This window comes from Somniosus microcephalus, chromosome 9 (genome assembly GCF_052327205.1).
Source record: "Somniosus microcephalus isolate GS21.2 chromosome 9, FLI_Smic_1.0, whole genome shotgun sequence".
NCBI lineage: Eukaryota > Metazoa > Chordata > Chondrichthyes > Squaliformes > Somniosidae > Somniosus > Somniosus microcephalus.
In genome coordinates, this window is record NC_140995.1 from 189,693,445 (window position 1) to 189,837,623 (window position 144,179).

Consider the following 144,179-nt stretch of genomic DNA (forward strand, 5'->3'; position numbering starts at 1 on the left):
TCCAAATCCTTTTATCATTTTAAACGCCTCAATTAGATCACCCCTCAAGCTCATAAGCACAAGGGAATATAAGCCACGTTTATGCAACCTGTCCTCGTAATTTAACACTCTAAGTCCTGGTATCATTCCGGTGAATCTGCGCTGCACCCCCCACCACCACACAAGCCAATATACCCTCCCTGAGGTGTGGTGCCTAAAACTGATCGCAGAGCTCCAGATGCAGTCAGCAAGGTGGCTTGGAGGATGAACCGGTTGGAGTTGGATATCTGAGCCCAAACTGCTGTGTTTCAAGGGGATGAAATTGGGGATGACTTTTGCTGGGAGGCTGTAATTTGGACTAAAGTCAGCTCCCCACTTTCTGCCCCATTGATACAAACTGATGAATTGCATTCTGTGGGGGCAGGTGCTTTTTCTGCCCACCTCCGTTATGTTGCTCTGGACATTTTGGAGTAAGCTGGAGGTGTTGCTGGGCTGAATCATACCTGATGAGCCCAGTGGGACCTATTGCTGATGAGAGCAGACCCATGGTGACCCATAAGAAGGTCCCATCAAAGGAAAATCCAATTGCCCCTTATGGGAATCCCATCGTTAATGTGTCTATAGACATCTTCCATTGTAAATGTTGGCATAAAAAGCAGTACAGGAAGTAAAGTTTTGTAGATCGGAAGTGTGCCTATATACAAGATTTTTAATAATATACAGATAGATAGGTATACATAAGCGTATGGGGCACCATTAGGCTTCATAAAAAATAAATTTAATATAGCAGATATACTACACATATAGCAGATATATTACACATATTTTCTAAAACTCTGTGCCACCGATGGGGCTTTTCACAAAGCAAGAACAGATTGGAAAATTATGGCCGTGCTGCTCCCCATTTTGCAGGCATTCATTTCAATGGACAGAAAATCGGGGCCAATCACTCACAACATTCCAATCAATGCTGGCTGCATGTGAAGCCCTGTCAGTGGTGCAAGGTATCAGAAATTCTCTCCCTCTGTATTGATGGGAAGTGATTTTGGCTTTGCATCAATACAAACCGCACCGTGACTTGCGTATGAACTCACCAAACCTAACAAGCCTGGGGACAAGTTCAACTTCGTTTTTCACCTTGTCAATGTCAACAAAAAGAGGTCACTATGCAGCCAGCTCTTCAGTAACATTAAGAGCTTAACTGGCATTCGCAGCCCCACTTTCCTTGACTAGACAACAATGCGGAGCCAGCTGTATAACTTGGATCTGCCAACTGCGAAGAGCGGTGAGCAGATATTGGTCTCAAAAGGATACCTTAGGTACCCTAAGCCAACAAATTCCATTGAACATGGAGAAGAATACCAACAGTTGCATATGTGTGCTGTAATGTAACTATTTATTATTGAAGTGTAACACTGTGTCATCAACAAAAACAACAACTTCCATTTATATAATGCCTTTAACATACAAAATGTCCCAAGACACATTACAGAATAATACTGAGAGAAATGGAATGCTGAGTCAGGAGTAAGAGTTTTAGACAGGTGGCTGAATGCTTAGACAAAAAGACGGATTTTGAGAAGGTTTTTAAAGGAGGAGAGAGCAACTGAGAGGCAGAGTGGTTTAGGGAAGCAATTCCAGATAGCGGGAGTCTGGGCAGCTGAAGGCCTTGTCACCAAAAGGAAAAAGGGGTGCATAGGAAGCCAGAGTCAAAAGATCAAAGAGTGTAGGAGGGAAAGTATTTCTGTAATTCATAGAGATAATGTGGAATGAAACCATCAAAGAGATTTGAAGATGAGGACAAGAATTGGGAATTTAATGCATTGGGATATAGTGAGCCAGCGTAGGTCCATGAGATCAGGGATGGGGAGGACAGTTTATGGGCAGCGGCATTTTAGAAAAATTGAAGATAATGGACGGATGAAGGCTAGTGAGGACTGCATTGGAATAATTGAGTCTGGAGGTGCCAATAGTATGGATTAAAATTTAAGCAGATGGAAATAAGCAGTCTTGGTGAAGGAGAAGATGTGGTGTTTGAAGGTTAGCTCAGGGTTGAACAGGAAACCAAGATTCTGCACAGTCTGAGTGGTCAGAGAAGGGACAGGGTCAGTGGCAAAAGAACAGAGTTTGTGGCGCTCACTGAGAATTATGGTTTTGATCTTCCCAATGGTCAGCTGCAGGAAGATGACACATCTATAAGTTGGGACACCGCCGAGGTAGTGATGGGGTCAAGAGAGGTGTTGAAGAGGTAGGATAGGTGACATCAACATATATATAGAATTGGCTCTGTGCCTGCAGATGATGTCAACAAGCGGCAACATATGGATGACCAGAAGGAGCGGACCTGAGCGGGAGCGGATCGATAGCTGAGCGGGGATAAAGAGCACAGCGACAGCAGGCCCGAGACCAGAAGGAGCGGACCTGAGCAGGAGCGGATCGAGAGTTGAGCGGGGATAAAGAGCACAGCGACAGCAGGCCCGAGACCAGAAGGAGCGGACCTGAGCGGGAGCGGATCGAGAGCTGAGCGGGGATAAAGAGCACAGCAACAGCAGGCCCGAGACCAGAAGGAGCGGACCTGAGCGGGAGCGGATCGAGAGCTGTGCGGGGATAAAGAGCACAGCGACAGCAGGCCCGAGACCAGAAGGAGCGGACCTGAGTGGGAGCGGATCGAGAGCTGAGCGGGGATAAAGAGCACAGCGACAGCAGGCCCGAGACCAGAAGGAGCGGACCTGAGCAGGAGCGGATCGAGAGCTGAGCGGGGATAAAGAGCACAGCAACAGCAGGCCCGAGACCAGAAGGAGCGGACCTGAGCGGGAGCGGATCGAGAGCTGAGCGGGGATAAAGAGCACAGTGACAGCAGGCCCGAGACCAGAAGGAGCGGACCTGAGCAGGAGCGGATCGAGAGTTGAGCGGGGATAAAGATCACAGCGACAGCAGGCCCGAGACCAGAAGGAGCGGACCTGAGCGGGAGCGGATCGAGAGCTGAGCGGGGATAAAGATCACAGCGACAGCAGGCCCGAGACCAGAAGGAGCGGACCTGAGCGGGAGCGGATCGATAGCTGAGCGGGGATAAAGAGCACAGCGACAGCAGGCCCGAGACCAGAAGGAGCGGACCTGAGCGGGAGCGGATCGAGAGCTGAGCGGGGATAAAGATCACAGCGACAGCAGGCCCAAGACCAGAAGGAGCAGACCTGAGCGGGAGCGGATCGAGAGCTGAGCGGGGATAAAGATCACAGCGACAGCAGGCCCGAGACCAGAAGGAGCGGACCTGAGCGGGAGCGGATCGAGAGCTGAGCGGGGATAAAGATCACAGCGACAGCAGGCCCGAGACCAGAAGGAGCAGACCTGAGCGGGAGCGGATCGAGAGCTGAGCGGGGATAAAGATCACAGCGACAGCAGGCCCGAGACCAGAAGGAGCGGACCTGAGCGGGAGCGGATCGAGAGCTGAGCGGGGATAAAGATCACAGCGACAGCAGGCCCGAGACCAGAAGGAGCGGACCTGAGCGGGAGCGGATCGAGAGCTGAGCGGGGATAAAGATCACAGCGACAGCAGGCCCGAGAACAAAAGGAGCAGACCTGAGCGGGAGCGGATCGAGAGTTGAGCGGGGATAAAGAGCGCGGCTGGAGCGGAGCAACTCAACACAGGCAGTATTTGAAAGTGTGACATCAGAGTAAAAAACCTAAAGTGACATTAGCACAAGGAAAGGAGCTGATTGGTGAGTAGCTGGTGAGGTTTTTTTTTAAGTTTTAAGTTTATTTCTGCTAAGTTCTGCTAAAGAGCACGGTTGGAGAGGGATTCTTCAAGTTGGGGGCTGGGGTTAAATAGTTGGTTAGGGATAAAGCAGGAGCTTGGAGATTAGTAACTGTTAATACTATGTTAAATTAGTAACTGTTAATAATATATTATATTAAAAACTTGAATTATGTACATCTTAGTCTTAAGTTTCTGTAAAGTTAGTTAACAGTCGAATAAATAAAATCATGGCAGAGCTGCTCAGTCCCGCGGAATGCGCATCCTGTGCCATGTGGAAAATCCAGGACGCTTCCCATGTCCTGGAGAACCACGCATGCAGGAAGTGTCATCAGCTCGGAGCTTGAGCTGCAGCTGGCGTCACTGCGGTGCATCTGCAAGGCTAAGTGCTACGTGGATAGCTCGTTTCAGGAGGTGGACACCCCGCAGCTAAGGAGTGTGCAGGCAGAGAGGGAATAGGTGACCGCCAGACAGAAGAGGAGGACCAGGCAGGTAGTGCAAGAGTCCCCTGAGTGCATCTCGCTCTCCAACCAGTATTCTGTTTTAAGTACTGGTGAGGGTGATGGTTCCTTTGGGGAGTACAGCCAGAGCCAAGTCCATGTACAGCAGGGGAGGAGGAAGATAGGGAAAGCAATAGTGGTAGGGGATTTAATAGTTAGGGGAGCAGACAGGTGTTTCTGCGGCCACAGCCATGACTCCAGGGTGGTATGCTGCCTCCCTGCTGCCAGGACTAAGGATGTCACCAAGCGGCTGCAGAACATTCTGAGGGAGGAGAGTGAACAGCCAGAGGTTGTGGTCCATATCGGTACCAACAACATAGGTAGAAAGAGGGATGAGGTGGCAGAGTAGGTTGAGAAAGCAGTTAAAAAAGCTTTTGGGATCCTGGGCTTCATAAATAGAGGGATAGGGCAGGATTTTCATTCAGGAGTTGGGTTGGAGGCAGGCCTACAACTTTCGGGGTTGTAGTCCCACCTCCATCGAGATGCGGCCAATCCACGCGATTTTAACTTGATTGACCTTGTTGAGCCTGCCCAGCGGGCTCAGCAGGCCAATTAAGGGCCACCCGGCAACAAGTGATGTCACAGATTGAAATTTCATCTGTCAAGAGGTTTGGACAGATGAAATATCAGTGTTTGAAAGCTGTTTGAAGCTGTCAAACACTGACAGTCTTACTTCTAACCTGAGTCCTTCTCCACAGACTCAGTTAGAAATCTCTCCTGCACAGAAAGCGGAAGGCTGTCACTTTTGGCAGTTCGCAGCCATCCTGCTTTCTGTGCCGGTGAGATGAGGGACTCCCGAGACCTAAAGGAAGGAAGGCTGAAAAGGTAAGAAAAGGTCATTTAAACTTCTTTAATCACTTTAGACACACCAAACACACTTACCTTTGCACTCATGCACACATCACTCACCTGAACACTGACATCTCGACCCCTCCAAGTCCTTCAACCCGGCAGTCCGCCTCCTCTAACTTGGCGTGGTTTGGAGCTGTCGGGAATCCCACATTTCAACCTTAAAAATAGGGATTATGCTAAAAACTGCCTGTTAACTACCTGTTAACAGGCAGTTAATTGGCACTAATCCCTTCCCGCCTCAGGTAGGCGGGTCCCAGTGCGGGGCGGGTACCCGCCTCCTTTGAAACTGGCATGGAGGCAGGTTTGGGTGCAGGATGGGGTCGGGACCCCTGATTTCAGGATTTTAACTCCCCACACACCTCCAATCCCGACTCCACGGCCCAATGAAAATCCTGCCCATAGAGTACAAAAGCGTGGCAATTATGATGAACCTTTATAACACACTGCTTCAGCCTCAACTGGGGTATTATGTTAAATTCTGGGCACCGCACTTTAGGAAGGATGTGAAGGCCTTAGAGAGGGTGCAGAAAAGATTTACGAGAATGATTCCAGGGATGAAGGACTTCAGTTATGTGGATGGGCTGGAGAAGCTGGGGTTGTTCTCCTCAGAGCAGAGAAGATTGAGAGGAGATTTGATAGAGGTGCTCAAAATCATGAGGGATCTGGACAGAGTAGATAGAGAGAAACTGTTTCCATTGACAGAAGGGTCGAGAACCAGAGGACACAGATTTAAGGTGATCGGCAAAAAAAACAAAGGCGACGTAAGAAAAAAAAAATTTACGCAGCGAGTGGTTAGGATCTGGAATGTGCCGCCTGAAAGGGTGGTGGAGGCAGATTCATTTGTGGCTTTCAAAAGGGAATTGGATAAGTATCTGAAGGAAAAAATTTGCAGGGCTACGGGGAAAGGACGGGGGAGTGGGACTAGCTGAAGTGCTCTTGCAGAGAGCCGGCACGGGCTCGATGGGCCGAATGACATTCTTCTGTGCTGTAACCATTCTATGATTCTATGAAAAGAAGGAGGCCAAAGATAGATTCGTAGGGGACTTTAGAGGTTACAGTGAAAAGAAAAGAAAAAAATAAAGACTTGCAGTTATATAGCGCATTCCACGACCTCAGGATGTCCCAAAGCGCTTTACAACTAATGAAGTACTTTTGAAGTGGAGTCACTGTTGTGATGTAGGAAATGCGGCAACCAATTTGCGCACAGCAAGCTCCCACAAACAGCAATGTGATGATGACCAGATAATCTGTTTTGTGTTATGTTGATTGAGGGATAAATATTAGCCAAGACACCGGGGATAACCCCCCTGCTCTTCTTCGAAATAGTGCCATGGGATCTTTTATGTCCACCTGAGATGGCAGACGGGGCCTCGGTTTAATGTCTCATCTGAAAGAGGGCACTTCCGACAGTGCAGCACTCCCTCAGTACTGCAATGGAGTGTCAGCCCAGATTTTTGTGCTCAAGTCTCTGGAGTGGGACTTGAACCCACAACCTTCTGACTCAGGGACGAGAGTGCTACCCACTGAGAGACGTGTAGGAAAAGGAAGATAAGCCAATGGTAGAGAACCATGCAACAGCACTCCCACACAACTGAACTGGGGCGATCAGCCCTGTTAAACACTGCGGAAAGATCAAAAGGGGATAATGCACCACCGTCACCGAGAATGTCTGTCATGAATTTGGCCAAGGCTGTTTCAATGCTGTGACATGGAATAAGTAAAAATACAAAAGAGGCATCACTATTATCTCATTAACTTGATGATCGTTTTAGGAGCTAACGTTCATAACTAATGCATTAGATTTACGTTCATTATACATACTGTCATTTTTTAGATATTATTTTTAGACTTTTTATCCTGTGAACAACATCCCTTTGTAATCCAGGGGTCACTCACTGGGCCAGAGTAGTTTGTACTGCAATTAGAGACAGCAAGCAGTCTCTCGTTTTGGGCTGCCTGGCGGTACACTTGTTAATTTATTAGTTCAAAGCATTGATTAACTAGCTAATCCAATCACACGGCTCTTATTGATCCTTTATTGAGCACTCCGACAATGAGCACTTTCTGCAGAGGCCTAGTCAATAGCAACCACCAAATAGGCTCTCTCACACCTAATTGGCTTACGAAATAAGCCAAACATTTTGCTTAGTGCTGAATACTAGGATCAATGCAAAGCTCCAGGCTGAATTCAGATTACTCTCCTGTCAAGTTTGTTTTTCACTTTGCTCAGGTTCAGGTTAGGAATGGGTGGGGAATGGAGGAAGACTTCTTACACATCTGAAAAGCAGCTGCCAGGTCTGAGATGCCAGAGCAGCTGTAAAGAATAAATCATTAGGCGAGGAATTCTGGACCTGCAAGTTGGCATATGGCCTGTCATCCATGAAATGAAGACATAAAAAATTGTAAGCTCCGAGGCATCTGAGGTCTATAGCAGCAAATGTCAGAATACCAGTAAATTGAATGAGTGGCGAACTTGGATGTGCTGAGCCGTATGGTCTTAGGTGCCACAGTCTTTGGTGACAACATTCCACTTTCCTGAGTTTAATATTTCTTGCAAGAAACTTTAAACTCTTGTACTTGTTGGCGATGTCAGTTCCCTCTCCCCTCCAAAAAGCAAACACAACCACATTCAGACACAGACACACACACACACACACACACACACACATATTAACTACCATCATCTGCCTGGGGCTGTCCAGCTATGTGAAATGAATCCTGATCTTGACATGTAGCCTTTACTGATGAAAAGAGTAGCCTGGTTATTTGGGATGAAGCATTATTTTTGTTACGCGTATCAGCGCCAAGTATTCATTCATCAATCTATCAGGACACTGACTGCTGGCCCCTAATTGTCATACATGATAATCTGTGCCTTTCAAAGATGGTTACTTGGCACGGAAAATAATACTTACAGTTGTGAAGTATTTCTTTCGTGGCTTTTACAAGGGTATAGAACTGATTTATAACACTGTACATAGCATAGATTTATAACACTTGTGCGGTCCTAGACTGAATGACATTTATGTATTTATAAAGTCACAAAGAGGCAGTGATATCACCACTCCTTATTTCCCAGCCGAAGCCTTAATAAAGTTTTATCAGTTTAAAAAAAAAATTACATGCACAATACAAGTTAACAGAGCACTTGGTGGAGGTCTGCGCCATTCTAATTTCCTTTATGCTTGCTGGCTTCAGCTCACTCACTACTTTGCTTTTTGCTACAGTCGCCTCACTGTGCAAATAAAGCCCTCCTGCACAGATCTCCATTAAGTACTCTGTACATTTGCTAAGAGCAAGATTTCTTGCACAGCGCCAAAGTGGATTGTGATTAAATCAAGTGTGTACGAAGTATCTGAGGTCGCTGCTCGTACAATCGCTGTGCAATATCATATTTATTCAGGCCTGGAGTTTCCGCTCGGTTGCGCTGGTTTTCTCGGTGTAATTCGCCTGAAATTGGCCAAACCACTGCAAGAGATCGCGGAATTTTAAGTGCAAGTTACATCCAGTGCAAATCGAGTTTCCACGATCTTTTGCGCTGGTTTAATAAACATTGTGCTAGAAGCCGGCCCCACCCACAAAACTGACTACGCCTCAGATCAAATAAATCAGCACAGTGGGTTTCCGCTATTTGCACTTGTTTGCAGGCCTTCGGGGAGGCTCTAAAGGTTAAGCTGATTCTTTTGGGTGCAAGGTCACTAATAGGAACGTTTTTAAAGCTTTTGATTTCTTTTTAATTTACTCAGAAACTGATTACTGTAAGCCAATATAACTAGCAAATGGTTCTGTGTCATTTTTAAAAAATTCATTTTCAGTCATTTAAAATCGGGTTTCTCACAAGTGGTGGAGTGACACTGTGACTAAAAATGCCTATTTTTTGTGATTAACCCATTTTCAGCAGTATTTGTTAAACTGCACCAAGTTACCACTCTTAACTAGATCAAGGAATATATTTTAAAGCAAAATTTTTTTTTTTAATTACATTTGCGCTGCTTCATGGCAGATTTTGCATTCGTGAGATGCAAATGAGTTTGAGTGGAAATTCGAGAAAAACAAACGCTTTTCAAAACGGGCGCAATTTGCTCCCGGATCGTTGATTGCGCCCAAAGCAGAAACTCTACCCCTAAATGTATAATATTCCAGAGAAAAATTGAGGTTATTACTTGTGGTTCTTATTTCATGAGTAACAACTTTTCAGGAAAAAAATTGTTAAGTCTTGCACACAGCAAATTTCTGCAAATATTGTTATGTAGGAAATAGAAAAGCCATTTTGTGCTGGTAACATCCCACAAATAGTAATGAGATGAATGATGCACTCAACAAGGCCATAATTGCACAGCAGTTCCACTGGACCCCAGCTATAACTGCTGCCGAATAGCCGCAAACTCTGCTGAGACGCGGATGTATCAGTCCTGGTCTTGGACAGCAGTTCCTGTGGGGTCAACCCGGTCAGCCACTTACATCACACTTTGTGGTATCTTCAGCTTGCGGGCCCATCCCCAGGCACCAAAGACCCGCTTTTCATGGTCCCGTTCTTTGACATTTAGCAGTGGCCACAAGAGGGCACATCCCAGCACTCGCGCAGTGGTGCAATTGCTCCTCCACTGACATCTCTCTCCTCCACAGGGAACTCGCCCCGCCACAGGCAAGTGGCTTCACATTGATGTAGTGCAACAACACTACAGCTCGAGTCACGTGACGCATGTTGGGGGCTTATGATCTGCCACTGTCTGCCATGACTTCTGTAGCTGGCCATAGGATAGCCTGTCAAAAAGATTTAAAACTGAGCTGCCTCCTAGACGCCACCCTAATTATAAAGTATATAAGGCAACACAGGCTGGACTGTGTTTCACAAACATATGGCATCTTGGAGTTTGAATAATGTTGATAAACTACCCAAACTTTGTCGATAAGACCAGTGATGCTATCTAAATTTTTCAACGTATTATTGCCTTGTAACTAGATCCAGTCTATATGCATAAATTATATGTGACCCATAATTCCTGATAATCAGCTGCAAATTCTTTCTCAATAATCGTGCTGTAATGATGTCACAATAATGAATCCTTCTGTTTGCACATCGTTCATGCGTAAACGGCATAGAATGCGCCAAGTGTTGGGATCTATACTAAGAGACACAGTCAGTCAAAGGTACACTCAAAATTAAATAAAATGGACAGTTAAGTAATAGGTACGTGAATGTGATTCAAGGCTGTAATCTTAGCTTGGAGTTCAGATGTTAGTTATAAACTGATGACCTTTCACTCGTGATTTATTGCATCCTTTGAATCCCTGAATCAAATTACTGAGTGTCAGCTTAGCTCAGTGATCACACTCTTGCTTCTGAGTCAGAAGGATGTGGGTTTGTAGCTCTACTGCAGGACTTGAACATGTCGTCCAGGGCTGGCAATTCAATGCAGTATTGTTGGAAATACTGGCCTAGAAATTGGTTTGCACCGGCAGGTCGAACAATCCCTGCGTTGCCGGCAGCGAGCAGGAGGGGGTCGTCAACAGTCTTCGGCAGTGCAGTGGATCCGGGAGGAGCACTACTGCACCTCCCAGCAGGCTGTATTCAGGGCAACCCAATTTTGCGCAGGGGGCCTCAAACAGGTATTAGGCCCACTATTTGTATATGCAAAGGGCCTAGAGCCTGTTTCGGGCGTGGGCACTGGACACCTCTTTTTCTACCTTTACCAATATGATGGTTGGTGTATTTCTGCCATGAAATGAGCACGCCCCACCTGTCTACCATATCATATGCTTAGGTGTCATTTTCATAGAATCATAGAATGATACAGCACCAAAGGTGGCCATTCAGCCCATGGTGCCTGTGCCAGCTCTTTGGTAGATCCCTCCAATTAGTCCCACTCCCCCGTGTGGGAACGCCTAATAAAATGGGGGAGTTGCCATCAAATTTCTAACTCACTGTCTTTCAGATGAGACATTAAACTGAGGCCCAAACTGCCTGTTCAGGTGGATGCAAAAGATAACACTATTTAAGGCAGTTTAGCAAGCTGGCCAATATTCATCCCTCAACCAAAAGATAGATTAAGTGACCATTTGCTGTTTACGAGACCTTGCTGTGTGTAAGTTGGCTGAGGCACCTATCTACACAACAACAGCAAAAGTACGTCAAAATGTAATTCATGCTTTTTGGAATGTCCAGAGGAAGCAAGAAATTAATCACTCCCAGCTATCGGTTTTCTTTCTCTTTCTAGTTTCACGAGACTGAAGAAGGTCAAGGTGCTTCAGGATCTAAAGCAACAGAGTGCCTGTGCCCTGACCAGAGGTTTGTGAGGTCAAGTCTCCCTTAGTACAGTTGGGTGAATTGTTGCTGGCTCTCAGTGAAACAGCAAGGGTGAGTAACATGCTGGTGCAAGGTGCTTGTCTTAGAGAGGAAACATTGGCATCAAGGGGTTTATTCCCCTTGAATTGGGCCTCTTGCTGGCCAGTCACAGAGCAGATTTGATGATGGAGATAGGTCCACTGCCTGCAACAGCTGCTGGAGGATGTACAGTGGCAAGGGGCAAATAAAAGGGGTGACGAATCTAAGAATTTTTTTGTTTAAGGAAGGCACACCCCTTTAATGTGCACAAAATAAGAAAGACTTGCATTTATATAGCACCTTTCACAACCACCAGACATCCCAAAGCACTTTACAGAGGTACTTTTTGAAGTGTAGTCATTGTTGTAATGTAGGAAACATGGCAGCCAATGTGTGCACAGCAAGCTCCCATAAACAGCAATGTGATAATGACCAGATAATCTGTTTTTCAGTGATGTTGATTGAGGGATAAATATTGGCCAGGACACTGGGGAAACTCCCCTGCTCTTCTTAGAAATACTGCCATGGGATCTTTTACATCCACCTGAGAGAGCAGACGTGGCCTCGGTTTATCGTCACATCCAAAAGACGGCACCTCTGGCAGTAAAGCTCTCGCTCAGCACTGCACTGGAGTGTCAGCCTAGAATTTTTGTGCTCAAGTCTCTGGAGTGGGAATATGAACCCATGGCCTTCTGACTCAGGGGCGAGGGTGCTACTAACTGAGCCACAGCTGACAATATAACTTCTAAGTAATTGGTATGTTAGAAAAGATTCTTGTTGATCTCTTACAAGGACAGTACACTGGTTGTTTTGTGATTTATCAAACAATTAATTAATGCTGAAATGCAGCAACTGTTCTTTGGCAAATGTGTGGAAAAAAATTCCAAGCTAATTGTTTAATTTAAAAGGATCAACAACAAAGGCTGGAAATCTGGAATAAAAGCAGAGGGGGTGAACTTGCTTTATTCACGTTTTTCGAGCCTGAAATGGGCACCGTGCGGGGGAGCATGCGCCTGAACCAGAAGGTTGGCCTCCAACTGGGCCTCGGGCCTTCTGGGTGTCTCCACAGTCAGCTCGCCCATTTTAAAGAGATAAATTTTGGGAAACTTGCCTCGCCGTCAGTGTCCTAAAGCTGAGTCCTGGGGTGGCAGCAGGAATAGCTCGGCAAATGGGGAGGGGGTGATCGGGATACTGTGGAGTCAGAGGAGCACTCCTGTCCCTCCTGTCTCCAGAAGAATGTTCTATTTCATTTTTTTTTTAAACTGACCTTTTAGTGGCAGCTACTGCTTAGGCCACAGTGTCCGCTGAAAAATGCTCCTCTCCACGCTGCCCAATTCGGCAGAGGGGTCCTAAAGTAGGCATTAGTTCTTTAATTCAGGGCACCGCACTTTAGAAAGGATATATTGACCTTGGAAGGAGTGCAGTGCAGATTCTCCAGATCATTACCAGGGTTCCAAGGGTTAGATCATGAAGAGAGATTGCATAAACTAGGCTTGTATTCCCTGGACTATAGAAGGTTAAGGGGTGATTTGATTGAGGTTTTTAGTGTTTTGAAAGGAATTGATAGGGTAGATAGAGAAACTTTTACTGCTGGTGGGGGAGTCTAGGACAAAGGGACATAACCTCAAAATCAGAGCCTGGGCATTCAGGAGAGAAGTTAGGAAACACTTCTTCATGCAAAGGGTGGTAGAAGTGTGGAACTCTCCCACTAAAAGCAGTAGATGGTAGCCCAATTCATAATTTTAAATCTGAGATCAATAGATTTTTGCTAGTCGACGGTATTAAGGGATATGGAGCCAAGGCAGGTAAATGGTTTTAGGGTACAGATCAGCCATGATCTCACTGAATGGTGGAACACTGTTCCTATGAGATCCTCATTTATACTTGTAAGGGGGCTAATGGCTGTTTTAGACAGCTGTTAGGGGATACCTGAAAAATCGTTTGACCCAATTTTGTGTCAACTGTCTTTCAGACATCCTTGGGGCACAGGACATTGGGGTGCACGCTTTACGCCTACAAACGGTTAACATTGGCCTTGAAATTTTGCTGTGTGATTGTTAGCACGTCCACATTTAACACATTTGTTTGCAGTTCTTTTGTGTCCTATTGCATTGGAGGCACTAACACATTAATTTTAAATAGGTTAATGTCCTTGGTTAAAACAGCAGACTAAGGGAAGACAATTGATTGCATTAATCATTTGCACACTATACTCATGAAGTGTAATTTGAAGGTGTCGGATCTTCACTTATAGCAATATCAGGAGACTTGATTATTTGACATGTGATAGAGCTTTGATGAATATCAAACATTACTTTATTTAAGATTCGTGGATGTGAAATAGTTATAAAATATTAGTAGAATTGAGGCAAACCAACATGTGGTAAATTATGAAACTACTACAAAGTATGAGTTGCATTATTATTGATAAACCTTTCACTATTTCCAAACATATATTTTACAAAACCCAGCGGACAGTGACATCTGCACAGGAACATCTAGAGGTTTAAATTGGGCACCACTAAAAGCCCTTAAAGAGGCAGTCATGGTATTTATGGTGCCTCCCATGTGGAGTTCCTCTTTATTTGGTTGGTGAGGGTTAAAATGTGCAAGAGATGTAAAAGACGGAATACCTAATGGTTCAGCTGCATAACTTACACGTGCTGATCGTGTCTGCGGCCTGTGTGGCACGCTTTATCTCTCACACCAAAACCTAATCCTTTTGTGCTGAATCTCCCAATTTCACACACCAGTAGCTGGCTGAACACGAGCGATTGTTTTCAACATCCCAAATCAATCGGGAACTAGGGTTTTATTGAGAGAGAGAGAGAAACCTGCTAAAAAATAAAGAAGCACCTCGCTGTGCCGGGTTGAAGACACCAAGTGCGCACTGGGATTGATTGGCTGAGTAAACACTGCAGACAATGAACTTCATCTCACTAAACACCTGATGACACTTTAAAGCAGCCCTTCTCATCCCCTCTCTGACAGATTGGTCACAATTAGACCTCATTAGCACTATTAACAGTCATCAATTTTCCCACCACCCAAGCTCATTCTTTGCAGATCTCAATTGCCTTTTGTGTGCGAGCCTGTGAGGTTGTCCATATTGCGCATTGTGCCCCTTCCTTCGGCGGGTTTTTTTCTCTCTCTCTCTCCATGTGGCGACAAGCTCTAGACTGCAGTTAAAGAGATCTGTAGATGAGCTTCGGCGGTTTCAATGAACGCCTGATCGCACAACCAATTAGGCTCATTTGATGTCACAGAATCGCCTTCTTTGGTGTTAAAACCCCATGTCAAACACGGTGCCTAAGCTCATTTGTGGTGTAAAATGAGATTAACAGAACAGCTGCAGCAGGGTGCATGCCTGCTGGACAACTTAATTGTGAAGTTTGAAGGGCCATCATGAACGAGAGCATGGAGATCTTATCGGGCCTGCTGAATTACAAGTGCTATTTATTAAAAGTAATCCCTAATCAATGACAACGAACTCCTGTGCCAGTGTAAAATTCAAGCACCGAACAGGCCTTGGAGTTGGGTTGGAGAGTGGGCGGAAATCAGTCAAAACCCTACCGGGCAGGAACAAGGAAAGGGATCAGATAACTGAGCCATCATGACATACTTTTACTCTGCTTAATTCAAAGAGGCTCGTTCCTGTTGTTTGGGGTGGGGGTTTGAAAGGAGATACGAGGCCCTTGATTTTATCATGAATTGAATAATGAAAATTAAAATATTGCTGTTAATTCTGCTGGTGATGCCGATGGCCTATGCTGGGCATGTTAGGGCCACGCGACAGCAATTATGAGGACTTTGGGCTGTCTGCCAAAGTCAGTAGCAGCATTATGCCCTGTGTTTATATGATTGAGCTGCTTACAGTGAAACTTATATTTTGGGGTGGATTTGGCAGCAGCAGGGTATTGTGCATTCATACAATCCGCATATTCACAGTAACAGACATGACTAATGCTGCTGTGAATATATAATTAGTGCAAAGTCACACTCGAGATTGTGCGGTGGAGCTTCCCCAGCAATGCATTGTCGTCCTGTATGGACAGGCTGGCAGCTCCGAGTGTCTCACTAGCCAGTCCCGCAGAAAACCTTACTTTTCTGGAATGATGCTCCTGTTAATATTTGCCACCACAGCCACTTTTGGTTGGTGATCGCAAGTAGAAAACCCTGTTCCAGGATAGCTTCTCGGTCTTACATAGAATTCTATAGCACAGGAACAGGCCATTCGGCCCAACTGGTCAATGTCGGCGTTTACGCTCCACACGAGCCTCCTCCCACCCCAATTCATCTCACTCTCTCAGCATATCTGTCCCTGAAAGAATCATAGAAATTTACAGCACAGAAGGAGGCCATTCCGCCCATCTTGTCCGTGCAGGCCGACAAAGAGCTATCCAGCCTAATCACACTTTCCAGCACTTGGTCCGCAGCCTTGTAGGTTACAGCACTTCAAGTGCATATCCAAGTACTTTTTAAATGTGATGAGGGTTTCTGCCTCTACCACCCTTTCAGGCAGTGAGTTCCAGACCCCCACCACCCTCTGGGTGAAAAAATTTCTCCTCAAATCCCCTCTAAACTTCCGACCAATTACTTTAAATCTATGCCCCCTGGTTATTGACCCCTCTGCTAAGGGAAATAGGTCCTTCCTATCCACTCTATCTAGGCCCCTCATAATTTTATATACCTCAATTAGATCTCCCCTCAGCCTTCTCTGTTCCAAAGAAAACAGTCTATCCAGCCTATCCAATCTTTCGTCATAGCTAAAATTCTCCAGCCCAGGCAACATCCTCATAAATCTCCTCTGTACCCTCTCTAGGGCAATCACATCCTTCCTGTAATGTGGTGACCAGAACTGCACGCAGTATTCCAGCTGCAGTCTAACTAGTGTTTTATACAGTTCAAGCATAACCTCCCTGCTCTTGTATTCTGTGCCCCGGCTAATAAAGGCAAGTATCCCGTATGCCTTCTTAACCGTCTTAACTACCTGTACTGCTACCTTCAGGGATCTGTGAATATGCACTCCAAGGTCCCTCTGATCCTCTGCACTCCTCAGTGTCCTTCCCTTTATAGTATATTCCCTTGCCTTGTTAGCCCTCCCCAAATGCATTACCTCACACTTCTCCAGATTGAATTCCATTTGCCACTGTTCTGCCCACCTGACCAGTCTATTGATATCTTCCTGCAGTCTGCAGCTTTCTTCTTCATTATCAACCACGGGCCAATTTTTGTATCATCTGCAAACTTCTTAATCATACTTCCTACATTCAAGTCCAAATCATTGATATACACCACAAAAAGCAAAGGACCTGGTACTGAGCCCTGCAGAACCCCACTGGAAACAGCCTTCCAGTCACAAAAGCACCCTTTGACCATTACCATTGTTGAAAGAGTTTCTGATTGTGTATTCCTTTCCCTGGAGCGGGGGAGGGGTACCGTGATGGCAGAATGTATGGCACCATTTTCATCAATGTACAGCGCCAGGATGCCCATTTTTGGAGTTCTAATAAAGGGTTGTAAGACCTGAAACATATATCTACTTTCAACTTTCCAAAGGTGCTGCCTGACCTGCTAAGTGTTTCTAAAATTTCCTGTCTTTATTTTATTTTTTTTAACCGGTCTACCTCAGTTACAGTGGCAGGTCAGAGTATTAATCGGCGTGAGGGTTATTTTAGTGTCACTCTCCCAGAATCCAATATCAAAGGTCAAAATTGCCTAAACGTCTTTAACCCACAATTATCAGGGAGCGAAGGGCACACACACATTCTGTATCTCCCTCATCATAGTGAGCACCATCACACCACGAATGGGGTCGTGCAAATTTCGGATGCGTGAGTTCCGAATCAAACGTAACATCGCGTGAACGAGGAGAAATATACATTGCCACCAAATGAACTCGCCGTTCACTCCTCTTTCTCCGTACAAATGAGGTAAATCGCTGCGCTGATCGGGTTGTCAGTGTCTCAGGCACTTCAGCTTATTCAGCTGCCGCTCCCCTCACTCAGCAGCACCGTTTTGTCAGCAACCGCTGCTTAATTCAGTCAACGGGAGGCCTGAGCAGGCACGTGTCAAAATAATGACAGCAGCATTTTCTCAAGATGTTTTCTGCACTCGGCGAAAGGCCATTGGGTCACCTGTTGTTTGTTCTGGAGGGGGAGGGGGGAAAGTTAGTTGCAAAATTCATTTTTGGCGCGCAGATGTTGTGTGTCATACATGGCGCCTCACTCCCATGCTGCACTAAATATTGCCTCTGCTGCTGGGAGTGGAGGATATTAAAGCAGCGCTTGGTCTGAGGTGTCCTCACCCATCTGGGGTTTAATGGGCCACACGTACCGTGGGGCAACATACTCTTAAGTGACGCACACTGGTAACATTTTTGAAGCCGTGCAGTTGACAATCTGGAGTGGTACCACCCATTCTCACTGCTCTCTAATCAGCCAAAGCAGCGCACCATGTACGAGTGCTTCATGGAATAGACAGAGCTCTCCTCACTGGCCTCCGACTGCTGTTGAAATCTTTAAAAGAGCTGACCATCCTATCCACCATTTTCTATCATTCAAAGCTCAGTTTATCTGCGGGTTCATGATAATGAAATTTTGGATGTGGCTAAATTAATGGGGGAAAACCACAACCAATAGCAGACTTTTCTTCTGTTCCAAGCTCTAGTTTCTACTTTCGCAGCCTGAACAATGTCTAAGGAAGGTAGCGAAAAAAATGCTTCTTCTGGGCTTGTTAATCGCCGTGGAGGCTCATTTGAAGGCCTATGCAGTTTTATTGCAGGAGGTAGTAGAAACAGAAGGTGCATCCTAAACTCTTGTTCAGAATAGGGGTTAGTCATATGAAAGAAAGACAAGATCAACACAGCTGGGGATTATTATTAAAATAGAGTAATTAGCAGATTTATGACTGATGCAGGGGATGCACCCTGCCTTCCCTTTAAGAACTCAACTCTTCATTCCACCCCATTATATTTTCATGTAAGGCTTCCTAACACCTGGGATACTCCAGTACACCTGTGAGTTTCTGAAAACTTTGGGACAGATTTTTGTCTTCACTCACTTCACTGCCTGAATGGCAGTCTGGCAGAACAGATCAGCCGCCCTTTATAGAACCCACCTGATCTCCATTCCATTGATCGCAATCAGGTGGGTTCTATAAAGGGCCTGTAACTCACCCTACCCAGGCGGTGAAGACAAGAATCTACCCATCAGCTCATTATCAGCCAGTTTGAAATAAGAACATTGCACTAGTTTGTAAATCACTGGTCTATGTATACAGGACATAGAACATGCATAACAGTGTGACTGGATTTTATGGCAATTCATATTTAAGAAGAATTACAATCAGAAATACAAGTCTGCTCAAAAGATGAAGAAAGCACAAACACACAGAAATGCTGACAACCACGTCTATTTCAGTAACATTTACTATTAAGGGAAACTGCTAAGATTTGAAACAGGCAGTAGGAGAGAGAGTACCCACAGATACAGGCCTCATAATTAATGTGTTTGCTCTTTCCTTGGATTGGAATGCACTGGACCAGATTGGGCTGACAATAGTCTGATTTGCTTCATAAGAAAAACAGAGGCCTAGAAATTGGATTGCATCCGAATCGGGCCGACATTCTGGTGAACACATGCTGCACGCGCCTAATAAGGTCGGCAGCACAACCGCTGGCCTCATTTAGATAGTACCGGAGGGCTGCGGGCGCCATTCACGGCCTCAGAGGTAGCTTGCTTGTCATGGGGCCTCATGATGACTCAAACGCTGACAAAAGTCCTCAGAAATGTCCATAGGGTGGGGTGGGGGTGGGGTGGGGTGATGTGCCTCAATAAATCCGAGACTCGATGTTAGCGAAACAAAACAAGGCTTTTATTGACTTAGAAGGTAACACACAGAGGAGAATGTATCTTCCATCCAGAGGTCTGCCGTACTGGATGTGCTGCAGGCTGGGCCAGCTTACATAGGAGCCAGGTATGGGCGGAGCCCTACACACAGTACAATACAATGGAAATGAAACTGAAACCAACCACAGTCACAGGCAGAGGAATACTGATGAGTGATGAATGAACTATTTCATCACAGGGCGATTTGGTTCACCATTTCTGATATGCGGGGTAGCGGGTAGGCGTCTAGTTGGGTGTACCTGTTGATCGTTTGGCTATAGTCGATCACCATCCGTTTGTTCTCGCTACCCCTTACCACCACCACTTGGGCACGCCACGGGCTATTGCTGCGTTCAATAATGCGCTCTTTCAGGAGCCTGTCTACCTCGGTCGCGATAAACCGCCTGTCCTCCCAGCTGTACCTCCTGCTTTTGGTCGCTATTGGCCGGCAGTTAGGGGTAAGGTTCGCGAATAGCGAAGGCGGCTTTACCTTCAGGGTAGCCAGACCGCACACTGTGAGGGGCGGCTGGGACCCACCGTAATTGAGCGTGATGCTTTGGTGGTAGCACTGGAAATCCAGGCCCAAGATCACGCTCGCACATAGATTCTTCATGATTAATACTTTAAAATTATCGTATACAGTTCCGTTAACAGACAATTGCACCATGCAGTAACCCATAATGGTCGATGTCTGGGTTTTATCAGCCATAGAGATGGTACCCCGAGTAGGGACCACCTTTAGGGAGAGTTGTTGTACCAGTTCAGGGTGGATAAAACTCTCCGTGCTTCCACTGTCAATTAAACATTTAACCCTGCACCCGTTTACCTCGATGTCCACCATTGATTTGGATAGCGGGTGCGGCCTGGTCTGGTCCACTGTGACCGATGCCACTGTAGGGCCCTGATCAAGACAAGATGGCGTCCACGCTGTCTGCTCACAAGATGGCGGACCCCACAAGGTCGGGCAAGATGGCGTCCAAGATGGCCGCTCCCACGGCGCACACGCGGCGGTGGCGGGTTTTCCGGCGGGGTTCCCTCTGCACACCTTCCCGAAGTGCCCCTTCTTACTGCACTTAAAGCAAGTGGTGCCTTTCGTCGGGCACAGGTTTCTGGTGTGCTTCGGCTGCCCGCAGAAGTAGCAGTTGGGTCCCCGACGCGTCGCGGCTGTCGTAGGGCTTCTGGGGGGAGAGCGGGGCCCCGACGGTGTCGGGCTGCCGGGCGGGGAAGATGCCTTCCAAGATGGCGGCGCCCTTGGTGCACACGTGGTGGCGTGGACGGCGCGGGCTGAAGAGTAGGCGTCCGAGTTTCTCTGGGCCACATCCAGGGATCGTGCTGTGTCCACAGCCTGTTTCAGGTCCAATCCCGTTTTTTCCAGCAGTCTCTGCCGGATGTAAGTGGAGCTGAGGCCTGTGATAAAGGCATCGCGAACAAGCTCGTCAGTGTACACTGCGGCTTTTACATCTTGGCACTTGCAGTCTTTGCCAAGCATTTTCAGGGTGCCTAGGAACTCCTCCACCGATTCCCCAGGTCGCTGTGCGCGAGTAGCGAGCAGATGCCTAGCATACACCTCATTCGTAGGCTGCTGGTAATGCGCCTTTAAGATGTCGCAGGCGGCCGGGTACGTGTCGGCGTCTTGGATGAGGGGGTAAACCCGGTGGCTTACCCAATTCCGCAGACTTCCGAGTTTCATACTCACAGCGTCCGTAGCGTCTTTGATGGCTGCGGAATTGTCCAGGAAGAATTCCATACACATAAACCAGTGTCCGAAGCGTGCCGATGCATCCGACGCATGCTGGTCCAAATCCAAACGTTCGGGTTTCAAGAGTTGATCCATTGTGTTGAAAATTAAGTCAATAAAATTGATGTGCCTCAATAAATCCGAGACTCGATGTTAGCAAAACAAAACAAGGCTTTTATTGACTTAGAAGGTAACACACAGAGGAGAATGTATCTTCCATCCAGAGGTCTGCCGTACTGGATGTGCTGCAGGCTGGGCCAGCTTACATAGGAGCCAGGTATGGGCGGAGCCCTACACACAGTACAATACACTGGAAATGAAACTGAAACCAACCACAGTCACAGGCAGAGGAATACTGATGAGTGATGAATGGAATATTTCATCACATGGGGGACTTAATTGGGAGGGAGATGAGCAGGGGCCCGTGGATTTTATGTGGAGTCAGGAGACTCCAGCCCACTGATAGGGTGAGGGTGCAGAGATGTGCTCTGCATGGTGAGGAGGGGCAGCCCAATAGTATACTGAGGGTAAAGTAGTCATATCCTAGAACGCAAAACAAGCTCACATGACGCTGAAGAATTATTCACAAGCAATGTTCCCCTTAATTTCTTTTGGGTGCACGGTCCCTTTAATGGACTGCGTGGCCCATTCAAAATTTTGCGCATGCACGAAATGTCCCAGTGAAAAGCCGGTGATCAGCCTGCATGGGACCTCCAGACATGCTGGGCAGCTTGATGGGAACATTGTTCACAAGGTGTGTGAAATCAATGGAATGAAGATCAGGTAAATTCTACAATGGGCAAGCGATCCGTTCTGTTAGTTTACCAGTGAAGACAAAAATGATCCCATTGCCTCAGGCAGTGAATGTTCCTCCAATGGCCTCCTCTACTGCTGCTCTTTCTCCAACATATCCAGCAAAATGAGGCTAGTGTCAGCTGTGGCTCAGTGGGTAGCACATTTGCCTCTGAGTTAGAAGGTTGTGGATTCAAGTCCCACTCCAGGGACTTGCACACATAAAGCTAGGCTGACACTCCAGCGCAGTGCAGAGCTGAGGGAGTGCTGCACTGTTGGAGGTGCCATCTTTCAGATGAGACGTTAAACCGAGGCCCCATCTGCTTTCTCAGGTGGACGTAAAAGATCCCATGGCACTATTTCGAAGAAGAGCAGGGGAGTTATCCCCGGTGTTCCGGCCAATATTTATCCCTCAACCAACATAACAAAAACAGATTATCTGGTCATTATCACATTGCTGTTTGTGGGACCTTGCTGTGCACAAAGTGGCTGCCGCATTTCCCACATTACAACAGTGACTACACTTCAAAAGTGGCTGTAAAGTGCTTTGAGACGTCCGATGGTGGTGAAAGGCGCTATATAAATGCAAGTCTTTATTTTTATGAACCCACGTTGCTGCGTGGACTGAAACACTGTAGGAGTAATTTCCATCTTCACTGTGAGAGCAGTGATCTGGCGAAGCGGATTGTCCATCTGTCGTAGAAACTGCCCGACTTTCAACCTATTGATTTCAAGTTTCAGCTGCTGGAAGGCTCCTTCATGATTTCACACTAGCTTCAAGATAAAAGGGCACTGAATGAAAATGTTGGACAATATTTTACTGAATGAAACTGATTTTCCAGATGAATACATTGAGAGGCCTTGTACAGCAGATCAGGACAGTGCACCTGCCAGACAAGTACCTTAGAGTGAATGAATCTGTTACTCATCGGGATCTCCACACAGTCATAACAGAGCCCAATGGACATAATCAGGAGGTGCCAATATATCCAACTGCAGATCCTGATGTTGCGTTTGCAAAGATAATCCAGAGGCCGTAAGCAGAGCTCAGTTCATGTTGCTTTTAATGGCTGATCCAAACACACTCTACAGGCAAAAGCAATCGAATACCTATATCCAATGTCAGACACAATACAACGATAACAGCACTATCAAACTCCATGTGCTCAGGCCAAGGCAATCGAGTACCTATCACCAATGTCAGACATAACATTTCCTCCCCCTTCACAGAATTTCAAACATGAAATGTAGTGACAAAGTCCTGTAGGTGGCCAGGGCGAGAACGTGTACGAATAGGCTGAGGTGCGGACTGGTGAAGAGCAGGCCGAAGTGGGGACTGGTGAGAAGCAGGCTGAGGCACAATATCTGCTTGAGGGTTGGCTGGCCGAGCCACATGTGCATCCCGCCACTCTGGGGGTAAGGCTTGGGGATTAGGTCAGTATAATCCCGCATCAGGGGGTGCTGGCACCTTCCGAAGGCGGTTGGCATGCCACCGAGAGCCGTCAGTGAGGCAGAAAGTGGCTGGTCCAAGTTGGCGGCTGATTTGGAGAGGGGAGGACCAGAATGAGGCCATCTTATTGTTGCGGTGAGGCCTGCGGACTCTGACCCAATCGGAGACTGAGATGTTGGGCGCCTTGGCCCTCTTCGACTGGTCGAAGCGGAGTTTCATCTTCTCCTGCTGTCTAGCGACTGTGGCTTGAGCCCGTGGAGCAGGGCTCTGAGCTAGCGAGGGGTGGAGCCTGCCAAGGGGCAGCATGAGCTCACGGCCTAGCATGAGGGATGCGGGTGAGACCCCTGTAGTGGAATGCTGGGAGGCTCTGTAGTGCAGCAGTGTGTGGAGGAGGGCCTTGTCAAACGCACACCCCTGGGATAGGTGTGCTCTGAGGCCATTTTTCAGTGTCTGGTTAAAATGCTCTACCACCCCCCCCCCCATTTGACTCGGGGTGTGTGACGGATGCCCTTGCTCTCAAGGTAAGAGGAGAGTTCCGAAGAGACCATTTGGGGGCCATTGTCTGTGGTGATGGCCTTTGGATACCCCCAGTGGGAGAAGAGGGACTCAAGGATATCGATGATGACCCGAGAGGTGACGAAGCCCACGGCAGTGACCTCTGGCCATTTTGAGTGCAGGTCATAGGTCACCACTAGGAACCGTTGATGGTGGGGGACACCATGGATCTCCCCGCAGACGTCCAGCTGCAGGTGCTCCCAGGGCTGAGAGGGCCAGGCAAGGGGTTGCAGGGGTGGAGGAGCTTGGTGGCCAGTCTTGCCACTTACAAGGCAAGCTGCACAGTCCTTGACCAGGGCCTCGATTTCCCTGTTGATACCCGGCCACCACACTAGGTCTCGGCATCGTTGTTTGAGCTTCACTATGCCCAAGTGGCCCTCATGCGCCATGGATAAAACACGCGCACGAAGGGCACTTGGGACCACAGTGCAGAGCCCACGTGCAACACAGGAGTCATTCCAACAGGAGAGCTCCTCTTTAACTCTGGAGTAGGCAGACAGTTCCTCAGGCACCTTGCGAGGCCAGCCATCTCTGATGAAGGTGCACAGCTGGGAGAGGGCCGGATCCTGTTCAGAGGCCTCTTTGAGCTCCTGGAGAGAGACTGTGGTTTGGAGAGGCGTGTGCAGCATCTGGACGATATCCTGTTCCACATGTTCAGACCCGACGAGTGGGGCTGGGGTAGAGACAGTGTGGGAGAGCAGATCTGCAACAACATTGTCATGTCCTGGTGTGAACTAGAGACTGAAATTGTATTGGCGGAGGCGGTCAGATCAGCGGTGTAGACGCAGTGGTCTGTGGCCCGTGCCGGATGTCGACAGCAGGGCAGTGAGAGCCTGGTGATCGGTTCGCAGGGTGAAGGCACGGCCATACGTGTACAGGTGCCACCGCTCACATGGCCAGATGCACGCCAGCGCCTCACGCTCGCCTACTGAGTACTTCTGTTCAGTGGGGCTAAGGGCTCGGGAGGCAAAGGCGATTGGTTTCTCCACTCCATTCTGTATCTGCGATAACACCGCCCCCACAGCTGCAGCGGGCGTGTCGCAGGTGACGAGGGTAGGGCTGGTGACGTCAAAGTGAGCCAACACTGGAGGCGACGTGAGCTGCAATTTGAGGAGGCGAACAGCTTCCGTACAGGCTTGTGACCACACCCAGGGCTCACCCTTTCGCAGGAGCTGGCACAGTGGGGCTGTGGTGGCTGAGTACTGGGGCAAAAACTTCAGGTAGTACCCAGTCATGCCAAGGAAGGAGGCAACCTGTGCTGCAGAGCTGGGTTCTGGGATGCTGTGAATGGCATCCATGTTTGACTGGAGTGGGGATATACCATCAGCCGACAACCGAAACCCCACAAATTCAATCTCTGAAACAGCAAAGACACACTTTTCGCCATCCAGTGTGAGCTTGTGTTTTGCTAGAGCCGTGAAAACTCTGTGAAGGCGTTCGTCGTGAGTGGAGGTCGAGGGCCCATGCACGACGATGTCATTCAGGTAGATGGCCACCCCAGGAATGCCCACGAGCACAGAGGATATCACCTTTTGGAAGCAGCTGGGTGCAGAGCTAAGTCCAAATGGCATCCTGGTGTACCGAAAGACGCCAGCATGTGTCACAAAAGCAGTGAGGTCCCTGCTGCTGGGGTGGAGGGGAACCTGTAGATAGCCCTGTCGAAGGTCCAGTTTCGAGAACAGGATGGAACCATAGAACTGCGCTGTGAGTTCCTCTGACGTGGGCAGTGGATATTTGTCAGGGATTACGGCCTTATTCACTGCTCGAAGATCGACACAGACACGTAGACCACCTGACTTTTTTGTTGCGACCACCAGGTTGGAGACCCATGGGGAGGCATCAACTGGTTCGATGATGCCAGCTTCCAGTAGCTGCTTTAGTTCAGCTGTGACCCCGTCACGGAGAGCAAGCGGGATGCGGCGCAGTGGCTGAATGACAGGGGTAACGGTGGAGTCAACCATGGGCTGGTGGGTGAAGGCAGTCAGGCAGCCCAGACCCTCGAAGAGTGCTGGCCATGTTTGGCGCCATGGTGAGGCGACGTGCAGAATCGCAGACCCACCGGTGTCCAAGAGAGAAAAACCCAGGTCAGTGAAAAGATCCAGTCCCATCAGGTTAGCTCCTTGGCATGCCACATGAAAACAAAAATCTGGCAAAACTTTTGTTCCATAGCGTACAGTGAGGTTGACTGAGCCCACTAGTCCAATTTTCGAATTACCATACCCGCAAAGGGCAGTGGAGAGCGCAGAGAGTGGCAGGGAGCTGAAAAAGCGTTTGAATGTGTCCACATTCAGCAGTGAGACGCTGGCACCGGTATCCAACAACAGCGGGATGCACACATCATTCAGGTTAATTGTGCATGACTTGAAAGCCACTACTGACCCAGAGCTCACGTTGTGAATTATAGTGCTTGAGGACTGAGTGTGTTCATTTGTAGCAACCAGGGCAGAGCGGCAGACATTGGCAAAGTGATTTTGTTTTCCACAATTGCGACAGGCTTGGCCGCGCGCGGGGCAATTCCTCACTCTGGTAGCATGTGAACGAGATCCGCAGTTTCCACACTGTTGCCGCGGTAGCGCGCGTTGCTGCCGTCGCGCGAGCATTACCGTGTCAGAGCTGTCGGGGCCGAGGGTGCTGTCACTGGGTGTGTGTGCTAGTTTCACTGCACATTCGGCTGCAAACTCCACTTGAAAGGCAATGTTGACTGCCCGTGACAACAACAGATCGTCGGACTCAAGTAACAGTCTTTCACGCACTCTCACGTTGTTGGTGTGCTCTATTAGTTGATCACGCACCATCTCATCTTGTAGTGCACCGAACTTGCACGAGCTAGCTAACCCCCTCAAATTAGCCACGTATTGATGCACCGACTCGCGGGGGAGTTGGTGACGCTGTCTAAAAATGAATCGCCGCAGGAGGGCACTTTGTGGGGCAGAGAAGTGTGTGCTTAACAGAGCCACAGCCTCATCATATGTTTGAATTGAGTCTACTGTGCATAATGTCCCAAGAACACGCTGGCCCTCCGCTCCCAAGCAATGGAATAACAGTGCCTTTTTCCGTGATGTACTCACATTTTCTAGTCCAAGAGCAATGAGGTAGGTTTCAAAGGACTGTAACCAGCGAACCCATGGGATCGGCGGCTCACCGGGTAGTGCAAGGGAGGGAGGAGGTGGTGGAAGAGAGATTTCAGCCATCCTCGTCGCCAAATGTTGCGTTTGCAAAGATAATCCAGAGGCCGTAAGCAGAGCTCAGTTCATATTGCTTTTAATGGCTGATCCAAATACACTCTACAGGCAAAAGCAATCGAATACCTATATCCAATGTCAGACACAATACAACGATAATAGCACTATCAAACTCCATGCGCTCAGGCCAAGGCAATCGAGTACCTATCACCAATGTCAGACATAACACCTGACAGGTCAGTTTGACCAGCGTAAAGAATGAGGTCTGCAGCTGCTGTTCTGACGAAAGGTCATCGACCTGAAACGTTAACTCTGTTGCTCTCTCTACAGATGCTGCCTGACCTGCTGAGTTTCTCCAGCATTTTCTGTTGTTATTTCTGTAGCTGCTAATGCTATACCAAAACTATTTAAAATTTACTTTTGCTCCATGTTAATAACCAGTAAGGATAATGTGTTTTTGCAAGTTATTTTTAATAGTTTTGTTGTGTAAATCTTGATACATTTCCGCCATTCTTTTTGAAATTACTTTTGCATTATTCTTGCTCTCTGAAGAATAACAGCATGTTTGAGAATATTCTGTGATTGTAACAATTGGTTCATTTTTCTAAAGTTTCATGTACTAGTCATTTAGGACAGTGTCTGTTTGTTGACAAAATGCAATTTAAAACTCTGTATTTAAAAAAATGAAGTAACAAAACAGATATATTTTTTTAAATAAAGGTGCCTAACAACCTTAAGCTTCTCATCTCTTCATAATAACGAATATCTACAATCCACTCTTAGACAACTGTAATATCTTCATAAGGCCGTTTGTGAATTTACAACTTCTGAAATGTTTCTTACCATTAACATATCCACTTTATTTCGAAGATTTATAAAGACAAGTTGAAAGGATATCAATTTTTCCCCCTCAAAGATCAATTTTCTTGTTAACTGCTCAAAGTTATAATAAAATAAGATCCCTATATCCTTCGAATTGTAATTTGGGTTAAGTTTCATTCATATTTGATGCTGATTGATACGTGCCAGGCAAAGAGTGAATTCAAATAACGGGCTTCCCTGGAAAGATGGAAGTCCAAGTGATGAGTTTTTAAATCTCATCAGCAGCAACAGACAATCAGATTGCAGCAATCGTTCACATGAGTGTGCCTCCTGTAATGATAAGAGCTCATTTTCCCCACAGCTGACATAACATAAGGAGTTAGCTTATCTAAAGAGATATATATTTGGTCTGTTAGATCTCACTTCAGTGTCTGCGACTCCTTTAACACTAAGTATTTCATTGATCAGTAGGCCAATTTGATTGCTGCAACTTTTATCGAATCGACTTCCCGAGTAGTTTTCTGGAAAAGGTACAAAAGGCGCTACGGTCCGAGTCATTGTTCTGCTACAATGACATTACCCACAAGCAAATTGCTGAGATTTTTGCAATGCGGAGACTTAACTTGATGCAAATTAAATTTGAATTGCAGTCAATGTATCTCAGTGTAGACCAAATACAGAAGCTAGATTTGCCAAGCACCTTCTGTTGAAAACAGTGCCCCTTTAATTAATATAATTTTCAAAAATCTGACTATGTATATGGAGTAGCAATTGTTTTCAAAAATGAGGGGCAGAGGGACATAGGAACAGGAGTGGGTCATTTAACCCCTCAAGCCTGATCCGCCATTCCGTTAGATCATTGCTATTCTGTACTTCAACTCCATTTACCCGCCTTTGCACAATATCACTTGATACCCTTACCTAATAAAAGTCTGTCTATCTCAGTCTTAAAAATTCCAATTGGCCCAGTAACCACAACCTTTTGGGGGAGTGAGTTCCAGATTTTCACTACCCTTTATGTGAAAAAGTGCTTTCTGATTTCACTCCTAAAAGGCCTAGCTCTAATTTTAAGATTGTGTCCCCTTGTTCTGGATTCCTCCACCAGAAGAAATAATTTCTCTGTATCTACCCTATCGAATCTCTTTATCATTTTAAACACCTCAATTGGATCACCTTTCAACCTTCTAAACTCAAAGAAGTACAAACCAAGTTTATGCAATCTATCCTCGTAATTTAACCCTCTAAGACTGGTATCAGTCTGGTGAATCTGTGCTGCACCCCTTCCAAGGCCAATATATATTTCCTGAGGTGCGGTGCCCAAAACTGAATGCAGTGCTCCAGATGGGGTCTGACCAAGGCTTTGTGAAACTTGACGAATCATTTCCTCACTTTTGTATTCCAACCTTTAGCCTTTCTGGATATTTTTGTACTTGTGCACTAGTTTTTAGTGATTTGTGCAAATAGATACCAAAATCCCTGTGCTCTTGCACAGCTCCTAGTCTCTCACCAATAAGAAAATATTCTGATTAGTCTTCCTTGGATCCCAACTGGATGACCTCAGGCTTTCCTACATTGAACTCCATCTGCCATAGTTTTGCCCACTCACTTAATCTGTCTATATACCTTTGTAATTTCCTGCTTCCATCTGTACAACTTACTGTGCCTCCTAATTTATTGTCATCTGCAAACCTGGATACACAACTCGCTATTCCTTCATCCAGGTCATTAATATATATGGTAAAAATCTGAGGCCTCAGAGAGCATCCCCTTTATCTCTACTCTGTTTCCTTCCTCTCAACTAATTACAGACCCATGTCACAAGGTTATTTCCAATTCTGTGTGCTTTCATTTTTGCTAATAATCTCTTGTGTGGAACCTTACCAAATGTCTTCTGATAGTCCATATAGTCAACAACCATCGACACTCCCCTATCCACCATACTAGTGATCTCAAAAAAGTTCAGCTGGATTAGTCAGAAATGATCCAACCTTCAGAAATCAATGCCTTTTTTTATTCATACACAGGATATGGGCATCGCCAGCAAGGCCAGCATTTTTTGCCCAACCCTATTTGCCCTCAAGAAGGTGGTGGTGAGCCACCTTCTTGAATACAACTGAGTGACTTTGCTAGGCCATTTCAGAGGGCAGTTAAGAGTCAACCACATTGCTGTGGGTCTGGAGTCACATACAGGCCAGACCGGGTAAGGACGGCAGGTTTCCTTTCCTAAAGGATATTAGTGAACCAGATGGGTTTTTACAACAATCCGGTAGTTTCATGGTCAGCATTACTAATACTAGCTTTTTTATTCCAGATTTATATAATTGAATTTAAATTGCCCAGCTGCTGTGGTGGGATTTGAACTCCAGCGCCTGGATTTTTCCAACCTCGGCGGGTCCATGGTGGGCGATGTCCGTGGTGTGTGGGGACCTTGCATCTGTCTCAATCCCAGCCTCCAACAAGATTTTACGATGATCGGGCTTGTTAAGCCCGCCCTGCGAGGTTCCCGGCCAATCAATAGGAAGCGGGTCTGATGACGTCATTTGATGACGCGTCATTAGCCGGTTTCCTTAAGGGGGCCATGTCCACATTGATTTTGTCAGTTCTGCTGTCTGTGTTCTGCAGCATTGAGGTGCTGCAAACACCGACAATCACTGCTCAAAGGTACTTATGGAGGGAGTCACAGCATGCAAGGAGGTTCTCTTCCCTTCCAATGGGTGAAAGACACCTCCACAGGACATCAACGCAGCCTGGTTGTACATTGCACAGGAGGGCACAAGCAGGGATGTCGTCAAGAGGACCAGGCTTCAGTGGCGCAAACCTTTCAATGATCTCAGTAGATCACGAAACATTACTGCAAAGCCACACTCAACCTCATCCTGCTGTGCCATTCATCACATCCCCATCACTCTGCCTTCCCTACCCTACTCCTGCACATCCTTACTCACACCAACTTACCTTGCACCTCCACCCATCCCTCTCTATCTACCTTATCACTTCCCCATCTCACTAGCCACCACTCACACTCACCCTCATCCTAGTACAATCATACCAACTAACAACACACAAGGGTAGGCACTTGGGTGTTTTAGCTAATCTTCGTGTAAACTTTCTGTTAATGTGTTGTCAAGCATTGAAATCCTTATTGTCACCATTTTGCCTTCTTGGACAGCTTTGTGTGCACCTTTGAAAGTGTCTTAGTGAGTTTCAGTGAATGGTGAGACATAACGTTCCCCCCGCCCACCTCCCCCCCCCCGCCCCCCCATCCCTCAATGGTGGTGAGAAAGGATTGCCTTGGACATTGTAAGGATGCTTCATGGTGCTGGTGTAGGGTGGTGCATCATGTGGCAGCCAGGGTGTATAGTGTTAAGTGAAGCAAATCTGGACATGGCGAGGCCATCGCTGGCATCCCGGGCAGCACTGTGCATGGATGATGGTGCCCTGTGTCCAGTGCAGCACCAGTTGATTGCGGAGAAGGTTGGTGTGGATGTTGGTGCTGCTGGTCTGCCCGGTGATGCTGGTGTTGGGGCTGATCGTGTTGGGATTCTGAGGACCAAGGTAAGATATTTTCAAAGGCACCGATGCTGATGGAATAGATGGCAGGTAAGGTTGAGATGACAGAAGTAATCTGTCAACGTTGAGATAGGATGTTCCAAGGAGGTGACAGTGGATAGAGAGATTACTCCAAACACTTCAAAAGTGAATAAAGCTCAAAAGTGGGTTCCAAATCATTAATGCTCCAGCTTCTAAGATTGGGAAGTGACCAGCTGTGAAATGGTAGGTTTTATACCACTTTTGCAACTTTCACCTAGTCACAGCAATCCACAGTCATTGAGAACCCGACATACTTACCTGACGTGATAGCCGCTCTCCGGGAACCTCGTTGAAAACCTGGTAAAATGGTTCTTAACTACCTTTTAATAAGCTTTTAACAATCTAAATTAGCTGACCCGCTGCTTGGTGTTGGTTCTGTTCAGGGATGACAAATCTGACACTTGGAAAACTGACAAGGAGGCGGGTTTACAGCGAGATACTGACTCGTTGTCAATCTTTGTGATTTTGACAGCGGACCCGCCTCCAAACCCGCCCTCTGAGCGCCAGCAAAATTCAACCCAAAGTCTCCGGATCATTAGTCCAGGCCTCTGGATTACTAGTCCAATAACATAACCACTATGCTGGCTCTCTTTGATCAGTTGATACTTGTCCAAGTGCTCCGTCACTGATGATAGTCAGAATCATCTCTGATGATAGATTCCAGTAATATCCCTACAACTGATGTAAAACTGATGGGTCTGTAGTTACTTGATTTCTCTCCCCCTCCCTTCTTAAGTAATGGAGTGACATTTGTTACTTTCCAGTCCAAAAAGGTACAATTATTGCATCTAGAGAGCTTTGGAAAATTATGGTTAATGCATCTGCAATTTCCATGCTTATTTCTTTAAATACTATAAGGTGGAAACCATCATACCCTGGTGTTTTGTCTATACTATTTCCCATTATTTTCTCCATTACCATTTGTTTACTTATATTAAATCCACTACGTTCCACCCTTTGACATTTTTAGGTTCCCCTGTATCACTAATATTTTGTCCTCTTTCGTTACTGTGGAAACAGACACAAAGTGCTCATCTAACAAATTTGCCATTTCCTTATTATCTGTACAGTCTTGCTGTAAATCTGTTTTTAATGGGCTCACATTACCCATTAAGAGTTAAAAGGCTAAGAAGCCAGTGCAATTGCTGGCAAGGCAGTCGATTGCACAGCCTAAAGCACTCTTTAAAATAATATTTAACAACATTTTGAACTTCTTCAGCCAGGACAGAGACTGCCACCCTCACTCCAAATAAACTAGTCTGGGAGCCTGCCTAAAAAATGCAAATGACTCTGACCCTGCAAAATGAGCTAGGGTCAGGTCCCATCCCACTGAAGCTGCATCGGGATTCTGCATAAGCGGGAAATCTCGCCCGGGGACCTACCAATGAAGCTGTAATTTCTTAATTGGAGAACTAAAGCCAGCAGGGCTGATATTCCTTAAGAGTTCTACTGGTCTCCTGCCGTAACTTCTGTGACAGGCAGAACATCCACCAGCCCCTTAACACTGCAAATATCATCAGGTGGATGTAGACAGGCATGGGCACTTCCTATATTAGGAGTTCTCGCTGCATTGGCACAGTCAGGAACCAACATATCTGCGGAGACCAGTGTAATAGGTGAGCTGAGGCGTATTGGCCTCCGCAATGTGAGCCTCGCCAGTGAGGTTCAAGCCAGGAAAGTGACCTGGTCCTCTAAAGAAATACCAGAATTCTTTCTTTAAAACCCTAACTCATGGGTGAAAGAGATCATTGCTGGGGCTGGAGTAGGACCTGGACAATCCCAAACTCAGGTTTCTTCTGGCCTTCATAAGCTGGCCTTTTCCCAAGGAGGGGATTTACAAGCAGATTCCAATTTACAGGGAAGACTTCCTTCAGCAACAATAATTAGCCTCAGGAATCCCAATTTGAGTTTGTGGCCTTGAAGAGACAGGCCAATAAAATAACACTGCTCCAACCCTAGCAAAAGAACAATACATTCTGCATTACATGGTACGACATTCCTCCATGAGCAATGCCCTAGATTGTGAGTAGGACTATAACTGGTACGTACTATTAATGTTAGACGCTACCAATAGTTTTCACAGAAAATACCAAGAAAAGTTGCAAAAATGAAATGGTCGTAGCTGTTGAGAAACAATTTACTGTACAAAAGCAAGATAAAAACCAAAACCCACTTTTCTATTTTAATCATGACCAGGACAATAAGTAATAGTTCTGAGGAACTTACTGCTTAATTTAGTGTTTTTGTTTAAATAGCAACAATGTGACAAACATTTCGATTCTCATGGAGTTCCAGTTGAAATTGTTGGTGATTTGAGAGGAAATTGTCTGAGCTTCAACGCAACATCATAATGTGCGACAATGTGATGACATTGTTCCCTACCAGCACGAGTCCGGCTCATCTAGATGATTTTACTTGCCACGGCTATTTATACCATTGCACATGCTGAATTCTATGGGTCCCTTCAACACTGAGAGCACCGCCAGCAATGACACTATCACCACTCACAACGCTGTGGGAGAGAGTTGAAGCATCAGGGCATGTGAACCATGGGTCGAGCAAAGGGACCTATGTTGTGAGAGTCAATCTGAGGAGTTGGATTCATGCTGATAAGTAGAAATGAAAAAAACATTGAAGCATGTGTTATGGCAAGCCTAATAATTACAACTGCCAACCCTGCTGGATTGGGGCATGAATCTCCCAGGCACTGATGCTAGCAGCTCGGGAGAACTTCGCCCTTTAAACTTCCTGCCCCCCATTCACCTCCCCCTCCCCCTCCCCCCCTTTGCGCTATGACCTCACTGGCAGCCGTCGCAGAGAAACCTCCAGCTCGGTGAAATCACCAATACATGCAAAATCATCGCTTCTAAACATTACTTCTCATGTTCCAAGCTCAAATGAGTTCTGATAATTTTCCACCGGCGCACTTTGTAAATACGTACTCTGGGCGTGTTCATCGGGAATTCGAGCACAGTGGACAGTGGGCTGCACAGAGTTTCTTATCCATTAATTTTAGTGGATGAGGAAACCTATGACTGTGACTGACTTACCGTCTAAATTCCATAAAGCTCCACGCTGGGAGTGCGCATTTGCAAAATCTATCCTATGGTTGCAAGGGAACTAGTTACATAAAGAGTATATCACTTATTCTGAATAATTCAAACTTTATATATTATTCCAAATACAATTGCATTCCACGATGGGAGGCTTAATGTACTAGAGGGATGAGTTTTCATGAGCTGAATGGCCTTTTCTTATTTTTCTATGTTTATATGTATTCAATGTTCAGATTTATGTTTACAATCATGGTTTGCAGTTTCTGATCTCGCTTTTCCACAAAGGTTACAGTCAAAGGGATACAGGACCTCATGAGAAAACATGTCTCCTGTACCTCATTTTAAAAAAAAATCCTAAATGACGCTAAGAAAATTTTCATCATATAGTGCTGGCTTCTTAATAGGGGCTGCAATCTTCTGAGATTGGGAGTGTTAACTTGACTCCCAGAAAAGCCGGCTATGACAATCAGTGAGTGAGCGAAAAGTGGAGTTCGAAGTTGAAGCTGAAGAAAGAAACATTGTTTCAGTGTTCATTTTAACTAGGAAACACCAAAAATGGGAAGCTGTGTTCGTTTTGGAGTTCATTTTTGGAAAAAAAAATGATTTCATATAGAATTAATTATAATTTGTTCTTTAAAATAGTTAGATATGGCAGTAATAATTTTCCTTCCTTTATTGAAGATACTCCCATTGTCTAGAAACATATTCATTTAAAATAGACTCTTTCAATACTAAAGTGTGCAGTTGCCATCAATTGCTTATGCCACAAGCTGCATTGTTCAACCTATGATATTCCGTCTATTTATGAGTTCCTTCGACCCAACTAGTTTCATTCCTAATATGGACGCCAAGAACACTGAACTTTTAAACTATTTCTGTTTATGTCCCTGAACACTTAGCCATTTGTGCATTATTTGATTGTGTTTGTCTCTTGGGTAAATATGATATCCCACAGCTCCCTATTGTGCATTCCCTATTGACAGGAGGATGAGGGCTCAAAGTAATCTGCGAGTTATAATACAGTCGGTGTTTTACATTCTTTGGAACCAATTTAATTAGCCCCTGCTGTGAAGAAAAATCCCTACAGGATAGAAATTACAGGCCGGGTGGGGATTATAAGAAGTTAGTTCAGCTTTGGGGTTCAGGTGATGAATAAACTACCTGATCTTCACTCTCACTGTTTATGCTGTCACTTGAATCCCTCGATCAGATTACTGCTTTATAATCACTGCCTTCCGCCCTGTATCCTTGATTTCTGTTTACACGTAATGGCCTTTGAATGTTACTATGACTTACTCTTTCAAAATGAACCTAATTTTCTACATTTCGAAGGCTAGTTTCTTTTTAACTGTGCCTAATGTTGACACTCCTGCCACGTTAACTTCCAATGAATATTACACAGAGACAAAGGCAACGTCAGTCACACTCTTTAATGTTCAGTATGGGACTGTTAAACTGAGTCAAGAACTACAAAGATAATTAATATTAAAACATGTCATGGTGAAACAGTAGATACAAAGTAGCATAAAGATGAATTAGGGGTATATTGAGCATAAAGTGCAATGAAAAAGTGGACATGAGTAAGTAGGTAAGCAAGGCCGGTAGTAATTGGAAGCAAAGCGAAAGGTCAGTGTCTAGTGTTACTGTGTATAGCTCCCAATCTAAAAGGGATGAAAGGCATATTAATGAAAAAAGTCAAAAAAGTGCTTGTTAAGGACTGTAAAGTTCTTCTTAAAGGCCAATGATAAAATTGTGCAACCTTGTTCAAGGGGGAGGGGTTTAAGAACAAAAATTGTGCTCTGATTTTCCAATCAGAATGAAAGAAACTCAAGATTTGGCTATATCAGCACAACTAAGGCGCGTGGTGGTGGTAGGGGTGTGGTGAGGTGCTAGGGGCGGGGGGTGAGGTGGCGGGGGGGGAAAGGTGGCGGGGGGAAGGTGCCGGGGCGGGGTTGGCAGGGGGAAGGTAGCGGGGGGGGGGGAGGTGGCGGGGGGGGAGGTGTGGTTGGCAGGGAATGTTGCCGCATCTCCCATATTGAACCAGCTGATGCTGACAGCCCCAATCCAAATCAACCAGATGCTTGTAGGCAGACCTGATCTGACCCACCTCCTACTGGTGGCCAGGCACATTGGAATCTGGTTCAGCTAGGCCTGTTGGTAGACACTGGTTGAAGTTTTCAGGAGGGGTCCAGTCAGGGCACGCTTCATTTTGATCGATCTATATCCAACTCGACTTCTATGTCCCGACCTGTAAAATGGGCTTTGGAAATCTTCATCAAGCCATTTTGATGAAAGTAAAATCTGTAGCATGGCTGCAAGGGATTGTGGGTAAAATGAGTCGCCCTCACTTAGCAAGTGGCTAAGCCAGCCGAAGGAAAATCAGGAGCACCCACTGTTTTGGTTGGCAGCTGTTAAACATGACCAAAGTACAACAATTAACTCATTTTGAGCAAAAGAGGAATACATAACCAGAAATGAGTACATTAGGTCTATTGGGAGACTGGAGTGGCTCTACACAGGGCAGCACAGTTTTTCTATCAGGATCTCATGCCAAGTCATAGAGTCATAGAGTCATAGAGTAATACAGCACGGATAGAGGCCCTTCGGCCCATCGTGTCCGCGCCGGCCATCAAGCCCTGTCTAATCTAATCCCATATTCCAGCATTTGGGAGGCCAGGCACTCACCCACAGGGATGGAGCAAATCTATGGGGTGGGACCACCCACAATTCACAATTCAAATCGCTTTATTGGCATGATAAGTTACATCTTATGTTGCCAAAGCATCAAAATACATTTATGGTTGAGCACATAAACGCAGTTCTATTCATACAGTGTATAAACAGGTATATCCCTGAGTGTATAAATATACATTCGCATTGTTTATATATATTCTTTTCTTAGTTTACTGGTTGTCTCTCTGTTCATGGCAAGCTGTAACATAGTGTGCCGCCAGTGTTACACAGCTTCTCTCCTCTCCCAGTAGGAATGGGAGTTTTTGGATGTCATTCAGATTTCTGAATTCAGGGCATATTTGTGAGAATTTTTGGTAGAAATTCTCCCTGATGTCCTGATATTTTCCACAGGCTGTGAGGAAGTGCATCTCTGTCTCCACTACTCCCTGACTGCAGTGAGAGCATATCCTGTCTTCTCTTGGCAGCCTGGTCTGCCTGTGTCTGCCTTTTTCGATCGCTAGGCTATGTTCGCTAAGTCTGTACCTTGTCAAGGTTCTTCTCAGTTTGTTATCCTTTACCATGGTCAGGTAATCAGCTATGTTGTATTGTCTGTTTAGGGCCAAGTAGCAATTGAGTTTGCTTTGGGTTTTTGTTGTTTCTGCCCAATATGTCAGATATTTTTCCTTTTGCTTAGCGACGATTGTGTTGGGTCGAATTCTTTGTGTTACCCTGTCACTGTCCTGGGGCTGGCTATTGTTAGTATTGTTAGTAGTTACTTCACTGAGTCCCAGGACCAGTTGACTGAGGGTATTCTTCTTTATGGTCAGCTCTTGGCATTTCAGGGCGTCGTAGTGATAGCATTGGGGGTTGCTCATTTGTAGGTGATTCCAAAATTTGGTGGCTCTTTTTTGGATAGTGATTATTAATGGATATTGGCCTAGTTCCGCCCTGCATGCATTGTTTACTGTTTTCCTTTGAGTCCGGAGGATACTTTTACAGAATTCTGCATGTAGGATCTCAATTGGGTGTTTGTCCCATTTTGCGAATTCTTGTTGAGTTAGCGGTCCCCATACCTCAATGCTAATTCGGATTTCTATTTGGATTGATTTTTTGATGGCATAGAAAGCCCTTCTTGCTTTCTCTTTCAGTTCATTCACAGCCAGTTTGAAGTTTCCCGTAGAACTGATTTTTAAGCCCAAGTATGTGTAGTTAGTGGTTTGTTCAATTTTGGTTGTTCCTACTGTGAAATTTATTTTGGGTCCCTGATGTTTGGATCTTTGCTGGAACACAAGGACTTTGGTTTTTTGGGGATTTATTGTCAGGGCCCAAGTCTGGCAGTACGACTCCAGCAGGTCCAGGTTCTGCTGTAGACCCTCTTTAGTTGGTGACAGCAGAACCAGGTCGTCTGCATAGAGGAGGAATTTAACCTTGGATTCATATAGGGTGAGGCCGGGTGCTGTAGATTGTTCAAGTAGTTTTGCCAATCCATTTATGTAAATATTAAAGAGTGTCGGTGAGATTGGCGAGCCCTGCGTCACCCCCCGCCCCTGTGGGAAGTATTTTGTTTGTTTGTCTCCAATTTTAACTGCACATTTGTTGTTTGTATACATTGATTTAATTACATCATATGTTTTCCCTCCTACCCCGCTTTCGATAAGTTTCAGGAATAAACCGTCATGCCAGATGGAGTCGAAAGCCTTCTGGAAATCTACAAAGCATGCGTAGATTTTGCTTTTGTTATGGTGAACGTGTTTGTCAATTAGGGTCTGTAGGGTGAAGATATGATCGGATGTTCTATAGTTTGGCAGGAATCCAATTTGGCTTTTACTCAAGACATTGTGCTCCTCAAGGAAGTTTATAAGTCTTTTGTTTATGATGCTACAGAATACCTTCCCCAGGTTACTGTTCACACAGATGCCTCGATAGTTGTTTGGGTCGATTTTGTCCCCACTTTTGTATATGGGCGTTATGAGTCCTTTGTTCCAGATATCAGGGAATTAACCGACACTCAGAACCAAGTTGAAGAGTTTTAGGATAGCCAGTTTCATTTCCATTCCACCCAATTCCATTCTCATGCTCCACTGCTGTTTTCAAAAATGACAGATTAGCTCAGCTACCAGTGAAGACATGCATCCTGAAACCAACAGGATAAGCATGGTGTAAAAACAATTTTAAAAAAGTGAACTTAAAATTGAGTGATTTTTTTAAAACTCTCAGGTAGTCTGGATCAGCCCAGAAATTCGGGTCGGGGGCTTCCCACGGGTGCAAGCATCCAACCTGCACTTACCTAGCGCACCGGCCGTTGTGCTGTGGGCCCACGTGGGATTCCGATCCTGGGCCTCCTCCAACTGCCGGCGCGCAGTGCTTGCGTACCCCAGGGGCGCAGTTAGTTCGATGCGTCCTCTGGGATCACATGGGCCATGAAACATAGAAACATAGAAACATAGAAACTAGGAGCAGGAGTAGGCCATTCAGCCCTTCGAGCCTGCTCCGCCATTCAACGAGATCATGGCTGATCATCCAAACCCTTAGCACCCCGGTCCCTACACCGACAGCCATCCCACCCAAGCCCTATCCCCGTAACCCCGTAACCCCACGTATTTAATCCCCCCTAACACTAAGGACCAATTTTTTTATCATGGCCAATCAACCTAACCCGCACATCTTTGGACTGTGGGAGGAAACCGGAGCACCCGGAGGAAACCCACGCAAACACGGGGAGAATGTGCAAGCTCCACACAGACAGTCACCCGAGGCCGGATTTGAACCCGGGTCCCTGGCGCTGTGAGGCAACAGTGCTAAGCACTATGCCACCTGAAGAGCCAATGGTAGCAGGGAATGCTTCATTCATAAGTTTGACAGGAAGAGCTGTCAAACCTATAAATACTATAAGCCCCAAAACACCACTAAAACATCAAATAATTTTTTTTTTAAATCACATTTTTAAAATAAATATAAATTACATAAAATAACTATTTTAAACAATAATTTAAATTTTTGAAAAAATTAATTACATGTTCTAACGGGGCTAAAAATAAACTTACCTTTCTTTAAAGTATTTAAAAATAATAAACCTGTGGAAAAAATGTTTTAATTTTAATTAATTCACCACTTACCTTGTTAAAAGCAGGCCTTGCGCAAGGAAGATCAAGAAGAGCGTTGGTGTGATGCCACAGCCTTGCTTGACCCCGGTTCGTACGTGAATTGGGTCTGTGATGGAACCGTTGGTCAGGATCACAGCTTGCATGCCGTCGTGAAGCAGGCTGAGGATGGTGACAAACTTTTGAGGGCAGCCGAATTTGAGGAGGACACTCCATAATCCCTCACGGTTGACAGTGTCGAAGGCCTTTGTGAGATCAAAGAAGGCCATGTACAGCAGTTGGTGCTGTTCCCTGCATTTCTCTTGTAATTGACGCATGGTGAAGATCATGTCCATTGTGCCCCTTAGTGGGCGGAATCCACATTGCGACTCTGGGAGGAGCTCCTCGGTCACTGGGGAATGTGATTGAGGAGGATTCTTGCGATGACTTTCCCTGTGGCAGACAGCAGGGAAACTCCTCTGTAATTACCGCAATCGGACTTGTCACCTTTCTTGAAGATTGTTGTATATGTGTACCTTTAAGAGAATAACTGGTCTCAGACTGCAGTACCGGCAGTGACCACCCCTGTATAAAAAGGCGCTAACAGCCTTCTGTAGTTTCAGTTCTCCATGGTCTCCATTCAGTAAAGACTTGTTAAACCAACTCCTGCATTCCGTGTCTCCATTAACACACGGATTTAATACTGGCGACGAGTAAGAAACGAACTTACCTGCAACTCGGCAGCACCTCAGACGACGTTATTGACGGTCAAAGCCAGAAGAGAGAAAAATAAAAAAATAATCCACAGAAACTCGAGAAACGGGCGTCGATCGTGGGCAACCGCCCTCCACATCATCGACTTGAAAAGTGCAGGAGAGACTGTCGAGAGCCAGGCTTGGTCTCCAGTCTGTGGTTTCCCAGCCAATCGGGCTGGTGGCAGGTAGTGCACTGATCCTTCCTGGGCTGCGGTGGGCTAGAGCTTGATCGGGTGGCTCTGCAATGGGGCCGGGCAGCGAGTCGGGAAGCAAAGAGAGAGAGAGAGGGTGGAGCACACAGGGCGCGGCCGGTGCTTCGCAGCCGGGCAGCGTTCGGACCTAAGAAGAGGGAGTGAAGTGTCCCAGAGGGTCCGCTCCATGACGGGAATGGTTAAAAATAAAAATATCGCAGAGAGCGGTGTTGACAGCAGCGGCAGCGGCGGGAAAGCGCGGGAGGCGCCATCTTAACTCGGTGGGGAAGAAGGAAAAGCGCGGGAGGCGCCATTTTGTTAAATCGGGGACGAAGGCAAAGCGCGGGAGGCGCCATCTTAGATTTTCAAGATGCCAAAGACTGGCGATATCACTGCCTTCGATAATGCAATAGAAGACTGGACCACGTAGCGCCAGGGACCCGGGTTCGAATCCGGCCTCGGGTGAGTGTCTGTGTGGAGTTTGCACATTCTCCCCGTGTTTGCGTGGGTTTCCTCCGGGTGCTCCGGTTTCCTCCCACAGTCCAAAGATGTGCGGGTTAGGTTGATTGGCTATGATAAATTAACCCTTAGTGTTAGGGGGATTAAATACGTGGGGTTACAGGGATAGGGTGGGATATGTGTTGGTGTAGGGGTTATGGGGATCGGGTGGGATATGTGTCGGTGCAGGCTCGATGGGCCGAAATGGCCTCTATCTGCACTGTGGGGTTTCTGTGATTCTGTGATTCTGTATGTGGAAAGAGTCGAGGTATATTGCGAGGCAAACGAAATAGCAGAGGAGAAAAAGGCATCGGTATTGCTAAATTTAATGGGCGCAAGAACGTACGGCCTATTGCGGGACCTGATTACTCCAGCCAAACCAAAGGCGAAGAGTTTTAATGAAATTGTTGCTATCCTACAGGAACATCTAAACCCTACACCGCTGCTGATAGCAGAAAGATTTAAATTCCACAGGAGAAATCAGCACAAAAATGAGAGCAATGCTGATTACCTTACGGAACTACGCAAGCTATCAAAGCACTGCCAGTTCAGAGCAGGACTGGCAGATACCTTACGGGACAAATTTGTCTGTGGACTCCTGAGTGAAGGAACCCAGAAGAGGTTACTCTCAGAGAAAGAGCTGACGCTAGATAAGGCTTTCAGCGTGGCAGTATCATACGAAGCAGCAGCAAGGGGAGCTGCGGAAATACAACAAAAGCCACAGGAATACGGCACCCATGAAATGACACGGGGATTTGCAAAATGCTATCGCTGCGGCAGAATAAACCATGACCAGAAGGACTGCTGGTCCAAGGACAAAATATGCAGGCAATGCGGAAAGATGGGACACATTGCACGAGTTTGCAGGTCCGAGAAGAAGACCAACGACAATAAAAAGGCTACTAAGGAACCGTACAGGAAAGTATAAAAGATGGCGGACAGTAGTTCCGAAGACCAGATGAACGATAGTGAATCCGGGAACAAGAGACTAAGCTGTCTCAAACTTCACAACGTAATCGCAAAAGAGGATCACCGAATCATGTGGGTCACCCTCACGATAGCAGGGTCTCAAGTCAAAATGGAATTGGATACAGGATCAGCTCTAACCATCATGAATCGATGAGACTACGAGCGGCTATTCTCACACATATCCTTGAGAGAGACATCCATTGTCTTGAGGACGTATACAGGGCAAAAAGTATACCCCAGAGGGAAAGTAAGGGTGCCTGTCGAATACAACGGCAAGAAAATACGGAAATTGTATCTCTACATTCTGCAAGATGGTGGACCACCGTTATTGGGACGTGAATGGATCAGAAAGATAAGTTTAGACTGGCACTCCATTCAGGCACTGACTGTGGCTGGTAAAAAGGATGACGACGTCACTCCTGGACGATTGTCAACAATCTTAGCTGACGCCAAAGAGGTACTTCAACAAGAACTGGGCACTCTTAAAGGCGTAACCGCCTCGATAAAAATAGAGGAGAATGCAATTCCCAAGTTTTTCAAAGCAAGACCGGTACCATATGCAATTCGCCCGGCCGTCGAGGCAGAGCTGGAGAATCTGGAGAATGCAGGCGTGTTATCTAAGGTAGACTGGAGCGAGTGGGCGACACCCATCGTTCCTGTCATGAAGAAAACGTTAAACAATAAGTCTGAGGAGCCAAGGAAGGTTCGCATCTGTGGGGACTTCAAGGTGACGGTGAACCCAGTCCTTCACACAGTACAATATCCTCTTCCAAGGATAGAAGATATCTTCGCCTCACTATCCGGAGGGAAGCGTTTTACAAAAATTGATCTAGCGCAAGCATATTTGCAGATGGAGGTTGAAGAATCCTCTAGGAAGTATCTCACGATAAACACTCACAAAGGTCTTTACCAGTATAATCGACTGGTATTCGGAGTAGCATCAGCTCCAGCGATATGGCAAAGAGTGATGGAACAAGTCCTGCAAGGGATTCCGGGGACTCAGTGTTACTTGGACGACATCCTAGTGACAGGTGAAGATGACAGTGAACACCTTAACAACCTAAAACAGGTGCTCACTAGACTACGTGAACATGGGCTACGAGCCAACCGCCCCAAGTGCGAGTTTTTTAAGAAACAGATATCGTATTGTGGCCACATGATTGAGGAAGAGGGGTTACATAAGTCCCCTGACAAAGTTGAAGCGGTTGTTAAGGCCCCAGCACCTGAAAATGTGTCGCAACTGAGGTCATTCCTCGGAATGGTGAATTACTACCATAAGTTTTTACCGAATTTGTCCACAATTCTGCACCCACTGAACGCCCTACTACGAACGGGAGTAGCATGGAAATGGAGCAATGACTGTAAGCGGGCCTTTCAGAAGAGTAAGTACTTAATCACTTCAAGAGAAGTATTGGCTCACTACAACCCATCACTACCGATAAGACTGGCGTGTGATGCGTCTCCCTACGGCATTGGGGCGGTACTGTCACATAAATTCCTTGATGGTTTAGAGAGGCCGATAGCTTTTGCGTCACGCTCGTTAACTTCAGCCGAGCGTAACTATGCCCAGATTGACAGAGAGGCCCTCAGCTTAGCGTGGGGGGTGAAGAAGTTCAATTACTACCTGCACGGTCAAAAATGTACTCTAATAACTGATCATCAACCTCTTGTCTCCATTTTCAACCCTCAGAAGGGCGTACCGATAATGACAGCACAACGGCTACAGAGGTGGTCCCTTTTCCTAGGGGCACACCAATATGACATCGAGTACAAAGGAACTAAACAGCATGGGAATGCTGATGGATTGTCGCGCCTACCGTTGCCGACGGTGGAAGAAGAACTTGCAGTGGATCCAATGGAGATATTCCACTCGACCGTAGTCGAATGTCTCCCTGTGACGAATGCAAACATAGAAAAGGAAACACGAAATGACCCGACACTATCCCGGGTGTATGATTTATCAGTGAAGGGATGGCCAGCACATGTCGAACCACTGCTGCCAGCATTCTCGCTGAGAAGAGAACAGCTGTCAGTGTGCAGAGGAACCTTGATGTGTGGATCCAGAGTAGTAATTCCACCCAAATTGAAGGATAGAGTGCTCAATGAGCTTCATGAAGGACATTTGGGAGGGGTAAAAATGAAGAACTTAGCTAGAGCGTTTGTGAGGTGGCCGGGAATTGATAGAGAAATCGAAGAGATGACCAAGAGCTGTACAGGATGCCAGAAGGTCCAAAATGCCCCACCACAAGCCCCTCTGCATCCATGGGAGTGGCCCTCATCTCCATGGCAAAGGGTGCATATTGATTTTGCTGGTCCCTTCATGGACTCGATGTTTTTAATTGCGGTGGATGCACATTCAAAGTGGCCAGAGGTAATAAAAATGTCCTCAACCACCACAGAAAAAACTATTACAGTCTTACGAACCATATTCGCCAGGAATGGGCTGCCTGAACAGATTTGCTCTGACAATGGACCACAGTTTGTGTCTGAAGAATTCCGGAGGTTCTTAAAGAACAATGGTGTTAAGCATTACACATCTGCCCCATATCATCCAGCCACTAATGGATTGGCCGATAGGTTTGTTCAAACATTCAAGAAGGCTATCAAGGCAATGTGTAATGAAGATATACCCCTACAACACCAGGTGGACAACTTCTTGTTTGCCTACCGGAATGCGACACATGCAGTTACCAACCAAACTCCTGCCATGATGTTCTTCAATCGAAGACTACGATGCTGCTTGGATTTGGTTAAGCTGAACATCAGAAGAGATGTGGCGAACAGGCAGTTTCAGAATATGAATGAAAGACCGACCAGGAGTTTTAAGATAGGTCAACCAGTTTTGGCCCGGGACTACCGCACAGAGAAATGGCAGCCAGGAGCGATTTGTACACGGCAAGGACCTCTCATGTATACCGTGGACGTTGGAGAGAGCATTGTAAGACGCCATGCTGACCAGATTCTAGAGTCACGGGAAAACGTCAACTCCACACCACGATCTGATACACCTGGTGATGAAACCGACGTACCAATTGCATCTACCGCAGAATCGGTGATATTGGAAGCAGATGAACCAAACAACGACGTTGATCCCGACTCAACCTTGCCAGAAGAACCTGATACCCCAAAGAGGCGCTATCCAGACAGAATCAGGAAGCCTCCTCAAAGACTGAACTTATAATTGATTAACCTCAACCAATGTATCTAGCAACCGTAATTGTGATTGTAATTAGTTATCATTTAGTTGTTAAATGAATGTTATGTACTGTTTATCTAAAAGGGGAGGAATTGTTGTGTATGTGTACCTTTAAGAGAATAACTGGTCTCAGACTGCAGTGCCGGCAGTGACCACCCCTGTATAAAAAGGCGCTAACAGCCTTCTGTAGTTTCAGTTCTCCATGGTCTCCATTCAGTAAAGACTTGTTAAACCAACTCCTGCATTCCGTGTCTCCATTAACACACGGATTTAATAAAGATGATCACAATTACGGCATCTCTGAGATTGCCTGGCATGCTCTCCTCCTTCCAGATAAGAGAAAAGAGTTCATGAATTCACGCCAGTCGTGCTTCTCTGCCATGCTTTAGTGCCTCGGCAGGGATTCCATCTGCTCCTGAGGCCTTGTTGTTCTTCAGTTGTTGGATAGCCTTTTCAACCTCATGCTGGGCTGGGGTTGTGGTGAGATGGTGGCGCTTCGAAGACAGTCTCGGTTAAGATCTTCAAAGTGCTCCTTCCAGTGGGTACTGACTGTCTCTCTGTCCTTGATGAGTAAGTACCTCTCTGTTCTCAGCCCGCAGTGGGGTAGGGCCTTGGGTGCTTGGGCCATAGATGGTCTTGACTGCGCTAAAGAATCCACTCACGTCGTGGTTGTCGGCTAGCTGCTGGATCTCCTGCGCTTTCTTCACCCACCATCTGTTCTTTAGGTTGCGAGTTTTTGTTGGACCTCGGCCTTCAGGTGTCTGTAGAGCTGCTTTCTTGCTCTCAAGTTGTGTTGCTGATTCCAGATCAGGAATACCTTGTGCTTGCGGCTTATTAGCTTCTGGATCTCCTGGTCATTCTCGTCAAACCAGTCTTGGTGTTTCCTGTTCGAGTGACCGAGCATCTCTTCACAGGTGCTGATTATGGAGGCCTTGAGTGTAGACCAGGCGCTGTGGACACTCTGTGTCTCTGAATCACTGGGAGTCGTCAGGTTGTTTGTGGGGTGCAGGCTGAATAGGGCTTTTTTAGCGGGGTCTTTGAGTACTCCAGCGTTGATTTTCCTGCGGCATTGTTTCTGTTGCCTCCGCTGTTTTGGGGCTACATTGATGGAGATGACAGAGCGGATTAGGCGGTGGTCTGTCCAGCAGTCATCAGCTCCTGTCATGGTGCGGGTGATGCGGACATCCTTGCGGTCCCTCACTGTTATGGTATTAGAGGGATAGCGATAACTTGGGTATGTATTTGGCTAATGGATAGGAGGCAGAGAGTAGAGGTGAACAGATGTTTTTCTGACTAGAGAGAAGCATGCAGTGTGGTCCCCAGGGGTCGGTATTAGGACCATTGCTTTTCTTTTTATATATAAATGACCTGGGCTTAGGTATAGGGAGTGCAATTTTAAAGTTTGTGGATGATACAGAACTTGGCAATGTAGTCATGAGGAGGATGGTAGCAGACTTCAGGAGGACATGAACAGACTGGTGAAATGGGCAGACACATGGCAGATGCAATTTAATGCAGATAAATGTGAAGTGATGCACTTTGGGAGGAACAACATGGAGAGGCAGTATAATCTAAATGGTACTATTTTGAGGGGGGTGTAACAGCAGAGGGACCCTGGGGTGCATATCCACAAATCTTTGTAGGTGGCAGGGCAAGTTGATAAGGCGGTTAAGAAAGCGAATGGGATACTTCACTTTGTAAATAGGGGCATTGAATACAAAAAGAAGGAAGTCATGCTAAACCGTTACAAATCACTTGTTAGGCCCCAGCTAGCGTATTGTGTACTATTCTGGGCACCACACTTTAGGAAGGATGTCAAAGCCTTGGAGAGGGTACAGAGGAGGGTTACCAGGATGATACCAGGGATGAGGGACTTCAGTTATATGGAGGGTTTGGAGAACTTAAGAACATCTAAAAAAAATAATTTTATTGAAAGCTACAATTCATCGTTTGGAAATTAATGACTTGTTTTTATATTTAAACATTTCTTTCTCCCAGTGGCACCAAATAATATATTTAGGGAAATAAATTGATTTTTTTCTTTTCAAAAAAAAAATTACGAATAGTAAATAGGAAATTTGAACCCTGTCCTATCCTAAACAGGGCTGTACATCTTGAATTTAGAAGTGTGCACACTCTTCAAGCGTGCAACCCCCCACCCCGCCCTACTTTTGTTACCTTGTGCTACATTTCTCGAGGGTCAGGGCAAGCTCCCATGGATAACGTTGAATTTTTACATTAAAATTGTAGTTAATACCTTTTATACCTCATCATTGATAAATTTTTAGTTTTATAAAAGGACAATCAAAATGATAATTACCTCAACAGTTTCTATCCCTTGCCCAACGTCCCTGGCCCAGGCCACAGAAGCACTTTATCCCCTCCAGACCCAGATCACAGAGAGACTGTGGGAGCGGCAGATAAAAAGGAAGGCAAGGTCCACTTAGGGAAATGTCTTAATCTTTAAATATTTAATTTAACAGAGCCTAAGCGTTTGCGTCCATTCCAAGGAAGCACTTTATAACTTGAGCACTGCTCAGACGTACCTGTTGTATTATGGAAAGCCCATCATTTTTTTTCATGGCTTTAATAAGCTTTGTATACAAAAGCAAAGTACTGCGGATGCTGGAAATCGGAAATAAAAACATAAAGTGCTGGAAAACACTCAGCAGATCAGGCAGCCTCTGCGGAGAGAATAACAGAGGTAATGCCCCCGATCTTGACTGGGGCGGATTTTCCGAGCAGGGGGAAGGAGTTGTGGTTGGGAAACCCGGAAGCCCGGGTTTCGCTGTGCACTGTGGAGTTTTGACTCCACCGCGTATGTCTTTCTTTTCCAGCAGGTTCCCGCCTGGAAGTCAGCCTGATTGACAGGCTTGGCTCCCTGTTGGGTGGGGAACGCTCCGGAGGAGGCTGCAGCCCAGGAGCAGGTAGGGAGCCCGCAGCTGGGTTAGTGAGAGCATTGGGGGGGGGGGGTCCGGATCTTGGGGTCTCCAATCCTAGGTGGGTGGCCGATCCTGGGGTTTCCCTGAGAAAGTCGTGGTGGGCCTTCTTGAACTGATGCAGACTTTGTTGGTCCCAATGATGCTGTTGAGGGGGGTATTGCAGTATATTGACCCAGTGACGATGAAGGAATGGGGATATATGTCGATTTCAGGATGGTGTGTGACTTGGAGGGGAACTTGGTGGTGATGGTGTTGGCATGGTATTGCTGCTCTTGTCTTTCTTGGTTGTAAAGGTCACAGGGAAAGGATGTGTTGTTGACATAACCTTGGTGAGTTCATGCGGTGCATCCTGTACATGCTACATAGTGCAGCCAGTGGTGGAGGAATTGGATATAGAGGCAATTGGCAGGGACAGTGTATGTTGGTCAAATTTGGAGCTGATACCAACTTGGTGGGGGCGAGGCAGGGCGGGGCAATAGTAGCTGAGTAATTTGAGACATGACATATGGTAAGTGTTGTATGCTTGTGACGAACAAGTGACTTTGAACAAATGGTTCCCAAAGCGTTCCACCACAGGGGGTTTTCCTCGCCTCATGTCTGGGTCTGTTGTAAATTGATTGGCATGATTAGTCAACAACTCCATTACTGGTGTATCATGCGACTAGCAGGATGGTAGAAGGCGAACTAGACGGACCTTGGTCTTGTTTTTGTTGAGCAATTCCTATGTTCCTATCCGATGAAGCAGTTAAGGAATGGCGGAAGGCCCAGTGTAAAGTCCGCGCCTCAATAATATATGGACTTCGGGAGAACAGTTTAACAGGTACTTTACTGAACAAGAGGCAGCTTGAAACTGAAACTACAGAAGCCTGCTAGGGCCTTTTATACAGGGGTGGTCACTGCCGGTACTGCAGTCTAAGACCAGTTATTCCCTTAAAGGTACATACACAACAGTTCCTCCCCTTTTAGATACACAGTACATAACATTCATTTAACAACTAAATAATAACTAATTACAATTACAATTTCCTCAGTAATATATACATCAACTAAAATAGTCATTTATAAGTTCAGTCTTTGAGGAGGCTTCCTGATCCGGACTGGATAGCGCCTTTCTCGAGTATCCTGTTCTGGCGATGGAGTCAATTCTGGCTCATTGTCATTGGTTGGTTCGTCAGCTTCCAATACCCCTGCTTCTGAGGTAGACGCAATCTTTACTTCGGGCTCATTACCAGGTGCACATGCTTGTGGTACAGGTTTGGCTTGTTCCTGTGACTCTAGAATCTGGTCAGCATGGCATCTCACGATGCTCTCTCCAACGTCCACTGTGTACAGTAGTGGTCCCTGCTGTGTGCATATCGTGCCTGGCTGCCATTTTTCTGTTCGGTAGTCGCGGGCCAAGACTGGTTGCCCTATCTTGAAGCTCCTGGTTGGCTTCTCATTTATGTGCTGGAACTGCTTATCCTCAACATCTCGTCTTATGTTTGGTTTGAGCAAATCCAAGCGACATCTTAGTCTCCGGTTGAAAAACAGTACGGCTGGAGTTTGGTTGGTTACTGCAAGTGTCGCATTCCGGTAAGCAAACAGGAAGTTATCCACCTTGTGTTGTAGTGGTATGTCGTCATTATACATTGCCTTTATGGCCTTTTTAAAGGTCTGAACAAACCTCTCAGCCAATCCATTTGTGGCTGGATGATATGGGGCAGATGTGTAATGTTTCACCCCATTATTCTTCAGGAACCTCCGGAAATCCTCAGACACAAACTGTGGGCCATTGTCGGAACAGATCTGTTCTGGCAACCCATTCCTGGCGAAGATGGTCCTTAGGACTGCAATAGTTTTCTCCGTGGTGGTGGAGGACATTTTAATGACCTCTGGCCATTTCGAATGGGCGTCCACAGCGATTAGAAACATTGAGTCCATAAATGGACCAGTGAAATCAATATGTACCCGTTACCATGGAGATGAGGGCCACTCCCATGGATGTAGCGGGGCCTGTGGTGGAGCGTTTTGGACCTTCTGGCATCCTGTGCATCTCTTGGTCATATCCTCGATTTTTTTATCGATTCCCGGCCACCACACAAACGCCCTGGCTAGGCTCTTCATTTTTACCCCTCCCAGATGACCCTCGTGAAGCTCATTGAGTACTCTATCTCTCAACTTGGGTGGAATTACCACTCGGGATCCACACATCAAGGTTCCCCGGCACACTGACAGCTGTTCCCTCCTTGGCGAGAATGCTGGCAACAGTGAGTCGCCATATGCTGGCCATCCCTTCACCGTCAAATCATAGACCCGAGAGAGTGTCGGGTCATTTTGGGTTTCCTTCTCAATACTTGCGTTTGTAACAGGCAAACATTCAACTATGGTCACATGGAATATCTCCACAGGGTCCACTGCAGATGCTTCTTCCGCCGTAGGCAACGGTAGGCGCGACAGCCCATCAGCGTTTCCATGTTGTTTCGTACCTTTGTACTCTCTGTCATACTGATGTGCCCCTAGAAAAAGTGACCATTTTTGCAGCCGTTGCGCCGTCATCACCGGAACGCCCTTCTTTGGGTTAAAAATTGAGACCAGGGGTTGATGATCAGTCAGTAGGGTGAATTTCTGCCCGTGCAGATAGTGATTGAACTTCTTCACCCCCCACACCAGGCTGAGGGCCTCCCTGTCAATCTGGGCATAGTTACGCTCGGCTGAGGTTAGCGAGCGCGATGCAAAGGCTATTGGCCTCTCTGAACCGTCACGGAATTTGTGTGACAGCACCGCTCCAATGCCGTAAGGTGACGCATCACATGCTAACCGAATCGGTAGTGTTTGGTTGTAGTGGGCCAATATTTCTTTTGAAGTGATTTGGCATTTACATTCCTGAAAGGCACGCTTACACTCATCACTCCATGTCCATGTTACACCAGTTTGAAGGAGGGCGTTCAGTGGGTGCAGAATTGTAGATAAATTCGGCAAGAACTTATGGTAGTAGTTCACCAACCCGAGGAACGACCTCAGTTGCGACACATTTTCTGGTGCTGGAGCCTTGACTACAGCCTCAATCTTGTCCGGCGAATTATGCAACCCTTCCTCATCAATCATGTGGCCACAATACGAGATTTGTCTCCTGAAGAACTCGCATTTGGGGCGGTTGGCTTGTAGCCCATATTCCTGCAATCTCGTGAGCACCTGTTCCAGGTTGGCAAGGTGTTCATTGTCATTTTCGCCTGTAACCAGGATGTCGTCCAAATAACACTGGGTCCCCGGGATCCCTTGCAGGACTTGTTCCATTGCCCTCTGCCACATAGCCGGGGCTGATGCTACCCCAAATACCAGTCGATTGTACTGGTAAAGGCCTTTGTGAGCATTTATCGTGAGGTATTTCCTAGATGCTTCTTCCACCTCCATTTGTAGATACGCTTGAGCCAGGTCAATCTTTATAAAACGTTTCCCTCCAGATAGTGAGGCGAAAATATCTTCTATCCGCAGAAGCGGACACTGTACTGTGTGCAGGACTGGGTTCACAGTCACCTTGAAGTCCCCACAGATGCGAACCTTCCTTGGCTCCCCAGGCGTGCTGCTCAATGCTTTCTTCATTACAGGAATGATGGGTGTGGCCCACTCGCTCCAGTCCACCTTAGACAGCACCCCCGAACGCTCCAGACTCTCCAGTTCAGCTTCCACAGCTGGGCGTATCGTGTATGGCACCGGTCTGGCCTTGAAAAATTTTGGGGTTGCGTTATCCTCAATCTTTATGGTTGCCTTTACTCCTTTTAGAGTCCCAAGTCCTTGTTGGAACACCTCTTCCACGTCAGATAGAATTTGTGACAGACGTCCAGGTGCGACGTCATCATCTTTTTTGTCAGTCACAGTTAGTGCCAGAATGGAATGCCAATCCAGTTGTAGTCTTCGGATCCATTCACGCCCCAATAATGGTGGTCCTCCATCTCGTAGTATATACATGTATAGTTTCTGTGTTTCCTTTCCGTTATATTCAACTGGCACCCTTATTTTTCCTCTGGGGTAGACCTTTTGCCCCGTGTATGTCTTCGATACAATGGACGTGTCCTTTAAGGGTATGTGTGAGAATAGCCGCTCATAGTCTCGTCGATTCATGACAGTTAGGGCTGATCCTGTGTCCAATTCCATCTTCACTGGGGACCCTGCTATCATGAGGGTGACCCAAATGGTTCGGTGATCTTCTTTTGCGATCACGTTGTGTAATTTTAAACAACTTAGTCGCCTGCTCCCGGAGTCCTTATCACTCTCCTGATCTTCGGAACTACTATCTGTCAGTTTCTTTACTTTCCTGTACTGTTCCTTAGTAGTTCTTGTCATGTTGGTCTTCTTTCCTGACCTGCAAACTCTTGCTATGTGTCCCATTTTCCCGCATTGCCTGCATATTTTGTCTTTAAACCAGCAGTCTTTCTGCTCATGGGTTGTTCTGCCGCAGCGATAGCACTTTTCGGCTCCATACGCCATTTCGTTAGCGCTGTATTCTTGTGGTTTCTGTTGTATTTCTGCAGCTCCCCGTGCTGCTGCTTCGTAGGATACTGCCACGCTGAAAGCCTGTTCTAGCGTCAGGTCCTTTTTTGCAAGTAGTCGTTTCTGGATTCCTTCACTCTGGAGCCCGCAGACAAACTTATCCCGTAAGGTGTCTGCCAGTCCTGCTCTGAACTGGCAGTGCTTCGATAACTTGCGTAGTTCCGTAAGATAGTCAGCATTGCTCTCATCTTTGTGCTGATTTCTTTTATGGAACTTGAATCTTTCTGCTATCAGCAGTGGTGTAGGGCTTAGGTGTTCCTGTAAGATATGAACAACCTCCTCAAAACTTTTCTCCATTGGTTTAGCTGGGGTAATTAAATTCCGCAATAGGCCGTACGTACTCGCACCCATCAGATTTAATAATACCGACACCCTCTTTCCATCAGCCACCTCATTTGCCTTGCAGTACACTTCAATTCTTTCCACATACGTGGTCCAGTCTTCTACCTCGTTGTCGAAAGCAGTGATATTGCCACTTTTCGGCATCTTGGGCGATTTAAAATGGCGCCTCCCGCGCTTTTGCTTCTTCCCCAATGGAATAAAATGGCACCTCCCGCGCTTTTGCTTCTTCCCCAACGGGATAAAATGGCGCCTCCCGCGCATTTGCTTCTTCCCCTTACTGCCACACTGCTCCTAGCGTTCTACGGGGTAATGGCGGCGACCCGCAGCTTCGGCGCGTCTCGCTTTCCTTGCCCCCCCGTTTGGTTTCTCTCCGCTGTCCTGTTCTCGAGCACCGACCGCGCCCTGTGCGCTCCACCCTCTCTCTCTTGTTTTCTTTTCCCGGCGACGCTGCACGGCCCGATTTGTAGAGCCGCTCGATCGAGCTTGAGCCCGCCGCATTCCGGAAAGGTCAGCGCGCTATCTGCTACCAGCACGATTCGCTGGAACCACAGTCTCGCCCGCAATTCTCCAAACACCGATGGATTCTTTGGGCGGTTGCCCTCGGTCGACGCCCGTTGCTCAGACTACGACCTTCCAGGACCTTCCTTTCAGGCGAGATCCCCATGAGATGATGCCACACTGCAGGTGAGTTCGAACTTACTCGTCGCCACTGTAAAGTCCGCACCTCAATAATACACGGACTTCGGGAGAACAGTTTAACAGGTACTTTACTGAACAAGAGGCAGCTTGAAACTGGAACTACAGAAGCCTGCTAGGGCCTTTTATACAGGGGTGGTCACTGCCGGTACTGCAGTCTAAGACCAGTTATTCCCTTAAAGGTACATACACAACACCCAGGACCATATTTGAAGTGGGGAGAGCTATGGCAGATGAAATTCAATACAGAAAAGTGCAAAGCCTCTTGTTCTGGGAGTAAGTGTAGACTCTTCACTAACCATGTCTGGAAATTGCAAGGCATCAATTAACAAAGCAAACAGAATGCTGAGCTATATTGCCAAATCAGTACACTTTAATTCTGAGACTGCATAGTGTTATGGCTAGTCCTCACCTTGAATATTGTGTTCAGTTTTGATCATCAGTTCACCAGGGAAATATCCAAGCTCTAGAAGCTTTGCAGCGAAGGGTGTCAGAGGACTGAACAATGAGGAAATTATTGAAAAACTTGGACTCATTGGGGGAGAAATTCGGTTGATAGCGCCAACGATTAACACCTAAGGAGGCCGAGAAGTGGGGCAGTAGCCAATTTCCAGGCGGGTGCAAGGCGCCTAGCGCGTCGCCCCATATTGAGCATGCATTTAGCGCTGGCGCTAAATCTTAGCGCCCGCTCATGGGCGCAGGCTGATTATGACGTCATTTGAGTGTGCAACGCCTTTTGGGTGCCCCGGACCGGAAATTCAGTGGCGCCCCCCTCCATAGCGCCTGGCGCTAATAGTGACAGTTTACCTGGGCCTTACCAAGTCGTTCTCGGGCTGGAGGAGCATTATTTAAAGGGGACTGGTGTGGTTTAAAAGCGGCAGCCATTTTTGGATCACAACTTCTTCAAGAGCTACAAAGAGTTGCTGAGCTGCACACTGAGAGCCATTTGACCACTAAGCCAGTGCAGGCAGACGATCTTCAGCCTTCTGACCATCACCTTGCTGTTGGTGAGCCTTGACAATGGGGAACCTTCCTGTGGGCACTTATTATGGGGGCTGCATTGGAGGGGAACGTCCTGCTGCTGAATCATCTGGAAAGGGCACTGAGACGCAGGGAGAGGGGGGCGGGCATGGCCAGACGGAGGAGGGCCAACAGACGTCGCCACAGCAGACCTTACGCTGGCAGGGTTATCCGACAGCAGTTTTCCTACATGAACATGCCGGAGGAGCAGTGTGTCAGAAGGCTGTGATTTAGAAAGGAGGTGGTGACTGAGCTGTGCCAGCTGCTTCAGCCAGATCTGCAGCCTCAGATAAGGTGCAGGACATCTCTGTCGGCGGCTGAGAAGATGGCTGCTGGCCTGAACTTCTACGCGAGCAGCTCTTCTCAGGCTGCGCGTCAGAGGCTGATCAGAAGTAGCTTCTAGGCCCCTCTCACGGAATGCTTGCTGCCATTCCAAGAACAGGAATGGAACCGGTCTGATACCCCCAAGCCTGTGAAGGGCAAGATGCATGTAAATAGCAGGCATGGCCATTGTAAATGAAGAAAGTGTTTCATTACACAAAATGATGGTTCCTTCAAACATGAGAAAGCTATGGCAACAGAAAGCAAAACTAATACACTGACACATAACTGGCTCTCACACCCGGGAGACTGTCCAAAACATAAATCACATTCCGACCATCTTCCTTGGCCTTGATTCCACTGCGCCAACCAAAGCATCCAATGCCCCATCAGTGAGGCGTTCCGCCCTCTGCCTCACCCTTTCCATGTCTTGCTAGGCTGGTGCGCCACGGGTAGGCTCCCACCGCTTTGAAGGCCTACAAGGCAGTGAGTGTGTCTGGTGATGCCAATTGACCTGCCCCTTTAAGAGCTGACCGGCGCCAGTGTGTCTCAGGGAAAGTGATTATTGACAGCACCCTCGCTGCGCCCCGCCGCCGCGAAATTGGGTTGCGCCACCGGGTTAGCGCCTTAAGAGTAGCGTGCAGCGCCTGATTTAGTGCCGCAATCACCTTTAGGGGCGCTGCAACCCAATATCATGCTAGGTGGCGCTAAATTGCGCCTGGCGCTAAACTTTGCGCATCGCCAGGACTAGCGCCCCAAACGTGGCTATACCGAATTTCTAGGCCATTGACTTTGAAAGTAGGCGAATGACAGGAGATGTAAGATTCTAAATAAAGAAGGTAACCCTGGGCACTACTTCAAGTTAAGCCTTGACTGCAAGACAAAGGGACATAGTGAAAAAATGATAAAAGACAAGTTCGGGACTGATGTTAGGAAGCATTTTTTCACACAACGAGTGAATAATACCTAAAACGGTCTTCTGGATGGGGTAGTGGAAGCAAAGATTCTGGAGTCATTTAAGAGACAGTTGTATTCTGAGAGGTGGGACGTAGGATTTTATAGAAGGATGACGAAATGCTACCCTCATCTGTACGTATGTTTGTTGCTGGGAAATCAGCTGTGTTGCTACAAGTGGCCTCAGTACCAAATGGTTCAGGAGGTAAAGCATCAGCCAGGATTCCCAATGTTAATTGCTATCAAATAATCCCTGTTAGAAGTTGCATGTGTGTGTGTGTGTGTGTGTGGACTTCAGGAGAGGGCAGAATTAAACTCTATTATGTCCGTGTGTAATTGAGACACGGACTGCAGGAGCTGGTTACAACAGGTGTTTACTGAGTGGAGACAAAACTGGAACTACTATACAAAGTTACTACACAGGCTTATATACAGGGGTGGTCACTACTGGTACTGCAGTATACAGGGGCTGCAGAATATAGTTCCTTCTGCAAAGTACATACACTACAATTCCTCCCCTTTTAGCTAAATAGTACATAACATTCGATTAATAATTAAATAACATATTTACAATTACAGTTGCTAGATACATTAGCTGAAGTTAAGCAATTATAAGTTCAGTCTTTGAGGAGGCTTCCTGATTCTGTCTGGATAACGCCTCTTTGGGGTATCAGGTTCTTCTGGCAAAGTTGATTCGGGATCAACGTCGTTGTTTGGTTCGTCTGCTTCAAATATCACCGATTCTGAGGTAAATGCAATTGGTACTTTGGTTTCATCACCAGGTGTATCGGATCATGGTGTGGAATTGACGTTTTCCAGTGACTCTAGAATCTGGTCAGCATGGCGTCTTACAATGCTCTCTCCAACATCCACGGTATACATTAGGGGTCCTTGCCGTGTGCAGATCGTTCCTGGCTGCCATTTCTCTGTGCGGTAGTCCTGGGCCAAAACTGGTTGACCTATCTTAAAACTCCTGGTCGGCCTTTCATTCATATTCTGAAACTGCCTGTTCTCCACATCTCTTCTGATGTTTGGCTTAACCAAATCCAAGCGGCATCGTAGTCTTCGATTGAAGAACATCATGGCTGGAGTTTGGTTGGTAGCCGCATGTGTCGCATTCCGGTAGGCAAACAAGAAGTTATCCACCTTGTGTTGTAGGGGTATGTCTTCATTACACATTGCCTTGATAGCCTTCTTGAATGTTTGAACGAACCTCTCAGCCAATCCATTGGTGGCTGGATGATATGGGGCGGATGTGTAATGCTTAACACCATTGTTCTTTAAGAACCTCCGGAACTCTTCAGACACAAACTGTGGTCCATTGTCGGAGCAAATCTGTTCAGGCAGCCCATTTCTGGCGAATATGGTTCGTAAGACTGTGATAGTTTTTTCTGTGGTGGTTGAGGACATTTTTATTACCTCTGGCCACTTTGAATGTGCATCCACCGCAATTAAAAAGATCGAGTCCATAAATGGACCAGCAAAATCAATGTGCACCCTTTGCCATGGAGATGAGGGCCACTCCCATGGATGTAGAGGGGCTTGTGGTGGGGCGTTTTGGACCTTCTGGCATCCTGTACAGCTCTTGGTCATCTCCTCGATTTCTCTATCGATTCCCGGCCACCACACAAACGCTCTGGCTAAGTTCTTCATTTTTACCCCTCCCAGATGTCCCTCATGAAGCTCATTGAGCACTCTATCCTTCAATTTGGTTGGAATTACTACTCTGGATCCACACATCAAGGTTCCTCTGCACACTGACAGCTGTTCTCTTCTCGGCGAGAATGCTGGCAACAGTGGTTCGCCATGTGCTGGCCATCCCTTCACCGTTAAATCATAGACCCTGGAGAGTGTTGGGTCATTTCGTGTTTCCTTTTCTATGTCTGCATTCGTCACAGGGAGACATTCGACTATGGTCGAGTGGAATATCTCCACAGGATCCACTGCAGGTGCTTCTTCCGCCGTCGGCAACGGTAGGCGCGACAATCCATCAGCATTCCCATGCTGTTTAGTTCCTTTGTACTCGATGTCATATTGGTGTGCCCCTAGGAAAAGGGACCACCTCTGTAGCCGTTGTGCTGTCATTATCGGGATGCCCTTCTGAGGGTTGAAAATGGAGACAAGAGGTTGATGATCAGTTAGTAGAGTAAATTTCTGACCGTGCAGGTAGTGATTGAACTTCTTCACCCCCCACACCAGGCTGAGGGCCTCTCTGTCAATCTGGGCGTAGTTACGCTCGGCTGAAGTTAACGAGCGTGACGCAAAAGCTATCGGCCTCTCTGAACCATCAAGGAGTTTATGTGACAGTACCGCTCCAATGCCGTAGGGAGACGCATCACACGCCAATCTTATCGGTAGTGATGGGTTGTAGTGAGCCAATACTTCTCTTGAAGTGATTAGGTCTTTACTCTTCTGAAAGGCCCGCTTACATTCATCGCTCCATTTCCAAGCTACTCCAGTTTGTAGTAGGGCGCTCAGTGGGTGCAGCATTGTGGACAAATTCGGCAAAAACTTATGGTAGTAATTCACCAATCCTAGGAATGACCTCAGTTGCGACACATTTTCAGGCGCTGGAGCCTTAACTACCGCTTCAATTTTGTCAGGGGACTTATGTAACCCCTCTTCATCAATCATGTGGCCACAATACGATATCTGTTTCTTAAAAAACTCGCACTTGGGGCGATTGGCTCGTAGCCTGTGTTCTCTTAGTCTAGTGAGCACCTGCTCTAGGTTGGCAAGGTGTTCACTGTCATTTTCACCTGTCACTAGGATGTCGTCCAAGTAACACTGGGTCCCCGGAATCCCTTGCAGGACTTGTTCCATCGCTCTTTGCCATATCGCCGGAGCTGATGCTACTCTGAATACCGGTCGATTATGCTGGTAAAGACCTTTGTGAGTGTTTATCGTGAGATACTTCCTAGAGGATTCTTCAACCTCCATCTGCAAATATGCTTGTGCTAGGTCAATTTTTGTAAAACGCTTCCCTCCAGATAGTGAGGCGAAAATATCTTCTATCCTCGGAAGAGGATACTGTACTGTGTGAAGGACTGGGTTCACCATCACCTTGAAGTCCCCACAGATGCGAACCTTCCTTGGCTCCTCAGACTTATTGTTTAACGTTTTTTTCATGACAGGAACGATGGGTGTCGCCCACTTGCTCCAGTCTACCTTAGATAACACGCCTGCATTCTCCAGATTCTCCAGCTCTGCCTCGACGGCTGGGCAAATTGCATACGGGAGCGGTCTTGCTTTGAAAAACTTGGGGATTGCATTCTCTTCTATTTTTATCTTGGCGGTTACGCCTTTAAGAGTTCCCAGTTCTTGATGAAATACCTCTTTAGCGTTAGCTAAGATTTTTGACAATCGTCCAGGTGTGACGTCGTCATCCTTTTTACCAGCCACAGCCAGTGCCTGAATGGAGTGCCAGTCTAAACTTATCTTTCTGATCCATTCACGTCCCAATAATGGTGGTCCACCATCTTGCAGTATGTACAGATACAATTTCTGTATTTCTTAGCCGTTGTATTCGACAGGCACCCTTATTTTCCCTCTGGGGTATACTTTCTGCCCCGTATACATCTTCAAGACAATGGATGTCTCTTTCAAGGGTATGTGTGAGAATAGCCGCTCGTAGTCTCGTCGATTCATGGCGGTCAGGGCTGATCCTGTATCCAATTCCATTTTGACTTGGGACCCTGCTATCATGAGGGTGACCCAAATGGTTCAGTGATCCTCTTTCGCGATTACGTTGTGAAGTTTGAGACAGCTTAGTCTCTTGTTCCCGGATTCACTATCGCTCTTCTGGTCTTCGGAACTACTGTCCGTCATCTTTTGTACTTTCCTGTACTGTTCCTTCGTAGCCTTTTTGTTGTCATTAGTCTTCTTTCCAGACCTGCAAACTTGTGCAATGTGTCCCATCTTTCCGCATTGCCTGCATATTTTGTCCTTGGACCAGCAGTCCTTCTGGTCATGGGTTGTTCTGCCGCAGCGATAACATTTTTCAAATCCCCATGTCATTTCATGGGTGCCGTATTCCTGTGGCTTTTGCTGTATTTCCGCAGCTCCCCTTGCTGCTGCTTTGTACGATACTGCCAAGCTGAAAGCCTTATCCAGCGTCAGCTCTTTCTCTGAGCGTAACCTCTTCTGGGTTCCTTCACTCAGGAGTCCACAGACAAATTTGTCCCGTAGAGTGTCTGTCAGTCCTGCTCCAAACTGGCAGTGTTTTGATAGCTTGCATAGTTCCGTAAGGTAATCAGCATTGCTCTCATCTTTATGCTGATTTCTCCTGTGGAATTTAAATCTTTCTGCTATCAGCAGCGGTGTAGGATTTAGGTGTTCCTGTAGGATATCAACAATTTCGTTAAAACTCTTCCCCATCGGTTTGGCTGGAGTGATCAGGTTCCGCAATAGGCCGTACGTTCTTGAGCCCATTAAGTTTAGTAGTACCGATGCATTTTTCTCATCGGCTACTTCGTTTGCCTTGCAATATACTTCGACTCTTTCCACATACGTGGCCCAGTCTTCTATTGCATTATCGAAGGCAGTGATATTGCCAGTCTTTGGCATCTTGGAAATCTAAGATGGCGCCTCCCGCGCTTTGCCTTCTTCCCCGATTTAACAAAATGGCGCCTCCCGCGCTTTGTCTTCTTCCCCGCTGGATTAAGATGGCGCCTCCCGTGCTTTCTGTCTTCTCCGCTGCTGCTAGCGCTGTTGCTGGTGTTTTTATGCCTTGATGGCGACGCCCTATGGTCTTCGCGCACTTCCCCCCCCGTGCTGCCACTAACGCCGCTCTCCGCGGTCCCCGTGGCAAACTGCAGCTCCTCGCGGCTTTCTGCGCTTCTAATTTCTTTTATTTTCCCGTCATCAGAGTGTGGTAAACCACGTTCACTATCGTATCACTGTTAGTAGTTAGCACTGTTCACCACTGTTCGTTATAACTGTATCACTGACCACTATTGTATCACGGTACGAGGTCGCCTCTTGCCACACTGCTATACCTGGGATGACCACTGCCGACTCCGCCTTGGCTCCACCCACCAGGCCAGGTATAAAGGTGAGCGACTGGCTGGTATTCCTCCTGCTTGGATCGGATCACCCACGAGAGTGGGCTCTGTTATTTAGTCAATAAAAACCTTTAGTCACCTTCGTAACTCTTCGCCTTTTATTGGAGGAATTGATAGGTATATCAATTTTATTGACTAAATTTAATGATGTCCGACAACGAGTCACAACCGGCGGAGGAGCCACCAGCGCAGCTCCCAGGAGCACAGCCACACCAGCCAGCTTGGCTGCGAGCCCTCAGACCGCCGTACCTGGACCTGAACCCACGAGCAGCAAACTCAGCCGCAGACTTTAAACACTGGCTGGTCTGCTTCGAATCATACCTGAGAGAATCCAGCGTCCCTCAGGCATCCAAACTAAGTGTCCTGCAGGCACAACTGAGCCCGAGAGTATACACTCTCATCGAGGACATGACTACCTACGAGACCGCCATCAACCTGCTGAAACAGAAGTACCGGACCCCGGTAAACTACATGTACGCTAGGCACCTCCTAAGATCACGGCCGCAACAGCCAGGAGAATCAGTAGCCGAATTCTCACAGGCGCTATATGCACTCGCCAGGAACTGTGAGTTTAAATCGGTGTCGGCAGCCGAAAATACTGAAGATAATATCCGCGACGCATTCCTGAAAGGCCTACGGTCCGAGTACTCACGGCAAAGACTGCTGGAAGCTAAAGACCTCAGCATGGAAAAAGCTGAAGCCCTCGCTATCTCCCTGGAAGTGGCCCACCAAGATCAGGAAGCATTCACCAGGTACTGCTCGCGACCCTGGGACTCGGGCCCGACCCCTACCACAGCACCCTTCCCAGCGCCGCCCCCGGGACCTACCTCTGCGTCGGCGTCCCGGACCCGACCGGCCCCGCCACCCCCGGCACCGGCCCCGACATCGGGCATCCGCGATCGGGCCGCCGGCTGTTTTTTTTGTGGCCAGGAGAAGCACCCGAGGTCGCGCTGCCCAGCCAAGAACTCCATATGTAAAACCTGCCTGAAGAAAGGCCACTTCTCCAAGGCCTGCAGGAGCGGATCCTCAGAGGCCAGCAGTGCCGCATGCGAACTATGGGGGCGGCCATCTTCGTTTAGGGCAACTGAGGCCAGCATCCCCACACATGAGTCATGGGGGCGGCCATCTTTGTTTAGGGCAACTGAGGCCAGCATCCCCACACATGAGTCATGGGGGCGGCCATCTTTGTTTAGGGCAACTGAGGCCAGCATCCCCACACATGAGTCATGGGGGCGGCCATCTTTGTTTAGGGCAACTGAGGCCAGCATCCCCACACATGAGTCATGGGGGCGGCCATCTTTGATTAAGGCAACCGACCCCAATAGTGCCTCATGGGGCCCTACCTCGTGGGAGACGCCATTTTACTCACCACGCCCGACCGCCTCGCCCGCAGATGACAACGACTCGCTCAGCTACACACTAGCTTCCGTCACCCTGGACCAAGCCCGCCCGCACCATCTGTCCAAGTCAATGATGGACATCAAAGTGAACGGCCACGCCACGACCTGCCTGTTCGACAGCGGAAGCACGGAGAGCTTCATCCACCCAGACACGGTGAGCCACTACTCCCTCTCTGTCCTACCAACGCGCAGCCGAATCTCGATGGCATCGAGGTCCCACGCCACGGACATCAGCGGCTACTGTGTCGTGACCCTGTCGGTTAAGGGCACGGAGTATAAAAACTTTAAACTCCTCGTCCTCCCCCATCTCTGCGCTGCCGTCCTACTAGGGCTGGACTTCCAATCCCACCTCCAAAGCGTAACCCTAGCATACGGTGGACCCCTCCCCCCACTCACAGTCAACAACCAGCAAACGTTAAACCGCCCACCGCGTAACACCTGCAGCCTCTCCACCCTCAAGGTCCCGCCACCCTCTCTGTTTGCTAACCTTACCCCTGACTGCAAACCCGTCGCTACCAAAAGCAGGCGGTATAGCGCCGGGGACAGAGCCTTCATTAGCTCTGAGGTGCGGCGCCTCCTGAAAGAGGGCATTATCGAGGGGAGCAGCAGCCCCTGGCGTGCCCAGGTCGTAGTCGTAAAGACCGGCGATAAAAACCGCCTGGTCATCGACTACAGCCAGACCATAAACAGATATACCCAGCTGGACGCATACCCCCTCCCCCGCATATCTGACATGGTCAATCAGATTGCACAGTATAAAGTATTCTCGACCATCGACCTGAAGTCGGCCTACCACCAACTCCCTATCCACCCTGAGGACCGCCAGTATACCGCCTTCGAGGCGAATGGGCGCCTATACCACTTCCTTAGGGTCCCCTTCGGTGTCACTAATGGGGTCTCGGTCTTCCAAAGGGAGATGGACCAGATGGTTGACCGGAACGAACTGCAGGCTACATTCCCCTACCTAGATAACGTCACTATCTGCGGCCGCGACCGGCAGGAACATGACGCGAATCTGGAGAAATTCCTCCGTACGGCCCAACGGCTGAACCTCACCTACAATAAGGAGAAATGCGTGTTTAACACCACGCGCCTTGCCATCCTCGGCTGCGTAGTGGAGAACGGAATCATCGGCCCCGACCCAGAAAGAATGCGCCCCCTCATGGAGCTACCCCTCCCCCACTGCCCTAAAGCACTTAGGAGAACCCTGGGGCTTTTCGCCTACTATGCCCAATGGGTACCCAATTACGCGGACAAAGCCAGACCCCTCCTGAAAGCCACTTCCTTCCCCCTCACGGAGGAGGCGTGCGCGGCCTTCTCCCTCATTAAGGGAGACATAGCCAAGGCCACGATGCACGCAGTGGACGAGTCCATCCCCTTTCAGGTGGAGAGCGACGCATCCGACTTCGCCTTAGCCGCCACCCTAAACCAGGAGGGGAGGCCAGTGGCCTTCTTCTCAAGGACCCTACAGGGCCCCGAGATCCGACATTCGTCGGTCGAGAAAGAGGCCCAGGCGATCGTGGAGGCAGTACGGCGCTGGAGGCACTACCTGGCAGGCAAACGATTTACCCTCCTCACCGACCAGCGTTCGGTGGCTTTCATGTTTAATAACAAGCTGAAGGGCAAAATCAAGAATGACAAGATTTTGAGATGGAGAATCGAGCTCTCCACCTACGATTATGAGATCTTGTACCGGCCAGGCAAGCTGAACGAATCCCCTGATGCCCTTTCACGAATGACATGCGCCAGCGCGCATATCGATAGGCTTCAGACCCTCCACGACCAGCTCTGCCACCCCGGAGTCACCAGACTCTACCATTTCATTAAGGCCCGCAACCTGACCTACTCCATCGAGGAGGTCAGGACCATGACCAGGAACTGCCAGACCTGTGCGGAGTGCAAACCGCACTTCTATAGGCCGGACCGAGCAAGCCTGATCAAGGCCACCCGCCCCTTCGAGCGCCTGAGCATCGACTTTAAGGGGCCCCTCCCGTCCTCTGACCGTAATGTGTACTTCCTCAACATCGTTGATGAGTACTCCCGTTTCCCCTTTGCCTTCCCCTGCCCCGACATGACCAGTAGCACGGTCATTAAGTGCCTGAATGCCCTCTTCGCCTTGTTCGGGTTCCCGAACTATATACACAGCGACCGGGGCTCCTCCTTCATGAGCGAGGAACTCCGGCAATTCCTCCTAGAGAGAGGTATTGCAGCAAGCAGGACCACCAGCTACAACCCCAGAGGTAACGGTCAGGTGGAAAGAGAGAACGCGACGGTATGGAAGGCCGTCCTCTTAGCCTTAAAGTCTAAGGGCCTCCCAACCTCCCGCTGGCAAGAAGTCCTCCCGACAGCGCTGCACTCCATCCGGTCATTACTTTGCACGGCCACTAACACCACCCCCCATGAACGAATGTTCGTTTTCCCCAGGAAGTCGACTACGGGAACCACTCTACCAACCTGGCTGACCGCCCCGGGGCCGGTCTGGCTGCGGAAACACGTGAGGACCCATAAAACGGACCCCCTGGTCGAGAGGGTGAACCTCCTGCACGCCAACCCCCAGTACGCCTACGTGGCGTACCCAGACGGGCGGGAGGACACTGTCTCCCTACGAGACCTCGCACCCTCAGCCGATCCGGAAACACCGCCACCACCCCCCCCAACCTCAGTCCAGGTAGACGGCATGCCGGAACCCCACGAGCCCTCGCCGACCACGCAAACACCAGCATCAACACCGGATAAGGCACCAGCACCGGATAAGGCAACACCACCGCTGCGGCGATCGGAGAGGCTTACGAAGCCTCCGGACAGACTGACCTACCAGAATTGGTAGTACACTTCACCCCGCCGGACTTAATTCTAAACAAGGGGTGAATGTGGTAAACCACGTTCACTATCGTATCACTGTTAGTAGTTAGCACTGTTCACCACTGTTCGTTATAACTGTATCACTGACCACTATTGTATCACGGTACGAGGTCGCCTCTTGCCACACTGCTATACCTGGGATGACCACTGCCGACTCCGCCTTGGCTCCACCCACCAGGCCAGGTATAAAGGTGAGCGACTGGCTGGTATTCCTCCTGCTTGGATCGGATCACCCACGAGAGTGGGCTCTGTTATTTAGTCAATAAAAACCTTTAGTCACCTTCGTAACTCTTCGCCTTTTATTGGAGGAATTGATAGGTATATCACAGAGCAAACCCTACGGGACACTTTCCTCCCTCTTCTCGGGTCTGTACGCTGCCCGGCTTCGTAGCACCAGCCGCGCCCTGTGTGCTCCACCCTCTCTCTCTCTCTCTCCTCTTCCCGACAACGCTGCTCGGCCCCGTTGAAAAGCCACCCGATTGAGCTCTAGCCCGCCGCAGCCCAGGAAGGATCAGTGTACTACCTGCCACCAGCCCGATTAGCTGGAACACCATAGACAGGATAACCAAGCCCCGCTCTCGACAGCCTCTCCTGCAATCTTCAAATCCGATGAATCAGAGGCGGTTGCCCACGGTTGACGCTCGTTTCTTCTGTTGGTTTTTTTTTTTTTTCTTTCGTTCCTTCTTCCTTCTGGCCTCGACCTCTGACAACTTCGCTTCAGGGATGGATCCCCATGAGGTGGTGCAGACTGTAGGTAAGTTCGGATCTGCTCGTCGCCAGTATTATGTCCGTGTGCAATTGAGACACAGACTGCAGGAGCTGGTTACAACAGGTGTTTACTGAGTGGAGACAAAACTGGAACTACTATGCAAAGTTACTGCACAGGCTTATATACAGGGGTGGTCACTACTGGTACTGCAGTATACAGGGGCTGCAGAATATAGCTCCTTCTGCAAAGTACATACACTACAAATTCAATCATGATGCCCTCCACAGTTAAGCAGCCTGCAAAATGCTGTCTGGACTCACGCATACAAAATGACCTCTTGGGTGAGATACCTAGAGAACTGCTAGTGTCTCTGAAGCTGCTACCCCAGCAAAAAAAATACTCCCGTTCAGGAGAGGAGGGAAGAACATTGATTTTCTTACACACATGTAGTGCTTGCTGCTACCCAGCTCCGCACAGTGTTTGAGAGAGCGTTTCACATTGCAATCGAGTGAGTATGAAAAATTACAAATATAGCACTAAGATTGATAAATTTACATAGCATCATTTGACCTTATGATCATTGCCAGTCCCATGGGTCTCATCATTACTAGAACATCGCTTGGGGAGGTGGGGGGGTGGTGGTTGGACCAGTAATAACCTCTTCCCAATCGCTAATGGCCATAGTATCCTCCTCCATGATGTTATTGGTGCATTAGGGGTCACACTGCTATTTCCTTTTGGTGCAATCAAGCACATTTCACAGCTGCCTGGGTTTCTGTAAATGAAGAACACATGCAGCACAAATTGCAGTTCAATGAAGACTTTTAGCACATTTAAATATTCAACAAAATATTTAAAATAACCTTCAGATGTACATTGGCAAAGAAAAAAAAAACATGCCTTACGCTGTGCTAGTAATAAGTAGTCTCGAGCACATCCTGAATCCAGACTTAGGCCTGGGTTTCACAATTATGTTCTTTGGCTTGCACTCAACCCCCAGCTGAATTGCTTCATCAGCTGCACTTTCTACCGTGCATTTTAACTTAAAAAATGTATTGAAGGAAACGTGAAATTGTATCTACCTGCACTAACAACACAGGTTAGTTAACCCCAAATGGATCAAATTATTTTTTAAACTCTAAGTTGAATGTCTTTTTCTCCCCTTTTTATGTACCCCATGCCACAGATCATTCCCTTCCATCCTGATCTCTACTGAGGCTGCCCAGCGAGGCCGACTAGTTGTTTTATGAGAAGCATCGAGAGTGGGTTGCTTCCTCGTTCTTCGTTCCTTGGGAAGTAAGGCCTATCTTTCACTAAGGACCTCCTTCTTCTGACATGGTGATGATCACAAGCTGGTTGCATGGGGAAAAGTGGGTGTGAACCATCCTCTTACATCATTCAAATTCATTCCTTAAAAGATGTTATGACTGCATTTTGAGTAGAGGCTACTGCATTTTAAAGTATGCATGTGGCTTCCTCTAAAACATTTCAACTCGCGGCTGCCTGTTTATCTAGCGTGAAATCGGTGTAAGACCTCCGAATTTTGCATCGTGATCTCCTGCACCTGAACTGCGCCAGAAGTGCACCCGATGCCGTATTGGCTCGGGTGACTTTTATTTGTCCAGGGCACCCACCTGAAACAGGCATCAGGATCCTTAAATATGGAAATTGGGGTTCCACGTAGTAAAAAATGGGCAGAGCTTTTTTTTTGTTTTTTGACAACAGTCAGATGGTCTTGCAGCCTACTCCTGTTGCAAGCCTCTCACGGACATACTGGATTTCCGTTGCTGATTCTGGGCGGAGGTCCCTGCCAAAGGGGCAGATCTACACCTTGACAACTTTGGGCACTGCAGGCGAGCTCCGCCTGACCAGCGCCCAGGCACAGGGAGAAGAGGAGGGGAGAAAATCTGGCCCTTGTAAGTCCAGGGCCACCATACCAATCAGGCCACACCTTGAACACGGCATTAAGTTCTGGTTACCAAGGAACAAGGGAAGCATCCAAGGGCTGAAGAGAAGGGCCATGAAGCTGACCCCTCGTGTCAGAGGATGAGTTATGAGGAACCTTTTAAAAAAAAAACTTGGCCTCTTCAACCTTACAAAAAATTCTATTAAAAAAAAAAATTCCCATTATCTACAACTGATGATCTGGGCTGTGTGACAAACAGAAGCCGTTTTTTTGTGTGCTGCGTGAAACAAGCAGCTAAAGCTGGATCCCAACCAGCCCTAGCAATGCCTCATAGCTCATCTCGCTCGTGACGCTGGCTACGAGTCAGCCAGGCACATTCAGCATCTGACCCTCTCCTGGCTCATATGTCACATGAAGGGAGACAGGCATTCCTGAGGCCTTGCAAGGTGGCAATGGGAACGTGGCTGATGAATTTCTTTTCTTTTTTACGTCTCTTTCATTTGCCATTGACAGATGAGAGGCAGCTGGGCCAAGTAGAAAATGTCACTGCATACAATGTTACACTTTAACTGCCCCAATAGTTTATAATTCATTACTTTTGCAGAATCTTACTGCGTCAGTACTACTAATTTATGGCATTCACATCACATGCCCGCGTCTGACTGAAGTTCATTCTCTCCAATGATTCATGTTGCACAGCTGCCAAGCATATTCATCCTAAAATAATAATACAATAATAGTTTTGGTGTCGAGTCTGCATTTAATTTCTCACTAGAGTGCTAAATCTAGTGCTGGAAATTATTCCGTAAATTGTTTAGGAAATATTACATTATTTAACATATAGTTGTTTTAAATTAAAGCTCAATCAAATCCAGTCATCACTCAGTTAAACATAGTGGTGCTGAAAACCCACGGAGCTGAGAGCTCGGGATGCATAAGTGCCGGGATTCGCCCGCCCGTACCTCCAGTGTTGATCCCATCATAGCTTGTGCGATCAGGGGGACGCTTTTTGATTTATATAATGGCAGCAGGCAATGTGTCTCTAGGATTGGATCACAGGCACCTGCCCTGCCCTAAGAAGCCGAACAGTGTTGCTCCGGAGAAAGTCAATGTATCTGCTCTCATCAACCCTTTTTTTTTAAAAGAGAGGCAAGAATTCTTGCCTGAATTTTCCTGAGGTTTGGGGGTATAGGCCGCAGTCCATTCCTGGACCTAAGATGGGTCCACTTCTGTCATTCAATGGGTGAGTACGCATGATCTCACTCAGCGTACCAGCTGCCGATACTGTGACCCACGGATCCCAGGCCTGAGGTGCAGAGACTCTTGGCCTGCAAGTAGCTGCCCCTAGTTAGGGCCCTCCTATGTCAGTGGCCTTAGTCGCGGCGGATGAAGGCTTCAACCCTTATAAGGCCATATGGAAAATTCGGAGGAAGGCCAGGCCCAGCCTATCCAGGTTTCAGCCTAATTTACAGCCCATTCTTTCAATTTTTTTGTTACTGTTTATTGTTTACTGATTATACAATCCACAGTTATATGTAGACTACAAACAAGATATTTGAAGACAGAATAATTATGAAATATCAGTGCAGAACCAAAGCATTATTGAGTATTACTTGGATCGTGTGGCAAGGATTTCACTCCGTTGGGATCACCGGCAGAGGAGACAGGTGACAGATAGATATTCTGATCTTTAGCTTGATTAACTTTGTGGATCAGGAAGTATTTATGCAGAACATTCCCTCAGGAGATTACAACAGTGAGAAATAGTCCACAATAGCGTAGATTGTACACAGTCTGTGGAAGGAATGGTTGATGGACCAAATGGCCTTTCTCATTCCATGTTTTCCATGCCTCATTTTTCAATGGAGCGATGGATCGCATAGGATGAACAACATTGGTCTTTGCAGGTTATAGGATAGCCATCTCCACATCTCTACCACACAGTCTTGGCTGACAACCTTTTCAGATGATGCCTCCCCCTCCACCCCCCCCCCCCCGCCACCTCCTGAGCCAGTAGAGGAATCATTGTGCCTTGTATATTGTTTGGTCATCTCTGTCTGTGTTTATCTCTGTAACCTTCAACAGTTGCAGCATCCATGACTTCTTCTTCTTATCACTTTCGAATACATACATGCAGCCAGCAAGTCCAAAATGTGAACCAGGGTATCTTGCTCTCATCAAGGACTTGTTTATATTGTCATACTGGCAGATGTTCCACCTTTGCATGGCATCTTAAGTTGCCCTTCCTGCAGCCTGTAACCCGGCTATGGGAAGGACAGCATAAGATACTACACAAGTATCCTCCTCTCCTCAGCAATATCATTGTTCAAATGTTTCCGCTAAATGGCTCTAATTTGGTTGGACCTCACCTAATACATAGAACAGAATGTAAGAATTGATTATATGCGTATAGAAACGGAACAACAAAAAAAAGCACTTGCATTCTCAGAGAACAGACAATTTATATTAAAATGGTGTTAGCATGGCTCAGTTGGTAGCACTCTTGCCTCTGAGTCCGAAAGTTGTAGGCTCAGGACTCACTCCAGGGCTTGAATGTATGACCTAGGCTAATAGTCCAGTGGCATCATGCGCAATTGTATTGTCAGAGATCTTGTCCTTCAGGTAAGATTTTAAACTGAGGCTCTTTCCACCTATTTAGGTGAAGGTTAAAGATCGCATGGCGCAATTTAAAAAACAAGAATGTTCTGGCATTGCAGCTAATACTCCTCTTTCAATAAAATACCAGCCTAGAAATTCAATCGAGGAAGACAGGGCCCATGCCGCATGGCAAGTCTGGCTGCAGTCAACAGAGAAACTTCCTAAACTGAAGAAAATACATGGAAGAGGTCCATTACTAGCTTAATCAAGGATAACAAGCGTGGGCTTGTTAAAGACAAGTCATGTTTGACAAATTTATGAATGGTTACGATAAAATGAATAGGAGAAAGACTGGGTGAAACTTTTAACTTCAGCGGGAGCACGAACCTGGCAGCATCGGATCAGCTGCCCGTTTTACAGCCCAACTGATTTTCCTTTCCATTGTCTTCAAAGGAAAGGACGACCTGCCTGGGTACAGCCAGTTTCATGTTCACACCAGAGTTCACAATTCTGCTCATTATTTCCCCTGGTTAGGACTCAGTGATGAGGGGCTCATCGATTTTAAAATGTCATGAAGAAAGTGAGGAGAGAGAGGCTAGGAGGAATTTCTTTATGCTGAGGGTTGTTGAAGCGTGGAAGGCTTTGCCACTAGGGAACGGTTGAAAGAGAGACCATTGAATCTTATAAGGGAAAACTGGATAAAAATTTGAAGCAGAGGAAGATATAGGGCCATTGGGAGAGAAGAGTGCAGAAGGATCAGTTTTGGATTGCTCTAGCAAAGAGCCAGCACAGATACAAATGGGCCAAATGGCCTCCTTCTGTGCTGTAACTGTGCTTTCCTATTAAGTTACCAGCTCTTTTTGTGCACTGCTCTTCACCTGTCTGCACTTACTCACTGCATGTTCTCTCACTCATTTCTCATTTCAGAAAATGAATGGCCTTTGACCCTATTCAAACCAGTGCAATCCTTAAAATCTGGCTGAGTGAAACATTATTCCACAACCAGTATTTTAGCAAAATGACAGCATGTGTCACTTATACTTTAAAGAGTGATGGGTAGAATTGTGCATGGATAGGGTTTATTCTCCTTCTGTTATTGCAATTGCATGCTGCCGTCCTGCCCTAGACTATTAGCAGGGGCACGACGGAAAAAAAGGAACCAAGTGATGTCTTGAAGAAGATCTCTTGTTCCTTTGATTGTTGGTATAATGATTGACAGCACTGGAGAATGGTACAAGTCCTCTACTTGGGGCAAGCACTGCAGATTTTGTTTTGAGTTAGGGAACTGCCATGTTTGACAGCTCCAGCAATATCAAGTGGTCAATTGCAGCATCACAAAAGCACCGAATGTGCTACCAAGGGACACATTTGTTTTTCTTGTATTCCATGTCTTCTTTTATAAAAGGCGAAAGAAGAAAAGTGTTTCAGTAAATTATTTCCCAAAACTGAAAGCACTATCTTACTTAAGGCTGTCAAAATAAGTTTGAATTTTCAGGAACTAATTCACCCTAATTCAAAAATACATCTATTTTTAAACGGGCTCCAACTTCCTGGAAAAATAGTGTTTGAGAAACTGTTTATTGTTTGGGGATATGGAAGAGCAAATGTTTCTGTATTGCAAATAGTTGTGGGCATCTTATTATAAGAATGATATTAGAGCTATGGAAAGGGTACAGTAAAGATTCACTATTAAGATACTAAGATTGAGAGGTTATAGTTATGAAGACGTGTTTAAAAAATCTGGGCTTTTCACTGGAAGAGAAGTTTCAGCGGGGATCTAATAGAGGTGTTCAAGGTTGTAAGGGTTAGAAAGGGCAAATGGTATAGGATTGTTTCCACCGGTTGACACATTGGTAGAAAGGGAGCACAGATTCAGGATTAAACCCAGAAGAATGAAGAGAGAAGTTATCAGAACTTTTCACACAGCAGGTTATTAGAATATGGAATGCTTCACCACAAGTGGGTATTGATTCTAAACTAATTTAAAAGGGAACTGGGTAAAATTTGAAAATGTAAAATAATGTGGAGACCGAGCAAGGAAATAGGATGAGATACCTCCAGGTAGCACCAGCACAGGTATGATGGGCCAAATGGCCAACTCCTGTGCTGTCATTTCTATGATTCTGTAAGAGCTGTCTATCCTTCTTTCCAGCTGCAAGTGATGCAATAATCTGTTTCAATGTGCTTTATACCAGGGTGCCTGTAAAGAAACAAAGAGGAGATTTGGCAAAAACAGCAGGGGGAAGGTGAGATAGGGGACTGGTAAATCTTAGAGCCTACGGGCAGGAATTGAAAATAAATATAGTGAAGGGACAAAGCAGTTTTGTAAATTTGATTTTGTGATCTGGGCAACACTGGCAAAGCTAGATATATTGCCCATTCCTAGTTGCCCTGAGAAGGTGGTTTTGGGGCCTTCTCCTTGAAGTGTTGCACTGCTTGTAGAGATGGTGCTGTGTAGTGATTGTTTTTACAACTGAGTGGTTTGCTAGACCACATTAATTCTACCCGATTATGTCTGAAGCCCAAGTTTTTAAAAACTCATTCTTTGAACATTGGCAAGGCCGATATTTATTGTCCATCCATGGTTGCCCTGAGAAGTTGGTAGTGTGCCGTCTTCTTGAGTCGCTGCAGTCCATGTGATGAAGGTGCTCCCACAATGCTTTTGGGCAGGAAGTTATTCTTTGTAGTGGCTTGCTAGGCCACCTCAGAGGGCAGTGAAGTGGGATTGGAGTTACATATAAGCCAGACTGGGTAAGGACAGCAGATTTTGGTCCCTAAATTGGGTTTTTACGACAATCTGACAGCTTCATGGTCACATTTAGTGATACCAGCTTTTTATTTCCAGATTTTTTCTCAAATTCGCAAACTGCCATGGTGGGATTTGAACTCACGTTCTCTGGATTATTAGTCCAGGCTCTGGATTAGTAGTCCAACAGCATGACCACTACACCACCATACCCAGTGTGACCAAATTATAATTTCTGAAATTGAAACACAATCAATAAATTTGTATATCAACCAATCAGGAGGATGAAAGCTGAATTGAATTCCCATCACAATTAATAAGTTAATAGATTTGCATTTCATTCAATGAAAGAAATCTGAATTGATGTGGGATAACTTTGGTAACTAACAGAGACACTTGCGTAAATCACAACTTGCGTGTGTCGCCAAAGTGTAACACTGGCCACACGTTCCTGGGTATAAATGGTTGACCTCGCCGGAGAAAGTGAGGTCCGCACATTTGCATCATTTACTGTCGCTCTAGTCCCAAGCGGTAGTGCCACATTGATCAGACGCCAGGAGTCAATGAAGGGTGAAGGGCTTCTGGCTGCTCATTGTGCACCTTGTATTTCTCTGACATGGGGCAAGAGCATTGTGCAAAGGGCAAAGGGCAGAGGGTGCAGGAGGCCACCAGACAAAGGGGGCAAGTGTGGGGGGGGGAGCATGAAGTTTTTCAATAAAATTTATGGCAACCTCGCTCTCATTCCAATGGGCACTGCGTGCCCAGAGTGCTGCCCAGGTGCTGCAGCTTTGTTCTATGTGGCAGCCTGATTTAAACAAAACTCGCTAATCACAATTCTTTGAGGAGTGGGTGGCATATCAATCACTTGCCATCATATTATCTGCCCCAACAAGTGTAACAGATAACAGGAATGCATTGAGTCACACCATTTTTATAATATTACGAGCAATTTTTCCCATGACGCTGTCCATGATCAATCAGAAGACAGACTATATAAGGGCAGGAACATTAGGTAAAATGTTTGAAGATACCATACCACCAGTGGGCGCTCATGCACAATGGGTGGCTTATTGGAAAATTGTGGACATGGCAGTAGTAGAAGTGAGGATGCGGTAGGAAGGAGAAAGGGTAATGGAAAGGTGAAATGATAGGGAACTCAATGTGAGTGAGGGTTTGGGGAGAATCCGGTGTGATTGGAGAGGAGATGGGGAGGGAACCAATGAAGACCACATTCCTCCCTGAACCCCACCTTTAAAGCAGCCATTGGTGGCTCCTTACCCTACCACACCATACCACACCTTCTGAAAGGAAAGAAGAGAAGAAAAAGACAGAAGCAAAAAGATGGGTTAAGGGGAGAAACATAGAAACATAGAAGATAGGAGCAGGAGTAGGCCATTCGGCCCTTCGAGCCTGCTCCGCCATTCAATGTGATCATGGCTGATCATCCAAATTCAGTACCCTGTCCCTGCCTTTTCCCCATATCCCTTGATCCCTTGAGCCTCAAGAAATATATCCAACTCTTTCTTGAATATATTTAATGAACTGGCCTCCACCGCCCTCTGTGGCAGAGAATTCCACAGGTTCACCACTCTCTGGGTGAAGAAATTCCTCCTCATTTCAGTCCTAAATGGCTTACCCCTTATCCTTAGATTATGACCCCTGGTTCTGGACTCCCCGGCCATCAGAAACATCCTTCCTGCATCTAGTCTGTCCAGACCTGACAGAATTTTATAGGTTTCGATGAAATCCCCTCTCAATCTTCTAAACTCCAGTGAGTATATGCCCAATCGACACAATCTCTCCTCATACGTCATTCCTGCCATCCCAGGTATCAGCCTGGTGAATCTTCGCTGCACTCCCTCCATGGCAAGAACGTCCTTCCTCAGGTAAGGTGACCAAAACTGCACACAATACTCAAGGTGCGGTCTCACCAAGGCCCTGTACAACTGTAGCAAGACATCATTGTTCCTGTACTCGAACCCTCTTGCTACGAAGGCCAACATACCATTTGCCTTCTTAACCGCCTGCTGCACCTGCATGCTTACCTTCAGCGACTGGTGCACAAGGACACCCAGGTCTCTTTGCACTTCCCCTTCTCCCAATCTATTGCCATTCAAATAATAATCTGCCTTCCTGTTTTTGCCACCAAAGTGGATAACCTCACATTTATCCACATTATAGTGCATTTGCCATGTTTCTGCCCAATCACCCAACCAGTCCAAATTGTACTGGAGTTTCCCGACATCCTCCTCGCAGCTTACCCTCCCACCCAGCTTTGTGTCATCTGCAAATTTGGAGATATTACATCCAATTCCCTCGTCCAGATCATTAATATATATTGTGAACAGCTGGGGTCCTAGGACCGATCCTTGCGGTACCTCACTAGTCACTGCCTGCCACTCGGAAAATGACCCGTTTATTCCAACTCTTTGCTTTCTGTCCGCCAACCAGTTCTCTATCCAAGTCAATACCTTGCCCCCAATCCCATGTGCCTTAATTTTGCACGCTAATCTCTTATGTGGGACCTTATCGAAAGCCTTCTGAAAGTCCAAATACACCACATCCACTGGTTCTCCCTTGTCTATTTTACCAGTTACATCCTCAAAAAATTCCAGTAGATTAGTCAAGCATGATTTACCTTTTGTAAATCCATGTTGACTTTGTCCGATCCTGTCACTGCTTTCCAAGTGCTCTGCTATTTCATCTTTTATAATAGACTCTAGCATTTTCCCCACTACCGATGTCAGGCTTACCGGTCTATAATTCCCCGCTTTTTCTCTACCACCTTTTTTGAATAGTGGGGTAACATTAGCTACCCTCCAATCCATGGGTACCGTTCCAGAGTCTATCGAGTTCTGGAAGATGACCAGCAATGCATCTACTATCTCTGGGGCCACTTCCTTAAGTACCCTGGGATGTAGACCATCAGGCCCTGGGGATTTATCGGCCTTCAGTCCCATCAATTTTCCTAACACCATTTCCCTCCAAATACTGATTTCTTTCAGTCCCTCTCTTTCATCAGACCCTATGTTCCCCGGCATCTCTGGGAGGTTATTTGTGTCCACCTTTGTGAAGACAGAACCAAAGTATGTATTTAATTGGTCTGCCATTTCCTTGTTTCCATTATAAATTCCCCTGATTCTGACTGTAAGGGACCTATGCTTGACTTCACCAGTCTTTCTCTCTTCACATATCTATAAAAGCTTATACAGTCAGTTTTTATGTTCCCTGATAGCTTACTCTCATATTCTATTTTCCCTTTCTTAATTAATCCCTTTGTCCTCCTTTGTTGACTCCTAAACTGCTCCCAATCCTCAGGATTATTGCTTTTCTAGCCAATTTATATGTCCTCTCCTTGGATCTTATGCTATCCCTAATTTCCTTTGTTAGCCACGGTTGAGTCACCTTTTTTGTTTTATTTTTATGCCAAACTGGGATGAACAAATTCTGTAGCTCATCCATTCGGTCTTTGAATGTTTGCCATTGCCTATCCACCGTCAACCCTTTGAGTGCCATTCCCCAATCAATCCTACCCAACTCGCTCCTCAGACCATCGTAGTTTCCTTTATTTAAATTGAGGACCCTTGTCTCTGAGTCAACTACTTCATTCTCCATCTTAATGAAGAATTCGATCATATTATGATCACTCCGACCCAAGGGGCCTCATACAACAAGATTGCTAATTAATCCTTTCTCGTTACATAATACCCAGTCTAAGATGGCCTGATCTCTGGTTGGTTCCTAGACATATTGGTTCAGGAAACCATCCCGTAAACACTCCAGGAATTCCTCCTCCACAGTATTGTTACTAATTTGGTTGGCCCAATCTATATGTAGATTAAAGTCACCCATGATGACTGCTGTGCCCTTATTGCACGCTTCTTTAATTTCCCTTTTAATGCCATCCCCAACCTCCGCCTTACTGTTTGGAGGTCTATATACCACTCCCACTAATGTTTTTTTCCCCTTAGTATTTCTCAATTCTACCCATACAGATGCCACATCATCAGAGCTAATATCCTTCATTACAATTGTATTAATCCCTTCTTTAACCAGTAATGCTACCCCACCTCCCTTTCCTTTTTGCCTATCTTTCCTGAATATCAAATACCCCTGGATGTTGAGTTCGCAGTCTTGGCCATCCTTGAGCCACGTTTCCGTAATCCCAACCAAATCATATTTGTTTACCTCTATTTGCGCAGCGAATTCATCCACCTTATTACAAATGCTCCTCGCATTAAGACACAAAGCCTTCAGGCTTTTTTTTTAATGCTCTTAGACCTATTAGAATTATTATTTACTGTGGCCACGTTTGATTTAAACCGTTGATTTCTCTGACTGCCACTTTTGTTTTTCTCCTTCCTATCTTTTGCTTTTATCCCTGTTTTCCTTTCCTCTGTCTCCCTGCTCAGGTTCCCAACCCCCTGCCATTTTAGTTTTCACTCCCCCGAACAGTGCTAGCAAACCTCCCCGCAAGGATATTTGTCCCGCTCTGGTTCAGGTACAAACCGTCCGACTTTTACAAGTCCCACCTTCCCCAGAAGCAGGCCCAGTGATCCAGGAAACTAAAGCCCTCCCTCCTGCACCAACTCTTTAGCCACGCATTCATCTGCTCTATCCTTCTATTCCTATACTCACTAGCACGTGGCACCGGGAGTAATCCAGAGATTACAACCTTTGAGGTCCTGCTCTTTAATCTGCTACCTAGCTCCCTAAATTCTTGCTGCAGGACTTCATCCCTCTTCCTACCTATGTCGTTGGTCCCAATGTGAACCATTGGGAGGCAACAAACCATCCTGGAGTCGTGTCTACGGCCACAGAAACGCCTATCTGTTCCCATTACGATAGAATCCCCTACCACTATTGCTCTCCCACTCTTTTTCCTCCCTTCCTGAGCAGCAGAAGCACTCCTGGTGCCAGGAAGTTGGCTGCTGCTGCCTTCCCCTGGTGAGTCATCCCCCTCAACAGTATCCAAATTGGTATACCTGTTTGAAAGGGGGATGGCCACAGGGCTCCCCTGCACTACCTGCCTGCTTCTACTGCTCTGCCTGGTGGTCACCCATTTCCCTTCTGCCTGTGCAGCCCTACCCTGCAGCGTGACCAACTCATCATACGTGTAATCCACGACCCTCTCAGCATCGTGAATGCTCCACAAGGAGAAGAGGGAGAGCGAGAGAGAGAGAGAGAGAGAGAGAAAGAAAGAACTAGAAGAGGGGAGACAGAGATAGAAATAGCAACGACAGCAGAGACATGCAAGAGAAAAATCATATTCTCTGACTTACTGGCGTAAATTTTCACTTTGGGTGGACTTCAGGCGGTGGGTGGGTGGCGGGGGGGTAAGGGGTATGGGCGGAGGAGGAATGTTCTCTTTGATGCCCAACTGCATTTATTCGACCCTAGCTCTTTGGCTAGATCAGCCTCAGTTTCAGCCAACTTTGAGTACTATATATCTGTACTCTATGACCGCTTCGTATATGTGCTCAGTGTGTTAGAGGCTCCAGCGGTGGGGGACTTGTGAGAATCCTGGCGGTTATGGTATTAGCTGGAAGCACTCTAAGTTTCACTTACCCATCTCCCCTCTCCTCAACTTGGCTCCCTGTCCCCCAATTCCTTAAATTTACTATCCTTGTCATCATCTTCAAGTCCCACTACACTTGTCCCACCCTATCTCTATAACCTGCTTCAGCCTTATGATCCCCACTGCACCCTTTGGTCTCCCATTGGTGGTAGAGTCTTCAGCCCCATCAGTTCTGGAACCCCCTTCATAAACCCCTCCACCTGTACACTTTTCTCTCCACCTTTAAAAACTTCCTCAAATCTCATCTCTTCAACCAAGCTTTTAGTCACACCTTCTAATCTCTCCTTCTACACGCGGCGTTTGCTCCCCTGTCGATCTACATTGTAAATCATCCTGAATTATTTTCATACTAAAGGCACTAAAGAAATGTAAGTAGTAACTGTTGTTGTAGACCCTGAATTGAGCTTCAAGACCCATATCCAGCCCATCACCAAGGCCGCCTACTTCCTGATCCAAAATATCACCTGTCTCTGCCCCTACCTCACTCCACAGCTGCTGAAACCCTCACTCATGCTGTTGGAACTTTTCCATTGTGCATCTTGCCTGTCTTCCAAGTTCTACCCTACATAAACTTCAACTCATCCAAAACTCCTACATGCTATCCTGTACAGGTTCCTGCTCATCTATCGCCCCAATACTCATCAACTTTTATTGGCTCGCTATCCCACAGCGCATTGTCTTCAAGATCTTTGACTACAAATTGCCCCATGACCTCACTCCATCTACCGCTGCAATTTCTTCCATCCCTACGCCCCTCCCCCCATACTGTACTCTTTCCACTCTGGTCTACTGTGCATTCCCAACACTCTCTGCTCCAGCATTGGTAGCAGAGCCTTCAACTATTGCACTCTGGTACACTATCTGCAAGCCCTTCCACCTTGCTTCTATCCTCCCAACTTTTAAAAGCCTCTTTAAATACATCTCTTTGATTGTCCTTTTGGCCAACTCCTCAATTCCCTTCCTCCTCCCCTTTAGTTCTGACCCTGACTGCGAAGTGCATTTGGATGTTTTGCCAACTTGAAGCTGCTTTATAAAGGAGAGACTCCAGAGTATCTGTATGTGTGTCATGACAACCTGAGGAACCATCTTAAAAAACACTGAAATTGACTAAATTTTTTGGTAGTTTTTCACCTCAGCAGGGACACCTTCTTGTAGATAGAAGACATAGTTGCACATCTGGAACACCGAGATATACATGCCTCAAACAGAATCCTATTAATTAGCTTCAGAAAGGCCACTCTAAGGTGAGTCACTAGTTCCTGGCACTGTTCTCCAAGACACAATAGTATTTCCTCCCCCTCTTCTCGAGCAGCTTTTAGGAATTGGTCATGATGACCATCACACCTGCTACCCGAACATTAGCTAGAAAACACAATGTGGAGTCCACTTCCTCCTAGCAAACTGGTTCATTTAGGCTTTGATTTGTGCATGCACATTACTGTTTTTTCTAACCTCCATGCATCTCAAGAACTACTAGGCTGAAAGTAAGGCACCAATGCAAATTTAAGGGGAACCAATCTTGCTCTTTCAGCACTTAGAACATAAGAACATAAGAAATAGGAGCAGGAGTAGGCCATTTGGCCCTTCGAGCCTGCTCCACCATTCAATAAGATCATGGCTGATCTTCTACCTCATCTCCACTCTCCTGCACTATCCCCATATCCCTTGATTCCCTTAATATTCAAAAATCTATCGATATCTATCTTGAATATACTCAACGACTGAGCCGCCACAGCCCTCTGGGGTAGAGAATTCCAAAGATTCACCACCCTCTGAGTGAAGAAATGTCTCCTCATGTCAGTCCTGAATGGCCGACCCCTTATTCTGAGACTGTGACCTCTGGTTCTAGATTCTCCAGCCAGGGGAAACATCCTCGCTGCATCTACCCTGTCAAGCCCTGTAAGAATGTTGTATGTTTCAATGAGATTACCTCTCATTCTTCTAAACTCCAGAGAATATAGACCTAGTCTACTCAATCTCTCCTCATAGGACAATCCCCCCATCCCAGGAACCAGTCTGGTAAACCTTCATTGCACTCCCTCTATGCCAAGTATATCTTTCCTTAGGTAAGGAGACCAAAACTGTACACAATACTCCAGGTGTGGTCTCACCAGGGCCCTATATAATTGCACTTCCTAGAGCGCACCAGAACTACGTTCCACCAGGATCTTTACCTCAGGACATGAACTTCCTCTTGGGCCTCATTTAAATATGGTGTGGAGATGCCGGAGTTGGACTGGGGTGGACAAATGTAAGAAATCATTTAAATACAGAAGGCTTGCATTGGGTGCATGTGGCAGCACATTATTGGCACAAGCTGACAGGGAAGAGGAAGTACAGATATTCTGTGGCCTCACAGGCAGCAGCAACATTAATGGGGCAGATACTGTAAAAGCAAAAAGTAAATTGACTTAAATATATTCCACTGTTTATGGAAGCTTTTCATGAATAATTGAGAGTGTTGAAATCCAATATGTAGCCAGAAACAAAACTTTGTGCAGTCTCCTGCTCTTTCCAATTATTTCAGTGTGCCTTCTCTTGCAAATGTATTTCTGCTGCTGTACCAACAACACCTTGCATTTGTATAGTGCCATTAATGTAGGAGCATTATTAAACAAAAACTGAGCCACATAAGGAGGTATTAGGACAGGTGGCTAAAAGCTTGGCCAAAGAGGTAGGTTTTAAGAAGAGCCTTAAAGGAAGAGAGAGGTAGAGAGGCGAACAGGTTTTGGGAGGGAATTCCAGAACTTAGGGCCTAGGCATCTGAAGGCACAGCTGCCAAAAACAGCATATGTGCAAGAGCCCAGGATTTGAGGGGCGCAGAGATCTGGGAGGGTTGTAGGGCTACAGGAGGTTACAGAGAGGGGCAAAGCCATGGAGGGATTTGAAAACAAGAATGGGAATTTTAAAATCGAGGCATTGCCAGGCTGGGATAGCAGCAGCACCCTGGATGACCCTTGCAGACAGCCTTGGAAGTAGCGAGTAACAGAAACTCTGTGGTGACAAGTGGTACAGGTACACATGCGCACACCAATGCTCCCTTTAAGCTGCACGGCCATGCTGCGCTCTGCAGGTCCCGCACAGCCAGTGAGCCGGCTTTTAAATAGAAAAACCACACACGTGCGGAAATTTGAATGGCCCATGCAGCCCGTTAAAGGGGCCGCGTGGGCCAAAAAAAAATTCGAGGGAACATTAGTGACACATGTTTCAAAGAAACAATGGCCTAGAAATTCAGTTGCGTGCGCCAGCCGTTAGCGCCTTAAGAGGAGTAGACTTCGAGCGCTAGGCACTTAGCGGCCGGGAGCAGCGCGATCTGCGCCTACGCCCAACTTCAGTTGACATTTAGCGCCGGCGCAAAGTGTTTGTGCGCGCTCAGCTGCGTACGCAGCTTATGACGTCATTTCGTCGTGCAACGCCCTTTGTGCGCCCCAAACCGGAACTTCAGTCGCGCCCGCCCAATGTGGGCATGGCGGTGCTAAGAACTGTGAACTGGAACGCAGCAGAGGCCCTGCGGGCCTCGGGGAGCGCTAATTAAAGGGCACTTACACTGAACTATAAAGGCCAGCCATTTTGCTGCAATGACTTTTGTGCAACGGATTTCTGGACAGAGACCAAGGAAGAGACCATACTGATTTGGCCCAACATAGGAGAGGTATTTTTGGCTTCTGGCCAGAGCTTGGAAATTTGCCTCATTGTGATTTCATTGTTTGCCAGTATATTATGGGGGCTGCATGGGGTGCCAACCCTCAGTTCCAGCATTATGTGCGAAGGGCTCGCAGACGCTGTGTGAGAGGGGCAGCCATGCCTAGACGCAGAGGGGGCATCAGGCGTCGGCAACGTAGGCCTTACCCACTCAGGGAATACTGCCAGCAGGTGTCCTATCTCACCATGACTGCCGCGCAGTGTGTTAAGAGGCTGCGCTTCAGAAGGGAGGTGGTTGCAGAGATCTGCCAGCTGCTTCACAGAGATCTGCGTCCACAGCTGATGTGCAGGACGTCTCTGTCGGTGGAAGTGAAGGTCATGGTGGCTCTGAACTTTTATGCAAGTGGCTCCTTCCAAGCCGCTGCTGGGGACATAGCTAACATATCCCAGTTCGCCGTGCATCGCTGCATCCGGCAGGTCACCGATGCCCTTTTCACAAGGAGACACCAATTCATCTCCTTCCCCATGACCCTGGAGAGGCAGGAGCAGCGTGCAGTCGGATTTGCGAGGATCGCGGACTTCCCCATGGTGCAGGGCGCCATTGACTGCACGCATGTGGCTTTGCGGGCACCTATCGACAATGCCGAGGATTACCGCAACCGGAAGGGCTACCATTCCCTCAATGTACAGCTGGTGTGTGACAACAGGCAGCGCATCCTAGCTGTCAATGCCCGCTTTCCAGGCAGCAGCCACGATGCATTTATCCTGCGCCAGACGACTGTGGCTGACGTGTTCCAGGCACAGCCTCCCCCAAGAGGATGGCTTATCGGGGACAAAGGCTATCCTTTGTGTACATGGCTCATGACTCCGCTCCGCGCGCCCAGGACCCCTGCTGAGGAGGCATACAACGAAAGCCATCAAGCCACAAGGAACATCATAGAGCAAATGATTGGCGTCCTCAAGCAACGGTTCCGCTGCCTGGGTCGCTCCGGCGGATCTCTGCAGTATTCGCCGGATAGATTCTCCCAGTTCGTCGTCGTTTGCTGCATGCTGCACAACCTGGCTATCCGCAGGACTCAGGCACTGCCACCTCACGTTGGACCACTACCTCAGGAGGAGGAGCAGGAGGACCATGAGGAGGAGGAAGAGGAGGAGGAGGAGTACCAGCCCAGGAGGGAGCCACAAGGTCCAAGGGCCGTCCGTCAGCGGCTTATTGAACGACACTTCTAGGCCCCCTGTCAGGGAATGACTTGTGGCAATGAAGGGACATGAATGCAGCCGCTCCGCAAGCCCTCAGCCAGTTAATGCAACAACCACTTCAAACATCAAACATGGACAAGCTGAATAAAGAAAAAGCTTTATTGAACAAACTCAGGGCCCTTCCCACATGAAACCCAAAAACAGACAACACCCCCAAAAAACAGTTAAACACATGACTCACTCCAACAACCTGGGGAGGAATAACAAAACTTTTCCATCCAAATGGCCTTCATCCTCGGCCTTACCAAAACAACCACCCCCATAGACAACACAACCACCCCCATAAAAAAGAACATTTGGCAACACCCTCTACTTTGTGTGCCGAGAGGGCGAGTCCTTGTCCAGCCTTTTCCGGCCCCTGGCCGACCTGCTGCTCCGCCTCAACCTGGGCCCTGTGGGTGCTGCAAGGCTGGGGGAAGGCTCCTGAGGGGCACATGGCGTGACGGCAGATGCCCTTGGGGGTCGGCCTAGACGAGCTCTGGCCTTCGAGGGGCCGGCTGCTGATTGCTGCAGCTGTGGCTGGGCAGCATTAGTCTCTCCAGCAGCTCGTGGCAGCTTCACTGGGGGAGTGGCAGTGGCGGCTGCAGCAATGGGGGCAAGCTGGCTGATGCCAGGCGCTCGCTGCTCGCCTGAGACACTGGCACTCGGCCGGGCTGGCACTGCAGCAAGCGCAGCAATCTGCTGAAGGCCAGACCGCTGTGCTGCTGCAGCGCGGCAGGTGCCCTGGTGATGCCTGGCTGACACAGCGAGTGTGGCAGCAGTGAGTGCCCGTACTGCCCTGGTCTGTGCCCGCATCAGACCAGCCAGTGACTGCACGGCACCACTGATCAACTGGCCACTCGCTGCCTGTGCTGCCCTGAAGTCGTCCCGACTCGCATCCTGTGCTGCCCTGAATTTGGCCCGACTCGCGTCCTGTGCTGCCCCGAATTGCTCGAAACCCCCGGCCTGTGCTGCCCCGAGTTGCTCGAAACCCCTGGCCTGTGAGGCCCCGAAATCGGACACACTATGAGCCAGGGACTCGATGGCCTCAGGCAACCGTGCCACAACCCCCATGAACTCGGTGTGCCAGCGATCTGAGTCCACGGACATTTGATCGAAGAGGCGCACCTCCTGGGCGAGGACCGTCTCCGGACTGGAGGCCGGACTCTCCCTCTGGGGAGAAGGCCGCCGAGCTGCCCGACCCTTCCCGCGTGGCTGGACGCCACCGGGCCCAGCAACTACACTCCCCTACAACACTTCCCCCCTCTGGGGAGAAGGCCGCCGAGCTGCCCGACCCTTCCCGCGTGGCTGGACGCCACTGGGCACAGGAACTACACTCCCCTGCAACACTTCCCCCCTCTGGGGAGAAGGCCGCCGAGCTGCCCGACCCTTCCCGCGTGGCTGGACGCCACTGGGCACAGGAGCTACACCCCCCTCCAACACTTCCCCCTGGCTCTCCTCCAGGGAAGACGTGTCCCCTCCATTGCCATCCCCTGGCGCGGATGAGGGTTCCCCCGATGGGCCGCCTTCCTCTTGCTCCTCCTCGTCCTCCTCTTCCGAGGGACTGTCACTGGCAGCTTCAGGGACCTCCTCCTCACCAGCTGAAAGCAGGAAGGCACAAGAGTAGCTTTAGAGTGAGGACAGGGCGTCAGCGAGGGAGGCACGAGTGGTGGCATTCAGCGCATTGGTCGGACAGTGGCAAAGGATGTAGATCTGAAGCGCAAGGGGAACGAGAGAGGTCCAAAAGGTGATGTCCTTACCATTGGGGCCCAGCACAGGGTCGGCATCTCCACATGCAACGGGGCCAATCAGCCGGCCACCCATGAGTCGACCCACGCGCTCCTCCAGGTCACTGAGCTGCTGGAACTGGGGACGGCCTCCCCCGGTGTCAGTCCGGCTCCTCAGATTCTGGGCCAGCTTGGCCTGCAAGAGAAAGGACGGCCTCTAAGTACAGTGTGGTGCCCTGTTGTTGTGTGCACTGCCTCCCATGGTCGAATAGCTTGGCCAGTGTGGTGCCCTGTTGCTGTATGCACTGCCTCCCATGGTCGAATAGCTTGGCCAGTGTGGTGCCCTGTTGCTGTATGCACTGCCTCCCATGGTCGAATAGCTTGGCCAGTGTGGTGTCCTGATCTTGTGTGCACTGCCTCCCATGGTGGAATAGCCTGGCCAGTGTGTCGCCCTGATCTTGTGTGCACTGCCTCCCATGGTGGAATAGCTTGGCCAGTGTGTTAAGTGCAGAATGTGCAATTGATGTTCATGCCTGTCCCATAGCTGCTGGATGAGGGCTGGCCATTAGGGCTTTGAGGTCCCTTTGCCCATAATGTGAGGTGCACATGCAAGGATGAGGAGGACACTGGAAAGGGTACTCACCCTGACAATCCGAGTGAGGTCGTTAAACTTTTTCCGGCATTGGACACCAGTCCTGGGGACATCGCAGGTGGCTGTGACCCTCTGGGCGACATCCCTCCAGGCTTTCCTGTACACTCTGGTGGCAGGCTTCTTGCCACTGTCCGGGAACAAGATATGGCGTCTCCTCTCCAAAGCCCTAACCAGCACCTTTAAATCATGGGCAGAGAAGCGCTGCGCTCGCTCACGGGCCCTCTGCATCCTTCCTGGCGCTATTTCTCTCCAGCAGCAGTGTTTAGGCCTAGCTGGAGGGCTGCAGTATCCAGGGCGTGGCAGCAGACCAAGTCGACCCTTCCCCCTTTAAGAGCTGGCCGGCGCCAGGGTGTCTGCTGTCAATCAAGAAATGACCGCACCTGCACCGCCGGCTTAGTGCCTAAAGATAGCTGTGCATCGCCAGTTTTAGCGCTCGAGCAAACTCCTTGGCCAAAGCTACTGAATATCGGCGAAGTGGCCTCCACTTTGCGCCGGGCGCAAACTTTAGCGGCCGCCCGACTTTACCGCCCCAAAAGTGGCTATACTGAATTTCTAGGCCAATGTCCTAAAATCTGTGGTATCATCTGTGAAACATTCCAATAAGAGAAAGGGACTAAGGAAGAAACATAAATTGGAAAATAAAACAAAAGAAGAGCTCTCCCTTGGGATCAGTGGTAAATCCATCACAGTGCATTCTGCAGAGCCTTTAAGGCCAGGAAGCTCCCAGGTTTAATTCCTGGTCTGTGTTGAATTAGTTGAGTTAGCCATGGCTTGGTGGGTGTACTAATAAGTACCTCTGTGTCTTTGGGCTAGAACATGAAAATAATCAGGTAACCCCAGTGTAGGAAACTCTACATGTGAGAGCAGGTTTGCATTGGGATGTGATGCAGCCCACAATCAAATAGACACTTTGGGGGAGAAATTCGGCTGCTTTGCCTGGTGGGGGCGCTAAGGGGTTAGCGACCAGGCACGGCGAATTCAGCGACGCCCGCGAACTTCCCTGCCGGTTACCGCTTCACCCTCTAGCGCCTCGCAGATCGTGATGTCATAAAAGGCACGGCGCCCAGTTACCGCCCCAGATGTGAAATTACCTCTCGCCCCCCTGCTGTATCGCTGGGCATCAGCAACGGCAGGAAGAGGAAGCGTTATCACCTCGGCTGGCCGCTTGGGGAGCGCTAATTAAAGGCAGTGGTTTTCAGGTTGTCCAAACTTTATTCTTTGCACCAGTCTGGTGCCTGCTGAAAGTTTTTGATGCTTTATTGCTGCGAGACGTCCGAACCCTCCACTCTCTGAGAGTGTTTGGGGCTGTAATGGCAGTCGGGCAGGTCGCCTGGCAACATGTTGTGCACCATCATTGGCCCTTCCCTTTAAGCGAGGGACGCAGCCTCCGATGCCGGTATCTTTTCACTCCACATTGTTCAGCGCTCTGCTGCTACCGCCCTGCTCTCACACTTTAGCACCCTAAGAGAAGTGGTTAGCGCTTCATTTAGCGCTCCATTTCCCTCTTGGAGCGCTAAAGCTCAATTTCATGCGACCAGAAAATGATTATCGCCTGGCGACATTTTTACGAGATTTCAAAAGTTATCGACCCAAATGGGGTGCTACGGAATTTCTAGCCCTTTGTGCTTTCCAGGTTCACATATAAAAAATTACCACTTCGGTGAAATATAGGAGGTGCCCGTGAAACTTTCAAAAAAAAATCATTTATGGGATGTGGGTGTCGCTGGCAAGGCCAGCATTTATTGCCCATCCCTAATTGCCCTTGAGAAGGTGGTGGTGAGCCGGCTTCTTGAACCACTGCAGTCCGTGGGGAGCCAACTAGGGAACAGGTTATCCTAGATTGGGTATTGTGCAATGAGAAGGAGTTAATTAATAATCTTGTTGTGCGGGGTCCTTTTAGGGAAGAGTGACCATAACATGATAGAATTCTTCATTAAAATAGAAAGTGAAGAAGTCCAATTCGAAACTAGGGTCCTAAATCTAAACAAAGGAAACTACGATGGTATGGGGAGTGAGTTGGCTTTCATAGATTGGGGAGCTTCATTAAAAGGCATGACGGTAGATCGGCAATGGCTAACATTTAAGGAATGAATGCAAGAATTGCAACAGTTATACATTCCTTTCTGGCGCAAAAACACAAAAGGAAAAGCGGCCCAACCATGGCTAACAAAAGAAATTAAGGATAGTATTAGATCCAAAGAGGAGTCATATAAAGTTGCTAGAAAAAGTAGCAAGCCTGAAGATTGGGAGCAGTTTAGAGTTCAGCAAAAAAGGACCAAGAAATTGATTAAATGGGGAAAAATAGAGCATGAGAGTAAACTGGCAAGGAATATAAAAGCAGATTATAAAAGCTTCTACAAGTATGTAAAAACAAAAAGATTAGTGAAGACAAATGTAGGTCCCTTACAGTCAGAAATGGGAGAATTTATAATGGGGAACAAGGAAATGGCTGAGCAATTAAACAAATACATAGAAACATAGAAACATAGAAGATAGGAGCAGGAGTAGGCCATTCGTCCCCTCGAGCCTGCTCCACCATTCAATGCGATCATGACTGATCATCCAAATTCAGTACCCTGTCCCTGCTTTCTCCCCATACCCCTTGATCCCTTTAGCCTTAAGAAATATATCCAACTCCGTCTTGAATATATTTAATGAATTGGCCTCCACCGCCTTCTGTGGTAAAGAATTCCACAGGTTCACCACTTTCTGGGTGAAGAAATTCCTCCTCATTTCTGTCCTAAATGGCCTACCCTTTATCCTTAGACTGTGACCCCTGGTTCTGGACACTCCGACCATCGGGAACATCCTTCCTGCATCTAGTCTGTCCAGTCCTGTCAGAATTTTAGAAGTTTCAATGAGATCACCTCTCATTCTTCTAAACTCCAGCGAGTACAAGCCCAATCAACCCAATCTCTCCTCATATGTCATTCCTGCCATCCCAGGTATCAGCCTGGTGAATCTTTGCTGAACTCCTTCCATGGCAAGAACATCCTTCCTCAGATAAGACGACCAAAACTGCACACAATACTCAAGATGTGGTCTCACCAAGGCCCTGTACAACTGCAGCAAGACATCCTTGTTCCTGTACTCAAACCCTCTTGCTACGAAGGCCAACATACCATTTGCCTTCTTAACCGCCTGCTGCACCTGCATGTATACCTTCAGCGACTGGTGCACAAGGACACCCAGGTCTCGTTGCACTTCCCCTTCTCCCAATCTATTGCCATTTAGATAATAATCTGCCTTCCTGCTTTTGCCACCAAAGTGGATAATCTCACATTTATCCACGTTATATTGCATCTGCCATGTTTCTGCCCAATCACCGAACATGTCCAAATCATCCTGGAGTTTCTCGACATCCTCCTCACAGCACACACACCCACCCAGCTTTGTGTCGTCTGCAAACTTGGCGACATTACATCTAGTTCCCTTGTCTAGGTCATTAATATATATTGTGAATAGCTGGGGTCCAAGGACCGATCCCTGCGGTACCGCATTAGTCACTGCCTGCCACTCGGAAAAAGACCCATTTATTCCAACTCTTTGCTTTCTGTCTGCCAACCAGTTCTCTATCCAAGCCAATACCTTGCCCCCAATCCCATGTGCCTTAACTTTACACGCTAATCTCTCATGCGGGACCTTATCGAAGGCCTTCTGAAGGTCCAGGTGCACCACATCCACTGGTTCTCCCTTATCTATTTTACCAGTTACATCCTCAAAAAATTCCAGTAGACTAGTCAAGCACGATTTACCTTTTGTGAATCCATGTTGACTTTGTCCGATCCTGTCACTGTTTTCCAAGGGCTCTGCTATTACATCTTTTATAAAGGACTCTAGCATTTTCCCCACTACCGATGTCAGGCTTACCAGTCTGTAATTCCCCGTTTTCTCTCTACCACCTTTTTTGAATAATGGGGTAACATTAGCTACCCTCCAATCCATGGGTACTGTTCCAGATTCCATCGAATGTTGGAAGATGATCAGCAATGCATCTACTATTTCTAGGGCAACTTCCTTAATACCCTAGGATGTAGATTATCAGGCCCTGGAGATTTATCGGCCTTCAATCCCATCAATTTCCCTAACACCATTTCCCTACAAATGCTGATTTCTTTCAGTTCCTCCCTTTCATCAGGCCCTATGTTCCCCGGCATCTCTGGGAGGTTATTTGTGTCCTCCTTTGTGAAGACAGAACCAAAATATGTATTTAATTGGTCTGCCATTTCTTTGTTCCCCATTATAAATTCCCCTGATTCTGACGACAAGGGACCTACGCTTGACTTCACCAATCTTTTTCTCTTCACATATCTATAAAAGCTTTTACAGTCAGTTTATATGTTCCCTGCAAGCTTACTCTCATATTCTATTTTCCCCTTCTTAATTAATCCCTTTGTCCTCCTTTGTTGAATCCTAAACTGCTCCCAAACCTCAGGAATATTGCTTTTTCTGGCCAATTTATATGTCCTCACCTTGGATCTTATGCTATCCCTAATTTCCCTTGTTAGCCACGGTTGAGTCACCTTTTTTGTTTTATTTTTATGCCAAACTGGGATGAACAAATTCTGTAGTTCATCCATGCGTTCTTTGAATGTTTGCCATTGCCTATCCACCGTCAACCCTTTTGAGTGACATTCCCCAATCAATCCTACCCAACTCGCGCCTCAGACCATCGTAGTTTCCTTTATTTAAATTTAGGACCCTAGTCTCTGAGTCAACTACTTCATTCTCCATCTTAATGAAAAATTCGATCATATTATGATCACTCCGACCCAAGGGGCCTCGTACAACAAGATTGCTAATTAATCATTTCTCGTTACATAATACCCAGTCTAAGATGGCCTGATCTCTGGTTGGTTCCTCGACATATTGGTCCAGGAAACCATCCCGTAAACACTCCAGGAATTCCTCCTCCACAGTATTGTTACTAATTTGGTTGGCCCAATCTATATGTAGATTAAAGTCACCCATGATGAGTGCTGTGCCCTTATTGCACGCTTCTTTAATTTCCCTTTGAATGCCATCCCCAACCTCTGCCTTACTGTTTGGCGGTCTATATACCACTCCCACTAAGGTTTTCTGCCCCTTGGTATTTCTCAATTCTACCCATACAGATTCCACATCATCAGAGCTAATATCCTTCCTTACAATTGTGTTAATCCCTCTTTAACCAGTAATGCTACCCCACCTCCTTTTCCTTTTTGCCTATCTTTCCTGAATATCGAATACCACTGGATGTTGAGTTCCCAGCCTTGGCCATCCTTGAGCCACGTTTCCGTAAACCCAACCAAATCATATTCGTTTACCTCTATTTGCGCAGCCAATTCATCCACCTTATTACGAATGCTCCTCGCATTAAGACACAAAGCCTTCAGGCTTATTTTTTTAACGCTCTTAGACCTATTAGAATTATTATTTACTGTGGCCATGTTTAATTTAAACCATTGATTTCTCTGACTGCCTCTTTTGTTTTTCTCCTTCCTATCTTTTGCTTTTATCCTTGTTTCCCTTTCCTCTGTCCCCCTGCTCAGGTTCCCAACCCCCTGCCATCTTAGTTTAAACCCTCCCCCAGAGCACTAGCAAACACTCCCCCTAGTACATCAGTTCCAGCCCTGCCCAGGTGCAAACCGTCCGGTTTGAACTGGTCCCACCTCCCCCAGAACCGGTTCCAATGTCCCAGGAACTTGAATCCCTCCCCATTGCACCATTCCTCTAGCCACGTATTCATCTGAAATATCCTTCTATTTCTACTCTGACTAGCACGTGGCACTGGTAGCAATCCTGAGATTATTACCTTTGAGGTCCTATTTTTTAATTTACCTCCTAACTCCCTATATTCAGCTTTTAGGAACTCATCCTGGTTTTTACCTATATCGTTGGTACCTATATGCACCACAACAACTGGCTGTTCACCCTCCCCTTCCAAAATGTTCTGCAGCTGCTCTGAGATATCCTTGACCCTTGCACCAGGGAAGCAACACACCATCCTGGAGTCTCGTTTGCGGCCACAGAAACACCTATCTATTCCCCTTACAATAGAATCCCCTATTACTATAGCTCTACCCCTCTTTTTCCTCCCGTCCTGTGCAGCAGAGCCACCCCAGGAGCCAGGAAGTTGGCTGCTGCTGCCTTCCTCTGATAAGCCATCCCCCCCAACAGTACTCAAAGTGGTGTATCTGTTTGAGAGGGGGATGTCCACAGGGGACCCCTGCACTACCTTCCTGCACCTAGTACTCTGCCTGTTGATCACCCCTTCCCTTTCTGCCTGTCCAACCTCTACCTGCGGTGTGTCCAACTCCCTAAACATGCTATTCACAACGTCCTCAGCATCACGGACGCTGCAGTATGCATCCAATCGCAGCTCCAGCGCCGCAATGCAGTCTGTCAGTAGCTGCAGCTGGATACACTTCCTGCACACGTAGTTATCAGGGACACAGGAAGTGTCCCTGAGTTCCCACATAGCGCAGGAGGAGCATACCATGTGGCTGTGCTGTCCTGCCATGACTTACCCTTTAATTAATTCAAATTAAATTAAATTAAATCAATCCCACCAATTATACTACAGTTAAATGGTTTACCAACAGTCCCCGCTACACCAGAGAGACCTTAGCAACTATAAACCACAGAGTTAAAGTTTAAAAAGAGAGAAATACTCACCAACCAATCACTTACCTGCTTTCTGGTGACGTCACACTTCGATTACTTTTTACTTCTCTCACTCCCTCTGAGCTCGGAGACTGCAGATTAGGTCGCCTCGTTCCCTCTCAGGTCTGCCTGCCTGCCGCCGCTGCTCTGATGCCTACCTGGTCTCGGAGCCACTTTTTAAACCGCCGCCTTGGTCGCCTCATTCCCTCTCAAGTCCGCCTGCCTGCCGTGCTGCTCTGAGGCCTACCTGGTCTCGGAGCCGCTTTTTAAACCGGCGCCTCGGTCACTCGCAGGTCTGCCTACCTGCCACCGCTGCTCTGAGGCCTACCTGGTCTCGGAGCCGCTTTTTAAACCGCCGCCTCGGTCGCTCGCAGGTCTGCCTGCCTGCCACCGCTGCTCTGAGGCCTACCTGGTCTCGGAGCCGCTTTTTAAACCGCCGCCTCGGTTGCCTCATTCCCTCGCAGGTCCGCCTGCCTGCCGCCACTGCTCTGACGCCTACCTGGTCTCGGAGCCGCTTTTTAAACCGCCGCCTCGGTCGCCTCATTCCCTCGCAGGTCCGCCTGCCTGCCGCCACTGCTCTGAGGCCTACCTGGTCTCGGAGCCGCTTTTAAATACTGCCGCCTCGGTCGCCTCGTTCCCTCGCAGGTCTGCCTGCCTGCCGCCGCTGCTCTGGTTTGGTTCTGTCTTCACGAAAGAGGACACAAATAACTTCACAGAAATGCTAGGGAACCAATGGTCTAGTGAGAAGGAAGAATTAAAGGAAATTAGTATTAGTAAAAAAATAGTGCTGGAAAAATTAATGGGACTGAAAGCTGATAAATCCCCAGGGCCTGATAATCTGCATCCCAGAGTACTAAAAGAGGTAGCCATGGAAATAGTGGATGCATTGGTTGTCACCTTCCAAAATTCTATAGAATATGGAACAGTTCCTGCAGATTGGAGGGTGGCAAATGTAACCCCACTATTTAAAAAAGGAGGGGGAGAGAAAAAAGGGAACTACAGACCGGTTAGCCTAATATCAGTAGTAGGGAAAATGCTAGAGTCTATTATAATGGATGTGATAACAGGACACTTAGAAAATACCAACGGGATTAGACAAAGTCAACATGGATTTATGAAAGGGAAATTGTGTTTGATAAACCTACTGGAGTTTTTGAGGATGTAAGTGGTAGAATAGATAAGGGAGAACCAGTGGATGTTGTGTATTTGGATTTTCAGAAGGCCTTTGATAAAGTCCCACATAAGAGGTTAGTGTGCAAAATTAAAGCACATGGGATTGGGGGTAATATATTGGCATGGATTGAAAATTGGTTAACAGACAGGAAACAGAGAGTAGGAATAAATGGGTCTTTTTCGGGGTGGCAGGCGGTGACTAGTGGGGTACTGCAGGGATCAGTGCTTGGGCCGCATCATATCAATGATTTGGATGAGGGAACAAAATGTAATATTTCCAAGTTTGCTGATGACACAAAACTAGGTGGGATTGTGAGTTGTGAGGAGGATGCAAAGAGGCTTCAAGGCGAGTTAGACAAGTTGAGTGAGTAGGCAAATACATGGCAGATGCAATATAATGTTGATAAATGTGAAGTTAGCCACTTCCGTAGGAAAAACAGAAAGGTAGAGTATTAGCTAAGCTTGAATAAAGGAGACTATGAAGGTATGAGAGCGGAATTGAGTAGAGTGGATTGGGAAAATAGATTAAAGGGTAAGACGATACATGATCAGTGGTGTACATTTAAGGAGTTATTTTACAACTTCCAAAAATAATATATTCCACTGAGAAGAAAAGGGTGTAAAAGAAAAGACAGCCATCCGTGGCTAAGTAAAGAAATTAAGGATAGTATTTGACTAAAAACAAGGGCATATAAGGTAGCCAAATCTAGTGGGAGGATAGAGGATTGGGAAAACTTTAAAAGACAGCAAAAAATAACAAAAAGATTGATTAAGAAAGGGAAGATAGATTATGAAAGTAAATTAGCAAAAAATATAAAAACAGATAGTAAGAGTTTTTATAGTTATATAAAAGGAAAAAGGGTGGCTAAAGTAAATGTTGGTCCCTTAGAGGATGAGACCGGGAAATTAATGGTGGGAAATATGGAGATGACAAAAACACTGAATGAATATTTTATATCAGTCTTTACAGTAGAAGACACTAAGAATATCCCAACACTGGACAAACAGGGGGCTATAGGGGGGGGAGGAGCTAAACACGATCAAAATCACTAAGGAAGTGGTACTCGGTAAAATAATGGGACTCAAGGCGGATAAATCACCTGGACCTGATGGCTTACATCCTAGGGTCTTGAGGGAAGTGGCGGTAGGGATTGTGGATGCATTGGTAATAATTTTCCAAAACTCCCTGGACTCGGCAATGGTCCCGGCAGACTGGAAAACTGCTAATGTAACACCCTTATTTAAAAAGGGCAGTAGACAGAAGGCTGGAAACTATAGACCGGTTAGCCTAACATCTGTGGTAGGTAAAATTTTGGAGTCCATTATTAAGGAGACAGTAACAGGACATTTGGATAATCATAATTTAATAGGACAAAGTCAGCATGGTTTTATGAAGGGGAAGTCATGTTTGACAAATTTGCTGGAGTTCTTTGAGGAAGTAACATATAGGGTGGATAAAGGGGAACCAGTGGACGTAGTGTATTTAGACTTCCAAAAGGCCTTTGACAAGGTGCCACACAAAAGATTATTGCTTAAGATAAAAAATCACGGGATTGGGGGTAATATTCTGGCATGGATAGAGGATTGGCTATCTAACAGAAGGCAGAGAGTTGGGATAAATGGTTCATTCTCAGACTGGCAATCAGTAACTAGTGGTGTTCCGCAGGGGTCAGTGCTGGGCCCCCAACTCTTTACAATCTATATTAACGATTTGGAGGAGGGGACCGAGTGTAACATATCAAAGTTTGCAGATGATACTAAGATGGGAGGGAAAGTAGTGAGTGAGGAGGAAATTAAAAAACTGCAAGGGGACATAGACAGGCTAAGTAAGTGGGCAGAGATTTGGCAGATGGAATACAATACTGGAAAGTGTGAGGTTATGCACTTTGGCAGGAAAAATCGTAGAGTAAGTTGTTATCTTAATGGCAAGAAACTGGAAAGTACTGAAGTACAAAGGGATCTGGGGGTCCTGGTGCACGAAACTCAAAGGGTTAGTATGCAGGTGCAGCAAGTGATTAAGAAGGCCAATGGAATGTTGGCTTTCATTGCTAGGGGGATAGAATATAAAAATAGGGAGGTGTTGCTTCAGTTGTACAAGGTATTGGTGAGACCACACCTGGAATACTGCATACAGTTTTGGTGTCCATACTTAAGAAAAGACATACTTGCTCTCGAGTCAGTACAAAGAAGGTTCACTTGGTTAATCCCGGGGATGAGGGGATGGACATATGAGGAGAGGTTGAGTAGATTGGGACTCTACTCATTGGAGTTCAGAAGAATGAGAGGCGATCTTATTGAAACATGTAAGATTGTGAAGGGGTTGGACCGGGTGGATGCGGGGAGGATGTTCCCGATGATGGGTGAAACTAGAACTAGGGGGCATAGTCTTAGAATAAGGGGCTGCTCTTTCAAAACTGAGATGAGGAGGAACTACTTCACTCAGAGGGTGGTAGGTCCATGGAATATATTGCCCCAAAAAGCTGTAGAAGCTACATCATTACATAAATTTAAAACAGAAATGGACAGTTTCCTAGAAGTAAAGGGAATTAAGGGTTACGGGGAGCGGGCAGGAATTTGGACATGAGTCTAGGTCCGGATCGGTCATGGCCCTGTGGGTAGCGGAGCAGGCCCAGGGGCCGTGTAGCCTGATCCTGCTCCTATTTCGTGTGTCTAATTGTGTTAGATTCAGGAGATGGTTCTGTGATAGTGGATTGGCGGTTAGGATCAGATCAGCCATGATCTTATTGAATGGCGGAGCAGGCTCGAGGGGCCGATTGGCCTACTCCTGCTCCTATTTCTTATGTTCTTATGTTCTTATATTTAAATGGTGATAGATTGGGAAATGCTGATGTACAAAGGGACCTGGGTGTCCTTGTACACCAGTCACGGAAAGCAAACATTCAGGTGCAGCAAGCAGTTAGGAAGGCAAATGGTATGTTGACCTTCATTGCAAGAGGATTTGAGTACAGGACCAAGGATGTCTTATTACAATTGTACAGAGCCTTGGTGAGACCACACCAGGAGTACTGTGTGCAGTTTTGGTCTCCTTACCTAAGAAAGGATATACTTGCCAAGGAGTGCAGCGAAGGTTCACCAGACTGATTCCTGGGATGGCAGGACTGTCATATGAGGAGAGATTGGGTCGACTAGGCCTGTATTCACTGGAGTTTAGAAGAATGAGAAGGGATCTCATTGAAACGTATAAAGTTCTGACAGGGCTAGACAGACTGGATGCAGGGAGGGTATTTCCCCTGGCTGGGGGTCTAGAACGAGGGGTCGCAGTCTCAGGATACAGGGTAGGACATTTAGGACTCTGCTTCACTCAGAAATGTCTTCACTCAGAGGGTGGTGAACCTGTGGAATTCTCTACCACAGAAGGCTGTGGAGGCCAAGTCACTGAATATATTTAAGAAGGAGATAGATAGATTTCTGGACACAAAAGGCATCAAGGGGTATGGGGAGAGAGCGGGAATATGGTATTGAGATAGAGGATCAGCCATGATCATATTGAAGGGCCGAATGACCTACTCCTGCTCCTATTTTTCTATGTTCTGTGTTTCTATGTGTGGTGAAGGTACTCCAACAATGCTGTTAGGGAGGGAGTTCCAGGATTTTGACCCAGTGACGATGAAGGATCGGCGATATACTTCTAAGTCAAGATGTTGTGTGACTTGGAGGTGGTGGTGTTCCAATGCGTCTGCTGCCCTTGTCCTTCTAGGTGGAAGAGGTTGCGGGTTTGGGAGGTGCTGCTGAAGAAGCCTTGGCGAGCTACTGCAGTGCATCTTGTAGGTGGTACACACTGCAGTCACGGTACACCGGTGATGCAGGGAGTGCCAATCAAGCGGGCTGCTTTGTCCTGGATGGTGTCAAGCTTCTTGAGTGTTGTTGGAGCTGCACTCATCCAGGCAAGTGGTGAGTGCTCCATCACACTCCTGACTTGTGTCTTGTAGATGGTGGAAAGGCTTTGGAGAATCAGGAGGTGAGACACTCACCGCAGAATACCTAGCCTCTGACCTGCTCTTGTTGCCACAGCATTTATGTGGCTGATCCAGTTAAGTTTCTGGTCAATGGTGACCCCCAGGATGTTGACAGTGCAGGATTTGGCAATGGTAATGCGGTTGAATGTCAAGGGGAGGTGGTTAGATTCTTGCTTGTTGGAGATAGTCATTGCCTGGCACTTCTGTGGCGCAAATGTTACTTGCCACTTATCAGCCCAAGCTTGAACGTCATCCAGGTCTTGTTGCATGTGGGCATGGATTGCTTCATTATCTGAAGAGTTGTGAATGGAACTGAACACTGTGCAGTCATCAGTGAACATCCCCATTTCTGACCTTATGTTGGAGGGAAGGTCATTGATGAAGCAGCTGAAGATAGTTGGGCCTAGGACACTGCCCTGAGGAACTGCTGCAGCGATGTCCTGGGGCTGTGATGATTGACCTTCAACCACCAGAACCATCTTCCTTTGTGCTAAGTATGACTCCAGCCAGTGGAGAGTTTTCCCCCCGATTCCCATTGACTTCAGTTTTACTAGGGCTCCTTGATGTCACACTCGGTCAAAGGCTGTCTTGATGTCAAGGGCAGTCACTCTCACCTCACCTCTGAAATTCAGCTCCTTTGTCCATGTACCCCATCATGAGCCACTGTCTTAAGGAGAAAAACAGCAAGGAGAGAAAATTAGCAGGGAAAAATACTGAAGGAATATATTTAGGACTTTAAACCTCTGAAGCACATACAATGTATTGCACAGTGCATTTTCCTGTATTCTGCCATGAAACAAAGTATTACTGTAAGTACAGTCACACAATGGCACAAATCTTCAGCTCTTGTTTGAAGGTTATCTTTTACAGAATAAAATAAGGTATTTTAACATTTTCTCACCTTCCTCTCAGCTTTGGGCTTCTTGTACCATGTGCCATCCCAGACCTGGAGTAGGATTGCCAACTCTGGTTGAATGTATTCTTGGAGAATGGATCACAGGATCTCCTGCTTCCGACGGCCCCACCTCCACGCACTCGTCATTGGTCGCCCGGCACGTCTATCCTTGTGGTGCACCACTTTCCGACGCCAATTGGAAAGCGAAAAGACTCTTCATTACCCAATTAGCTAATACTTGCCTGTCAGTCAAACAGCCTTCCCATCTCCAATATTTTTACAACTAATAAGCAGAAGTGTTCAAAGAAAATGGAAACAAAAATCACAATTATTTTTTAACACCCCCTATGATTTTTCTCCTGGGTTGCTCATAGCAATTGGCCTGGAGATGAATCTTCAATTCCTAGAGACTCCAGGTCAATCCTGGAGGGTTGACAACACGAGCCAGGAGGGACGAGCAGGGAAGACCATAGGTTTCAGACTAGTGAGTCCAATGGTTGTTAATACTCTAAAGCTCAGAATGATACCTGGGGGGAGCCATGGGAGTTGTAACTTTAATCGTTCTGTGGCACAGTAATGTTCTAATAAGTATACATGATGGAATTTGTTACTTAACAACCTCTGTAAGAAAATGCTAGCAGATCTTGTCCTGAGGTTATGTGCCTGCCTAGCTGTTGCATTTGTACTGAATATGAGCAGCTATGTGTAGTGTATGTACCTTTAAGGGGAGAACTACTTTTTACAGCTCCTGTATACTGTAGTACCGGCAGTGACCACACCTGTATATAACCCTGAGTAGGGATCTGTTCAGTTAGTTTTAGAGTAACCCTCATCCAATAAACACTTGTTGATTGTTCTCTGCAGTCTCTTGTCTAGTTGTTGAAGGACACACAACATCAAGATATATGGATTTAACATTGGCGACGAGAAAATTACAACCTACCTGCAACTCTGCAGAAGGAAATTCCATCATTGCTGTGAATTCTGTTGTAAACGGCTCTTTGACAAGGAGATAGTGAAGAAAATACTGCTATTTCTTCAGAGAGTCCAGAAGCACGGGCGTCGACCATCCAACGGAGACTCCAGCGAAACGGGCTGGCAACAGGTACGGCGCAGACCCTTCCCGCACAGCGGCGGCTATAGCCGACCGACGGCACAGAAAAAGGCCGAGCAGCGTCGACGCTGAGAAGAGGGAGGGTAGAGTGCACAGGGCATAGCCGGTGTTCAGGACCGAGCGGCGTCGACGGGAAAAGAGAGGGGGTAGAGCTCACAGGGCGCAGCCGCTGTTCAGGACCGAGCGGCGTCAACGAGAGAGAGAGGCGCGCAGGAAAACGCGCAGAGCGCAGCCGGTGTTCAGGGGGCGAGCAGCGTCAGCGGGGAAGAAAGGAAAGCGCGGGAGGCGCCATTTTGAGCCACAGCGGAGAAGAAGGGAGAGCGCGGGAGACGCCATTTTGAACCGCAGCGGAGGAGAAGGGAGAGCGCGGGAGACGCCATTTTGAGCCAGTCTAACCGCACCCAGGGATGCCGAAGAGTGGCAGTGTCACAGCGTTCGACAATGAAGTCGAAGATTGGACGACATATGTCGAATGCATAGAAGTGTACTGCAAGGCGAATGAAGTGCCAGATGACAGGAAAGCGCTGGTATTGTTGAATTCAATGGGTGCAAAAACGTATGGCTTACTGCGAAATCTAGTAACCCCAGAGAAGCCAGTGGAAAAGGATTTTGAAAACATAGTGTCAATCCTACAGGACCACTTAGACCCCACACCGCTGCTGATAGCGGAAAGATTTAAGTTTCACAAAAGGAACCAGCATAAAGATGAAAGTAATGCTGAGTTTTTAACGGAACTGCACAAGCTACCGAAACACTGCCAGTTTGGAACGGGACTAGCAGATACTTTAAGGGACAAGTTTGTGTGTGGGCTTTGATATACCTATCAATTCATCCAATGAAAAGCGACGAGTTAAGAAAGTAACTATAGGTTTTTATTGGCTAAATAACAGAGCCCACCCTCGTGGGTGATCGGATCCAACAAGGAGGAATACCAGCCAGTCGACCACCTTTATACCTGGGCAGGTAGGTGGAGCCATGGGCGGAGTCAGCAGTGGTCAGCCCAGGTATAACAGCGTGACAAGAGGCGACCTCGTATAGTGATACAACAGTGTGAACAGTGATAACCATAGAGTAACGATATAACAGTGATAACTATAGTGTAACGATAGTGAACAACAAAAGTGGTTTACCACATTCACCCCTTGTTTAGATTTGAATCCGGCGGGGTGATGTGTACTACCAGTTCTGGTATGTCAGTCTGTCCGGAGGCCTCGTAAGCCTTTCCGATCGTCGCAGCGGCGGTGTTGCATTCTCCGGTGGTGATGCTGGTGTCTGCGTGGTCGGCGAGGGCTCGTGGAGTTCCGGCATGCCGTCTACCTGAGCTGGAATCGGTGGGGGGGGGTGAAGGTGGTGTCTCCGGAATGCCCGAGGGTGCGAGGTCTCGCAAGGAGACTGTGTCCTCCCGCCCGTCTGGGTATGCCACATAGACGTACTGAGGGTTGGCGTGCAGGAGGTTCACCCTCTCGACCAGGGGGTCCGTTTTATGGGCCCTCACGTGCTTTCGCAGCAGGACGGGCCCCAGAGAGGTCAGCCAGGTTGGTAGTGTGGTTCCCGTAGTCGACTTCCTGGGGAAAACAAACATTCGTTCATGGGGGGTGGCGTTAATGGCAGTGCAAAGTAGTGACCGGATGGAATGCAGTGCTGCCGGGAGGACTTCCTGCCAGCGGGAGGTTGGGAGGCCCTTAGACTTTAAGGCTAAGAGGACGGCCTTCTATACAGTCGCGTTCTCTCTTTCCACCTGGCCGTTCCCTCGAGGGTTGTAGCTGGTGGTCCTGCTTGCAGCAATACCTCTTGCTAGTAGGAACTGGCGGAGTTCCTCGCTCATGAAGGAGGAGCCCCGGTCACTATGTATATAGCTTGGGAACCCGAACAAGGCGAAGAGGTCGTTCAGGCATTTAATGACCGTGGTACTGGTCATGTCTGGGCAGGGGAAGGCGAAGGGGAAACGGGAGTACTCATCAACAATGTTGAGGAAGTACACATTACGGTCAGAGGACGGAAGGGGCCCCTTAAAATCGATGCTCAAGCGCTCGAAGGGGCGGGTGGCCTTGATCAGGCTTGCTCTGTCCGGCCTAAAGAAATGCGGTTTGCACTCGGCACAGGTCTGGCAGTTCCTGGTCATGGTCCTGACCTCCTCGATGGAGTAGGGCAGGTTGCGGGCCTTAATGAAGTGGTAAAGTCTGGTGACTCCGGGGTGGCAGAGGTCGTTGTGGAGGGTCTGAAGTCTATCAATTTGCGCATTGGCGCATGTAATTCGTGATAGAGCATCAGGGGGTTCGTTCAGCTTACCTGGCCGGTACAAGATATCATAATCATAGGTGGAGAGTTTGATTCTCCACCTCAAGATCTTGTCGTTCTTGATTTTACCCCTCAGCTTGTTATTAAACATAAAAGCGACCGAACGCTGGTCGGTGAGGAGGGTAAATCGTTTGCCTGCCAGGTAGTGCCTCCAGCGTCGTACAGCCTCCACAATTGCCTGGGCCTCCTTCTCGACCGACGAGTGTCGGATCTCAGGGCCCTGTAGGGTCCTTGAGAAGAAGGCCACCGGTCTCCCCTCCTGGTTAAGGGTAGCGGCTAGGGCGAAGTCGGATGCATCGCTCTCCACTTGGAAGGGGATGGACTCATCCACCGCGTGCATTGTGGCCTTAGCAATGTCTCCCTTAATGAGGGAGAAGGCAGCGCACGCTTCCTCCGTAAGGGGGAAGGATGTGGACTTCATGAGGGGTCTGGCTTTGTCCGCATAATTGGGCACCCATTGGGCATAGTAGGCGAAGAGCCCCAGGGTTCTCTTCAGCGCCTTTGGACAGTGGGGGAGGGGTAACTCCATGAGGGGGCGCATTCTTTCAGGATCGGGGCCGATGACTCCGTTCTCTACTACGCAGCCGAGGATGGCAAGGCGCGAGGTGTTAAACACACATTTCTCCTTATTGTAGGTGAGGTTCAGCCATTGGGCCGTACGGAGGAATCTCTCCAGATTAACATCGTGGTCCTGCTGGTCGCGGCCGCAGATGGTGACGTTATCTAGATAGGGGAACGTGGCGTGCAGCCTGTTCTGGTCAACCATCCGGTCCATCTCCCTTTGGAAGACCGAAACCCCGTTGGTGACGCCGAAGGGAACCCTAAGGAAGTGGTAGAGGCGGCCATTCGCCTCGAAGGCGGTATACTGGCGGTCCTCAGGGCGGATAGGGAGTTGGTGGTAGGCCGACTTAAGGTCGATGGTAGAGAATACTCGGTATTGTGCAATCTGATTGACCATATCAGATATGCGGGGAAGGGGGTATGCGTCCAGCTGGGTGTACCGGTTTATGGTCTGGCTGTAGTCGATGACCAGGCGGTTTTTATTGCCGGTCTTAACGACCACGACCTGGGCACGCCAGGGGCTGCTGCTCCCCTCGATGATGCCCTCCTTCAGGAGACGCTGCACCTCAGAGCTAATGAAGGCTCTGTCCCCGGCACTGTACCGCCTGCTCTTGGTAGCGACGGGTTTGCAGTCGGGGGTGAGGTTAGCGAACAGGGAAGGTGGCGGGACCTTGAGGGTGGATAGGCCGCAGGTGTTACGCGGTGGGCGGTTTAAAGGCTGCTGGTTGTCGACTGTGAGTGGGGGGAGGGGTCCGCCGTATGCTAGAGTGACACTTTGGAGGTGGGATTGGAAGTCCAGCCCTAGTAGGACGGCAGCGCAGAGCTGGGGGAGGACGAGGAGTTTAAAATTTTTATACTCCGTGCCCTTAACCGACAGGGTCACGACACAGTAGCCGCTGATGTCTGTGGCGTGGGACCTCGATGCCATCGAGATCCGGTTGCGTGTTGGCCGGACAGTGAGGGAGTAGTGGCTCACCGTGTCTGGGTGGATGAAACTCTCCGTGCTTCCGCTGTCGAACAGGCAGGTCGTGGCGCGGCCGTTTACTTTGATGTCCATCATGGACTTGGACAGGTGGTGCGGGCGGGCTTGGTCCAGTGTGACGGAGGCTAGTGTGTGGCTCAGCGAGCTGCCGTAGTCTGCGGGTGAGGCGGTGGTCGAGTCCGGAGGCGAGGTGGCGGTCGAGCGTGGAGGGTAAAATGGCGGCACCCACGAGGTTGGACAAAATGGCGGAGAAGATGGCTGCCCCCACAACTCACATGAGGCACTGCTGGTGTCGGTTGCCTGGATCAAAGATGGCCGCCCCCATGACTCACACATGGGGATGCTGGCATCTGTGGCCTTGATGGAAGATGGCCGCCCCCACAACTCGCATGAGGCACTGCTGGCCTCTGTTGATCTCTGTTGGCCTCTGCAGGCCTTAGCAAAGTGGCCTTTCTTCAGGCAGCTTGAGCACGTCGCGTTTCTCGCTGGGCAGCGCGCCCTAGGATGTTTCGCCTGGCCACAGAAAAAGCAGCCGGCGGCCCGATCGCGGGGGTCCGAAGTCGCAGCCGGTACCGGGGGTGGCGGTCCCGATCGGGTCCAGGACGCCGACGCAGAGGTAGGTCCCAGGGGCGGCGCTGCGAGGGGTATCGCGGTCGGGGTCGGTCCCGAGTCCCAGGGTCGCAAATTACTGTACCTGGAGTAAGCCTCAAGGTCCCGATGGGCCACTTCTAGGGAGCGAGCGAGGGCTGCAGCTGTGTTCAGGTCAAGGTCCTTTGCTTCAAGAAGTCTTTGCCGTGCGTAGTCGGACCGCAGGCCTTTCACGAAGGCATCGCGGACATTATCTTCAGTATTTTCTGCCGCTGATACCGCTTTAAAGTCACAGTCCCTGCCGCGTGCTTGTAGCGCCCGTAAAAATTCATCTACCGACTCTCCTGGCTGTTGCGGGCGGGATCTTAGGAGGTGTCTGGCATACATGGAGTTTACCGGGCTCCGGTACTGTTGTTTCAGCAGGTTGATGGCGGCTTCATATGTTTTAAGGTCCCGGATGAGTGCGAATACTTTAGGGCTCACTTGGGCGGTCAGAACTCTTAGCATGGATTTCTGAGGCACGCCGGATTCTCCCAGGTAGGATTCGAAGCAGCTCAGCCAGTGTTCGAAGTCAAGGGCTGAGTTTGCTGCCTGTGGGTTTAGATCCAGGTAAGGTGGTCGGAGGGCTCGCAGCCAGGCTGGCTGCTGTGGCTGTTGTAGCTGGGCGTCTGGCTGGTCGCTTGGCTGGTCGTTTGACTGGTCGTTTGACTGCTCAAGTGTCGACATTTTAAAATTTAGCCAATAAAATTGATATACCTATCAATTCATCCAATGAAAAGTGACGAGTTAAGAAAGTAACTATAGGTTTTTATTGGCTAAATAACAGAGCCCACCCTCGTGGGTGATCGGATCCAACAAGGAGGAATACCAGCCAGTCGACCACCTTTATACCTGGGCAGGTAGGTGGAGCCATGGGCGGAGTCAGCAGTGGTCAGCCCAGGTATAACAGCGTGACAAGAGGCGACCTCGTATAGTGATACAACAGTGTGAACAGTGATAACCATAGAGTAACGATATAACAGTGATAACTATAGTGTAACGATAGTGAACGACAAAAGTGGTTTACCACAGGCTTCAAAGTGAAGGAACCCAGAAACGCCTTCTATCAGAAAAGGATCTTACGCTGGACAAGGCTTTCAGCATGGCAGTATCACATGAAGCAGGCGCAAGGGGCGCTGCAGAGATACAACAGAGACCGCAAGAATATGGCACAAATGAAATGTCATACGGGACAGTGAAGTGCTATCGCTGCGGCAGAACAACACACGACCATAAGGATTGCTGGTTCAAGGACCAAGTGTGCAGACAGTGTGGAAAAGTAGGACACATAGCAAGAGTCTGCAGGTCGGTAAAGAAAACCAGCAGCAAGAAATCCCCACAGGAGAAGTACAAGAAGGTACATAAGGTGACGGAGAGTAGTGCAGACGAACAGAAAAGTGATACAGACTCTGGAAGCAAGGAGCTGGGTTGTCTGAAACTACATAATGTGATCAAAACAGAGGATCACCAAACTATCTGGGTCATGCTCAAGATAGCCGGAGTCCAAGTGAAAATGGAATTGGACACAGGATCAGCCCTAATAGTCATAAACCGAAGGGACTACAAGCGGCTAATCTCACAAATACCCTTGAGAGATACAGAGATTGTCTTGAAGACGTACACAGGGCAAAAAGTCTACCCCAAAGGAAAAATAAGGGTGAACGTTATATATAACGGCAAGGAAACACCAAAAATGGACCTATATGTATTGCCAGATGGAGGACTACCACTACTAGGACGTGAATGGATCCGGAAGATACAGCTAGATTGGCATTCCATACAAGCACTGACTGTAGATGCCAAAAAGGATGACGACGTCACACCTGGACGACTGTCAAAAATGCTAACTGACGCACAAGAAGTGTTCCAGGAGGGACTCGGAACACTAAAAGGCATAACAGCGACGATCAAAATAGAGGAAAATGCAAGCCCAAAGTTTTTAAGGCCAGACCGGTACCTTCTGCGATCCGCCCAGCCGTCGAAGCAGAGCTGGAAGGTTTGGAACATTCAGGAGTACTGTCCAAAGTGGACTGGAGCGAGTGGGCTACACCCATCGTTCCTGTAATGAAGAGGTCATTGAGTAATACGCCTGGGGAACCAAAGAAAGTTGGCATCTGTGGGGACTTCAAGGTGACAGTGAACCCAGTCCTTCACACTGTACAGTATCCGCTTCCGCGGATTGAAGATATTTTCGCCTCGCTATCTGGAGGGAAAAGCTTCACTAAGATTGATCAGGCCCAGGCGTACCTGCAAATGGAGGTAGAAGAAGCCTCGAAACAGTACCTCACGATCAACGCTCATAACGGTCTCTACCAATACAACCGGCTGGTGTTCGGGGTAGCATCAGCTCTGGCTATTTGGCAAAGGGCAATGGATCAAGTCCTGCAAGGGATTCCAGGGACCCAGCGTTATTTGGATGACATCCTGGTCACGGGCGAAAATGACAGTGATCACCTCGCCAACCTGGAGCAGGTGCTCACGAGATTGAAGGAATATGGGCTCTGAGCCAATCGCCACAAATGTGAGTTTTTCCAGAAGCAGATCTCGTATTGTGGCCACGTTATTGATGAAGAGGGGTTACATAAGTCCCCTGAAAAGATTGAGGCAGTAGTCAAGGCTCCAGCACCGGAAAATGTGTCACAACGGAGGTCATTCCTCGGGTTGGTGAACTACTACCATAAGTTCTTGCCGAATTTGTCTACAGTACTACACCCACTGAACACCCTACTGCAAACGGGGGTACCATGGAAGTGGAATGACGAATGTAAACGGGCTTTCCAGAAGTGCAAAGAATTGATCACATCAAAAGAGGTGTTGGCTCATTTCAACCCAGCACTACCAATTCGGTTGGCGTGTGATGCATCACCCTATGGCATTGGAGCGGTGCTGTCGCACAAATTCCCGGACGACTCGGAGAGGCCAGTAGCCTTTGCGTCTCGGTCACTAACCTCAGCCGAGCGTAACTACGCCCAGATTGACAGGGAGGCCCTCAGCCTAGTGTGGGGAGTGAAAAAGTTCAACCACTATCTGCATGGGCAGAAGTTCACCTTGCTGACTGACCACCAACCACTTGTCTCCATCTTTAATCCAAAGAAGGGCGTTCCGGTGATGACTGCGCAACGGCTACAAAGATGGTCCCTTTTTCTAGGGGCGAACCAATATGAAATCGAGTATAAGGGCACGAAACAGCATGGAAACGCTGATGGGCTATCACGCCTGCCACTGCCTACTGCGGAGGAAGCACCAGCAGTGGACCCTGTCGAAATATTTTATTCGACTATAATTGAACACTTGCAAGTAACTAACGCTGATATAGAGAAGGAGACCCGAAATGACCCGACACTGTCTCGGGTATATGACTTGACGGTGAAGGGATGGCCAACACATGGCGACTCACTGTTGCCAGCATTCTCATGCAGAAGAGAACAGCTGTCAGTATGCCAGGGGACCTTGATGTGTGGATCCCGAGTGGTAATTCCACCCAAGTTAAGGGAGAGAGTGCTCAATGAGCTTCACGAAGGCCATCTGGGAGGGGTGAAAATGAAAAGCCTTGCTAGGGCTTATGTGTGGTGGCCGGGGATCGATCAGCAAATCGAGGATCTGACAAAGAGCTGCTCAGGATGCCAGAAGGTCCAAAATGCACCACCACATGCCCCTCTACACCCATGGGAGTGGCCCTCATCTCCATGGCAATGGGTGCATATTGATTTTGCTGGTCCATTCATGGACTCAATGTTTTTAATAGCCGTGGATGTGCACTCGAAATGGCCTGAGGTGATCAAAATGTCCTCCACCACCACGGAGAAAACTATTGCAGTCCTACGGACCATATTTGCCAGGAACGGCTTGCCAGAGCAGATTTGCTCTGATAACGAACCACAGTTTGTGTCCGAAGGGTTTCGAAGATTTATGAAAAGGAATGAGGTAAGGCATTACACATCCGCCCCGTATCATCCAGCCACAAATGGATTGGCTGAGAGGTTCGTACAAACCTTTAAAAAAGCAGTAAGGGCCATGTGTGATGACGACATTCCACTGCAGCATAAGGTGGACAATTTCCTGTTAGCCTACAGAAATGCGACACATGCAGTCATCAACCAGACCCCAGCCATGATGTTCTTTAACCGAAGGTTGAGATCTCGTCTGGATTTGCTCAGACCAAATGTACAAAGAGATGTTGAGAATAAGCAATTCTAGCACATCAATGAGAAGCCGACAAGGAGCTTCAATGTAGGGCAACCAGTCTTGGCCCGCGACTACCGAACAGAGAAATGGCAACCAGGAACGATATGCACATGGCAGGGGCCACTAATGTACACAGTGGATGTTGGGGAGAACATTGTGAGACGCCATGTTGACCAGATCCTAGAGTCACAGGAACGAGTCAACCCCATGTCTCGCGTACCTGGTGATGAACCCGACATACAGGTAGCATCTACCCCAGAAACAGTAGCATCAGAAGCTGATGAACCAACCGACGACAGGGGGCCAGAATCGCCTCCGCACCAAGAGCAAGACACTCAGGAAAGGCACTATCCAGAAAGGATCAGGAAGCCTCCCCAAAGACTGAATTTATAAATAGACTATTTTCAGTTAATTTTGCATGTTAAAAGTGTTAATTGTAATTAGTTGATATTTAATTGTTAAATGAATGTTATGGTACTGTTAATCTAAAAGGGGAGGAATTGTAGTGTATGTACCTTTAAGGGGAGAACTACTTTTTACAGCTCCTGTATACTGTAGTACCGGCATTGACCACACCTGTATATAACCCTGAGTAGGGATCTGTACAGTTAGTTTTAGAGTAACCCTCATCCAGTAAACACCTGTTGATTGTTCTCTGCAGTCTCTTGTCTAGTTGTTGAAGGACACACAACATCAAGATACACGGATTTAACACTATGTATAGAAGTGGGGGGGGGGTGAGATTTGAGGGGGGAATGGGAAACACTGAATGACATCCCTTGCATCAATTGACCTTGGCAGAACTTGAAGTGCTAAAGTAAATGAGTGTAACATGCCTTTCAAAGCACTGTAAACCTTTACAGAATAAAAAAAGCCCTGCAGTTTTTGAAATAAGAGTTGACTTGTCCCTTGCCCAGTGCAGCGTTCTTTTTAACTTCTTTGTATTTTTATGACCTTGTTCACCATGAGTGCTTCAAACAATATCAGCAGGGTGGGATATGGAAATCAAAAATATTGCCGATTTTTGAATTTTTATACCCTGTACTGTCTTAACTATAGCTCATTTAGACCAACAAAAGGATACTGTTTCCTATGCGCCTGCTCGCTTCCTGTACATGTAGTTTTTTTTTGCTCTCTCTTGCTTGCATATTTAACAAGTTAATCATTCCATTAACAAACAGGCTTTCACATTGTTGCTGTTTTGCTAAAGGAACAAACCCTTCACAGAGGCCCCCCAGTGAGAAAAGTAAATAATTAACCATAACACAGTAGAGTATGCAAACTAGGACTGACACAGTTAGCGAACACCAGCTATTCTCTAAAGCGTTATTTTAAACTGTGGTGGTTTTGCATCATTAATAAATATAATATATATATATATTTCACCTCATCTCATTTCTTGCTCTTCTAGTTTGAAAACCCTTCCTATCCTGTGGAAAACGGCAGTTAAACTCGCCCGTGGAGTTGAGTTCCTTGAGTGTTGCGGCTGCACTCATCCAGGCAAGTGGAGAATATTTCTTACACTCCTACCTTGTGCCTTGTAGGTGCTGGACAGGCTTTGGGGAGTGAGCCAGTCATTGCAGAATACCCAATCTCTGACCTGCTCTAGTAGCCATGGCATTTATTTGGTTGTTCCCGTTGAGTTTCTGATCAATGTTGACCTCTAGGATGTTAAGGGTGGAGGACTGAGTGATGGTAATATCATTGAATGTCAAGGGGAGGTAGTTGGACTTGTTGGAGATGGCCATTGCCTGGATTTTGACCCGGCAATGATCAAGCTTGCTGCATGATTTTGCTGTGGACCAAGATGAAGCATGGCTTTCCTGGTTCTTTTCCCTCCCCTGACAAGTTTACAGATTCTTCGGTGTGTCAATAATAACAAAATAAAGTTATTTGAAGAAAAAAAATATTCTCATGTAACTGTAGTGTATGTACCTTTAAGAGAGAACTACTTTTACAGCTCCTGTGTACTGTAGTACCGGCAGTGACCACACCTGTATATAAGCCTTGAGCATGCCTCTGTACCCCAGTCTTGAGACTACCCTAATCCAGTAAATACCTGTTGATTGTTAAGTTACAGCATCCGTGTGGTTATTGAAAAACATCATAATGTCAAAATCACGGATCTAACAGTGGCGACGAGTGTCGATTCGAATCTACCTGCAACTCTGCATTTCCCTTCGAGGATTCGCTCCAGGAGGGCGGTGGAAGAAAGTCGAGGCCAGAAACACGGGCGTCGACCACGAGCAACCGCCCAGTCGTCCGGCAGAGAGTGAACATCGCAGGGGAGGCTGTGGAGAGCCGGGCTTGGTTCCCCAGCCACGACGATCAGCAACAGACTGACAACAGGTACCAGGTACAGCGCAGACCCTTCCCGGACAGCGGCGGCTGGAGCCGACCGACGGCAGAGAAAAAGCCGAGCAGCGTCGATGGGGTAAGATAGAGGGTGAAGCGCACAGGGCGCAGCCGGGGGTGGAAAACCGAGCGGCGTTGAGGAAAAACAAACGGAGAGAGAGAGGGTAAAGCAGCAGCCAGGTTCAGGGCCGAGCGGTGGAAACGGGAAAGGCGCACAGTAAATAAAACGCGCAGAGCGCAGCCAGGGCTCAAGGGCTGAACAGTGTCTGCGGGGAGAAGAAGGAAGAGCGCGGGAGACGCCATTGAGCCGCGGAGAAGAAGGAAGAGCGCGGGAGACGCCATTTTTAGAAGCCGCAGCGGAGAAGAAGGGCGAGCGCGGGAAGAAAGGAAAGTGCGGGAGACGCCATTTTGTGCCAGCGGAGAAGAAGGGAAAGCGCAGGAGACGCCATTTTTGACAGTTAAATCACACCCAGGGATGCCGAAGAGTGGCAGTATCTCTACGTTCGACAATGAAGTCGAAGATTGGGTGACATATGTGGAACGTATTGAGGTGTACTGCAGGGCGAATGAAGTGCCAGATGCTAGGAAAGCACTGGTTTTGTTAAATTCCATGGGTGAAAAAACTTATGGGTTACTGCGAAACCTAATAACCCCAGAGAAGCCTGTGAATAAGAATTTTGAAAGCATAGTAGAAATCCTACAGGACCGCTTAAACCCCACATCGCTGCTGATAGCAGAATGATTTAAGTTCCATAAAAGGAACCAACACAAAGACGAAAGCAATGCTGAGTACTTAACGGAACTGCACAAGCTATCGAAACACTGCCAGTTTGGAGTGGGACTAGCAGATACGTTAAGGGACAAGTTTGTGTGTGGGCTTCAAAGTGAAGGAACCCAGAAACGGCTTCTATCAGAAAAGGATCTTACGCTGGACAAGGCTTTCAGCATGGCAGTATCACACGAAGCAGGCGCAAGGGGCGCTGCAGAGATACAACGGAGACCGCAAGAATATGGCACCAATGAAATGTCCTATGGAACAGGGAAGTGTTATCGCTGCAGCAGAACAACACACGACCAGAAGGATTGTTGGTTCAAGGACCAACTGTGCAGACAGTGTGGAAAAGCAGGACACATAGCAAGAGTCTGCAGGTCTGGGAAGAAAACCAACAGCAAGAAATCTCCACAGGAGAAGTACAAAAAGGTACACAAGGTGATGGACAGTAGTTCAGACGAACAGAAAAGTGACACAGACTCCGGAAGCAAGGAGCTGGGTTGTCTGAAACTACATAAGGTAACCAAAATGGAGGATCACCAGACTATCTGGGTTACACTCAAGATAGACGGAGTCCAAGTGAAAATGGAATTGGACACAGGATCAGCCCTAACAGTCATAAACCGAAGGGACTACAAGCGGCTATTTTCACATATACCCTTGAAAGCTACAGAGATTGTCTTGAAGACGTACACGGGGCAAAAAGTCTACCCCAAAGGAAAAATAAGGGTGAAAGTGATATACAAAGGCCAGGAAATACCTAAAATGGACTTATATGTGTTGCCAGATGGAGGACCACCACTGCTAGGACGTGAATGGATCCGGAAGATACAATTAGATTGGCATTCCATACAGGCACTGAAGGTTGAGGCCAAAAAGGATGACGACGTCACACCTGGACGACTGTCAAAAATGCTAACTGACGCAAAAGAGGTGTTCCAGGAGGGACTCGGAACACTAAAAGGCATAACAGCAACGATTAAAATAGAGGAAAATGCAAGCCCAAAGTTTCTTAAGGCCAGACCAGTGCCTTATGCGATCAGACCAGCCATCGAAGCAGAGCTGGAAGGGTTGGAACGTTCAGGAGTACTGTCCAAAGTAGACTGGAGCGAGTGGGCTACACCCATCGTTCCTGTAATGAAGAGGTTGTTGAGTAATACGCCTGGGGAACCAAAGAAGGTCTGCATCTGTGGGGATTTTAAGGTGACAGTGAACCCAGTCCTTCACACGGTACAATATCCGCTTCCACGAATTGAGGATATTTTCGCCTCGCTATCTGGAGGTAAACGCTTCACCAAAATTGATCTAGCCCAGGCGTACTTGCAAATGGAGGTCGAAGAAACCTCGAAACAATACCTCACGATCAACACTCATAAAGGTCTCTATCAATACAACCGGCTGGTGTTCGGGGTAGCATCGGCTCCGGCTATTTGGCAAAGGGCGATGGATCAAGTCCTGCAAGGGATTCCAGGGACCCAGTGTTATTTGGACGACATCCTGGTCGCGGGCGAAAATGACAGTGATCACCTCGCCAACTTGGAGAAGGTGCTCACCAGATTAAAGGAATATGGGCTACGAGCTAATCGCCACAAGTGCGAGTTTTTCCAGAAGCAGATCTCGTATTGTGGCCACGTCATCGATGAAGAGGGGTTACATAAGTCCCCATAAAAGATTGAGGCAGTAGTCAAGGCTCCAGCACCGGGAAAATGTGTCACAACTGAGGTCGTTCCTCGGGCTGGTAAACTACTACCATAAGTTCTTACCAAATTTGTCCACGGTATTACACCCACTGAACACCCTACTGCAAATAGGGGTACCATGGAAGTGGAATGACGAACGTAGACGAGCTTTCCAGAAGTGTAAAGAATTGATCACATCAAAAGAGGTGTTGGCCCATTTCAACCCAGCACTACCAATTCGTTTGGCATGTGATGCATCACCCTATGGTATTGGAGCGGTGCTGTCGCACAAATTCCCAGACGGGTTGGAGAGGCCAGTAGCCTTTGCGTCTCAGTCACTAACCTCAGCCGAGCGCAACTACGCCCAGATTGACAGGGAGGCCCTCAGCCTAGTATGGGGAGTAAAAAAAATTCAACCACTATTTGCATGGGCAGAAGTTCACCTTGCTGACTGACCACCAACCACTTGTCTCCATCTTTAACCCTAAGAAGGGCGTTCCAGTGATGACTGCACAATGGTTACAAAGATGGTCCCTGTTTCTAGGGGCGAATCAATATGAAATAGAATATAAAGGCACGAAACAGCATGGAAACGCTGATGGGCTATCACGCCTGCCACTGCCTACTGTGGAGGAAGCACCAGCAGTGGACCCTATCGAGATATTTTATTCGTCAATAATTGAACGATTGCCAGTAACGAACACGGATATAGAAAAGGAGACCCGCAATGATCCGACACTGTCTCGGGTATATGATTTGACGGTGAGGGGATGGCCAACACATGGCGACTCACTGTTGCCAGCATTCTCATCCAGAAGAGAACAGCTGTCAGTATGCCAGGGGACAGTGATGTGTGGACCCCGAGTGGTGATTCCACCCAAGTTAAGGGAGAGAGTGCTAAATGAGCTTCATGAAGGTCATCTGGGAGGGGTGAAAATGAAAAGCCTTGCTAGGGCTTATGTGTGTTGGCCGGGGATCGATCAGCAAATCGAGGATCTGACAAAGAGCTGCTCAGGATGCCAGAAGGTCCAAAAGGCACCACCACATGCCCCTCTACACCCATGGGAGTGGCCCTCATCTCCATGGCAACGGGTGCACATTGATTTTGCTGGTCCATTCATGGACTCAATGTTCTTAATAGCAGTGGATGCTCACTCGAAATGGCCTGAGGTGATAAAAATGTCCTCAACCACTACAGAGAAAACGATTGCAGTCCTACGGACCATATTTGCCAGGAACGGCTTGCCAGAGCAGATTTGCTCTGATAATGGACCACAGTTTGTGTCCGAAGAGTTTCGGAAATTTATGAGAAGGAATGGGGTCAGGCATTACACATCCGCCCCGTATCATCCAGCCACAAATGGATTGGCTGAGAGGTTCGTACAAACCTTTAAAACGGCGATAAAGGCCATGTGCAACGATGAAATTCCACTACAGCATAAGGTGGACAATTTCCTATTAGCCTACAGAAATGCGACACATGCAGTCACCAACCAGACCCCGGCCATGATGTTCTTTAACCGAAGGTTGAGATCTCGTCTGGATTTGCTCAGACCAAATGTGCGAAGAAATGTGGAGGATAAACAATTCCAGCACATCAATGAGAAGCCGACAAGGAGCTTCAATGTAGGACAACCAGTCTTGGCCCGTGACTACCGAACAGAGAAATGGCAACCCGGAACGATATGCACAAGGCAGGGGCCATTAATGTACACTGTGGATGTCGGGGAGAACATTGTGAGATGCCACGTCGATCAGATCTTAGCGTCACAGGAACGAGTCAACCCCATGTCTCGAGTACCTGGGGATGAACCCGACATACCGGTAGCATCTACCTCAGAACCAGTAGCAGTGGAAACCGATGAACTAACCGACGAAAAGGGGCCAGAATCACCTCCGCACCAAGAACAAGAACCTCAGGAAAGGCGCTATCCCGAAAGGATCAGGAAGCCGCCCCAAAGACTGAATCTATAAATGGACTATTGTTGTTTAATGTACATGTTAAAGTGTTAATTGTTATTTGAATATTATGGGTACTGCTAATCTAAAAGGGGGGGAATTGTAGTGTATGTACCTTTAAGAGAGAACTACTTTTACAGCTCCCGTATACTGTAGTACCGGCAGTGGCCACACCTGTATATAAACCTTGAGCATGCCTCTGTACCCCCAGTCTTGAGACTACCCTACTCCAGTAAATACCTGTTGATTGTTAAGTTACAGCATCCGTGTGGCTATTGAAAAACATCACACTCTCAGAATCACGGATCTAACAGTAACCATTATTTGTTTATTCTTTGGCCAACAGACAATATTATGGCAGGTATCACCAGTCATGATACTCCATCAAAATGATTTGTGATGACCGAAAATGTTGCATTTTTTTCAGGAAGTCTACCTTGACAATTTAGTAATAACACTACCTGTAATGGTAAGAATAAAACAGGTGAACTTGAACAGTAAAACGCAAAAGAGAAAGGTCATCATTGAAAAAACAAGAACCTAATGGCCTGGAATTATGCCAATCCATAGTAACACTAATTTCTATGGGTTCGCTCTCTCTCTCGCACACCCAACTCTCTCTTTCTCTCTCTCTCTGAACTGCAGTACAATCTCAATGCATGCCTCTCTGTAATGATTTACATTTGCAGTCACGCTGTCTTTCCCCCTGTCTATATTGTTGAATTTTAGGGGGCGATTTTGCCAGCCCTGGGGAGGCAGGTATGGAGGCGGGACTGCGGGGAAAATGGCAGAATTTTGGGGGCGGGTGCCCAACCCACCTCCATGCCATCTTCCCAAGAGGTGGGTAGCCGTCCCACACCGTGTCCCGTCTCCTTGGAGGCGGGAAGGGATTAAAACCAATTAACTGCCTGTTAACAGGTAGTTAACAGGCAGAAAATGGGATTATCCCCTTTTTGCCCTCACAAGTGCGGGTTCCCGAAGGCTCCAAAGCACGCCAGGTCAGCGAGGCGAGTACTGGGTCTGCGGATGTCGGGGGGGGTGCAAAAGTGTGGTGTGAAGGTAAGTGATGGGTGCAAGAGTGTAGAGGTGAGTATCTGAGGTAAGTGCAAAGTGTTATTAAAAGTGTACTTACCTTTGTTTCTTCCCGCAGGCTTCAGTCGGTTTGTATGCGGAGAGTCTCGGACCTCCACGTTGGGATTGACTGGTGGCTATTGCATTCACAAATGCAACAACCTTCTCAATTCTGTTAAAAAAAGAAGTTTGATGGGGTCTTGCATTCAAGACCTCATCAAACTGCAGAGAATGTCAGTGTTTGACAGCTTCACAGAGCTGTCAAACGATGACAATTCATCTGTCAAAAATTTTTGACGGATGAAACGTCATACGTTGACGTTCTCTGCAACCGGCTTTCCCTTGATTGGCCTGCTAAGCCCGCTGGGCGGGCTTAACAAAGTCAATCAAGGGAAAATAGCGTGGGGTGGCCACAAATCGGTGGAGGCGGGACATCGACCCAACAAGCAGCAGTCCCGCCTCCAATGCGCCCCCAGTCACAAAATCACCCCCTTGGTCTTTATTTTACTCCATTTCTCTTATCGTTTCATCTTTTTTTCTGATTTCTCAGCTTTATTTCCTTTCCCCAATTTGTTTCTCTCCTTTACTTCTGCCTTGTTTACCATATTCATCCTCTTTAATTTCCCCCTTTTCACCATTGTCACTGTTGTTCTGAATTGTCTCACTCTTTCCCTCTTGTTTGCTTTCTTTCTTTGATTTAATTTCCACACAATCCTTTAGTTTTTACAAGATCATAAGGTAATTATGTGTGAGGAAGGCAGTTTGGCCAATCTTATTTCATCCATCCAAAATTGCCTTAAAAGTTCTTTCAATGCAGCATTCAACTGGTTCTTAAATGATTCCAGGGTTTTTGCCTTGAAAACATTATCTTGGAGTCCATTCCATGTGTTGATTACTCGTTGTGTAAAGAAGAACCTCTTGCTATCAGTCCTAAATTTGCCTTTTACTTGTTTGAACCTATGACCTCTTGTCCTACTCCTGTAATTTGATTTAAAGCAGTTTTCTCATTTAATTTTTCCATTCCATTTACTATCTTGTATATTATCTTTTGTACGAATATCCTTAGATGCCTCCTTTTATAGACCGAAAAGTCAATGGCCCTGAAAATACACAGGCTACAATCCCAGCAGTGACACCAGGATCATGGCTACCTGTGCCTTCCAGCGCTGACCCTGCTGAAGTTCACAGGGTCAGTGGGAGGGCACCTCATTTGCATCGTGCAAGTGGATCCCACGCCACTAAGGACACATTGCTGGAAACCCCAGCACCTGGAGGCCATGGCAGGGGTGTGCCCTGGTCCCCCATTCTTTAGGCCCCGAAGCATTTGCCCTCTCCTTGTCCCCTCTATAAAGGGGCTGATCCTTGATTTTTTTTTAAAAGCTCACCATTTCCAGGGATCCAAGCCATTTCCCTAGTATGATCCCCCTCCCCAGTGGGGACTTTCTCACTGGGCATACATGCCTCCAAAATTACAGGTGAAGATAACGGCATGTCCTGGCATAGGGAGTCCCTGCCTTGCTCTCTCTGTGCAAGTGGGCTTGTAAGGAGTGGACGGAGGCTCCATCTCTTATAAGGCCAAACAGAAATTCTCAACTCAGGTCGGAACCCTGTGTTTCTGGGTCCTGGCATTTTTCCAAGCCATTCAACCAGATTCTCGCCATAAATTAGTCAGGACTCAATAGAATAGTCAAGGGAATTCGGCTCCCAAGTTCATTACTCAGACCTCCATCACTAGGGCGAGTCTTGTAGCTTTTCCCTGTATTGCCTCCAATGCTTAAGTGTCCCACATTACAACAGTGACTACACTCCAAAAGAACTTCATTGGCTGTAAAGCACTTTGAGACGTCCGGTGGTCATGAAAGGCGCCGCATAAATGTAAAATAAAAACAGAAAATGCTGGAAATACTCAGCAGGTCAGGCAGCACCTGTGGAGAGAGAAACAGAGTTAACGTTTCAGGTCAGAACTGGAAAAAGCTGGAGATGGAACAGGTTTTTAAGCAAGTGTCGGGACAGGGAAAGGGGGCAGGGCGGGAAAGAACATCTGTGATAGGATGGAAGGCAGGAGAGATTAAGAAACATTAAGAGAGATTAAGAGATGGTGCAAGGCAAAAGGAGATGGTAATGGGACAAGTTAAGAAACAAAAGATGGCTCTAGATGAAGTGTAAGTGGCACTGGCAGAATGAAAGACAGCTGCCATGTGGGAGAGAGAAAAAAGAAATAAATGGAAAAAAAGGATAGGGGCAGAGTTATGGTCTGAAATTGTTGAACTCTATGTTGAGTCCAGAAGGCTGTAATGTGCCTAATCGAAAGATGAGGTGCTGTTCCTCGAGCTTATGCTGAGCTTCATTGGAACAATGTAAGAGGTCGAGGACGGTGAGGTCTGAGTGGGAGTGGAGCGGAAAATTAAAGTGACAGGCGACCAGAAGCTCGGGGTCACCCTTACAGACTGAACGGAGGTGTTCTGCAAAGCGGTCATCCAATCTCCGTTTGGTCTCCCCAATGTAGAGGAGACCACATCGTGAGCAGCGAATACAGTATACTAAATTGCAAGAAGTACAAGTAAATCACTGTTTCATCTGGAAGGAGTGTTTGAGGCCCTGGACAGTGGGAAGGGTGGAGGTAAAAGGGCATATGTTGCATCACCTGCGCTTGCATGGGAAGGTGATGGGCAAAGGGGAAGGGGTATAGGGGGTGATTGAGGAGTGGACCAGGGTGTTGTGGAGGAAGCGATCCCTTCAGAATGCTGAAAGGGGAGGTGAGGGGAAGATGTGTTTGGTGGTGGGATCACGCTGGAGGTGGCGGAAATGGCAGAGGATGATCCGTTGAATGTGAAGGCTGGTGGGGTGAAAGGTGAGGACAAGGGGAACCCTATCGTGGTTCTGGGAGGGAGGAGAAGGGGTGAGAGCAGAAGTGCGGGAAATAGAAGGGCTTATCTCTTCCTATCTCGACTCTATTTTTTCTCCCCTTGTCCAGTCTCTTCCCACCTACATTCGCGACTCTTCTGACGCCCTCCGTCACTTTAACAGTTTCCAGTTTCCTGGCCCCAACCGTCTCCTTTTCACCATGGACGTCCAATCCCTCTACACCTCCATCCCCCACCAGGACGGCCTTCGGGCACTCTGTTTCTTCCTTGAACAGAGGCCCAACCAGCCCCCATCCACCACCACCCTCCTCCGCCTGGCTGACCTTGTTCTCACATTGAACAACTTCTCCTTTGACTCCACTCACTTCCTCCAAATTAAAGGTGTTGCTTTGGGAACCCGCATGGGCCCTAGCTATGCCTGCCTGTTCATGGGACATGTGGAACATTCTTTGTTCCAGTCCTACTCAGGTCCCCTCCCTCACCTCTTTTTCCGGTACATCGATGACTGTATTGGTGCCGTTTCCTGCTCTCGCCCTGAACTGGATAAGTTCATTCGCTTTACTTCCAATTTCCACCCTGCCCTCACCTTCACATGGTCCATCTCCGACTCTTCCCTTCCCTTCCTTGACTTCTCCATCTCCATTTCTGGCGATCGGCTTTCAACAAACATCCACTACAAGCCCACCGACTCCCACAGCTACCTGGACTACACTTCCTCCCACCCCGCTTCCTGTAAGGACTCTATTCCTTTCTCCCAGTTTCTCCGTCTCTGCCGCGTCTGTTCTGACGATGCCACCTTCCATACTAGTGCTTCTGACATGTCTTCCTTTTTCCTCAACCGAGGATTCCCCTCTACCGTGGTTGACACGGCCCTTGACCGTGTCCGTTCTATTTCCCGCACTTCTGCTCTCACCCCTGCCCCTCCCTCCCAGAACCACGATAGGGTTCCCCTTGTCCTCACCTTTCACCCCACCAGCCTCCACATTCAACGGATCATCCTCCGCCATTTCCGCCACCTCCAACGTGATCCCACCACCAAACACATCTTCCCCTCACCTCCCCTTTCAGCATTCCGAAGGGACTGCTCCCTCCGCAACACCCTGGTCCACTCCTCAATCACCCCCAACAGCCCTGCTCCTTCACCTGGCACCTTCCCGTGCAAACGCAGGAGATGCAACACATGCCCTTTTACCTCCTCCCTTCTCACTGTCCAGGGCCCCAAACACCCCTTCCAGGTGAAACAGCGATTTACTTGTACTTCTTGCAATTTAATATATTGTATTCGCTGCTCACGATGCGGTCTCCTCTACATTGGGGAGACCAAACGCAGATTGGGCGACCGCTTTGCGGAACACCTCCGTTCAGTCCGTACAGGTGACCCTGAGCTTCCGGTCGCCTGTCACTTTAATTCACCGCTTCACTCCCACTCTGATCTCTCTGTCCTCGGGCTATTGCATTGTTCCAATGAAGCTCAACGTAAGCTCGAGGAACAGCACCTCATCTTTCGATTGGCCACTTTGCAGCCTGCCGGACTCAACATTGAGTTCAACAATTTCAGATAATTATCCCTGCCCCCATTTTTCATGCAGTATGATTTTTGCCATTCCCATTTGCAACATTTTATCTTTCCTGCCTCTTACAAAAGTACAGGATGTTCTTTCTATTTCTTCCTCCCTCCTAACCACCCCCCCCCTGTCTCTGCACCTGCTTAATATCTGTTACATCTCCAACTTTTTCCAGTTCTGATGAAGGGTCCCAGACCTGAAACGTTAACTCTGTTTCTCTCTCCACGGATGCTGCCTGGCCTGCTGAGTATTTCCAGCATTTTCTGTTGTTATTTCAGATTTCCAGCATCCGCAGTATTTTGCAATTATAGAGGGGAATCCTCGGTTGAGGAATAACGAAGACATGTCGGAAGCATAAGTATGGAAGGTGGCATCGTCAGAGCAGATACGGCGGAGATGGAGAAACTGGGTGAATGTAGTGAATGTTTGTCAATAACCTATCCCCATAGACCATGTGAAGGTGACCCTTCCCTCATCTTCATATGGTCCATCTCTGACTCTTCCCTTCCCTTCCTTGACCTCTCTGTCTCCATCTCTGGGGATAGGCTATTGACAAACATTCACTACAAGCCCACTGACTCCCACGGCTACCTGGACTACACTTCCTCCCACCCTGCTTCCTGTAAGGACTCTATTCACATTCACCTCTCTTTCCTCCTTTAAGACACTCCTTAAAACCTATCTCTTTGACCAAGCTTTTGGTCACCTGCCCTAATTTAACCTTATGTGGTTCGGTGTCAAATTGTTTGTCTTAAAATACTCCTGTGCAGCGCCTTGGGATGTTTTACTACAATAAAGGTGCTATATAAATACAAGTTGTTGTTGTTGTTGGTCTAGTGAGTTACAGTGAATGGTGAGGCATAACAATACCCCCCGCAATGCTGATGAGTGTGAAAGGAATGGCTTGGACATTGTAGGGATGCGTTATGGTGTTGGTGTGGGGTGGTGCCAACCTGGCACATCATGTGGCAGCCAGGGTGTACAGTGTCAAGTGAAGTATATCTGGCCATGGTGAGGCCATCCCTGGCCTCCCAGCTGACAATGTAGTCAGGTGCTGATGCCTTCTGTCCTGTGCAGCATCAGGTGATTGCGTAGAAGGTTGGTGTTGTAGTTGGTGCTGCTGGTGTACCTGGTGCTGCTGGTGTTGGGGCTGATCGTGGTGGGATTCTGAGGACCAAGGTGAGAGAGTATAAAGGGCACCCATGCTGATGGAATAGATGGCAGGTGAAGTAGAGATGACAGAAGCGATCTGTCAATGGTGAGAGAGGTAATGAGATCAGACTGGATGGAGACAAGTGTAAAGACTTGCAACATTCTGAATCTGTTGTGGAAATGCAGTGATGAGTTTGTGTCTGTGGGAAGATACCTCTGTAAGGGGAGAGCTTTTACTGTACATTTGAAGCTGTCAACTCAAAAGCTGATTCAATGGCCACTGAACTCCCGCCTCAGCTAGACAGACGTGGTCCATGACCAGCGTTGACCCCGTGGGTGAGCTGTCAAATGCAGAAGGTGAGCTGAAATTCATTCTTAAGTGGCTCTAAACAAGCCACTAATTACCTGAATTGGGTCCCCCACTGTGAACCCGCCACTGCGTGTCGGGTCTGCTCAGCGCTGACAGACCCGACATTTGGTAAAGATGCGTGGCGGCGAGTTCACTGCGGGGTTCTGACGCGCTGGGGGAAAAAACACTTTCCCCACCTGACCCGCCACCGATCACGCCCGCTGACCCCCCGGAAAATCCAGCCCATAGAATCATAGAATGGTTACAGCACAGAAGGAGGCCATTCAGCCTGTCGAGCCCATGCCAGCTCTCTGCAAGAGCACTTCAGCTAGTTCCATTCTCCTGCCCTTTCTCCATAGCCCTGCAACTTTTTTCCTTCAGGTACTTATCCAATTCCCTTTTGAAAGCCATGATTGAATTTGCCTCCACTGCCCTCTCAGGCAGTGCATTTCAGATCCTAACCACTCGCTGCATAAAAAAGTTTTTCCTCATGTCGCCTGTGGTTCTTCTGCCAACCACCTTAAATCTGTGTTCTCTGGTTCTCAACCATTCCACCAATGGGAACAGTTTCCCTCTATCTATTCTGTCTGGACCCCTCATGATTTTGAACACCTCTATCAAATCTCCTCTCAACCTTCTCTGCTCTAAGGAGAACAACACCAGCTTCTTTAGTCTATCAACGTAACTGAAGTCCCTCATCCCTGGAACCATTCTCGTAAATCTTTTCTGCACCATCTCTGAGGCCTTCACATCCTTCTTAAAATGCGGTGCCCAGAATTGGACACAATGGCCCAGAAATTCGGGTCGGAGGCTTCCCGCGGGGTGCAAGCCCCTGACCTGCACTTACCTTGCGCGCCAGCCGTTGAGCTGTGGGCCCCCGTGGAGTTGCGATCCTGGGCCTCCTCCAACTGCCGGCGCGCAGTGCTTGCGTATCCCAGGGATCACGTGGGCCATGGAGAGCCAATGGTAGCAGGGAATGCTTCATTCATAAGTTTGACAGTCAAACGTATAAATACTATAAGCCCCAAAACATCACTAAATCTTCAAATAAATTTTTTTTAAATCACATTTTTTAAATAAACTATAAATTACATGAAATAACTATTTTAAACAATAATTTAAATTTTTGAAAAATAATTTTATTTTCTAACGGGGCTAAAAATAAACTTACCTTTCTTTAAAGTATTTAAAAATAATAAACCTGTGGAAAAAATGTTTTAATTTTAATTAATTCACCACTTACCTTGTAAAAAGCAGGCCTTGCGACTGCTTTTTACATGTCTAACTTCTGGAGACTTACCCTCCCAGGAAAACCTGCAAAAAAACTGTAAGTTCGATGCGTACGCGCAGCCTCTCCTGCGCACGCGTTCGACCTCTGAACCCCTTCTTTCAGGGGAACGGAAGTGCCGGTTTCCCACGCATGTGTAGTGCATGCAGGAAACCAGCACTTCCATTGGGCTTACGGGTGAGTACCCCGTCTGTACTCACCCGTGGAGACCCGAATTTCTGGGCCAATACTCCAGTTGGGGTCGAACCAGTGTTTTATAAAGGTTCATCATAACTTCCTTGCTTTTGTACTCTATGCCTCTATTTATGAAGCCCAGGACCCTGTATGTTTTTTTTAACCACTTTCTCAACCTGCCCTGCCACTTTCAACGGTTTGTGCACATATACCCCCAGGTCTCTCTGTTCATACATCCACTTTATAATTGTACCCTTTAGTTTATATTGCCTCTCCTCATTCTTCCTACCAAAATGTATCACTTCACACTTTTCTGCATTAAATTTCATCTGCCATGTGTCTGCCCATTTCACCAGCCTGTCTATGTCCTGTTAAAGTCTATCACTATCCTCCTCACTGTTCACTATACTTCCAAGTTTAGTGTCATCTGCAAATTTTGAAATTGTGCTCTGTACACCAAGTCCAAGTCATTAATATATATCAAGAAAAGCATTGGTCCTAGTACCGACCCCTGGGGAACCCCACTGTGTACCTTCCTCTAGTCCGAAATACAACCATTCACCACTACTCTCTGCCCTTTGCACTATTACTATCCCAGTCTATATTAGGATAGTTGAAGTCCCCCATTATCACTATAATTCTTGCACCTCTCTGTAATTTCCCTGCAAATTTGCTTCTCTATATCCTTCCCACTAGTTGGTGGCCTATAGAATACTCTTATGTTCTACCCCTCAGTCAATTCCTCATCAGTTCCCAAGATTTACCCTGAATTCTCAGTGCTTTGGGCTCAACTAATAGCCTTTCATTTTGTACACATCTGTCTCTAGCTTTGTTTTCCTCTCTCTTCTAGCTCTGCCCCTGCAATTTCTCAGCTCTGACCTTCGTTACCACATGTACATTTTTGTCAGTCTGATGGCATCACAACATCAACTGTTGCCATCACTGCTGGTGTGTTATTTTGTACAGGGTTTTAACTTTATCCATTATTTGAAAAAGGAAAGCCAGAAAAGGGAGCTGTACTTGTGGTTCAAAATATTCCCCCATTTCCACGTGAAAAATAACATCGTCATTAAGTGTTTTCTTTATTTAAGCAAAATTGTCAGTGTTATTACTGAATGTGCTCCCTCTAGTCAGGTCTATCTCTCCCTGCTGGGGTAGTTGTGTTACATTTCCCTTCATTGGAAAATAAAAGATGATTGATGGCTAACTCATTTATTACACTCCCACTGCAACCTGTCGACCACATGCGGCCCCAAGCCCTGGCAATCTGGCCTTTGAAGCCCAGGCATTGCAGTTCCATTCATGTTTATATTCCTTATTTGCTGTTTTTTTCTTGTTTGAATTTTGTGCACCTGGAGGTTTGGAAAGGCCCATTCTTAGCACGGTTGCCTCATTGGTGTTTAAATCCTAACACCAAGATCTGTTAGAATCAGCAGCTTGAGATATATGCAAATTAATGGAAGCATAAACTTTATATATGGCCCTTGAGGTTCCATCGTACACACCTATGGGGCATCAGAGATAAAAACCGTGATCAATGCTATGTGAAGACCTAAGACCTATCCCATTATTAAGAACACAAAGATGCCTTCTGTTAATCAGTAACAGAATAAGTCATGTTTATTTGAATAGATAGATGGAGCCTAGTAGTTATACATAATAAAACAACAGAAATAGTTTCACTGCTGCACAGGAAAAATTCAGATTCCAGCAGTTACTGCTCTCTAAACTTTTCTATTCCTTTTTCCACCAATTTGCAGCCCATTCTGTTTTTTTCCCTATGTAGAAATTTGTACTTTCCTCCAGCTTGTCTCCTAACATTGACCATCTTTAAAACTCTCCTCTCCAGCCTGGACTCTCCGCACTCCAGACTCATCTATTCCAATATAACAACAGAAAATGCTGGAAAAACTCAGCAAGTCAGGCAACATCCGTGGAGAGAAATTTGAGTTGACGTTTCGGGTTTGACCCTTCTTCAAAACTGGAGAGAAAAGGAACTGGATCGAAGGCAGGGCTGCGATCGGACAAAAGAATTAAAGAACCAAAAGAAGTAAAAGAGATTAGAAGCTAGACGAGATGGTAATAGGCTGTGATTAGGTGTAAAGTGTACTGGCAGGGCAAAAGATAGCTGCCAGGTGTGAGAGAGAAACAAAAGGAAAGGGGGGGGGGAAAGGAAAGGAGTGGAAAAATATAATGAAAATGAAATAGGGGCCGAGGTTATGATCTGAAATTGTTGAACTCGATATTGAGACCGGAAGGCTGCAGAGTGCCTAATCGGAAGATGAGGTGCTGTTCCTCGAGTTTACGTTGAGCTTCCGTGGAACAATACAAGAGTCCAAGGACGGTGAGGTCCGAGTGGGAATGGGGCGGTGAATTAAAATGACAGGCGACCGGAAGCTCGGGGTCACCCTTACGGACTGAACGGAGGTGTTCCGCAAAGCGGTCACCCAATCTGCGTTTGGTCTCCCCAATGTAGAGGAGACCGCATCGTGAGCAGCGAATACAGTATACTAGATTGCGAGAAGTACAAGTAAATCGCTGTTTCACCTGGAAGGGGTGTTTGGGGCCCTGGACAGTGGGGAGGGGGGAGGTATAGGGGCAGGTGTTACATCTCCTCCGCTTGCACGGGAAGGTGCCAGGCGAAGGGGAAGGGCTGTTTGGGGTGATAGAGGAGTGGACTAGGGTGTCTCGGAGAGAGCGGTCCCTGCGGAATGCTGAAAGGGGAGGGGAGGGGAAGATACGTTTGGTGGTGGGATCACTTTGGAGGTAGCGGAAATGCCGGAGGATGATCCGTTGAATGTGGAGGCTGGTGGGGTGAAAGGTGAGGACAAGGGGAACCCTATCGTGGTTCCGGGAGGGAGGGGCAGGGGTGAGGGCAGAGGTGCGGGAGATAGAACTGACACGGTCGAGGGCAGTGTCAACCACGGTAGAGGGGAATCCTCGGTTGCAGAAAAAGGAAGACATGTCTGAAGCACTGGTGTGGAAGGTGGCATCGTCGGAGCAGATACGGCGGAGGCGGAGAAACTGGGAGAATGGAATAGAGTCCTTACAGGAAGCGGGGTGGGAGGAAGTGTAGTCCAGGTAGCTGTGGGAGTCAGTGGGCTTGTAGTAAATATTGGTCGATAACCTATCCCCAGAGATGGAGATGGAGAAGTCGAGGAAGGGAAGGGAAGAGTCAGAGATGGACCATGTGAAGGTGAGGGAAGGGTGGAAATTGGAGGCAAAGTGAATGAAATTGTCAAGTTCGGGGCGAGAGCAGGAAACGGCACCGATACAGTCATCAATGTATCGGAAAAAGAGGTGAGGGAGGGGACCCGAGTATTCCAATGCTCTCCTGGCCGGCTTTCCATCTTCCAATCTCCATAAACTGGAGCTCATCCAAAACTCTGCTGCCTGTACCTTAACTCACACCAGGTCCTGTTCACCCCTCACCCCTGTGTTTACTGACCTAAATTGGCTCACAGTTTACCAGGGCCTCGATTTTAAAATACTCGTGCTCAAATCCCTCCCTATCTCTGTAACCTCCTCCAACCCTCCAACATCTCTGCGTTCCTTCAACTCTGGCCTCGTGTAACCCCCATTTCTTTTACTGTCACGCCTCCCCCCCTGCCCCCACTACCACACACATGGATGGCTATGCCTTCAGCCTTTTAGGCCCAAAGCTCTGGAATTCCCTTCCTAAACCTCACCACCTGTTTTTCCTCCTTTATGATGCTCCCTAAAACTTACCTTTTTAGCCAAGCTTTTAATTACTTGTCCTAATAGCTCCTTCTTTGGCTTGGTGTCAACTTTTATCTGATTACACTCCTGCGAAGCACCTTGTGCCGTTTTACTATGTTAAAGGCACTATTTAAATGCAAGTTGTTGTTGTCAAGTGTCTCCGGTACAGTATAATGGGGAGAAACCGGAAGATATTAGGATTCTTATTGCCAGACCTAAGTGAATCAGGAATCTGTTATCTCGTATCTGAGGTTTCTCTTTGTGATGAATGGAGAAGGCAGGAGTTTGCCAATCCCAGCTGGCAGAGAGGGAAGCAAGTAACAGAGATGTAGGTGGTTTGCTTTGGTGGTTTGAATCACCCCCCCTACTTAGTTCTAAATGACAGGAATTACGGTGAACAGGATTGGGACACAGACAAGCTTTTCGGACTCAACCGTACGGTGTTTAATAAGGTTAACACACACACCCGCCTCCAGTACGTAAAATGCCTAGTGGCGTAAAACAAACAGTACAACAATACAACTTGGCCCGTCGAACAGGCCCCCGTCTCGTATTAAGATGCCTAAAATCACACTGTGTTGCAATACAGAGTATAACATGGACTTGTCCCACAAACCCCGGAACATACACTATATAATACACACAGAACCTCCCCACTAAACCCCTCTGGCTTGGTTGGGACAAACAACACCCCCTCACACAGTACCGGTGGTCTTAAGGATATGTGGGCTTGGAAAATGCTCACCCTGATTTGATTGTCCGTTTCTTGCTCGCTGCTTCCCCGTGTAGAAGGTGGCTCCTGGTTCCGTATCGCCGATGCAGTATCCAAGTCATAGTTTCGAGGTTCGTTCCTACAGTTGAAGAGTAAGGCGAGGCTCTTGCCGTGGTGGTGGTTTAGAGCAAGCGAGAGAGAGCGAGAGAAAATGGCTCAAACTGCCTTCTCTCATCCTAAAGGTCCATTCAGCTCTGTGTAGTTGCAGTGATATCTTTTAATCACCCTTCTTTGTCTTCTTTGTCTGGTTTCCTGCCTTCCGGGACTATCCCATCTAGGTGCTGGCGTTAATGGCAGATGATGGGCTGCACTTCTCACCTGATCCTGGGTTAAGTGGCTTCCCATTAATTTACAATGGCCCTCTTTTGTCTGGTTCCCGCCTTTCGGGGCTATCTCATCTAGGTGCTCATCACTGTATGAGTCACCTCCCCGGACCCAAAGAATTCTGTCTGCCCAGACATTCTCCCATAATTAGTTTGTAGGCCTGGCTGGAATCTCCTGTCCATGAACACCTGGGCCCCTCCCATCTTCTCTAAACAGGCAGTAACAGTCATTCAAAATGTCCGATACAAAAAAAAATCCTTGGGGCCTGCATTGATGCTTACAGACCACCCTTTCATATTTCAACGTCCCCACTGGAATATCAAGCATCCTTGTCTTTTCCACTGTGTAGAAGCATCGTGAGCCCCAACCAAGCTGTTCATTACCTTTACCACGGCTTTACATTGAATAATCATATGGTCCTTATTAAAAAGTAATGACACAATTTTCAGCTACTAAACCTGCACAGTCACAGATACACATGTTTTATTCATTCATGGGATCTGGGCATCCCTGGCAAAGCCAGCATTTATTGCCCATCACTAGATGCCTTTCAGAATGTGGTGGTGAGCTGCCTTCTTGAACTGCTGCAGTCCGTGTGGTGAAGGTACTCCCACAGTGCTGTTAGGGAGGGAGTTCCAGGATTTTGACCCAGTGACGATGAAGGATCGGCAATATACTTCTAAGTCAGGATGGTGTGTGACTTGGAGGGGAACTTGGAGGTGGTGGTGTTCCCATGCGCCTGCTGCCCTTGTCCTTCTAGGTGGAAGAGGTCGTGGGTTTGGGAGGTGCTGCCGAAGAAGCCTTGGCGAGTTGCTGCAGTGCATCTTGTAGATGGTACACACTGCAGGCACAGTACGCCGATGGTGGAGGGAGTGAACGTTTAAGGTGGTGGATGGGGTGTCAATCAAGCAGGCTGCTTTGTCCTGGATGGTGTTGAGCTTGTATACACACACAATTATACACACAGATGTGTGCACACAGACACAGATCCATGCAGACATGTGTTCCTCCACATAGACACACACGCTACAGCTCACAGACATGGTCTAACATACACACACACACACACACACACACACACACAAGTGCACAGATACAGTATATACCATCACACCTGAGCTGAGTGACTAGTGGGGTACCGCAGGGATCGGTCCTTGGACCTCAGCTATTCACAATATATATTAATGATCTAGACAAGGGAACTAGATGGAATATCTCCAAATTTGCAGACGACACAAAGCTGGGTGGGCGTGTGTGCTGTGAGGAGAATGCCGAGAAATTCCAGGATGATTTGGACAGGTTGGGTGATTGGGCAGAAGCATGGCAGATGCAATATAACGTGGTTAAATGTGAGGTTATCCACTTTGGTGGCAAAAACAGGAAGGCAGATTATTATCTGAATGGCAATAGATTGGGAGAAGGGGAAATGCAACGAGACTTGGGTGTCCTTGTGCACCAGTCGCTGAAGGTAAGCATGCAGGTGCAGCAGGCGGTTAAGAAGGCAAATGGTATGTTGGCCTTCGTAGTGAGAGGGTTTGAGTACAGGAACAAGGATGTCTTGCTGCAGTTGTACAGGGCCTTGGTGAGACCACATCTTGAGTATTGTGTGCAGTTTTGGTCGCCTTATCTGAGGAAGGATGTTCTTGCCATGGAAGGAGTGCAGCGAAGATTCACCAGGCTGATACCTGAGATGGCAGGAATGACGTATGAGGAGAGATTGGGTCGATTGGGCTTGTACTCGCTGGAGTTTAGAAGAATGAGAGGGGATCTCATTGAAACTTATAAAATTCTAACAGGACTAGACAGACTTGATGCAGGAAGGATGTTCCCGATGGTCGGGGAGTCCAGAACCAGGGGTCATAGTCTAAGGATAAGGGGTAAGCCATTTAGGACAGAAATGAGGAGGAATTTCTTCACCCAGAGAATGGTGAACCTGTGGAATTCTCTACCACAGAAGGTAGTAGAGGCCAATTCATTAAATATATTCAAGGAGGAGTTGGATATATTTCTTAAGGCTAAAGGGATCAAGGGATATGGGGAGAAAGCAGGGACCGGGTACTGAATTTGGATGATCAGCCATGATCGCATTGAATGGCGGAGCAGACTCGACAGGCTGAATGGCCTACTCCTGCTCCTATCTTCTCTGTTTCCTATCTTCTATGATAACACAGAGGGAAAAATACTCATACAAATAATTTTTTGCATATAAATGAGCATTAATAAACTGCTAATTTTTTTTTAAGTTCTTCAATTCAGAATGAAATACAGTACTTTCAAGGTTTTGTTTCTTGGCAGTTGTTACGGGCATGTTAATTTACATTTCTCAGCATACAAAAACCAGCTGAGCAATTGAATAGAGAAGATTCCGGTTTTACGCCACGGTGCACTTTCTCCAACAAACCTCAGGAGAGAAAGAAAGTACAATAACCATCTAATTAAGCATTCAACTGCTTCTCCTCCTCCTCCTCCTCCTATATCATTAAACCTCCCATAAACCAATTAAGTAACAAAGCCTCAATTGATGTCAATCAAATGTTCACAGCATGGGATGTAGTGAACAAGATACCCTGTATCTCCCCACACCCCCTGCCCCAGATAGTTCCACAGCTCAGACTTTCAGCCATCCATTTACTCTGTCAATTGTGCCCTCATTTCATTTCATTGCCACTTATCTGTGTAATAATTATAATATAAAACCTTTGCAATTATAAATTGTTTTGTGAGCTCATAAGGGTTTTAGATTGCAACTCTGGAAACACACTTGACATAGGATAACTGGGGGGTGGGGGGGTTAGAAATTAGACCTGGTTGCGCCCATTTTAAGGGTGCAAAATAGGCAAAATGAGGGCCAATTTCGGGGGCCAATGTCCTACGCCCAAGTGATGCCTGAAACACATCCGACCTGCTATCGGATCAGGCCACTTTTCAGGCGTCCCTGACGGTCGGCTAAGACAAGCATTTGGCCCCTTACATTTGTAAATGAGGAGCCTAATGCCACCTCTGGGCAATTGGATATCGCTCCGAATTCCTCAGCGATTGCTGAAGCCTCCAGCCAAGTGTAACTTTTTACATTTTTTATTAATAAATGTTGCTGGGGAGCAGGAGATACAGGAGTGCTCACCTGACTTCACAGTATTCTGATCCCCACCAACCAATCCCCAGGACATATCTTCAGGCCGCTGCCGGCTAGGCAAGCATCCCGATATTAATTTTCTTCAAATGGGCGACTGCCCGTGGGGACGCGACAGGCACTGGCATATTATGGTAGCATAGTGGTTATTGCTACTGGACTAGTAATCCAGAGACGTGGACCAATGATCCGGAGACGTGAGTTCAAATCCCACCACGGCAGCTGGGGAATTTAAATTCAGTTAATTGAATAAATCTGGATTAAAAAGCTAGTATCAGTAATGGTGACCATGAAACTATCGGATTGTTGTAAAAACCCATCTGGTTCACTAATGTCCTTTAGGGAAGGAAATCTGCCGTCCTTACCCGGTCTGGTCTATATGTGACTCCAGACCCACAGCAATGTGATTGACTCTTAACTGCCCTCTGAAATGGCCCAGCAAGCCATTCAGTTGTAAAAGACCGCTACGAAAAACAATGAGAATAAATCCGGACAGACCACCCGGCACCAACGTTGGCACCGACTATGGACACAACAACGGCACAACCGGCCCAGTCGACCCTGCAAAGTTCTCCTCACCAACATCTAGGGACTTGTGCCAAAATTGGGAGAGCTGTCCCACAGACTAGTCAAGCAACAGCCTGACATAGTCATACTCACAGGATCATACCTTTCAGCCAATGTCCCAAACTCCTCCATCACCATCCCTGGGTCTGTCTTGTCCCACAGGCAGGACAGACTCACCAGGGGCGGCGGTACAGTCAGGAAGGAGTGGCCCTGGGAGTTCTCAATATTGACTCTGGACCCCATGAAGTCTCATGGCTTCAGGTCAAGCATGGGTAAGGAAACCTCCTGCTGATGAATCAGTACTCCTCCATGTTGAACACCACTTGGAAGAAGCACTGAGAATAGCAAGGGCACAGAATGTACTCTGGATGGGGGACTTCAATGTCCAACACCAAGAATGGCTCAGTAGCACCACTACTGACTGAGCTGGCTGAGTCTTGAAGGACATAGCTGCCAGTCTAGGCCTGCGACAGGTGCTGAGAGAACCAACACGAGGGAAAAAACTGCTTGACCGTCCTCACCAATCTACCTGTCGCAGATGCATCTGTCCATGACAGCATTGGTAGCAGTGACCACCGCACAGCCATTGTGGAGATGAAGTCCCGTCTTCACACTGAGGAAACCCTCCATCGTGTTGTGTGGCACTACTACCGTGCTAAATGGGATAGATTCAGAACAGATCTAGCAGCTCAAAACTGGGCATCCATGAGGCACTTTGGGCCATCAGCAGCAGCAGAATTGTATTCCACCACAAGCTGTAACCGAATGGCCCAGCATATCCCTCACTCTATCATTACCTTCAAGCCAGGGGACCAACCATGGCTCAATAAGGAGTGTAGAAGAGCATGCCAGGAGCAGCACCAAATGTACCTAAAAATGCGGTGCCAATCTGGGGAAGCTGCAACACAGGACTGCAGGCATGCTAAAAAGCAGAAGCAGCATGCTATAGACAGAGCTAAGCGATCCCACAACCAATGGATCAGATCAAAGCTCTGCAGTCCTACCACATCCAGTTATGAATGGTGGTGGACCATTAAACAACTAACAGGAGGAGGAGGCTCCATGAATATCCCCATCCTCAATGATGGTGGAGCCCAGTACGTGAGTACAAAAGACAAGGCTGAAGCGTTTGCAACCATCTTCAGCCAGAAGTGCCGAATGGCCGATCCATATCGGCCTCCTCCTGAGGCCCTCACCACCACAGAAGCCAGTCTTTAGCCAATTCGATTCACTCCACATGAATTCAAGAAATGGCTGAGTGCACTGGATACAGCAAAGTCTGTGGGCCCCGACAACATCCCAGCTGTCGTGCTAAAGACTTGTGCTCCAGAACTAGCTGCGCCTCTAGCCAAGCTGTTCCAGTACAGCTATAACACTGGCATCTATTCGACAATGTGGAAAACTGCCCGGGTATGTCCTGTCCACAAAAAGCAGGACAATACAATCTGGCCAATTACTGCTCCATCAGTCTGCTCTCAATCATCAGCAAGGTGACGGAAGGTGTCGTCGACAGTGCTATCAAGCAGCACTTACTCACCAATAACCTGCTCACTAATGCCCAGTTTGGGTTCCGCCAAGACCACTCGGCTCCAGACCTCATTACAGCCTTGGTCCAAACATGGACAATGGAGCTGAATTCCAGAGGAGAGGTGAGAGTGACTGCCCTTGACATCAAGGCAGCATTTGACCGAGTGTGGCATCAAGGAGCCCTAGTAAAACTGAAGTCAATGGGAATCGGGGGGGAAAACTCTACACTGGCTGGAGGCATACCTAGCACAAAGGAAGATGGTTGTGGTGGCTGGAGGTCAATCATCACAGTCCCACGATATCACTGCAAGAGTTCCTCAGGACAGTATCCTAGGCCCAGCCATCTTCAGCTGCTTCATCAATGGCCTTCCCTCCACCATAATGTCAGAAGTGGGGATGTTCGCTGATGACTACACAGTGTTCAGTGCCATTTACAACTCCTCAGATAATGAAGCTGTCCATGCCTGCATGCATCAAGACCTGGATGACATTCAGGCTTGGGCCGATCAGTGGCAGGTAACATTTGCGCCACACAAATGCCAGGCAATGACTATCTCCAACAAGCGAGTGACTAACCACCACCCCTTGACATTCAACGGCATTACCATCGCCGAATCCCCCAACATCAGTACCCTGGGGGCTCACCATTGACCAGAAACTTAACTGGACCAGCCACATAAATACTGTGGCAACAAGAGCAGGTCAGAGGCTGGGTATTCTGCAGCGAGTGTCTCACCTCCTGACTCCCCAAAGCCTTTCCACCATCTACAAGGCACAGTAAGGAGTGTGATGGAATACTCTCCACTTGCCTGGATGAATGCAGCTGCAACAACACTCAAGAAGCCCGACACCATCCAAGGCAAAGCAGCCCGCTTGATTGGCACCCCATCCACCACCGTAAACATTCACTCCCTCCACCACCAGTGCACCATGGCTGCAGTGTGTACCATCCAGAAGATGCACTGCAGCAACTCACCAAGGCTTCTTCGGCAGCACCTCCCAAACCCACGACATTTACCACCTAGAAGGACAAGGGCAGCAGGCACATGGGAACACCACCACCTGCAAGTTCCCCTCCAAGTCACACACCATCTTGACTTGGAAACATATCGCCGTTCCTTCATCATCGCTGGTTCAAGAAGGCGGCTCACCACCACCTTCTCAAGGGCATCTAGGGATGGGCAATAAGTGTTGGCTTTGCCAGTGACGTCCACATCCCATGAACGAATAAAAAATAAATAATGAGGCCTGAGACCCAATGACGGGCCAGTCTTGGGCCTCCCGGTTGGGGTACGTGCTCCGTGTGCAGTGCCCATTTCAGGCCTGAAAGCCGACCTGTGTCACCTGTGGCTCAGTGGGTAACACTTTCATCTCTGAGTCAGAAGGTTGTGGGTTCAAGTTTTGCTCCAGAGACTTGAGCACAAAAATCTAGGCTGGCACTCCTGTGCAGTGCAGAGGGAGTGCTGCACTGTCGGAGGTGCCGTCTTTCGGATGAGACGTTAAACCGATGCCCCATCTGCTCTCTCAGGTGGATGTAAAAGATTCCATGGCAGTATTTCGAAGAAGAGCAGCGGAGTTATCCCCGGTCTCCTGGCCAATATTTATCCCTCAATTAACATAACAAAAACAGATCATCTGGTCATTATCACATTGCTGTTTGTGGGAGCTTGCTGTGTGCAAATTGGCTGCCGTGTTTCCTACATTACAACAGTGACTACACTTCAAAAGTACTTCATTGTCTGTAAAGTGCTTTGGGATCCAGTGGTCATGAAAGGCGCTATATAAATGCAAGTCATTCTTTCTTTCTTTCTAAAGGAATTTCAACCACCTGAACTTTTAACCAGTAGAGAGAGCAAACTTTCTCCATCCCATCAGTCTGGGCTGGATTTTGATCAGGCCCCAGAGTTGAAAGGACAGTGCTGACTTATGAATGTATGTGACTTCTCAAAACAAAGAAGCTGGCATAATGTGAGGCAGAGTGAGTCACATATTGAAGAGCTGCATTAAAAGCAGTAGCTCTTTTAGATGTTCTACCTTTTCTGAGTGTTAGTAATTTATACAATTATTTAGTGCCAGGCGTAATATAGAACTGCTGGATCGCACGTTCATTTCAATCGCGTTCACGTCATGTCACATTTTTTCCGCACGAGTGCAATTCAGTGGCAAACACTACTGGACTATAGACAGAAATTTAGCTCATTATTAGAGGCAGATCCCAACTTAAGTAAATCTGGCAAGTCAAGTACTTGTGCCACCAGTGCTATAAGTCATACTTGGATGGGTTTATTATCATGTTGCACTTAAGGCAATGCATTTGTTTTGTTATCTCTAATGAACCTATTTGCATTGCATTGCATTTCTCTATTGTTCTGCAAGGTCAATAAGACACAGTTTGCGTTTGACCAACAAATGATTCTTTCAAGCGGCAAAATGGAAGCCTCATTCGGCATGAATAGGCCAATGACAGCAGGACCAAAAACGATAGAAACGCAGTACACGTGGAAGCACATTCCAGGAGTTGTGAGACTTGAACCCTGGAAGATAAAGACGTCGCTCAGCCCAAGAGGAATACGTGTGATCTGTGCACTGAAGGCCGGGTTTTCTGCTGAGCTCCGACAGCCTCGGCTTTCAAACTTATCCAATTGGGCAACAAAAGCCAACTTTGATAAAGTCGCAAGTATATCTTTAGGATGGGTAAACTAATGGTACACAGCAAAACGAGCCCTTTTGAATACCAAAGCATGGTTAGTGTGAACATTACAAAATCAAAAAATGACCTCCTTTTATCCTGAGCTTTTCCCTGCACAAGGTACAAGCTATTGTATCCATAATTTGATCCTTACAGGCAAAAGTGACATTATCCGTGAAAATGTTTCATAACTTGAATGACAGCGTAGTAATAGTGGGAGGGGAAGATTTTGGGTCTTTTGGCAGTGGTGGGGAATGGGTGGTAGTGGACTGGCGCCCGTTATACACCCCTGCAGAATGCTCCTTTCCATTAAAGTCAAATTTTAGCTGAGGATGCTCCACAAAAGAACCAAGGAGCTGAAAAACTGTCAGAGAGCTGGAGAAAATGTAATCTGGAATAATAACATCCTCAAGAACACAAAGTGACAGTGGAGTCTCAAATTTCTTGGTAAAAACTGCTGGTTATGGGGGTAAAAACTGCCAGTTATGGGAGAAGTAAGTTTTTTTGGGGGGAGGAGGGGTCATATTTAAATCTGACAGGATGCACCATCTCCCAACAAAAGCACAGCCCCTGACAGCAGAACTCTGGTTTCACGAATGCACCCTTCCAATATGCAGCCTTGCCCAACAGGAGTGCACACCAAGAAATCACAGGTGTACTCCCCATTAATTTCTGGCCATTAACAACAACAACATGTATTTATATAGCACCTTTAACATAGTAAAACGTCCCAAGGTGCTTCACGGGAATATTGTAAGACAAAAAATTTGACACCGAGCCACATAAGGAGAAATTAGAGCAGGTGACCAAAAGCTTGGTCAAAGAGGTAAGTTTTAAGGACCGTCTTTAAAGGAGGAGAGAGAGGTGGAGAGGTTTATGCAGGGAATTCCTGAGCTTAGGGCCTAGGCAACAGAAGGCACAGCCACCAATGGTTGAGTGATTATAATCAGGATGCTCAAGAGGGCAGAATTAGAAGAGTGCAGATATCTCGGTGGGGTTGTGGGGCTGGAGGAGATTACAGAGATAGGGATGAGTGAGGCCATAGAGGGATTTGAAAACAAGGATGAGAATTTTGAAATCGAGGCATTGTTTAATCGGGAGGCAATGTAGGTCAGTGAGCACAGGGGTGATGGGTGAACGGGACTTGGTGCGAGTTAGGACATGGGCAGCCGAGTTTTGGATGACTCAAATTTACGTAGGGTAGAATGTGGGAGGCCAGCCAGGAGTGCATTGGAATAGTCAAGTCTTGAGGTAACAAAGGTATGGATAAGGTTTTTAGCAGCGGATGAGCTGAGGCAAGGGCAGAGACGGGCGATGTTACGGAGGTGGAAATAGGCGGTCTTAGTTATGCCACAGATATGTGGTTGGAAGCTCATTTCAGGGTCAAATATGACACCCAGGTTGCGAACAGTGTGGGAGAGGGATGGAGTCAGTGGCTAGGGGACTGAGTTTGTGATGGGGACCAAAAACAATGGTTTCGGTCTTCCCAATATTTAATTGTAGAACATTTCTGCTCATCCAGAACTGGATGTCGGACAAGCAGTCTGAAATTTAAGGCTGGATTTTGCCAGCCCTGGGGAGGCGGGTTTGGAGGCGGGACTGCCGGGAAAATGGCAGAATTTGGGGGTGGGTGCCCAACCCGCCTCCATGCCATCTTGCCAGGAGGTGGGTAACCAACCCACACCGGGTCCCGCCTCCTCGAGTCGGGAAGGGGATTAATGTCAATTGACTGCCTGTTAACAGGTAGTTAACAGGCAGTTTTTTGGCTAATCCCCATTTTGAGCCCTGAAGTGTGGGCTTCCCGACGGCTCCGAACCTCGCCAGGGTCAGCGAGGCGGGCCGTCGGTCTGCGGGGGTCGGAGGGGCCGAGATGTCCGGTGTGCAGGTGAGTAATGGGTGCATGTGTGCAGAGGTAAGTGTGTAAAGTGTTTTAATAAGTTTTACTTACCTTTACTTCTTCCTGCAAGCTTCCTCCCTTCAGGTCTCGGGAGTCCCTCAGCTCACCGGCACAGAAAGCAGAATGGCCGCTGAACTGTCAAAAGCTGCAGCCTTCTGCTTTCTGCTCAGGAAGGCTTTCTAATTGAGTCTGGAGTAAAGACACAACTTAGAAGACAGATTGTCAGTGTTTGACAGCTTCACAGAACTGTCAAACGATGACATTTCATCTGTCAAAAGCTCTTGACAGATGAAACGGCACTCACTGACGTCACCTTGTGAGGGAATAAGTCATATTTCAGAAAGATACACCATAATATGAACAGAATTTTGATATATATTAATACATGATATATTGGGTTTAAGAATCTAAAGCCTCAGAGACAGAGGCTGCACACAGAAATACAGGCTTCTGAGATAAAGATCAGTTGTTTAACAAAGTTGTAAAGACCAAACAAGCTTTGAAATGGGAATTAGTTAAATATACTAAAACAATTACCCTATCGAAATGGCAGTTTGGCGCTTCCAAAAGGACTAGAGTTTGGAGGGAACACAATGCAAATGCCCAGTTTAAGGTGTTATAAGCTAACACGTTGAACAAAAACACAAATATTAAAAGAGGCATGTGCCTTTGAAAAGATGACATCAAGTAAAAGAAACACCTGCTGGTCAAATAGTTTTTATGCTAAACTTGGAAGACAGGAAACACGATTAATTATGCAACCAATTGAGATAGCTAGAAATGCATGAAACACTCTGGTCAAAGTGTCTTTAATTTATACATATAGTAAATATGATACCAACAAGAACACTTTGAAGATATGACTTCAATAGATACACCAAGCAATTACATTGTGTTTGTATTGAACTTGGAGCAGTAAGGAGACTCAACGTCTGCTAAAAACCAGTTAAGCCAATATTAAGAATTGAATGAAAGAATTTTGTAAGAATGGCATCAAACAGAAACCATAGCTATCATATTGTTTTTATGATGGTTTTTGAAACACCTAAAGGTAGAGACATAATTATGCATGCAATAGTTGAATTGACAGTAAGATAGAAAGCATTCAACAGAGAAATGAATAAGACAATTAGCTGACATCAGCAGAGAACATCAAAGAATAAACCACTGCAAAGAGGGTATAAAAATAAGAGCTTATCAAACAGAAAGTCAGAACTCGCTGAACGGGCCAAGCGTTTCTCAACTTCACAGGCACGCTCTGTAAGTTTTTAACATTGAGTCCTGTAAGATTCACAAAATTTCTACATTTCCCCAAAGGTTATTAATAAAAGGGACCCTGCATGGACATTTTAATGAAAAGGGGTACCCAAGATGGCATCCGCACCTCGTGGCCAAAAGCCTGCAAGATTAAAAAGGTTGGACTCTGTGGTACAGGCAGCTTCTTGGGAAATCGAAACCCAGGCTGCAGTTTCTGTGAAGAGAGATTTTTGTATTTTGAAAGCAGGCAGGACTTTGAATTATGCATTAAGTCAAATCAGAGACAGATCAAAACCAGTGAGGCCTATACTTAAGGCCATCAAGTTGTTTGCATAAATAATTGGAAACAGCTTAGGGAAGCCATCGAAGCTGGGCAGGCCGATTAAGATGTATTAATAACAAAAGCAAATCAGGAATCAGGCCAGTAGGTGCGATTACTGGCCATCTAAAAACAGTTAGTTTAAATTGCTACAATTATTTAAACTAGCCCGCCAAGATTGGGACAAAGAACTAACCTGATTTGGTGTGCAGATAAGGGCCATCCGAAGGAGTATAATTGTAGGCCCACTGGCAACCTTCTCTCTCTGCTCTCTGCCCTTGCTCCTGCTCCGGCCCCTCACACTCGTGGCTGCTGCTCTTCCCCCATCCCGTGCTTACCGCCCGGCTACTGCCCGTGCCTTTCCCATTCCATCAGGGACACCCGGCATTGCACCAGGCAGACACGGACAAACCAGGCCAGGCGAGGCGGGACGCGACGAGGTGAGAAGGCAAGAGGAATTGGGAAGACGAATGGGAAGACGATTGAAGAAAAGCTTTGAATAATCGGGCCTTCAATCCAGCTAACCTGCGATTTTTTCATGCAAACTTCAACTGCCGACCGAGGAAGAGGAACCATCATCCCTGCAAGGTAAAGCACCCAAGCAGAGACTTTAACTTTGGGGTACTTGTACCTGGACAACGCCCTTGCAGCACCCCGAGACCACGTGACGACGACAGACTCCAGAGAGCACAAAGAGCGAACCCCAAACCCCACCACTGTTTCGAATCCAGCAGATCCTTTTGATTGGTGAGCATAAATTCTGGCCCCTCATAGCTTAATCTAGTTAGGTATAAGGGGTGGGATAAGGATAAGGGGATTGTTAAGATAGTCATTTTCCCTCGATGTGCCGTGTGTTCCCCATTCCCTATATAAGTATAGTTATTTTGTATTTTGCCTGTAAATTTTATACTAGTAACTTTTTCATAAGATTGTGTTATTTCTCTTTCAATAAAATCTTGGTTTTGCTTACATCCGAACCACCTGTCTACTCGAGCCTTTTCTGTATCGCCGCCTCTACCTAAGTCCAGTGTCTAGAACCCAGGGGCGTGGGAGCAATTCGAACCGCTCATAAACAGTCAGAGGCATAACTGATTGGGCGTACGCGCCACCCCACACCACCCCCTACAGAAATGGCGACCGTGGCAGGACACCGGCAACAGGGTTGCGATCCAGTAGACAATGGTTCGGATGAGCAAACCATGACGGAGGAAAGGATTTCTGATTATGTGTTTAGCAAGGTGAATATCACTAAGAAGTGGATCACCACTCTGTTAAAGGCTGGGCGTCCGGTAGATGCAGCAGCTAAGTGGACAGAGGGAAAGGAACACAAGAAGTCCTTAGAGAAGGCAGTTTGGCTGATGTGTTTTAAAAAGCAGGTCCAGCTTTTGGACAGGATCGTTGCAGCACAGGCAGTCGAGTTAAGGGAGTCAGCCCTGGAGATCCAGGATAAGGCTCTTGCAGGGGAGAAGTTATTAGTAGCTTTGCAGGCTTTGAATCAGGAGAGAGTGCATTTAGTGGGAGAACACAAGACCCAGTTGGAATACCTATGGTGCCAAGTCACCGAGGCCAAGGGAAATGAGTTAAAGTTGCGGGAGAAGAACGCCCACTTGGCAAGGCAGATTAGGGAACAGGAAGAGAAAGTATAGGAGGTAAAGGCAGCGTATAAGCTAACGAGTGAACAGGGGTTTGAGGAGGCAGACCACGGCCCCTGTAAAGAGAGGATAGAAAATCTGAGCCGGACCCTCCGGAAGGCAAAAGGCATGGTATGCCTCATAAGCCCAAAGGCAGGCCAGGCAGATTTTATGGGGAACGAGGGGAGGACAGTTCCAATGTCACCGGTAGTGTCTCGGGACAACCCGGTTGAGAGAGAGGAGACCTCAAGACCACCACCCGTAGCGCCAAGTTTCAGCGAGGTTTGGCAGCAAGGGGGGGTGGAACCCGGAGTGGCGCCAGAGGTGGAGGCGGTTGTAGAGCAACCCCCACCAGAGAGGTCGGAGCCGGGACCGATGTGCCCAGCATGGCATCGGAGGTTCGGCCCACCCGCCAATGGTGACATTGAGGGACCCCTCCAAAACCAGTTCGTATTATCCTTTAACACCCAACAGCTTAGGGCCATGGTCAACCATCTCCCGAGGCTCTCCGAAAAGGGAGACCCCTCGATCCACTTCAGGGAAGTAGAGCAAACAGCCAGCGTCAACGACTGCGATGACGCGGAGAAGGCCAAAATGCTGCTATTCTCCCTGGAGAGTAATCTCCTCCAATCCCTCTCTGATGAGTGTAAAAGGGGGCAGTGCGGGTCTGAGGAGCTTAGAGATGCGGTTCTGGAGGCCATGGGGATGGATGAGGGAAGTCCTTTCTCCCATGTGGAGAAGACGATCCAGCTCTCAGGGGAAACCCCACAGGCTTTTGTGGACCGGCTGTGGCCGGTGTACTGGAGGGCCTGTCAGGGGACGCCGGATCGGGCATTCCTGAATGGGGATTCCCAGGCCCATTGGTTCCATTGCCTGGTGGCAAACAGCTTGCCACAGGTCCGGCCAAGGCAGAAGCCTGGTTCGACCCCAAAAATCCCCAGACCACCGATAATTACGGTAATTAGGCAGCTCACTCTGGCTTACAAAAACGGTAGGGGAGCCGATGCACACCCACCCAAGGGGAAGGTGCATGAGGTAAAACCCGGACCAGGTAGGAAAGAGTGGCACCAGGAAGGGAGTAACCCCCCCACCACCAAGACCAATTGTTACGGATGCGGAAAGGATGGTCACTGGCGGAAGGAGTGCAAAGACCCTTGGAAGGATAACAAGGGAAAGCATCCCACAGCCCCAGCCCAAAAGGCGGGGGCAGGGATCCCTTCTGCAGAGGTCAAGTCACTTTTGAACACCATGAGGTCCTTATTGACTGGCCAGGGGAGAGTAGCAGCCGCCACCGGTGCTCTCACCCCATCCGCCCCATCCAACCCACAGCCATGACTAGAGCCAGCGCAGCCTGTTTATCTGTGTTCTCTCCGGTATGATGAGTGGAAAAGACCCCTTTTGGAAATGGAGGTGGAGGAGGTGACGAGGACCTATCTGTTAGACACGGGGGCATCATGCACCATGATCTACTCAGCTAACCCCATCACCTCACCTCTCTCCAGCGGGGTCCCATACAGTCTATCGGGGTTCACGGGTAGGGAACAGGCTGGCTCATTTTCCATCCCGCTTGCCATTCGGTTAGGACTGCTCCGCTCCAAGTGGACCTGTGTCCTGATGAAATGGGAAGTGGAGGGTGGGAGAGGGGTCCTGGGAGCCGACTTTATCATGGGCCACGGGATCCTAGTAGATTTAAGGAATCACTGCCTTAGGGGGGCAGGTAAAGTAAAGAACGGAGAGATTGTAGTAATCCCGAGAAAGGAAGGGAAGGGGACCCTCTGCACCATGAAGCCCAAAGAGGATTATAACCTCGGGCTCATGGTCAGCAATACCCCACCAGATTTCCAGGCATTTGTGCAGGCCCACCTGGCCACATTTGCCACTCACAAACACGAC